Source organism: Phasianus colchicus, chromosome 26 (genome assembly GCF_987193195.1).
Source record: "Phasianus colchicus chromosome 26, bPhaCol1.hap1.1, whole genome shotgun sequence".
NCBI lineage: Eukaryota > Metazoa > Chordata > Aves > Galliformes > Phasianidae > Phasianus > Phasianus colchicus.
In genome coordinates this window covers 1,434,643-1,542,649 of record NC_143461.1, presented here as the reverse complement: position 1 = coordinate 1,542,649, position 108,007 = coordinate 1,434,643, and the positions used below count along the sequence as shown (strand labels likewise).

Genomic DNA, 108,007 nt, shown 5'->3' with positions numbered 1-108,007 from the left:
TCTGAGAGTACGAAAGTTGTGCGTGAAGGGAAGTCTGGATGGCATCAAGCCAGCTGCCAATCAGGGCTTTGGCAGAACCTGTGTGATGGTGGCCAGCTGTGTCCTGTGGCTGTTCCGCGGGTTCCTTTCCTTGGCTGCCAGTCTCTCTGCAGCCTTTGCTGCTGGACACTGCACTTCCTTGGAGAGCTCCCAAGTGGCCCTGCAAGCCTGTGCAATGTCCCAGGTATGCAAAAAAGAACCTGCCAGAGTCTCAGTCGCTCCTCACTCTCTGTGATATAGAGAGTACAATCGGACTAGGGCAAATGAGAATAAATAGAGTGTAAGAAGAGAAGGAAAAACCAAAGGGGGAAAGGAAGCGATGGGAAGACAGTCACTTGTCAGATCCTAACAGTACACCCAAGCTCTGAGGAGTGGCTCCTTTGCGAATTACTCTCCCTGGTTTAATCACTGCGCACAATTTGATGTGTCATGCAATATGCCAAGGGTCAATTTGGGCCATCCTCTAATGCATTGTCCCATCATAATCTTCTGCCCATTGTGGTGGTTTCTGAATGATAGCCAACAGCGGTTCATTAGATCACTCTCCCACTCGCCCTCCTGAAAGAAATAGGGGACTGAGAAACTTGAATGGAAAGAGAAGGCTTGGGTGTTGAGATAAGATAAAGATTATTAAAGGTAAGTGAAATGGGGAAGCAAGCAGAGGCTGCATGGAAGCAAAGGGAGGGAAAGCAGGTATGTTCTTCTTCCCATCAGGAAGTGATACTCAGACATGTCTAGGGATGCACGCCGTCCAATTGCTTAGAAGTGGTAGGAGATGACAGATGTTTTCTCAGGAAGACTCTGCTGTCCTCCTTCTCTCTCCTCAGCTTTTCTTGCTGAGTGTAATGTCACATGGCCTGGAATAGGCCTTGGATCTTTTGGGCTCAGCTGCCCTGCTGATGCCTCCTCCCTTATGCGTGCCATCCCGCAGCATACGGGCTTTATTAGAGATTGGAGAGAGCCTTGACGCTGTGCCCGCAATGCTCTGCAAGACACAATGGTATGATATCAGTCATAGATTCACAGATTTTCAGGGTTTGGTAGTACACCTGGAAATCATCCGTTCCAAGCCCCTTGCTAAAGCAGATTCCCCACAGTAGGTTGCTGAGGAGAGTGTCCACGGGAGTTTTGAATACATCCAGAAAAGGAGACTTGACCACCTCTCTGGGCTGCCTGTTCCAGTGCTCTGTCAGTCAGTGCTATTCTAGTTTCTCCTGGGCTTTCTGCCAGAGGCCCCAGGTGAGGCCATTCTCCCCAGCTACGTTAGAAGGCCCATTTTGCAGAGCTGGTGCTGCACAGTCAGACCCAAGAGGAACCGCACAAGCTATTTCCTGTTAATTCTGTTCAAAACTTGTTGTTACTCGGGACTCCACTCAGTGTAGTTCCTCTTCTGAGTCACTCAGTATAGAGGTCTCTCAAGCTGACTATGGGCTGGAATGTTGACTAACGTTGTTACCTTCTTACTCAAGTACATAGTGGTGTGGCAATGTACACTCGTGCATTCTGCTGTTTTACACGCAAGAAATGAATTTTCTGTGTAGGTTCTTTGGCTTGCCCTTGTATTATATCAAAGCTGATCTCCCCAAAAACTTGAAATATTTTCTTTGTTTTCTCAAAATTTTCCTCTGCTGTATTACCCTACAGGAAGATGTCATCTGTGTATTGGAGGTGTTCAGGAGATTCTCACCCGTTCCACTGCAGTCTTGATCAGGCAGCGTCCAATGACACGACTATGCTTCTGCCCCTTGAACAGTCGATTCCAGTTGTGCAGACAGCTGTTGGAATCCCCCTGTCGCTGCAGGCATACGGCTGGGTTCTGCCCTTTGGTGACGTGCATCAGGGTCCAGGGTGCACTGGTGTTCACTAGAGCCTTCTACACACCTGTGAGTCTGAGGTGTCAGTTCATGGTCAACGTTGTTTGGTAGTCCGTTTCCTCTGCCTGGGGAGACTCAGGGACCCTTTGTTCCTGATTGGAGTATCCATCACATATTTCTAGCAAATGCAAATAAGAAGTCCCTTCATTAGGATCAGACGCAAGAACAGCCCTTCTCCTCACTCTCAGGACCCAAACTGGAACTTTCTAGTTACTAATTTTCCTTGCAGTTCATGCGCTCTGACTTCTAGGACTGATGCAGGTTATTCACCCCACTTCCACATGGACTCCCTGTAGCCACACAGCTGAAGCCACATGCTGTGCGTCTGTGGTTCTCTGCTGTCATGGTTTTATGATTTTGGGCCATTGACACCTGTCTCTTGCGCAGAAAAGCACTGACTAATAACATGGCAGACTAGTCTGCACTGGCAAGGAGGAAGACCCATTTTGTTCAAAGTTTGTAAGAGTTTATCAACAAGTGAGATGCAGGCTCGTAGGAAGATTGAGAGTTTCTCTTCCTACGACTGGATTTGAATGACTGTTGGTATGGTGTACTTTCTGATTTGCTTTCATGATTTTTGTCTCTTCTTCTTCCAGTTCTACTTTTATTGTGATGGCTCCTCTGTTGAGCAGTGTAGCTCTTTCGTTCCTCCTAGGATCCTAGGATCCCTTAGGTGGAAGTCGGACTTCCCGCAGCACATGATCTGACTTTTACTTGCAGTGCTTTCTCTTGACTCTTCTAGTGGTTGATCTTGTTGAGAGTGGTCTCTCAGATTTAGCTTCCGTGTCTGTTATCTGGTCATCAAACCCTGAGACCTTTTCCTCCCCTGGGGGTGCAGAATGGTGTTAACTATCATTTGGTAGGTGCGGTCCGGGTTCCTGCACAATGTGGGAAACTGTAACTCTCTGGCATTGCCTCGGAAGTACCGAATATGTGAATATGAGTGATGAAGTTCTGGAACAGGCAGTTTGGATAGGTTGTGGAGTCTCCTCCTCTGGAGATATTCAAGACCTGTCTGCACCTCTACCTGTACTACCTGCTGTAGGGAACATGCTCACATGGGACAGTTGGTCCTGATGCTCTCTAGAGGTCCCTCCCACCCTCTACAGCGCTGTGGTTCTGTGATTCTGTGAGTATCGTCATGCTGAAGGAGCCCAGTGTCACAGCATGCCTCCTTCAACCATTCGGTCTGTGTTTAAGGATTCCACACTTGTTTGGGCTGAAGTTCAAAACCATGGGAGGAGACAACAGTGACACACACCTGTCCATATATCCTCCCACCCACCCTGCCATCCTCCTCCACACTGCTCCGGGGCTGGTTCTCGGGTGGCGCTCTTAACTAATCGTTTAACCTTAGAAAAATAAAGCAGTACCTACGAGAGAAGAATAAATAGGTGAATGTGGGTTTTCCAAGGATGTTCAGAACATTGAAAAGCAGTTATAATTGGCCCAGAGGGAAAGTTACCACACGTTATGTCTTCTATCAGTCCACTGCCAGAGGAGAAAAGCAAGACTTTAGTTGTTAATATACTCCAAGCGACGGTTCTGGAAATGAGAAAAAAAATAGGTGATAGCCATGTAGGATGCAAGTGCTGGGCTAGGCTGAAGACCGGTGCTGAGGAATACAGACACAAGCTCTCAGATCGGATACGTGGCAGAGGAGAGAATGTGGCACAGATCACAGAAAACAGGATGGTAGAGAACAATCTCAAGAGCAAGCCAGTCAAGACTGTGATCAGCACCCGTTAAAGAGAAACATGATATTTGTAATTTCCCCCTCTGGTGTTGTGATCAAATCTGTAGTTATCGGAACCTACAGCACAGCACCAAGTGAACTGTTGCGGGGTATGTTAACACCATCCCACTGAGATCGTAGCCTGCTCTGTGGGGGTTGCGGAGTGGGAAACAGACAAGGAAGTGATGCTGCGCTAAAAGTGTGATGTGTTACTGCGGCTGTTTCAGCCAGCCCTTTAGAAGAAAGATGGCACCATTTGGCATTGGTCTAGAAAATTCTCTCTGACTACAGCTGATATGGAGAAGGCTGAGGCAGTAAATGAGTTGTTGCCTCGGTCTTCTCTGGTAGGCAGGGTTCTTGTATTTGTGGTGTCCCTGAAGCTCACAACCGTGGGCAGCTAGGTGGGAATTGGAAGAGCAAATCCCCTCTCTCTGTAAGGGCTGAGGGAGTCCAAGAACCCTTCATGAGACTCGTGTCTGTGGAGCCAAATGACATACATCCCAGGGCCCTAAAGGAGCTGGCTGACGTGTTTGATGAGCTCTCCATCATACTTGAAAGTCACGGCTCTTGGGTGATGTCCCCGGGGACCAGATAAAAGGAAACATCACTCTCACTCACAAGAAAGGGAGGAAGGAGGACCCACGGAACTAAAGGCGGGTGAGTCTCGCCGCTGTGCCTGGGAAGATCATGGAACAGATCCTCCTCTAAGACGTGTTAAGGCACATGAGGGATGTGTGGGTGATGCCAGATAGCCATCATGGCTTAGCCAGAAGGTTTTGGGTGACCAGTCTGATGGCCTTCTGTGATGGAGTGATGTCATTGGTGGAGAAAGGGAAAGTGACCAATGCCATCTACGTGGGTTTGTGCAAGGCCTTTGGCATGGTCCTTCCACCATATCCTTATCTCTCAATTGGAGAGATACGGTCTTGTGGGGTGGGCTATTCAGTGGATAAGGAATTGGTTGGAAGGCCATAGACAGAGGGGTGTGGTGAATGGCACTATATCCAGGGGGAGGCTATTTATGAGCAGTGCTCCCCAGGGGCCTGCGTTGGTACCGGCGCTCCACAACATCTTCATCAGTGACATTGATGATGGGCTTGAGTGTACCCTCAGCAAGTTTGCTGATGACACCAAGCTGAGTGGTGTAGCTGACCTGTTAGAGGGAAGGGAAGCCATCCAGAGGGACTTAGAGAGATTCATGAGGTGGGCCCGCGTGAACATTAATGAGGTTCAATACGGCAGAGTGCAAGGTTTTGCACTTGGGTCGGAGTAACCCCAAATACGTATACAGACCGGGAGAAGAACCCCTTGAGAGTAGCCCTGTGGAGGAGGTCTTGGGTGTCCTGGTGGATGAAAATGTAAACATGAACCAGCAGTGTGCTCTTGCAGCTTGGAAGGTCAATGGTACTCCATCGGAAGAGGGGTGGCCAGCAGGAATGGGGAGGTGGTTGTCCCTCTCTACTCTGCCCTTGTGAGACCGCACCTGGAGACGTGTGTCCTGGGCTGGGTCTCCCAGTACAGGAAAGATGTGGAGAGGGTCCAGAGGAGGGCCACAAAGACGATTAGAGGACTGGAGCAACTCCACTATGAAGACAGGCTGAGGGTGCTGGGCTTGTTCAGCCTGAAGAGAAAAAGGCACTGAGGAGACCTCATGGCAGCCTTCCAGTATTTAAAAAGGGGACTATAAACTGGAGGGGAATCAACTTTTTACAAGGGTAGGCAGTGATAGGAAAAGGGGGAATAGTTATAAGCTCAAGGAGGAAGGCTTACGTTGGATGTCAGGGGGAAGTTCTTTACAGAGAGAGTGATGAGGTGCTGGAAGAGCTTGCCAGAGAGGCAGTGGATGCTCCATCCCTGGAAGTGTTCAAGAGCAGGTTGGATGGACCCCTGGGCAAGCTGGTCTAGTTCCAGATCGGGAGGTTGGTGGCCCTGCCAGGGGCAGGGGTGTTGAACACGATGATCTGTGTGGATCCTTCTGACCCAAGCCATTCTGGGATTCTGTGATTGATTCTGTGATTCTGTGATTCTGTGACAGAGAGGGAGCAAAGCTTAACCTGAAGACCAGGGAAGCTGTGGGAGTGGTGGACACCTTTGTCAAGTGGTAGTGGCAGTTCTCTCCCATGGGAGCCAACTGCTCACTGTTCCAGGTTAGTCCCGGTGGGGAAAGGGTGATGGGTCGCCATGTGCCTTGCACTATCTCTGAAGTCTCCAGAGCATCTGGTGATGTCCTGCTGGCACCTGGAGTGTTTGCAGAGTAGAGTGAGTGACGCGGAGGCACAGACTGAGATGCACCACAATTTTATTGAGGGAAAAGGGGGCAACAAAATTTCTCCAAGGTGTGGCCAACATGCCGGAATAACCAGGGACAGAGTCAGCATTGTGTGGCTATGGTGAATGTCCCGCCCCCTGTCCATCTGCCTTTTCCGCAGAGGAAGAAGGGCCATTCTGTCCTCCCTAAGCTTGATTCCTGGCGTTGACAGACCAGAGGAGCATAGGTGACAAACTAGGCCTCAGGATGCAAAGTAGAAAATGGAAGAGGGGAAAGGCAAACATGGACAACGCTTCCTGAGAGCCCATGGTGGACCTGTTCATTTGCAAGAGGTGTTGGCATTGCTTGGATCCTATGAAAACAAGACCCCGATGCTCCAGTGCAGGTCTGTTAATAAATTCTGGGTCCTGGAAGTGGTCTTCCTCCAGGGCCGCTGCCAGCAGCTTTAGCAGGGGAAGTACCGCCCGCCACTGAAGCGGCTGCCAAAGCCAGAGAGGCCAAAGCCTCCAGAGGAGATGGGCACACCCTCAGAGCTGAGGATGCTGCCAACGGCAGCGGAGGTGGAGGATCCCACGGCGGTGTTCTGCGGGAAGGAGCTGAGGATGGGTCCGGGCAGGGTCACCACGACGGGAGAGGGCTGGATGAAGACGTGGGAGTCCTGGCACTGCCTGACGCAGGGCTCGTTGCAGCTGCTGCCCAGAGGGGTGGGGCCGCACGGCTGGCAGGGCAGGCGTGGCACGCACTGGTCGTAGCAGGACATGGCTTGTGTCTGGAGGGGCACCTGTTGGGACAGAGGGTCAGGAGGACACGGAAGGGAGAGAGGAGCGTCCTGCCACCCCAGCAGGAGAGAGCCAAGGCACTGTGCTGGCTGAGGAAATGGAGGCTGTGTAAGGAAGCCCGTTGTCTTGTCTTTCCCGATGGCCCCGCTGGTCCTGCCAGCAGCAGCCAGGCTCAGGCAGGTCCCTGCCTTGCCTGTGGCTCAGGAGACGTCTTAGCCAGATACCCCACTTGCTGCCCCCTTCCCTCCCCCAGTTCTTGCTGCCGTTCCAAGACTCAGCACAGGATAAAGACTCTTGCATGAGCAGAGAAATTGTGGAGCAAGAAAGGATGGTGAAAGGGCTACACACTCACCTCGTTCCCAGGGAGATGGAGGCAAGAGGAGTGGATGAGAGAGAGGAGATGGGCCGCTTTTATACTGCTTGTGTGCTGCCTCAGGCCAGCAGTCACTCTAAGCAAGCAGTAATTTTCCCAGACTCACCTCAAATGCAAATAATCCTTCCTAATGGCAGAGTTGGTGGTTTTAATTCCCCTGACTGCCATTTATTTTCCCCATTCCTGTCATAACTCTTTTGCCAAGATAACTTCTTTCAAGTGCTCGGGTGAGAGACCCAAGGAATGGTTGGCAACTGCCTTGGTAGGAAGAGAGCCATCTCCTCACAGCACTACCATCTGCAGCCTGGCACCTTCTTGTGCTTACAGACATGCCACATGGTTCTCTCAACTCCCCTGCTCTCACTGAAATCTGGCAGTCACTGGCAATAGTGCAGCAAGTTCAGAACCTCCAGCCACCAAGATTTCTGTCAGGTAAAAGTGGCCTCCATGTGGGAAAGCAAAGCTGCCTGAAATACTCAAAATCAAAAATATGAAGCATCTGGAGGATGGAAGCAAGGATGGGTAACCTAGGAGGAATAAAGCTATAGTGTCCATGCAGCCAGTGACCACTTGGGGAAAGCCTAAGGCCTGGTAGAATTTGGTCTTGCAAAGGACATCAAGGGCAACAAAAGAGGCTTCAACCGGGGTCTCAGTGGTTAAAGGAAAATAAGAGAACATGTGAGCGTTCTCCTGAAGTAAACAGGAGACCTGGTTAGCTGGGACAGCAAAAATGCTGAGGTCCTGATGGTCTTCTTTGTTTCTTTCTTGTCCAGCAAGTGTGGTTTTTTGGAATCGCATGGCTCAGAGGTCAGGCTGAAAAACGGGAGCTATCGAGATGCACCTTTGGGTCAAGGAAAACCTGAGCAAACTGGATATTTCTAACACCATTTGGCTCATTTGTCCCATGATGAGATGCACCCATGAGTGCTGAGGGAGCTGTCCACTCTTGATCAACGTAGACTGGTGACTGGGAGAAGTGCCCTAAAGACTGGGGGAAGGTGCATATCACTCCCGTTTAAGAAGACCAAGAAGCAGGCGTGCTGGAGCTAGTGGACTGTACGCATCAGTCGTATGGAGCTGCTGGAGCAGTGCATCCTGAAAAGTGTTTCCTGGCACACGAAGTTTGAAGGTATCAGATGCTGTAATCAGCATGGATTCACCATGGAGAAGTCATGGTCTGATCAAGCGGATAAGTGTCCACAGTGAAATAGGAAGCCTGGTGGACGGGGAAGAGAACAGGATATATTCTTGCTCGAGTTCAGTAAGGCTTTTGGCACCATCCTCAATAAGATGGCCCTAGTGAAGCTGTGAAGAATAGTGAACAATGTTCTGAATGAGCCCTTCTCTGCCTCATGAAAAAGCATCTCTGTCAGGGAGCTGTGTCCTCTTCTCAAACAAGTGAAACGTGGTGGGTCCCAGAACTGTCGGATGGCTGGGGATGTTTGTGGAATGGATGTGATCAAGAGGGCTACAGTTACAAAAAATGTCCCATACAAAGCACTTCCCTGTCCTGCAGGCATGGAGGAGGCTGGGATGCGCTCCAAGAGTCCGAAGAGAATATCTTTAGAAGCCAAGCTTCCTGAAGAGACTTTCCTGACACATGGCAATTCTGAATCTGATTTTGGATTGGCTATGAGCCACTCATTTGGCACCCTGTGTGTGCTGTCTGCCGACATGGTGCTGAGCACCATGGAGGGATCCTCTGCACCTTGGAGGGTAACGCAATTCCTGAGAGGAGATGGAGCAAGGTGCTGTCAAGAAAACCAGCACAGCCATCTACTCTACAGGAGTGGCCAGATTCCATGGGACTTTTTGTGAAGTAACAAGGCTCAGGAAGGAAATGTTGTTCCACAAAAAAGCTTATGGCATGGGTAGACTGATGACCAAGAAACTGCCAGGAGAGTGGATGATGGCCGGTGAACATTCGATCGCGTTCCTAGAACAATAAGCTGTGTGCAAAGGCCCTTGCAAGCAGCAGAACTGCCCACTTGCCTTTCCAGGGAATGAGCAGCCTGAGGGACAGGCAGGGAGGGAGAAGGAGCAAAGGAGAATGCAGGCCACAAAGGCTCTGGGTGTCGTGAAATGGGCTGCATTGGTAGGAGAGCATGCCTTCCTTGCTGATAAGGTGGTTACAAATAAGTCATGATATTTCCCCTGAGACACGTGCTGTGCCTGTAGCACAGAACGCCTCGGGCACTTGGGATGCGTCTTACAGCCATAGTGACGTGTTTCTGCAAGGAAACTCCTTGCGCCTGTCATCCTGGAACTTGAAAGGTGTCAATTTGCACAGCCAACTTGTGAAGGTCGGAAAGAAGGAAATGAAATGTCAGGGTTGACAGAAACCAAAAAGCCAACCTGTGCCATTAGGGGAGAGAATTTACATTTGAGGTGAGTCTTGTGGAAAATTACAGTCTGCGTAGAGCGACTGTGGGCCTGGGGCAGTGCTGGAGTGGTATAAAAGCAGGCCCAACTGCTCACTCAGTCATCCACTCCTCTTGCCTCCATCTCCCTGGGAACGAGGTGAGTGCAAAGCCCTCTCACAAGCTCTTCTTCTTTTGGGATTTCTCTGCACGTACAAGTGCCTCCATGTTATGTTGTGTTTGGGGAAAGCAGCCTAGTCTGTTATGGGGAATGGGGCAGCACGTGCGAGATGGAGAGATGCTGGGTCTTGCATGAGCTGTGCTACGGGCTAGCCATTAACCTGCTAGCGATTGGCTGTCCCATTGGAACGGTAGGGAAGAACTGGAAAACAGATTTCCTTACACAGCCTCCGTATCCCCAGCCAGCACAGTGCCTTGGCTCTCTCCTGCTGGGGTGGCAGGACGCTCCTCTCTCCGTTCCGTGTCCTCCTGACCCTCTGTCCCAACAGGTGCCCCTCCAGACACAAGCCATGTCCTGCTACGACCAGTGCGTGCCACGCCTGCCCTGCCAGCCGTGCGGCCCCACCCCTCTGGGCAGCAGCTGCAACGAGCCCTGCGTCAGGCAGTGCCAGGACTCCCACGTCTTCATCCAGCCCTCTCCCGTCGTGGTGACCCTGCCCGGACCCATCCTCAGCTCCTTCCCGCAGAACACCGCCGTGGGATCCTCCACCTCCGCTGCCGTTGGCAGCATCCTCAGCTCTGAGGGTGTGCCCATCTCCTCTGGAGGCTTTGGCCTCTCTGGCTTTGGCAGCCGCTTCAGTGGCAGGCGGTACTTCCCCTGCTAAAGCTGCTGCTGATGGCCCTGGAGAAAGATCCCCAGGGTGCACAAAGTCTTTGTGGGACTTGAGACATAGCACTGGACCCAGTCCAATCACACCGAAAATGTGATCCACTTCTTCCTTCCCCCTTGTCTTTCTCTCGTTTCCTTCCTGTGCCATTGCCGATCACCATCTGCTCCTCTGGGCACTCTGTCCCACAGAACCGGCGTAGGGAGGACCTGATGGCCCTTCTCCCTCTGTGGAAAGGGCAGATGGAGAGATGGCAGTTCACCCGTTAGATTCATGCATTGCAGGCTGTCATCTGTTCGTGGTGCTTCCTGAATGTGTGACATCGTTTCTCTCTTTTGCCTCAATAAATGTGACTGCATCCTAATCACTGGCTGTGTGTTATCCATTCTCCTATGAAGCCTGTGCCATGATGTCTTTGGGGAGAGATGTTTCTCTGTAGTCATTCTGGGAAATGGTTCTGACTGCTGTTCTGAACCATTGGTAAGATATCTCAGGAACGTTTACTTGAACCCAGGGGCCCAGAGGCCTACTGCCCCTGCCCCCCCGTCACGGGCATAATTGATCTAGTTAACTCCGTGACAGCTCTGAGAGTACGAAAGTTGTGCGTGAAGGGAAGTCTGGATGGCATCAAGCCAGCTGCCAATCAGGGCTTTGGCAGAACCTGTGTGATGGTGGCCAGCTGTGTCCTGTGGCTGTTCCGCGGGTTCCTTTCCTTGGCTGCCAGTCTCTCTGCAGCCTTTGCTGCTGGACACTGCACTTCCTTGGAGAGCTCCCAAGTGGCCCTGCAAGCCTGTGCAATGTCCCAGGTATGCAAAAAAGAACCTGCCAGAGTCTCAGTCGCTCCTCACTCTCTGTGATATAGAGAGTACAATCGGACTAGGGCAAATGAGAATAAATAGAGTGTAAGAAGAGAAGGAAAAACCAAAGGGGGAAAGGAAGCGATGGGAAGACAGTCACTTGTCAGATCCTAACAGTACACCCAAGCTCTGAGGAGTGGCTCCTTTGCGAATTACTCTCCCTGGTTTAATCACTGCGCACAATTTGATGTGTCATGCAATATGCCAAGGGTCAATTTGGGCCATCCTCTAATGCATTGTCCCATCATAATCTTCTGCCCATTGTGGTGGTTTCTGAATGATAGCCAACAGCGGTTCATTAGATCACTCTCCCACTCGCCCTCCTGAAAGAAATAGGGGACTGAGAAACTTGAATGGAAAGAGAAGGCTTGGGTGTTGAGATAAGATAAAGATTATTAAAGGTAAGTGAAATGGGGAAGCAAGCAGAGGCTGCATGGAAGCAAAGGGAGGGAAAGCAGGTATGTTCTTCTTCCCATCAGGAAGTGATACTCAGACATGTCTAGGGATGCACGCCGTCCAATTGCTTAGAAGTGGTAGGAGATGACAGATGTTTTCTCAGGAAGACTCTGCTGTCCTCCTTCTCTCTCCTCAGCTTTTCTTGCTGAGTGTAATGTCACATGGCCTGGAATAGGCCTTGGATCTTTTGGGCTCAGCTGCCCTGCTGATGCCTCCTCCCTTATGCGTGCCATCCCGCAGCATACGGGCTTTATTAGAGATTGGAGAGAGCCTTGACGCTGTGCCCGCAATGCTCTGCAAGACACAATGGTATGATATCAGTCATAGATTCACAGATTTTCAGGGTTTGGTAGTACACCTGGAAATCATCCGTTCCAAGCCCCTTGCTAAAGCAGATTCCCCACAGTAGGTTGCTGAGGAGAGTGTCCATGGGAGTTTTGAATACATCCACAAAAGGAGACTTGACCACCTCTCTGGGCTGCCTGTTCCAGTGCTCTGTCAGTCAGTGCTATTCTAGTTTCTCCTGGGCTTTCTGCCAGAGGCCCCAGGTGAGGCCATTCTCCCCAGCTACGTTAGAAAGCCCATTTTGCAGAGCTGGTGCTGCACAGTCAGACCCAAGAGGAACCGCACAAGCTATTTCCTGTTAATTCTGTTCAAAACTTGTTGTTACTCGGGACTCCACTCAGTGTAGTTCCTCTTCTGAGTCACTCAGTATAGAGGTCTCTCAAGCTGACTATGGGCTGGAATGTTGACTAACGTTGTTACCTTCTTACTCAAGTACATAGTGGTGTGGCAATGTACACTCGTGCATTCTGCTGTTTTACACGCAAGAAATGAATTTTCTGTGTAGGTTCTTTGGCTTGCCCTTGTATTATATCAAAGCTGATCTCCCCAAAAACTTGAAATATTTTCTTTGTTTTCTCAAAATTTTCCTCTGCTGTATTACCCTACAGGAAGATGTCATCTATGTATTGGAGGTGTTCAGGAGATTCTCACCCGTTCCACTGCAGTCTTGATCAGGCAGCGTCCAATGACACGACTATGCTTCTGCCCCTTGAACAGTCGATTCCAGTTGTGCAGACAGCTGTTGGAATCCCCCTGTCACTGCAGGCATACGGCTGGGTTCTGCCCTTTGGTGACGTGCATCAGGGTCCAGGGTGCACTGGTGTTCACTAGAGCCTTCTACACACCTGTGAGTCTGAGGTGTCAGTTCATGGTCAACGTTGTTTGGTAGTCCGTTTCCTCTGCCTGGGGAGACTCAGGGACCCTTTGTTCCTGATTGGAGTATCCATCACATATTTCTAGCAAATGCAAATAAGAAGTCCCTTCATTAGGATCAGACGCAAGAACAGCCCTTCTCCTCACTCTCAGGACCCAAACTGGAACTTTCTAGTTACTAATTTTCCTTGCAGTTTATGCGCTCTGACTTCTAGGACTGATGCAGGTCATTCACCCCACTTCCACATGGACTCCCTGTAGCCACACAGCTGAAGCCACATGCTGTGCGTCTGTGGTTCTCTGCTGTCATGGTTTTATGATTTTGGGCCACTGACACCTGTCTCTTGCGCAGAAAAGCACTGACTAATAACATGGCAGACTAGTCTGCACTGGCAAGGAGGAAGACCCATTTTGTTCAAAGTTTGTAAGAGTTTATCAACAAGTGAGATGCAGGCTCGTAGGAAGATTGAGAGTTTCTCTTCCTACGACTGGATTTGAATGACTGTTGGTATGGTGTACTTTCTGATTTGCTTTCATGATTTTTGTCTCTTCTTCTTCCAGTTCTACTTTTATTGTGATGGCTCCTCTGTTGAGCAGTGTAGCTCTTTCGTTCCTCCTAGGATCCTAGGATCCCTTAGGTGGAAGTCGGACTTCCCGCAGCACATGATCTGACTTTTACTTGCAGTGCTTTCTCTTGACTCTTCTAGTGGTTGATCTTGTTGAGAGTGGTCTCTCAGATTTAGCTTCCGTGTCTGTTATCTGGTCATCAAACCCTGAGACCTTTTCCTCCCCTGGGGGTGCAGAATGGTGTTAACTATCATTTGGTAGGTGCGGTCCGGGTTCCTGCACAATGTGGGAAACTGTAACTCTCTGGCATTGCCTCGGAAGTACCGAATATGTGAATATGAGTGATGAAGTTCTGGAACAGGCAGTTTGGATAGGTTGTGGAGTCTCCTCCTCTGGAGATATTCAAGACCTGTCTGCACCTCTACCTGTACTACCTGCTGTAGGGAACATGCTCACATGGGACAGTTGGTCCTGATGCTCTCTAGAGGTCCCTCCCACCCTCTACAGCGCTGTGGTTCTGTGATTCTGTGAGTATCGTCATGCTGAAGGAGCCCAGTGTCACAGCATGCCTCCTTCAACCATTCGGTCTGTGTTTAAGGATTCCACACTTGTTTGGGCTGAAGTTCAAAACCATGGGAGGAGACAGCAGTGACACACACCTGTCCATATATCCTCCCACCCACCCTGCCATCCTCCTCCACACTGCTCCGGGGCTGGTTCTCGGGTGGCGCTCTTAACTAATCGTTTAACCTTAGAAAAATAAAGCAGTACCTACGAGAGAAGAATAAATAGGTGAATGTGGGTTTTCCAAGGATGTTCAGAACACTGAAAAGCAGTTATAATTGGCCCAGAGGGAAAGTTACCACACGTTATGTCTTCTATCAGTCCACTGCCAGAGGAGAAAAGCAAGACTTTAGTTGTTAATATACTCCAAGCGACGGTTCTGGAAATGAGAAAAAAAATAGGTGATAGCCATGTAGGATGCAAGTGCTGGGCTAGGCTGAAGACCGGTGCTGAGGAATACAGACACAAGCTCTCAGATCGGATACGTGGCAGAGGAGAGAATGTGGCACAGATCACAGAAAACAGGATGGTAGAGAACAATCTCAAGAGCAAGCCAGTCAAGACTGTGATCAGCACCCGTTAAAGAGAAACATGATATTTGTAATTTCCCCCTCTGGTGTTGTGATCAAATCTGTAGTTATCGGAACCTACAGCACAGCACCAAGTGAACTGTTGCGGGGTATGTTAACACCATCCCACTGAGATCGTAGCCTGCTCTGTGGGGGTTGCGGAGTGGGAAACAGACAAGGAAGTGATGCTGCGCTAAAAGTGTGATGTGTTACTGCGGCTGTTTCAGCCAGCCCTTTAGAAGGAAGATGGCACCATTTGGCATTGGTCTAGAAAATTCTCTCTGACTACAGCTGATATGGAGAAGGCTGAGGCAGTAAATGAGTTGTTGCCTCGGTCTTCTCTGGTAGGCAGGGTTCTTGTATTTGTGGTGTCCCTGAAGCTCACAACCGTGGGCAGCTAGGTGGGAATTGGAAGAGCAAATCCCCTCTCTCTGTAAGGGCTGAGGGAGTCCAAGAACCCTTCATGAGACTCGTGTCTGTGGAGCCAAATGACATACATCCCAGGGCCCTAAAGGAGCTGGCTGACGTGTTTGATGAGCTCTCCATCATACTTGAAAGTCACGGCTCTTGGGTGATGTCCCCGGGGACCAGATAAAAGGAAACATCACTCTCACTCACAAGAAAGGGAGGAAGGAGGACCCACGGAACTAAAGGCGGGTGAGTCTCGCCGCTGTGCCTGGGAAGATCATGGAACAGATCCTCCTCTAAGACGTGTTAAGGCACATGAGGGATGTGTGGGTGATGCCAGATAGCCATCATGGCTTAGCCAGAAGGTTTTGGGTGACCAGTCTGATGGCCTTCTGTGATGGAGTGATGTCATTGGTGGAGAAAGGGAAAGTGACCAATGCCATCTACGTGGGTTTGTGCAAGGCCTTTGGCATGGTCCTTCCACCATATCCTTATCTCTCAATTGGAGAGATACGGTCTTGTGGGGTGGGCTATTCAGTGGATAAGGAATTGGTTGGAAGGCCATAGACAGAGGGGGAGGTGTTTGTCCCTCTCTACTCTGCCCTTGTGGGACCGCACCTGGAGACGTGTGTCCTGGGCTGGGTCTCCCAGTACAGGAAAGATGTGGAGAGGGTCCAGAGGAGGGCCACAAAGACGATTAGAGGACTGGAGCAACTCCACTATGAAGACAGGCTGAGGGTGCTGGGCTTGTTCAGCCTGAAGAGAAAAAGGCACTGAGGAGACCTCATGGCAGCCTTCCAGTATTTAAAAAGGGGACTATAAACTGGAGGGGAATCAACTTTTTACAAGGGTAGGCAGCGATAGGAAAAGGGGGAATAGTTATAAGCTCAAGGAGGAAGGCTTACGTTGGATGTCAGGGGGAAGTTCTTTACAGAGAGAGTGATGAGGTGCTGGAAGAGCTTGCCAGAGAGGCAGTGGATGCTCCATCCCTGGAAGTGTTCAAGAGCAGGTTGGATGGACCCCTGGGCAAGCTGGTCTAGTTCCAGATCGGGAGGTTGGTGGCCCTGCCAGGGGCAGGGGTGTTGAACACGATGATCTGTGTGGATCCTTCTGACCCAAGCCATTCTGGGATTCTGTGATTGATTCTGTGATTCTGTGATTCTGTGTTTCTGTGATTCTGTGATTCTGTGACAGAGAGGGAGCAAAGCTTAACCTGAAGACCAGGGAAGCTGTGGGAGTGGTGGACACCTTTGTCAAGTGGTAGTGGCAGTTCTCTCCCATGGGAGCCAACTGCTCGCTGTTCCAGGTTAGTCCCGGTGGTGAAAGGGTGATGGGTCGCCATGTGCCTTGCATTATCTCTGAAGTCTCCAGAGCATCTGGTGATGTCCTGCTGGCACCTGGAGTGTTTGCAGAGTAGAGTGAGTGACGCGGAGGCACAGACTGAGATGCACCACAATTTTATTGAGGGAAAAGGGGGCAACAAAATTTCTCCAAGGTGTGGCCAACATGCCGGAATAACCAGGGACAGAGTCAGCATTGTGTGGCTATGGTGAATGTCCCGCCCCCTGTCCATCTGCCTTTTCCGCAGAGGAAGAAGGGCCATTCTGTCCTCCCTAAGCTTGATTCCTGGCGTTGACAGACCAGAGGAGCATAGGTGACAAACTAGGCATCAGGATGCAAAGTAGAAAATGGAAGAGGGGAAAGGCAAACATGGACAACGCTTCCTGAGAGCCCATGGTGGACCTGTTCATTTGCAAGAGGTGTTGGCATTGCTTGGATCCTATGAAAACAAGACCCCGATGCTCCAGTGCAGGTCTGTTAATAAATTCTGGGTCCTGGAAGTGGTCTTCCTACAGGGCCGCTGCCAGCAGCTTTAGCAGGGGAAGTACCGCCCGCCACTGAAGCGGCTGCCAAAGCCAGAGAGGCCAAAGCCTCCAGAGGAGATGGGCACACCCTCAGAGCTGAGGATGCTGCCAACAGCAGCGGAGGTGGAGGATCCCACGGCGGTGTTCTGCGGGAAGGAGCTGAGGATGGGTCCGGGCAGGGTCACCACGACAGGAGAGGGCTGGATGAAGACGTTGGAGTCCTGGCACTGCCTGACGCAGGGCTCGTTGCAGCTGCTGCCCAGAGGGGTGGGGCCGCACGGCTGGCAGGGCAGGCGTGGCACGCACTGGTCGTAGCAGGACATGGCTTGTGTCTGGAGGGGCACCTGTTGGGACAGAGGGTCAGGAGGACACGGAAGGGAGAGAGGAGCGTCCTGCCACCCCAGCAGGAGAGAGCCAAGGCACTGTGCTGGCTGAGGAAATGGAGGCTGTGTAAGGAAGCCCGTTGTCTTGTCTTTCCCGATGGCCCCGCTGGTCCTGCCAGCAGCAGCCAGGCTCAGGCAGGTCCCTGCCTTGCCTGTGGCTCAGGAGACGTCTTAGCCAGATACCCCACTTGCTGCCCCCTTCCCTCCCCCAGTTCTTGCTGCCGTTCCAAGACTCAGCACAGGATAAAGACTCTTGCATGAGCAGAGAAATTGTGGAGCAAGAAAGGATGGTGAAAGGGCTACACACTCACCTCGTTCCCAGGGAGATGGAGGCAAGAGGAGTGGATGAGAGAGAGGAGATGGGCCGCTTTTATACTGCTTGTGTGCTGCCTCAGGCCAGCAGTCACTCTAAGCAAGCAGTAATTTTCCCAGACTCACCTCAAATGCAAATAATCCTTCCTAATGGCAGAGTTGGTGGTTTTAATTCCCCTGACTCTGCCATTTATTTTCCCCATTCCTGTCATAACTCTTTTGCCAAGATAACTTCTTTCAAGTGCTCGGGTGAGAGACCCAAGGAATGGTTGGCAACTGCCTTGGTAGGAAGAGAGCCATCTCCTCACAGCACTACCATCTGCAGCCTGGCACCTTCTTGTGCTTACAGACATGCCACATGGTTCTCTCAACTCCCCTGCTCTCACTGAAATCTGGCAGTCACTGGCAATAGTGCAGCAAGTTCAGAACCTCCAGCCACCAAGATTTCTGTCAGGTAAAAGTGGCCTCCATGTGGGAAAGCAAAGCTGCCTGAAATACTCAAAATCAAAAATATGAAGCATCTGGAGGATGGAAGCAAGGATGGGTAACCTAGGAGGAATAAAGCTATAGTGTCCATGCAGCCAGTGACCACTTGGGGAAAGCCTAAGGCCTGGTAGAATTTGGTCTTGCAAAGGACATCAAGGGCAACAAAAGAGGCTTCAACCGGGGTCTCAGTGGTTAAAGGAAAATAAGAGAACATGTGAGCGTTCTCCTGAAGTAAACAGGAGACCTGGTTAGCTGGGACAGCAAAAATGCTGAGGTCCTGATGGTCTTCTTTGTTTCTTTCTTGTCCAGCAAGTGTGGTTTTTTGGAATCGCATGGCTCAGAGGTCAGGCTGAAAAACGGGAGCTATCGAGATGCACCTTTGGGTCAAGGAAAACCTGAGCAAACTGGATATTTCTAACACCATTTGGCTCATTTGTCCCATGATGAGATGCACCCATGAGTGCTGAGGGAGCTGTCCACTCTTGATCAACGTAGACTGGTGACTGGGAGAAGTGCCCTAAAGACTGGGGGAAGGTGCATATCACTCCCGTTTAAGAAGACCAAGAAGCAGGCGTGAGGGAGCTAGTGGACTGTACGCATCAGTCGTATGGAGCTGCTGGAGCAGTGCATCCTGAAAAGTGTTTCCTGGCACACGAAGTTTGAAGGTATCAGATGCTGTAATCAGCATGGATTCACCATGGAGAAGTCATGGTCTGATCAAGCGGATAAGTGTCCACAGTGAAATAGGAAGCCTGGTGGACGGGGAAGAGAACAGGATATATTCTTGCTCGAGTTCAGTAAGGCTTTTGGCACCATCCTCAATAAGATGGCCCTAGTGAAGCTGTGAAGAATAGTGAACAATGTTCTGAATGAGCCCTTCTCTGCCTCATGAAAAAGCATCTCTGTCAGGGAGCTGTGTCCTCTTCTCAAACAAGTGAAATGTGGTGGGTCCCAGAACTGTCGGATGGCTGGGGATGTTTGTGGAATGGATGTGATCAAGAGGGCTACAGTTACAAAAAATGTCCCATACAAAGCACTTCCCTGTCCTGCAGGCATGGAGGAGGCTGGGATGCGCTCCAAGAGTCCGAAGAGAATATCTTTAGAAGCCAAGCTTCCTGAAGAGACTTTCCTGACACATGGCAATTCTGAATCTGATTTTGGATTGGCTATGAGCCACTCATTTGGCACCCTGTGTGTGCTGTCTGCCGACATGGTGCTGAGCACCATGGAGGGATCCTCTGCACCTTGGAGGGTAACGCAATTCCTGAGAGGAGATGGAGCAAGGTGCTGTCAAGAAAACCAGCACAGCCATCTACTCTACAGGAGTGGCCAGATTCCATGGGACTTTTTGTGAAGTAACAAGGCTCAGGAAGGAAATGTTGTTCCACAAAAAAGCTTATGGCATGGGTAGACTGATGACCAAGAAACTGCCAGGAGAGTGGATGATGGCCGGTGAACATTCGATTGCGTTCCTAGAACAATAAGCTGTGTGCAAAGGCCCTTGCAAGCAGCAGAACTGCCCACTTGCCTTTCCAGGGAATGAGCAGCCTGAGGGACAGGCAGGGAGGGAGAAGGAGCAAAGGAGAATGCAGGCCACAAAGGCTCTGGTTGTCGTGAAATAGGCTGCATTGGAAGGAGAGCATGCCTTCCTTGCTGATAAGGTGGTTACGAATAAGTCATGATATTTCCCCTGAGACACGTGCTGTGCCTGTAGCACAGAACGCCTCGGGCACTTGGGATGCGTCTTACAGCCATAGTGACGTGTTTCTGCAAGGAAACTCCTTGCGCCTGTCATCCTGGAACTTGAAAGGTGTCAATTTGCACAGCCAACTTGTGAAGGTCGGAAAGAAGGAAATGAAATGTCAGGGTTGACAGAAACCAAAAAGCGAACCTGTGCCATTAGGGGAGGGAATTTACATTTGAGGTGAGTCTTGTGGAAAATTACAGTCTGCGTAGAGTGACTGTGGGCCTGGGGCAGTGCTGGAGTGGTATAAAAGCAGGCCCAACTGCTCACTCAGTCATCCACTCCTCTTGCCTCCATCTCCCTGGGAACGAGGTGAGTGCAAAGCCCTCTCACAAGCTCTTCTTCTTTTGGGATTTCTCTGCACATACAAGTGCCTCCATGTTATGTTGTGTTTGGGGAAAGCAGCCTAGTCTGTTATGGGGAATGGGGCAGCACGTGTGAGATGGAGAGATGCTGGGTCTTGCATGAGCTGTGCTACGGGCTAGCCATTAACCTGCTAGCGATTGGCTGTCCCATTGGAACGGTAGGGAAGAACTGGAAAACAGATTTCCTTACACAGCCTCCGTATCCCCAGCCAGCACAGTGCCTTGGCTCTCTCCTGCTGGGGTGGCAGGACGCTCCTCTCTCCCTTCCGTGTCCTCCTGACCCTCTGTCCCAACAGGTGCCCCTCCAGACACAAGCCATGTCCTGCTACGACCAGTGCGTGCCACGCCTGCCCTGCCAGCCGTGCGGCCCCACCCCTCTGGGCAGCAGCTGCAACGAGCCCTGCGTCAGGCAGTGCCAGGACTCCCACGTCTTCATCCAGCCCTCTCCCGTCGTGGTGACCCTGCCCGGACCCATCCTCAGCTCCTTCCCGCAGAACACCGCCGTGGGATCCTCCACCTCCGCTGCCGTTGGCAGCATCCTCAGCTCTGAGGGTGTGCCCATCTCCTCTGGAGGCTTTGGCCTCTCTGGCTTTGGCAGCCGCTTCAGTGGCAGGCGGTACTTCCCCTGCTAAAGCTGCTGCTGATGGCCCTGGAGAAAGATCCCCAGGGTGCACAAAGTCTTTGTGGGACTTGAGACATAGCACTGGACCCAGTCCGATCACACCGAAAATGTGATCCACTTCTTCCTTCCCCCTTGTCTATCTCTCGTTTCCTTCCTGTGCCATTGCCGATCACCATCTGCTCCTCTGGGCACTCTGTCCCACAGAACTGGCGTAGGGAGGACCTGATGGCCCTTCTCCCTCTGTGGAAAGGGCAGATGGAGAGATGGCAGTTCACCCGTTAGATTCATGCATTGCAGGCTGTCATCTGTTCGTGGTGCTTCCTGAATGCGTGACATCGTTTCTCTCTTTTGCCTCAATAAATGTGACTGCATCCTAATCACTGGCTGTGTGTTATCCATTCTCCTATGAAGCCTGTGCCATGATGTCTTTGGGGAGAGATGTTTCTCTGTAGTCATTCTGGGAAATGGTTCTGACTGCTGTTCTGAACCATTGGTAAGATATCTCAGGAACGTTTACTTGAACCCAGGGGCCCAGAGGCCTACTGCCCCTGCCCCCCCGTCACGGGCATAATTGATCTAGTTAACTCCGTGACAGCTCTGAGAGTACGAAAGTTGTGCGTGAAGGGAAGTCTGGATGGCATCAAGCCAGCTGCCAATCAGGGCTTTGGCAGAACCTGTGTGATGGTGGCCAGCTGTGTCCTGTGGCTGTTCCGCGGGTTCCTTTCCTTGGCTGCCAGTCTCTCTGCAGCCTTTGCTGCTGGACACTGCACTTCCTTGGAGAGCTCCCAAGTGGCCCTGCAAGCCTGTGCAATGTCCCAGGTATGCAAAAAAGAACCTGCCAGAGTCTCAGTCGCTCCTCACTCTCTGTGATATAGAGAGTACAATCGGACTAGGGCAAATGAGAATAAATAGAGTGTAAGAAGAGAAGGAAAAACCAAAGGGGGAAAGGAAGCGATGGGAAGACAGTCACTTGTCAGATCCTAACAGTACACCCAAGCTCTGAGGAGTGGCTCCTTTGCGAATTACTCTCCCTGGTTTAATCACTGCGCACAATTTGATGTGTCATGCAATATGCCAAGGGTCAATTTGGGCCATCCTCTAATGCATTGTCCCATCATAATCTTCTGCCCATTGTGGTGGTTTCTGAATGATAGCCAACAGCGGTTCATTAGATCACTCTCCCACTCGCCCTCCTGAAAGAAATAGGGGACTGAGAAACTTGAATGGAAAGAGAAGGCTTGGGTGTTGAGATAAGATAAAGATTATTAAAGGTAAGTGAAATGGGGAAGCAAGCAGAGGCTGCATGGAAGCAAAGGGAGGGAAAGCAGGTATGTTCTTCTTCCCATCAGGAAGTGATACTCAGACATGTCTAGGGATGCACGCCGTCCAATTGCTTAGAAGTGGTAGGAGATGACAGATGTTTTCTCAGGAAGACTCTGCTGTCCTCCTTCTCTCTCCTCAGCTTTTCTTGCTGAGTGTAATGTCACATGGCCTGGAATAGGCCTTGGATCTTTTGGGCTCAGCTGCCCTGCTGATGCCTCCTCCCTTATGCGTGCCATCCCGCAGCATACGGGCTTTATTAGAGATTGGAGAGAGCCTTGACGCTGTGCCCGCAATGCTCTGCAAGACACAATGGTATGATATCAGTCATAGATTCACAGATTTTCAGGGTTTGGTAGTACACCTGGAAATCATCCGTTCCAAGCCCCTTGCTAAAGCAGATTCCCCACAGTAGGTTGCTGAGGAGAGTGTCCACGGGAGTTTTGAATACATCCAGAAAAGGAGACTTGACCACCTCTCTGGGCTGCCTGTTCCAGTGCTCTGTCAGTCAGTGCTATTCTAGTTTCTCCTGGGCTTTCTGCCAGAGGCCCCAGGTGAGGCCATTCTCCCCAGCTACGTTAGAAGGCCCATTTTGCAGAGCTGGTGCTGCACAGTCAGACCCAAGAGGAACCGCACAAGCTATTTCCTGTTAATTCTGTTCAAAACTTGTTGTTACTCGGGACTCCACTCAGTGTAGTTCCTCTTCTGAGTCACTCAGTATAGAGGTCTCTCAAGCTGACTATGGGCTGGAATGTTGACTAACGTTGTTACCTTCTTACTCAAGTACATAGTGGTGTGGCAATGTACACTCGTGCATTCTGCTGTTTTACACGCAAGAAATGAATTTTCTGTGTAGGTTCTTTGGCTTGCCCTTGTATTATATCAAAGCTGATCTCCCCAAAAACTTGAAATATTTTCTTTGTTTTCTCAAAATTTTCCTCTGCTGTATTACCCTACAGGAAGATGTCATCTGTGTATTGGAGGTGTTCAGGAGATTCTCACCCGTTCCACTGCAGTCTTGATCAGGCAGCGTCCAATGACACGACTATGCTTCTGCCCCTTGAACAGTCGATTCCAGTTGTGCAGACAGCTGTTGGAATCCCCCTGTCGCTGCAGGCATACGGCTGGGTTCTGCCCTTTGGTGACGTGCATCAGGGTCCAGGGTGCACTGGTGTTCACTAGAGCTTTCTACACACCTGTGAGTCTGAGGTGTCAGTTCATGGTCAACGTTGTTTGGTAGTCCGTTTCCTCTGCCTGGGGAGACTCAGGGACCCTTTGTTCCTGATTGGAGTATCCATCACATATTTCTAGCAAATGCAAATAAGAAGTCCCTTCATTAGGATCAGACGTAAGAACAGCCCTTGTCCTCACTCTCAGGACCCAAACTGGAACTTTCTAGTTACTAATTTTCCTTGCAGTTCATGCGCTCTGACTTCTAGGACTGATGCAGGTTATTCACCCCACTTCCACATGGACTCCCTGTAACCACACAGATGAAGCCACATGCTGTGCGTCTGTGGTTCTCTGCTGTCGTGGTTTTATGATTTTGGGCCATTGACACCTGTCTCTCGCGCAGAAAAGCACTGACTAATAACATGGCAGACTAGTCTGCACTGGCAAGGAGGAAGACCCATTTTGTTCAAAGTTTGTAAGAGTTTATCAACAAGTGAGATGCAGGCTCGTAGGAAGATTGAGAGTTTCTCTTCCTACGACTGGATTTGAATGACTGTTGGTATGGTGTACTTTCTGATTTGCTTTCATGATTTTTGTCTCTTCTTCTTCCAGTTCTACTTTTATTGTGATGGCTCCTCTGTTGAGCAGTGTAGCTCTTTCGTTCCTCCTAGGATCCTAGGATCCCTTAGGTGGAAGTCGGACTTCCCGCAGCACATGATCTGACTTTTACTTGCAGTGCTTTCTCTTGACTCTTCTAGTGGTTGATCTTGTTGAGAGTGGTCTCTCAGATTTAGCTTCCGTGTCTGTTATCTGGTCATCAAACCCTGAGACCTTTTCCTCCCCTGGGGGTGCAGAATGGTGTTAACTATCATTTGGTAGGTGCGGTCCGGGTTCCTGCACAATGTGGGAAACTGTAACTCTCTGGCATTGCCTCGGAAGTACCGAATATGTGAATATGAGTGATGAAGTTCTGGAACAGGCAGTTTGGATAGGTTGTGGAGTCTCCTCCTCTGGAGATATTCAAGACCTGTCTGCACCTCTACCTGTACTACCTGCTGTAGGGAACATGCTCACATGGGACAGTTGGTCCTGATGCTCTCTAGAGGTCCCTCCCACCCTCTACAGCGCTGTGGTTCTGTGATTCTGTGAGTATCGTCATGCTGAAGGAGCCCAGTGTCACAGCATGCCTCCTTCAACCATTCGGTCTGTGTTTAAGGATTCCACACTTGTTTGGGCTGAAGTTCAAAACCATGGGAGGAGACAGCAGTGACACACACCTGTCCATATATCCTCCCACCCACCCTGCCATCCTCCTCCACACTGCTCCGGGGCTGGTTCTCGGGTGGCGCTCTTAACTAATCGTTTAACCTTAGAAAAATAAAGCAGTGCCTACGAGAGAAGAATAAATAGGTGAATGTGGGTTTTCCAAGGATGTTCAGAACACTGAAAAGCAGTTATAATTGGCCCAGAGGGAAAGTTACCACACGTTATGTCTTCTATCAGTCCACTGCCAGAGGAGAAAAGCAAGACTTTAGTTGTTAATATACTCCAAGCGACGGTTCTGGAAATGAGAAAAAAAATAGGTGATAGCCATGTAGGATGCAAGTGCTGGGCTAGGCTGAAGACCGGAGCTGAGGAATACAGACACAAGCTCTCAGATCGGATACGTGGCAGAGGAGAGAATGTGGCACAGATCACAGAAAACAGGATGATAGAGAACAATCTCAAGAGCAAGCCAGTCAAGACTGTGATCAGCACCCGTTAAAGAGAAACATGATATTTGTAATTTCCCCCTCTGGTGTTGTGATCAAATCTGTAGTTATCGGAACCTACAGCACAGCACCAAGTGAACTGTTGCGGGGTATGCTAACACCATCCCACTGAGATCGTAGCCTGCTCTGTGGGGGTTGCGGAGTGGGAAACAGACAAGGAAGTGATGCTGCGCTAAAAGTGTGATGTGTTACTGCGGCTGTTTCAGCCAGCCCTTTAGAAGGAAGATGGCACCATTTGGCATTGGTCTAGAAAATTCTCTCTGACTACAGCTGATATGGAGAAGGCTGAGGCAGTAAATGAGTTGTTGCCTCGGTCTTCTCTGGTAGGCAGGGTTCTTGTATTTGTGGTGTCCCTGAAGCTCACAACCGTGGGCAGCTAGGTGGGAATTGGAAGAGCAAATCCCCTCTCTCTGTAAGGGCTGAGGGAGTCCAAGAACCCTTCATGAGACTCGTGTCTGTGGAGCCAAATGACATACATCCCAGGGCCCTAAAGGAGCTGGCTGATGTGTTTGATGAGCTCTCCATCATACTTGAAAGTCACGGCTCTTGGGTGATGTCCCCGGGGACCAGATAAAAGGAAACATCACTCTCACTCACAAGAAAGGGAGGAAGGAGGACCCACGGAACTAAAGGCGGGTGAGTCTCGCCGCTGTGCCTGGGAAGATCATGGAACAGATCCTCCTCTAAGACGTGTTAAGGCACATGAGGGATGTGTGGGTGATGCCAGATAGCCATCATGGCTTAGCCAGAAGGTTTTGGGTGACCAGTCTGATGGCCTTCTGTGATGGAGTGATGTCATTGGTGGAGAAAGGGAAAGTGACCAATGCCATCTACGTGGGTTTGTGCAAGGCCTTTGGCATGGTCCTTCCACCATATCCTTATCTCTCAATTGGAGAGATACGGTCTTGTGGGGTGGGCTATTCAGTGGATAAGGAATTGGTTGGAAGGCCATAGACAGAGGGGTGTGGTGAATGGCACTATATCCAGGGGGAGGCTAATTATGAGCAGTGCTCCCCAGGGGCCTGCGTTGGTACCGGCGCTCCACAACATCTTCATCAGTGACATTGATGATGGGCTTGAGTGTACCCTCAGCAAGTTTGCTGATGACACCAAGCTGAGTGGTGTAGCTGACCTGTTAGAGGGAAGGGAAGCCATCCAGAGGGACTTAGAGAGATTCATGAGGTGGGCCCGCGTGAACATTAATGAGGTTCAATACGGCAGAGTGCAAGGTTTTGCACTTGGGTCGGAGTAACCCCAAATACGTATACAGACTGGGAGAAGAACCCCTTGAGAGTAGCCCTGTGGAGGAGGTCTTGGGAGTCCTGGTGGATGAAAATGTAAACATGAACCAGCAGTGTGCTCTTGCAGCTTGGAAGGTCAATGGTACTCCATCGGAAGAGGGGTGGCCAGCAGGAATGGGGAGGTGGTTGTCCCTCTCTACTCTGCCCTTGTGAGACCGCACCTGGAGACGTGTGTCCTGGGCTGGGTCTCCCAGTACAGGAAAGATGTGGAGAGGGTCCAGAGGAGGGCCACAAAGACGATTAGAGGACTGGAGCAACTCCACTATGAAGACAGGCCGAGGGTGCTGGGCTTGTTCAGCCTGAAGAGAAAAAGGCACTGAGGAGACCTCATGGCAGCCTTCCAGTATTTAAAAAGGGGACTATAAACTGGAGGGGAATCAACTTTTTACAAGGGTAGGCAGCGATAGGAAAAGGGGGAATAGTTATAAGCTCAAGGAGGAAGGCTTACGTTGGATGTCAGGGAGAAGTTCTTTACAGAGCGAGTGATGAGGTGCTGGAAGAGCTTGCCAGAGAGGCAGTGGATGCTCCATCCCTGGAAGTGTTCAAGAGCAGGTTGGATGGACCCCTGGGCAAGCTGGTCTAGTTCCAGATCGGGAGGTTGGTGGCCCTGCCAGGGGCAGGGGTGTTGAACACGATGATCTGTGTGGATCCTTCTGACCCAAGCCATTCTGGGATTCTGGGATTGATTCTGTGATTCTGTGATTCTGTGACAGAGAGGGAGCAAAGCTTAACCTGAAGACCAGGGAAGCTGTGGGAGTGGTGGACACCTTTGTGAAGTGGTAGTGGCAGTTCTCTCCCATGGGAGCCAACTGCTCACTGTTCCAGGTTAGTCCTGGTGGGGAAAGGGTGATGGGTCGCCATGTGCCTTGCACTATCTCTGAAGTTTTCAGAGCATCTGGTGATGTCCTGCTGGCACCTGGAGTGTTTGCAGAGTAGAGTGAGTGACGCGGAGGCACAGACTGAGATGCACCACAATTTTATTGAGTGAAAAGGGGGCAACAAAATTTCTCCAAGGTGTGGCCAACATGCCGGAATAACCAGGGACAGAGTCAGCATTGTGTGGCTATGGTGAATGTCCCGCCCCCTGTCCATCTGCCTTTTCCGCAGAGGAAGAAGGGCCATTCTGTCCTCCCTAAGCTTGATTCCTGGCGTTGACAGACCAGAGGAGCATAGGTGACAAACTAGGCATCAGGATGCAAAGTAGAAAATGGAAGAGGGGAAAGGCAAACATGGACAACGCTTCCTGAGAGCCCATGGTGGACCTGTTCATTTGCAAGAGGTGTTGGCATTGCTTGGATCCTATGAAAACAAGACCCCGATGCTCCAGTGCAGGTCTGTTAATAAATTCTGGGTCCTGGAAGTGGTCTTCTTCCAGGGCCGCTGCCAGCAGCTTTAGCAGGGGAAGTACCGCCCGCCACTGAAGCGGCTGCCAACGCCAGAGAGGCCAAAGCCTCCAGAGGAGATGGGCACACCCTCAGAGCTGAGGATGCTGCCAACGGCAGCGGAGGTGGAGGATCCCACGGCGGTGTTCTGCGGGAAGGAGCTGAGGATGGGTCCGGGCAGGGTCACCACGACGGGAGAGGGCTGGATGAAGACGTGGGAGTCCTGGCACTGCCTGACGCAGGGCTCGTTGCAGCTGCTGCCCAGAGGGGTGGGGCCGCACGGCTGGCAGGGCAGGCGTGGCACGCACTGGTCGTAGCAGGACATGGCTTGTGTCTGGAGGGGCACCTGTTGGGACAGAGGGTCAGGAGGACACGGAAGGGAGAGAGGAGCGTCCTGCCACCCCAGCAGGAGAGAGCCAAGGCACTGTGCTGGCTGAGGAAATGGAGGCTGTGTAAGGAAGCCCGTTGTCTTGTCTTTCCCGATGGCCCCGCTGGTCCTGCCAGCAGCAGCCAGGCTCAGGCAGGTCCCTGCCTTGCCTGTGGCTCAGGAGACGTCTTAGCCAGATACCCCACTTGCTGCCCCCTTCCCTCCCCCAGTTCTTGCTGCCGTTCCAAGACTCAGCACAGGATAAAGACTCTTGCATGAGCAGAGAAATTGTGGAGCAAGAAAGGATGGTGAAAGGGCTACACACTCACCTCGTTCCCAGGGAGATGGAGGCAAGAGGAGTGGATGAGAGAGAGGAGATGGGCCGCTTTTATACTGCTTGTGTGCTGCCTCAGGCCAGCAGTCACTCTAAGCAAGCAGTAATTTTCCCAGGCTCACCTCAAATGCAAATAATCCTTCCTAATGGCAGAGTTGGTGGTTTTAATTCCCCTGACTCTGCCATTTATTTTCCCCATTCCTGTCATAACTCTTTTGCCAAGATAACTTCTTTCAAGTGCTCGGGTGAGAGACCCAAGGAATGGTTGGCAACTGCCTTGGTAGGAAGAGAGCCATCTCCTCACAGCACTACCATCTGCAGCCTGGCACCTTCTTGTGCTTACAGACATGCCACGTGGTTCTCTCAACTCCCCTGCTCTCACTGAAATCTGGCAGTCACTGGCAATAGTGCAGCAAGTTCAGAACCTCCAGCCACCAAGATTTCTGTCAGGTAAAAGTGGCCTCCATGTGGGAAAGCAAAGCTGCCTGAAATACTCAAAATCAAAAATATGAAGCATCTGGAGGATGGAAGCAAGGATGGGTAACCTAGGAGGAATAAAGCTATAGTGTCCATGCAGCCAGTGACCACTTGGGGAAAGCCTAAGGCCTGGTAGAATTTGGTCTTGCAAAGGACATCAAGGGCAACAAAAGAGGCTTCAACCGGGGTCTCAGTGGTTAAAGGAAAATAAGAGAACATGTGAGCGTTCTCCTGAAGTAAACAGGAGACCTGGTTAGCTGGGACAGCAAAAATGCTGAGGTCCTGATGGTCTTCTTTGTTTCTTTCTTGTCCAGCAAGTGTGGTTTTTTGGAATCGCATGGCTCAGAGGTCAGGCTGAAAAACGGGAGCTATCGAGATGCACCTTTGGGTCAAGGAAAACCTGAGCAAACTGGATATTTCTAACACCATTTGGCTCATTTGTCCCATGATGAGATGCACCCATGAGTGCTGAGGGAGCTGTCCACTCTTGATCAACGTAGACTGGTGACTGGGAGAAGTGCCCTAAAGACTGGGGGAAGGTGCATATCACTCCCGTTTAAGAAGACCAAGAAGCAGGCGTGAGGGAGCTAGTGGACTGTACGCATCAGTCGTATGGAGCTGCTGGAGCAGTGCATCCTGAAAAGTGTTTCCTGGCACACGAAGTTTGAAGGTATCAGATGCTGTAATCAGCATGGATTCACCATGGAGAAGTCATGGTCTGATCAAGCGGATAAGTGTCCACAGTGAAATAGGAAGCCTGGTGGACGGGGAAGAGAACAGGATATATTCTTGCTCGAGTTCAGTAAGGCTTTTGGCACCATCCTCAATAAGATGGCCCTAGTGAAGCTGTGAAGAATAGTGAACAATGTTCTGAATGAGCCCTTCTCTGCCTCATGAAAAAGCATCTCTGTCAGGGAGCTGTGTCCTCTTCTCAAACAAGTGAAACGTGGTGGGTCCCAGAACTGTCGGAAGGCTGGGGATGTTTGTAGAATGGATGTGATCAAGAGGGCTACAGTTACAAAAAATGTCCCATACAAAGCACTTCCCTGTCCTGCAGGCATGGAGGAGGCTGGGATGCGCTCCAAGAGTCCGAAGAGAATATCTTTAGAAGCCAAGCTTCCTGAAGAGACTTTCCTGACACATGGCAATTCTGAATCTGATTTTGGATTGGCTATGAGCCACTCATTTGGCACCCTGTGTGTGCTGTCTGCCGACATGGTGCTGAGCACCATGGAGGGATCCTCTGCTCCTCGGAGGGTAACGCAATTCCTGAGAGGAGATGGAGCAAGGTGCTGTCAAGAAAACCAGCACAGCCATCTACTCTACAGGAGTGGCCAGATTCCATGGGACTTTTTGTGAAGTAACAAGGCTCAGGAAGGAAATGTTGTTCCACAAAAAAGCTTATGGCATGGGTAGACTGATGACCAAGAAACTGCCAGGAGAGTGGATGATGGCCGGTGAACATTCGATCGCGTTCCTAGAACAATAAGCTGTGTGCAAAGGCCCTTGCAAGCAGCAGAACTGCCCACTTGCCTTTCCAGGGAATGAGCAGCCTGAGGGACAGGCAGGGAGGGAGAAGGAGCAAAGGAGAATGCAGGCCACAAAGGCTCTGGTTGTCGTGAAATAGGCTGCATTGGAAGGAGAGCATGCCTTCCTTGCTGATAAGGTGGTTACAAATAAGTCATGATATTTCCCCTGAGACACGTGCTGTGCCTGTAGCACAGAACGCCTCGGGCACTTGGGATGCGTCTTACAGCCATAGTGACGTGTTTCTGCAAGGAAACTCCTTGCGCCTGTCATCCTGGAACTTGAAAGGTGTCAATTTGCACAGCCAACTTGTGAAGGTCGGAAAGAAGGAAATGAAATGTCAGGGTTGACAGAAACCAAAAAGCCAACCTGTGCCATTAGGGGAGAGAATTTACATTTGAGGTGAGTCTTGTGGAAAATTACAGTCTGCGTAGAGCGACTGTGGGCCTGGGGCAGTGCTGGAGTGGTATAAAAGCAGGCCCAACTGCTCACTCAGTCATCCACTCCTCTTGCCTCCATCTCCCTGGGAACGAGGTGAGTGCAAAGCCCTCTCACAAGCTCTTCTTCTTTTGGGATTTCTCTGCACATACAAGTGCCTCCATGTTATGTTGTGTTTGGGGAAAGCAGCCTAGTCTGTTATGGGGAATGGGGCAGCACGTGTGAGATGGAGAGATGCTGGGTCTTGCATGAGCTGTGCTACGGGCTAGCCATTACCCTGCTAGCGATTGGCTGTCCCATTGGAACGGTAGGGAAGAACTGGAAAACAGATTTCCTTACACAGCCTCCGTATCCCCAGCCAGCACAGTGCCTTGGCTCTCTCCTGCTGGGGTGGCAGGACGCTCCTCTCTCCCTTCCGTGTCCTCCTGACCCTCTGTCCCAACAGGTGCCCCTCCAGACACAAGCCATGTCCTGCTACGACCAGTGCGTGCCACGCCTGCCCTGCCAGCCGTGCGGCCCCACCCCTCTGGGCAGCAGCTGCAACGAGCCCTGCGTCAGGCAGTGCCAGGACTCCCATGTCTTCATCCAGCCCTCTCCCGTCGTGGTGACCCTGCCCGGACCCATCCTCAGCTCCTTCCCGCAGAACACCGCCGTGGGATCCTCCACCTCCGCTGCCGTTGGCAGCATCCTCAGCTCTGAGGGTGTGCCCATCTCCTCTGGAGGCTTTGGCCTCTCTGGCTTTGGCAGCCGCTTCAGTGGCAGGCGGTACTTCCCCTGCTAAAGCTGCTGCTGCTGGCCCTGGAGAAAGATCCCCAGGGTGCACAAAGTCTTTGTGGGACTTGAGACATAGCACTGGACCCAGTCCGATCACACCGAAAATGTGATCCACTTCTTCCTTCCCCCTTGTCTATCTCTCGTTTCCTTCCTGTGCCATTGCCGATCACCATCTGCTCCTCTGGGCACTCTGTCCCACAGAACTGGCGTAGGGAGGACCTGATGGCCCTTCTCCCTCTGTGGAAAGGGCAGATGGAGAGATGGCAGTTCACCCGTTAGATTCATGCATTGCAGGCTGTCATCTGTTCGTGGTGCTTCCTGAATGCGTGACATCGTTTCTCTCTTTTGCCTCAATAAATGTGACTGCATCCTAATCACTGGCTGTGTGTTATCCATTCTCCTATGAAGCCTGTGCCATGATGTCTTTGGGGAGAGATGTTTCTCTGTAGTCATTCTGGGAAATGGTTCTGACTGCTGTTCTGAACCATTGGTAAGATATCTCAGGAACGTTTACTTGAACCCAGGGGCCCAGAGGCCTACTGCCCCTGCCCCCCCGTCACGGGCATAATTGATCTAGTTAACTCCGTGACAGCTCTGAGAGTACGAAAGTTGTGCGTGAAGGGAAGTCTGGATGGCATCAAGCCAGCTGCCAATCAGGGCTTTGGCAGAACCTGTGTGATGGTGGCCAGCTGTGTCCTGTGGCTGTTCCGCGGGTCCCTTTCCTTGGCTGCCAGTCTCTCTGCAGCCTTTGCTGCTGGACACTGCACTTCCTTGGAGAGCTCCCAAGTGGCCCTGCAAGCCAGTGCAATGTCCCAGGTATGCAAAAAAGAACCTGCCAGAGTCTCAGTCGCTCCTCACTCTCTGTGATATAGAGAGTACAATCGGACTAGGGCAAATGAGAATAAATAGAGTGTAAGAAGAGAAGGAAAAACCAAAGAGGGAAAGGAAGCGATGGGAAGACAGTCACTTGTCAGATCCTAACAGTACACCCAAGCTCTGAGGAGTGGCTCCTTTGCGAATTACTCTCCCTGGTTTAATCACTGCGCACAATTTGATGTGTCATGCAGTATGCCAAGGGTCAATTTGGGCCATCCTCTAATGCATTGTCCCATCATAATCTTCTGCCCATTGTGGTGGTTTCTGAATGATAGCCAACAGCGGTTCATTAGATCACTCTCCCACTCGCCCTCCTGAAAGAAATAGGGGACTGAGAAACTTGAATGGAAAGAGAAGGCTTGGGTGTTGAGATAAGATAAAGATTATTAAAGGTAAGTGAAATGGGGAAGCAAGCAGAGGCTGCATGGAAGCAAAGGGAGGGAAAGCAGGTATGTTCTTCTTCCCATCAGGAAGTGATACTCAGACATGTCTAGGGATGCACGCCGTCCAATTGCTTAGAAGTGGTAGGAGATGACAGATGTTTTCTCAGGAAGACTCTGCTGTCCTCCTTCTCTCTCCTCAGCTTTTCTTGCTGAGTGTAATGTCACATGGCCTGGAATAGGCCTTGGATCTTTTGGGCTCAGCTGCCCTGCTGATGCCTCCTCCCTTATGCGTGCCATCCCGCAGCATACGGGCTTTATTAGAGATTGGAGAGAGCCTTGACGCTGTGCCCGCAATGCTCTGCAAGACACAATGGTATGATATCAGTCATAGATTCACAGATTTTCAGGGTTTGGTAGTACACCTGGAAATCATCCGTTCCAAGCCCCTTGCTAAAGCAGATTCCCCACAGTAGGTTGCTGAGGAGAGTGTCCACGGGAGTTTTGAATACATCCACAAAAGGAGACTTGACCACCTCTCTGGGCTGCCTGTTCCAGTGCTCTGTCAGTCAGTGCTATTCTAGTTTCTCCTGGGCTTTCTGCCAGAGGCCCCAGGTGAGGCCATTCTCCCCAGCTACGTTAGAAGGCCCATTTTGCAGAGCTGGTGCTGCACAGTCAGACCCAAGAGGAACCGCACAAGCTATTTCCTGTTAATTCTGTTCAAAACTTGTTGTTACTCGGGACTCCACTCAGTGTAGTTCCTCTTCTGAGTCACTCAGTATAGAGGTCTCTCAAGCTGACTATGGGCTGGAATGTTGACTAACGTTGTTACCTTCTTACTCAAGTACATAGTGGTGTGGCAATGTACACTCGTGCATTCCGCTGTTTTACACGCAAGAAATGAATTTTCTGTGTAGGTTCTTTGGCTTGCCCTTGTATTATATCAAAGCTGATCTCCCCAAAAACTTGAAATATTTTCTTTGTTTTCTCAAAATTTTCCTCTGCTGTATTACCCTACAGGAAGATGTCATCTGTGTATTGGAGGTGTTCAGGAGATTCTCACCCGTTCCACTGCAGTCTTGATCAGGCAGCGTCCAATGACACGACTATGCTTCTGCCCCTTGAACAGTCGATTCCAGTTGTGCAGACAGCTGTTGGAATCCCCCTGTCGCTGCAGGCATACGGCTGGGTTCTGCCCTTTGGTGACGTGCATCAGGGTCCAGGGTGCACTGGTGTTCACTAGAGCTTTCTACACACCTGTGAGTCTGAGGTGTCAGTTCATGGTCAACGTTGTTTGGTAGTCCGTTTCCTCTGCCTGGGGAGACTCAGGGACCCTTTGTTCCTGATTGGAGTATCCATCACATATTTCTAGCAAATGCAAATAAGAAGTCCCTTCATTAGGATCAGACGTAAGAACAGCCCTTCTCCTCACTCTCAGGACCGAAACTGGAACTTTCTAGTTACTAATTTTCCTTGCAGTTCATGCGCTCTGACTTCTAGGACTGATGCAGGTTATTCACCCCACTTCCACATGGACTCCCTGTAACCACACAGATGAAGCCACATGCTGTGCGTCTGTGGTTCTCTGCTGTCGTGGTTTTATGATTTTGGGCCATTGACACCTGTCTCTTGCGCAGAAAAGCACTGACTAATAACATGGCAGACTAGTCTGCACTGGCAAGGAGGAAGACCCATTTTGTTCAAAGTTTGTAAGAGTTTATCAACAAGTGAGATGCAGGCTCGTAGGAAGATTGAGAGTTTCTCTTCCTACGACTGGATTTGAATGACTGTTGGTATGGTGTACTTTCTGATTTGCTTTCATGATTTTTGTCTCTTCTTCTTCCAGTTCTACTTTTATTGTGATGGCTCCTCTGTTGAGCAGTGTAGCTCTTTCGTTCCTCCTAGGATCCTAGGATCCCTTAGGTGGAAGTCGGACTTCCCGCAGCACATGATCTGACTTTTACTTGCAGTGCTTTCTCTTGACTCTTCTAGTGGTTGATCTTGTTGAGAGTGGTCTCTCAGATTTAGCTTCCGTGTCTGTTGTCTGGTCATCAAACCCTGAGACCTTTTCCTCCCCTGGGGGTGCAGAATGGTGTTAACTATCATTTGGTAGGTGCGGTCCGGGTTCCTGCACAATGTGGGAAACTGTAACTCTCTGGCATTGCCTCGGAAGTACCGAATATGTGAATATGAGTGATGAAGTTCTGGAACAGGCAGTTTGGATAGGTTGTGGAGTCTCCTCCTCTGGAGATATTCAAGACCTGTCTGCACCTCTACCTGTACTACCTGCTGTAGGGAACATGCTCACATGGGACAGTTGGTCCTGATGCTCTCTAGAGGTCCCTCCCACCCTCTACAGCGCTGTGGTTCTGTGATTCTGTGAGTATCGTCATGCTGAAGGAGCCCAGTGTCACAGCATGCCTCCTTCAACCATTCGGTCTGTGTTTAAGGATTCCACACTTGTTTGGGCTGAAGTTCAAAACCATGGGAGGAGACAGCAGTGACACACACCTGTCCATATATCCTCCCACCCACCCTGCCATCCTCCTCCACACTGCTCCGGGGCTGGTTCTCGGGTGGCACTCTTAACTAATCGTTTAACCTTAGAAAAATAAAGCAGTGCCTACGAGAGAAGAATAAATAGGTGAATGTGGGTTTTCCAAGGATGTTCAGAACACTGAAAAGCAGTTATAATTGGCCCAGAGGGAAAGTTACCACACGTTATGTCTTCTATCAGTCCACTGCCAGAGGAGAAAAGCAAGACTTTAGTTGTTAATATACTCCAAGCGACGGTTCTGGAAATGAGAAAAAAAATAGGTGATAGCCATGTAGGATGCAAGTGCTGGGCTAGGCTGAAGACCGGAGCTGAGGAATACAGACACAAGCTCTCAGATCGGATACATGGCAGAGGAGAGAATGTGGCACAGATCACAGAAAACAGGATGGTAGAGAACAATCTCAAGAGCAAGCCAGTCAAGACTGTGATCAGCACCCGTTAAAGAGAAACATGATATTTGTAATTTCCCCCTCTGGTGTTGTGATCAAATCTGTAGTTATCGGAACCTACAGCACAGCACCAAGTGAACTGTTGCGGGGTATGTTAACACCATCCCACTGAGATCGTAGCCTGCTCTGTGGGGGTTGCGGAGTGGGAAACAGACAAGGAAGTGATGCTGCGCTAAAAGTGTGATGTGTTACTGCGGCTGTTTCAGCCAGCCCTTTAGAAGGAAGATGGCACCATTTGGCATTGGTCTAGAAAATTCTCTCTGACTACAGCTGATATGGAGAAGGCTGAGGCAGTAAATGAGTTGTTGCCTCGGTCTTCTCTGGTAGGCAGGGTTCTTGTATTTGTGGTGTCCCTGAAGCTCACAACCGTGGGCAGCTAGGTGGGAATTGGAAGAGCAAATCCCCTCTCTCTGTAAGGGCTGAGGGAGTCCAAGAACCCTTCATGAGACTCGTGTCTGTGGAGCCAAATGACATACATCCCAGGGCCCTAAAGGAGCTGGCTGACGTGTTTGATGAGCTCTCCATCATACTTGAAAGTCACGGCTCTTGGGTGATGTCCCCGGGGACCAGATAAAAGGAAACATCACTCTCACTCACAAGAAAGGGAGGAAGGAGGACCCACGGAACTAAAGGCGGGTGAGTCTCGCCGCTGTGCCTGGGAAGATCATGGAACAGATCCTCCTCTAAGACGTGTTAAGGCACATGAGGGATGTGTGGGTGATGCCAGATAGCCATCATGGCTTAGCCAGAAGGTTTTGGGTGACCAGTCTGATGGCCTTCTGTGATGGAGTGATGTCATTGGTGGAGAAAGGGAAAGTGACCAATGCCATCTACGTGGGTTTGTGCAAGGCCTTTGGCATGGTCCTTCCACCATATCCTTATCTCTCAATTGGAGAGATACGGTCTTGTGGGGTGGGCTATTCAGTGGATAAGGAATTGGTTGGAAGGCCATAGACAGAGGGGTGTGGTGAATGGCACTATATCCAGGGGGAGGCTAATTATGAGCAGTGCTCCCCAGGGGCCTGTGTTGGTACCGGCGCTCCACAACATCTTCATCAGTGACATTGATGATGGGCTTGAGTGTACCCTCAGCAAGTTTGCTGATGACACCAAGCTGAGTGGTGTAGCTGACCTGTTAGAGGGAAGGGAAGCCATCCAGAGGGACGTAGGGAGATTCATGAGGTGGGCCCGCGTGAACATTAATGAGGTTCAATACGGCAGAGTGCAAGGTTTTGCACTTGGGTCAGAGTAACCCCAAATACGTATACAGACCGGGAGAAGAACCCCTTGAGAGTAGCCCTGTGGAGGAGGTCTTGGGAGTCCTGGTGGATGAAAATGTAAACATGAACCAGCAGTGTGCTCTTGCAGCTTGGAAGGTCAATGGTACTCCATCGGTAGAGGGGTGGCCAGCAGGAATGGGGAGGTGGTTGTCCCTCTCTACTCTGCCCTTGTGAGACCGCACCTGGAGACGTGTGTCCTGGGCTGGGTCTCCCAGTACAGGAAAGATGTGGAGAGGGTCCAGAGGAGGGCCACAAAGACGATTAGAGGACTGGAGCAACTCTACTATGAAGACAGGCCGAGGGTGCTGGGCTTGTTCAGCCTGAAGAGAAAAAGGCACTGAGGAGACCTCATGGCAGCCTTCCAGTATTTAAAAAGGGGACTATAAACTGGAGGGGAATCAACTTTTTACAAGGGTAGGCAGCGATAGGAAAAGGGGGAATAGTTATAAGCTCAAGGAGGAAGGCTTACGTTGGATGTCAGGGGGAAGTTCTTTACAGAGAGAGTGATGAGGTGCTGGAAGAGCTTGCCAGAGAGGCAGTGGATGCTCCATCCCTGGAAGTGTTCAAGAGCAGGTTGGATGGACCCCTGGGCAAGCTGGTCTAGTTCCAGATCGGGAGGTTGGTGGCCCTGCCAGGGGCAGGGGTGTTGAACACGATGATCTGTGTGGATCCTTCTGACCCAAGCCATTCTGTGATTCTGTGATTCTGTGATTCTGTGATTCTGTGATTTTGTCATTCTGTCATTCTGTGACAGAGAGGGAGCAAAGCTTAACCTGAAGACCAGGGAAGCTGTGGGAGTGGTGGACACCTTTGTCAAGTGGTAGTGGCAGTTCTCTCCCATGGGAGCCAACTGCTCACTGTTCCAGGTTAGTCCTGGTGGTGAAAGGGTGATGGGTCGCCATGTGCCTTGCACTATCTCTGAAGTCTCCAGAGCATCTGGTGATGTCCTGCTGGCACCTGGAGTGTTTGCAGAGTAGAGTGAGTGACGCGGAGGCACAGACTGAGATGCACCACAATTTTATTGAGTGAAAAGGGGGCAACAAAATTTCTCCAAGGTGTGGCCAACATGCCGGAATAACCAGGGACAGAGTCAGCATTGTGTGGCTATGGTGAATGTCCCGCCCCCTGTCCATCTGCCTTTTCCGCAGAGGAAGAAGGGCCATTCTGTCCTCCCTAAGCTTGATTCCTGGCGTTGACAGACCAGAGGAGCATAGGTGACAAACTAGGCATCAGGGTGCAAAGGAGAAAATGGAAGAGGGGAAAGGCAAACATGGACAACGCTTCCTGAGAGCCCATGGTGGACCTGTTCATTTGCAAGAGGTGTTGGCATTGCTTGGATCCTATGAAAACAAGACCCCGATGCTCCAGTGCAGGTCTGTTAATAAATTCTGGGTCCTGGAAGTGGTCTTCCTCCAGGGCCGCTGCCAGCAGCTTTAGCAGGGGAAGTACCGCCCGCCACTGAAGCGGCTGCCAAAGCCAGAGAGGCCAAAGCCTCCAGAGGAGATGGGCACACCCTCAGAGCTGAGGATGCTGCCAACGGCAGCGGAGGTGGAGGATCCCACGGCGGTGTTCTGCGGGAAGGAGCTGAGGATGGGTCCAGGCAGGGTCACCACCACGGGAGAGGGCTGGATGAAGACATGGGAGTCCTGGCACTGCCTGACGCAGGGCTCGTTGCAGCTGCTGCCCAGAGGGGTGGGGCCGCACGGCTGGCAGGGCAGGCGTGGCACGCACTGGTCGTAGCAGGACATGGCTTGTGTCTGGAGGGGCACCTGTTGGGACAGAGGGTCAGGAGGACACGGAAGGGAGAGAGGAGCGTCCTGCCACCCCAGCAGGAGAGAGCCAAGGCACTGTGCTGGCTGAGGAAATGGAGGCTGTGTAAGGAAGCCCGTTGTCTTGTCTTTCCCGATGGCCCCGCTGGTCCTGCCAGCAGCAGCCAGGCTCAGGCAGGTCCCTGCCTTGCCTGTGGCTCAGGAGACGTCTTAGCCAGATACCCCACTTGCTGCCCCCTTCCCTCCCCCAGTTCTTGCTGCCGTTCCAAGACTCAGCACAGGATAAAGACTCTTGCATGAGCAGAGAAATTGTGGAGCAAGAAAGGATGGTGAAAGGGCTACACACTCACCTCGTTCCCAGGGAGATGGAGGCAAGAGGAGTGGATGAGAGAGAGGAGATGGGCCGCTTTTATACTGCTTGTGTGCTGCCTCAGGCCAGCAGTCACTCTAAGCAAGCAGTAATTTTCCCAGGCTCACCTCAAATGCAAATAATCCTTCCTAATGGCAGAGTTGGTGGTTTTAATTCCCCTGACTCTGCCATTTATTTTCCCCATTCCTGTCATAACTCTTTTGCCAAGATAACTTCTTTCAAGTGCTCGGGTGAGAGACCCAAGGAATGGTTGGCAACTGCCTTGGTAGGAAGAGAGCCATCTCCTCACAGCACTACCATCTGCAGCCTGGCACCTTCTTGTGCTTACAGACATGCCACGTGGTTCTCTCAACTCCCCTGCTCTCACTGAAATCTGGCAGTCACTGGCAATAGTGCAGCAAGTTCAGAACCTCCAGCCACCAAGATTTCTGTCAGGTAAAAGTGGCCTCCATGTGGGAAAGCAAAGCTGCCTGAAATACTCAAAATCAAAAATATGAAGCATCTGGAGGATGGAAGCAAGGATGGGTAACCTAGGAGGAATAAAGCTATAGTGTCCATGCAGCCAGTGACCACTTGGGGAAAGCCTAAGGCCTGGTAGAATTTGGTCTTGCAAAGGACATCAAGGGCAACAAAAGAGGCTTCAACCGGGGTCTCAGTGGTTAAAGGAAAATAAGAGAACATGTGAGCGTTCTCCTGAAGTAAACAGGAGACCTGGTTAGCTGGGACAGCAAAAATGCTGAGGTCCTGATGGTCTTCTTTGTTTCTTTCTTGTCCAGCAAGTGTGGTTTTTTGGAATCGCATGGCTCAGAGGTCAGGCTGAAAAACGGGAGCTATCGAGATGCACCTTTGGGTCAAGGAAAACCTGAGCAAACTGGATATTTCTAACACCATTTGGCTCATTTGTCCCATGATGAGATGCACCCATGAGTGCTGAGGGAGCTGTCCACTCTTGATCAACGTAGACTGGTGACTGGGAGAAGTGCCCTAAAGACTGGGGGAAGGTGCATATCACTCCCGTTTAAGAAGACCAAGAAGCAGGCGTGAGGGAGCTAGTGGACTGTACGCATCAGTCGTATGGAGCTGCTGGAGCAGTGCATCCTGAAAAGTGTTTCCTGGCACACGAAGTTTGAAGGTATCAGATGCTGTAATCAGCATGGATTCACCATGGAGAAGTCATGGTCTGATCAAGCGGATAAGTGTCCACAGTGAAATAGGAAGCCTGGTGGACGGGGAAGAGAACAGGATATATTCTTGCTCGAGTTCAGTAAGGCTTTTGGCACCATCCTCAATAAGATGGCCCTAGTGAAGCTGTGAAGAATAGTGAACAATGTTCTGAATGAGCCCTTCTCTGCCTCATGAAAAAGCATCTCTGTCAGGGAGCTGTGTCCTCTTCTCAAACAAGTGAAACGTGGTGGGTCCCAGAACTGTCGGAAGGCTGGGGATGTTTGTGGAATGGATGTGATCAAGAGGGCTACAGTTACAAAAAATGTCCCATACAAAGCACTTCCCTGTCCTGCAGGCATGGAGGAGGCTGGGATGCGCTCCAAGAGTCCGAAGAGAATATCTTTAGAAGCCAAGCTTCCTGAAGAGACTTTCCTGACACATGGCAATTCTGAATCTGATTTTGGATTGGCTATGAGCCACTCATTTGGCACCCTGTGTGTGCTGTCTGCCGACATGGTGCTGAGCACCATGGAGGGATCCTCTGCTCCTCGGAGGGTAACGCAATTCCTGAGAGGAGATGGAGCAAGGTGCTGTCAAGAAAACCAGCACAGCCATCTACTCTACAGGAGTGGCCAGATTCCATGGGACTTTTTGTGAAGTAACAAGGCTCAGGAAGGAAATGTTGTTCCACAAAAAAGCTTATGGCATGGGTAGACTGATGACCAAGAAACTGCCAGGAGAGTGGATGATGGCCGGTGAACATTCGATCGCGTTCCTAGAACAATAAGCTGTGTGCAAAGGCCCTTGCAAGCAGCAGAACTGCCCACTTGCCTTTCCAGGGAATGAGCAGCCTGAGGGACAGGCAGGGAGGGAGAAGGAGCAAAGGAGAATGCAGGCCACAAAGGCTCTGGTTGTCGTGAAATAGGCTGCATTGGAAGGAGAGCATGCCTTCCTTGCTGATAAGGTGGTTACAAATAAGTCATGATATTTCCCCTGAGACACGTGCTGTGCCTGTAGCACAGAAAGCCTCGGGCACTTGGGATGCGTCTTACAGCCATAGTGACGTGTTTCTGCAAGGAAACTCCTTGCGCCTGTCATCCTGGAACTTGAAAGGTGTCAATTTGCACAGCCAACTTGTGAAGGTCGGAAAGAAGGAAATGAAATGTCAGGGTTGACAGAAACCAAAAAGCCAACCTGTGTCATTAGGGGAGAGAATTTACATTTGAGGTGAGTCTTGTGGAAAATTACAGTCTGCGTAGAGCGACTGTGGGCCTGGGGCAGTGCTGGAGTGGTATAAAAGCAGGCCCAACTGCTCACTCAGTCATCCACTCCTCTTGCCTCCATCTCCCTGGGAACGAGGTGAGTGCAAAGCTCTCTCACAAGCTCTTCTTCTTTTGGGATTTCTCTGCACATACAAGTGCCTCCATGTTATGTTGTGTTTGGGGAAAGCAGCCTAGTCTGTTATGGGGACTGGGGCAGCACGTGCGAGATGGAGAGATGCTGGGTCTTGCATGAGCTGTGCTACGGGCTAGCCATTAACCTGCTAGCGATTGGCTGTCCCATTGGAACGGTAGGGAAGAACTGGAAAACAGATTTCCTTACACAGCCTCCGTATCCCCAGCCAGCACAGTGCCTTGGCTCTCTCCTGCTGGGGTGGCAGGACGCTCCTCTCTCCCTTCCGTGTCCTCCTGACCCTCTGTCCCAACAGGTGCCCCTCCAGACACAAGCCATGTCCTGCTACGACCAGTGCGTGCCACGCCTGCCCTGCCAGCCGTGCGGCCCCACCCCTCTGGGCAGCAGCTGCAACGAGCCCTGCGTCAGGCAGTGCCAGGACTCCCACGTCTTCATCCAGCCCTCTCCCGTCGTGGTGACCCTGCCCGGACCCATCCTCAGCTCCTTCCCGCAGAACACCGCCGTGGGATCCTCCACCTCCGCTGCCGTTGGCAGCATCCTCAGCTCTGAGGGTGTGCCCATCTCCTCTGGAGGCTTTGGCCTCTCTGGCTTTGGCAGCCGCTTCAGTGGCAGGCGGTACTTCCCCTGCTAAAGCTGCTGCTGCTGGCCCTGGAGAAAGATCCCCAGGGTGCACAAAGTCTTTGTGGGACTTGAGACATAGCACTGGACCCAGTCCGATCACACCGAAAATGTGATCCACTTCTTCCTTCCCCCTTGTCTATCTCTCGTTTCCTTCCTGTGCCATTACCGATCACCATCTGCTCCTCTGGGCACTCTGTCCCACAGAACCGGCGTAGGGAGGACCTGATGGCCCTTCTCCCTCTGTGGAAAGGGCAGATGGAGAGATGGCAGTTCACCCGTTAGATTCATGCATTGCAGGCTGTCATCTGTTCGTGGTGCTTCCTGAATGCGTGACATCGTTTCTCTCTTTTGCCTCAATAAATGTGACTGCATCCTAATCACTGGCTGTGTGTTATCCATTCTCCTATGAAGCCTGTGCCATGATGTCTTTGGGGAGAGATGTTTCTCTGTAGTCATTCTGGGAAATGGTTCTGACTGCTGTTCTGAACCATTGGTAAGATATCTCAGGAACGTTTACTTGAACCCAGGGGCCCAGAGGCCTACTGCCCCTGCCCCCCCGTCACGGGCATAATTGATCTAGTTAACTCCGTGACAGCTCTGAGAGTACGAAAGTTGTGCGTGAAGGGAAGTCTGGATGGCATCAAGCCAGCTGCCAATCAGGGCTTTGGCAGAACCTGTGTGATGGTGGCCAGCTGTGTCCTGTGGCTGTTCCGCGGGTCCCTTTCCTTGGCTGCCAGTCTCTCTGCAGCCTTTGCTGCTGGACACTGCACTTCCTTGGAGAGCTCCCAAGTGGCCCTGCAAGCCAGTGCAATGTCCCAGGTATGCAAAAAAGAACCTGCCAGAGTCTCAGTCGCTCCTCACTCTCTGTGATATAGAGAGTACAATCGGACTAGGGCAAATGAGAATAAATAGAGTGTAAGAAGAGAAGGAAAAACCAGAGGGGGAAAGGAAGCGATGGGAAGACAGTCACTTGTCAGATCCTAACAGTACACCCAAGCTCTGAGGAGTGGCTCCTTTGCGAATTACTCTCCCTGGTTTAATCACTGCGCACAATTTGATGTGTCATGCAGTATGCCAAGGGTCAATTTGGGCCATCCTCTAATGCATTGTCCCATCATAATCTTCTGCCCATTGTGGTGGTTTCTGAATGATAGCCAACAGCGGTTCATTAGATCACACTCCCACTCGCCCTCCTGAAAAAAATAGGGGACTGAGAAACTTGAATGGAAAGAGAAGGCTTGGGTGTTGAGGTAAGATAAAGGTAAGTGAAATGGGGAAGCAAGCAGAGGCTGCATGGAAGCAAAGGGAGGGAAAGCAGGTATGTTCTTCTTCCCATCAGGAAATGATACTCAGACATGTCTAGGGATGCACGCCGTCCAATTGCTTAGAAGTGGTAGGAGATGACAGATGTTTTCTCAGGAAGACTCTGCTGTCCTCCTTCTCTCTCCTCAGCTTTTCTTGCTGAGTGTAATGTCACATGGCCTGGAATAGGCCTTGGATCTTTTGGGCTCAGCTGCCCTGCTGATGCCTCCTCCCTTATGCGTGCCATCCCGCAGCATACGGGCTTTATTAGAGATTGGAGAGAGCCTTGACGCTGTGCCCGCAATGCTCTGCAAGACACAATGGTATGATATCAGTCATAGATTCACAGATTTTCAGGGTTTGGTAGTACACCTGGAAATCATCCGTTCCAAGCCCCTTGCTAAAGCAGATTCCCCACAGTAGGTTGCTGAGGAGAGTGTCCACGGGAGTTTTGAATACATCCACAAAAGGAGACTTGACCACCTCTCTGGGCTGCCTGTTCCAGTGCTCTGTCAGTCAGTGCTATTCTAGTTTCTCCTGGGCTTTCTGCCAGAGGCCCCAGGTGAGGCCATTCTCCCCAGCTACGTTAGAAGGCCCATTTTGCAGAGCTGGTGCTGCACAGTCAGACCCAAGAGGAACCGCACAAGCTATTTCCTGTTAATTCTGTTCAAAACTTGTTGTTACTCGGGACTCCACTCAGTGTAGTTCCTCTTCTGAGTCACTCAGTATAGAGGTCTCTCAAGCTGACTATGGGCTGGAATGTTGACTAACGTTGTTACCTTCTTACTCAAGTACATAGTGGTGTGGCAATGTACACTCGTGCATTCCGCTGTTTTACACGCAAGAAATGAATTTTCTGTGTAGGTTCTTTGGCTTGCCCTTGTATTATATCAAAGCTGATCTCCCCAAAAACTTGAAATATTTTCTTTGTTTTCTCAAAATTTTCCTCTGCTGTATTACCCTACAGGAAGATGTCATCTGTGTATTGGAGGTGTTCAGGAGATTCTCACCCGTTCCACTGCAGTCTTGATCAGGCAGCGTCCAATGACACGACTATGCTTCTGCCCCTTGAACAGTCGATTCCAGTTGTGCAGACAGCTGTTGGAATCCCCCTGTCGCTGCAGGCATACGGCTGGGTTCTGCCCTTTGGTGACGTGCATCAGGGTCCAGGGTGCACTGGTGTTCACTAGAGCTTTCTACACACCTGTGAGTCTGAGGTGTCAGTTCATGGTCAACGTTGTTTGGTAGTCCGTTTCCTCTGCCTGGGGAGACTCAGGGACCCTTTGTTCCTGATTGGAGTATCCATCACATATTTCTAGCAAATGCAAATAAGAAGTCCCTTCATTAGGATCAGACGTAAGAACAGCCCTTCTCCTCACTCTCAGGACCGAAACTGGAACTTTCTAGTTACTAATTTTCCTTGCAGTTCATGCGCTCTGACTTCTAGGACTGATGCAGGTTATTCACCCCACTTCCACATGGACTCCCTGTAACCACACAGATGAAGCCACATGCTGTGCGTCTGTGGTTCTCTGCTGTCGTGGTTTTATGATTTTGGGCCATTGACACCTGCCTCTTGCGCAGAAAAGCACTGACTAATAACATGGCAGACTAGTCTGCACTGGCAAGGAGGAAGACCCATTTTGTTCAAAGTTTGTAAGAGTTTATCAACAAGTGAGATGCAGGCTCGTAGGAAGATTGAGAGTTTCTCTTCCTACGACTGGATTTGAATGACTGTTGGTATGGTGTACTTTCTGATTTGCTTTCATGATTTTTGTCTCTTCTTCTTCCAGTTCTACTTTTATTGTGATGGCTCCTCTGTTGAGCAGTGTAGCTCTTTCGTTCCTCCTAGGATCCTAGGATCCCTTAGGTGGAAGTCGGACTTCCCGCAGCACATGATCTGACTTTTACTTGCAGTGCTTTCTCTTGACTCTTCTAGTGGTTGATCTTGTTGAGAGTGGTCTCTCAGATTTAGCTTCCGTGTCTGTTGTCTGGTCATCAAACCCTGAGACCTTTTCCTCCCCTGGGGGTGCAGAATGGTGTTAACTATCATTTGGTAGGTGCGGTCCGGGTTCCTGCACAATGTGGGAAACTGTAACTCTCTGGCATTGCCTCGGAAGTACCGAATATGTGAATATGAGTGATGAAGTTCTGGAACAGGCAGTTTGGATAGGTTGTGGAGTCTCCTCCTCTGGAGATATTCAAGACCTGTCTGCACCTCTACCTGTACTACCTGCTGTAGGGAACATGCTCACATGGGACAGTTGGTCCTGATGCTCTCTAGAGGTCCCTCCCACCCTCTACAGCGCTGTGGTTCTGTGATTCTGTGAGTATCGTCATGCTGAAGGAGCCCAGTGTCACAGCATGCCTCCTTCAACCATTCGGTCTGTGTTTAAGGATTCCACACTTGTTTGGGCTGAAGTTCAAAACCATGGGAGGAGACAGCAGTGACACACACCTGTCCATATATCCTCCCACCCACCCTGCCATCCTCCTCCACACTGCTCCGGGGCTGGTTCTCGGGTGGCACTCTTAACTAATCGTTTAACCTTAGAAAAATAAAGCAGTGCCTACGAGAGAAGAATAAATAGGTGAATGTGGGTTTTCCAAGGATGTTCAGAACACTGAAAAGCAGTTATAATTGGCCCAGAGGGAAAGTTACCACACGTTATGTCTTCTATCAGTCCACTGCCAGAGGAGAAAAGCAAGACTTTAGTTGTTAATATACTCCAAGCGACGGTTCTGGAAATGAGAAAAAAAATAGGTGATAGCCATGTAGGATGCAAGTGCTGGGCTAGGCTGAAGACCGGAGCTGAGGAATACAGACACAAGCTCTCAGATCGGATACATGGCAGAGGAGAGAATGTGGCACAGATCACAGAAAACAGGATGGTAGAGAACAATCTCAAGAGCAAGCCAGTCAAGACTGTGATCAGCACCCGTTAAAGAGAAACATGATATTTGTAATTTCCCCCTCTGGTGTTGTGATCAAATCTGTAGTTATCGGAACCTACAGCACAGCACCAAGTGAACTGTTGCGGGGTATGTTAACACCATCCCACTGAGATCGTAGCCTGCTCTGTGGGGGTTGCGGAGTGGGAAACAGACAAGGAAGTGATGCTGCGCTAAAAGTGTGATGTGTTACTGCGGCTGTTTCAGCCAGCCCTTTAGAAGGAAGATGGCACCATTTGGCATTGGTCTAGAAAATTCTCTCTGACTACAGCTGATATGGAGAAGGCTGAGGCAGTAAATGAGTTGTTGCCTCGGTCTTCTCTGGTAGGCAGGGTTCTTGTATTTGTGGTGTCCCTGAAGCTCACAACCGTGGGCAGCTAGGTGGGAATTGGAAGAGCAAATCCCCTCTCTCTGTAAGGGCTGAGGGAGTCCAAGAACCCTTCATGAGACTCGTGTCTGTGGAGCCAAATGACATACATCCCAGGGCCCTAAAGGAGCTGGCTGACGTGTTTGATGAGCTCTCCATCATACTTGAAAGTCACGGCTCTTGGGTGATGTCCCCGGGGACCAGATAAAAGGAAACATCACTCTCACTCACAAGAAAGGGAGGAAGGAGGACCCACGGAACTAAAGGCGGGTGAGTCTCGCCGCTGTGCCTGGGAAGATCATGGAACAGATCCTCCTCTAAGACGTGTTAAGGCACATGAGGGATGTGTGGGTGATGCCAGATAGCCATCATGGCTTAGCCAGAAGGTTTTGGGTGACCAGTCTGATGGCCTTCTGTGATGGAGTGATGTCATTGGTGGAGAAAGGGAAAGTGACCAATGCCATCTACGTGGGTTTGTGCAAGGCCTTTGGCATGGTCCTTCCACCATATCCTTATCTCTCAATTGGAGAGATACGGTCTTGTGGGGTGGGCTATTCAGTGGATAAGGAATTGGTTGGAAGGCCATAGACAGAGGGGTGTGGTGAATGGCACTATATCCAGGGGGAGGCTAATTATGAGCAGTGCTCCCCAGGGGCCTGTGTTGGTACCGGCGCTCCACAACATCTTCATCAGTGACATTGATGATGGGCTTGAGTGTACCCTCAGCAAGTTTGCTGATGACACCAAGCTGAGTGGTGTAGCTGACCTGTTAGAGGGAAGGGAAGCCATCCAGAGGGACGTAGGGAGATTCATGAGGTGGGCCCGCGTGAACATTAATGAGGTTCAATACGGCAGAGTGCAAGGTTTTGCACTTGGGTCAGAGTAACCCCAAATACGTATACAGACCGGGAGAAGAACCCCTTGAGAGTAGCCCTGTGGAGGAGGTCTTGGGAGTCCTGGTGGATGAAAATGTAAACATGAACCAGCAGTGTGCTCTTGCAGCTTGGAAGGTCAATGGTACTCCATCGGTAGAGGGGTGGCCAGCAGGAATGGGGAGGTGGTTGTCCCTCTCTACTCTGCCCTTGTGAGACCGCACCTGGAGACGTGTGTCCTGGGCTGGGTCTCCCAGTACAGGAAAGATGTGGAGAGGGTCCAGAGGAGGGCCACAAAGACGATAAGAGGACTGGAGCAACTCTACTATGAAGACAGGCCGAGGGTGCTGGGCTTGTTCAGCCTGAAGAGAAAAAGGCACTGAGGAGACCTCATGGCAGCCTTCCAGTATTTAAAAAGGGGACTATAAACTGGGGGGGAATCAACTTTTTACAAGGGTAGGCAGCGATAGGAAAAGGGGGAATAGTTATAAGCTCAAGGAGGAAGGCTTACGTTGGATGTCAGGGGGAAGTTCTTTACAGAGAGAGTGATGAGGTGCTGGAAGAGCTTGCCAGAGAGGCAGTGGATGCTCCATCCCTGGAAGTGTTCAAGAGCAGGTTGGATGGACCCCTGGGCAAGCTGGTCTAGTTCCAGATCGGGAGGTTGGTGGCCCTGCCAGGGGCAGGGGTGTTGAACACGATGATCTGTGTGGATCCTTCTGACCCAAGCCATTCTGTGATTCTGTGATTCTGTGATTCTGTGACAGAGAGGGAGCAAAGCTTAACCTGAAGACCAGGGAAGCTGTGGGAGTGGTGGACACCTTTGTCAAGTGGTAGTGGCAGTTCTCTCCCATGGGAGCCAACTGCTCACTGTTCCAGGTTAGTCCTGGTGGGGAAAGGGTGATGGGTCGCCATGTGCCTTGCACTATCTCTGAAGTTTCCAGAGCATCTGGTGATGTCCTGCTGGCACCTGGAGTGTTTGCAGAGTAGAGTGAGTGACGCGGAGGCACAGACTGAGATGCACTACAATTTTATTGAGTGAAAAGGGGGCAACAAAATTTCTCCAAGGTGTGGCCAACATGCCGGAATAACCAGGGACAGAGTCAGCATTGTGTGGCTATGGTGAATGTCCCGCCCCCTGTCCATCTGCCTTTTCCGCAGAGGAAGAAGGGCCATTCTGTCCTCCCTAAGCTTGATTCCTGGCGTTGACAGACCAGAGGAGCATAGGTGACAAACTAGGCATCAGGGTGCAAAGGAGAAAATGGAAGAGGGGAAAGGCAAACATGGACAACGCTTCCTGAGAGCCCATGGTGGACCTGTTCATTTGCAAGAGGTGTTGGCATTGCTTGGATCCTATGAAAACAAGACCCCGATGCTCCAGTGCAGGTCTGTTAATAAATTCTGGGTCCTGGAAGTGGTCTTCCTACAGGGCCGCTGCCAGCAGCTTTAGCAGGGGAAGTACCGCCTGCCACTGAAGCGGCTGCCAAAGCCAGAGAGGCCAAAGCCTCCAGAGGAGATGGGCACACCCTCAGAGCTGAGGATGCTGCCAACAGCAGCGGAGGTGGAGGATCCCACGGCGGTGTTCTGCGGGAAGGAGCTGAGGATGGGTCCGGGCAGGGTCACCACGACGGGAGAGGGCTGGATGAAGACGTGGGAGTCCTGGCACTGCCTGACGCAGGGCTCGTTGCAGCTGCTGCCCAGAGGGGTGGGGCCGCACGGCTGGCAGGGCAGGCGTGGCACGCACTGGTCGTAGCAGGACATGGCTTGTGTCTGGAGGGGCACCTGTTGGGACAGAGGGTCAGGAGGACACGGAAGGGAGAGAGGAGCGTCCTGCCACCCCAGCAGGAGAGAGCCAAGGCACTGTGCTGGCTGAGGAAATGGAGGCTGTGTAAGGAAGCCCGTTGTCTTGTCTTTCCCGATGGCCCCGCTGGTCCTGCCAGCAGCAGCCAGGCTCAGGCAGGTCCCTGCCTTGCCTGTGGCTCAGGAGACGTCTTAGCCAGATACCCCACTTGCTGCCCCCTTCCCTCCCCCAGTTCTTGCTGCCGTTCCAAGACTCAGCACAGGATAAAGACTCTTGCATGAGCAGAGAAATTGTGGAGCAAGAAAGGATGGTGAAAGGGCTACACACTCACCTCGTTCCCAGGGAGATGGAGGCAAGAGGAGTGGATGAGAGAGAGGAGATGGGCTGCTTTTATACTGCTTGTGTGCTGCCTCAGGCCAGCAGTCACTCTAAGCAAGCAGTAATTTTCCCAGGCTCACCTCAAATGCAAATAATCCTTCCTAATGGCAGAGTTGGTGCTTTTAATTCCCCTGACTCTGCCATTTATTTTCCCCATTCCTGTCATAACTCTTTTGCCAAGATAACTTCTTTCAAGTGCTCGGGTGAGAGACCCAAGGAATGGTTGGCAACTGCCTTGGTAGGAAGAGAGCCATCTCCTCACAGCACTACCATCTGCAGCCTGGCACCTTCTTGTGCTTACAGACATGCCACGTGGTTCTCTCAACTCCCCTGCTCTCACTGAAATCTGGCAGTCACTGGCAATAGTGCAGCAAGTTCAGAACCTCCAGCCACCAAGATTTCTGTCAGGTAAAAGTGGCCTCCATGTGGGAAAGCAAAGCTGCCTGAAATACTCAAAATCAAAAATATGAAGCATCTGGAGGATGGAAGCAAGGATGGGTAACCTAGGAGGAATAAAGCTATAGTGTCCATGCAGCCAGTGACCACTTGGGGAAAGCCTAAGGCCTGGTAGAATTTGGTCTTGCAAAGGACATCAAGGGCAACAAAAGAGGCTTCAACCGGGGTCTCAGTGGTTAAAGGAAAATAAGAGAACATGTGAGCGTTCTCCTGAAGTAAACAGGAGACCTGGTTAGCTGGGACAGCAAAAATGCTGAGGTCCTGATGGTCTTCTTTGTTTCTTTCTTGTCCAGCAAGTGTGGTTTTTTGGAATCGCATGGCTCAGAGGTCAGGCTGAAAAACGGGAGCTATCGAGATGCACCTTTGGGTCAAGGAAAACCTGAGCAAACTGGATATTTCTAACACCATTTGGCTCATTTGTCCCATGATGAGATGCACCCATGAGTGCTGAGGGAGCTGTCCACTCTTGATCAACGTAGACTGGTGACTGGGAGAAGTGCCCTAAAGACTGGGGGAAGGTGCATATCACTCCCGTTTAAGAAGACCAAGAAGCAGGCGTGAGGGAGCTAGTGGACTGTACGCATCAGTCGTATGGAGCTGCTGGAGCAGTGCATCCTGAAAAGTGTTTCCTGGCACACGAAGTTTGAAGGTATCAGATGCTGTAATCAGCATGGATTCACCATGGAGAAGTCATGGTCTGATCAAGCGGATAAGTGTCCACAGTGAAATAGGAAGCCTGGTGGACGGGGAAGAGAACAGGATATATTCTTGCTCGAGTTCAGTAAGGCTTTTGGCACCATCCTCAATAAGATGGCCCTAGTGAAGCTGTGAAGAATAGTGAACAATGTTCTGAATGAGCCCTTCTCTGCCTCATGAAAAAGCATCTCTGTCAGGGAGCTGTGTCCTCTTCTCAAACAAGTGAAACGTGGTGGGTCCCAGAACTGTCGGAAGGCTGGGGATGTTTGTAGAATGGATGTGATCAAGAGGGCTACAGTTACAAAAAATGTCCCATACAAAGCACTTCCCTGTCCTGCAGGCATGGAGGAGGCTGGGATGCGCTCCAAGAGTCCGAAGAGAATATCTTTAGAAGCCAAGCTTCCTGAAGAGACTTTCCTGACACATGGCAATTCTGAATCTGATTTTGGATTGGCTATGAGCCACTCATTTGGCACCCTGTGTGTGCTGTCTGCCGACATGGTGCTGAGCACCATGGAGGGATCCTCTGCTCCTCGGAGGGTAACGCAATTCCTGAGAGGAGATGGAGCAAGGTGCTGTCAAGAAAACCAGCACAGCCATCTACTCTACAGGAGTGGCCAGATTCCATGGGACTTTTTGTGAAGTAACAAGGCTCAGGAAGGAAATGTTGTTCCACAAAAAAGCTTATGGCATGGGTAGACTGATGACCAAGAAACTGCCAGGAGAGTGGATGATGGCCGGTGAACATTCGATCGCGTTCCTAGAACAATAAGCTGTGTGCAAAGGCCCTTGCAAGCAGCAGAACTGCCCACTTGCCTTTCCAGGGAATGAGCAGCCTGAGGGACAGGCAGGGAGGGAGAAGGAGCAAAGGAGAATGCAGGCCACAAAGGCTCTGGTTGTCGTGAAATAGGCTGCATTGGAAGGAGAGCATGCCTTCCTTGCTGATAAGGTGGTTACAAATAAGTCATGATATTTCCCCTGAGACACGTGCTGTGCCTGTAGCACAGAACGCCTCGGGCACTTGGGATGCGTCTTACAGCCATAGTGACGTGTTTCTGCAAGGAAACTCCTTGCGCCTGTCATCCTGGAACTTGAAAGGTGTCAATTTGCACAGCCAACTTGTGAAGGTCGGAAAGAAGGAAATGAAATGTCAGGGTTGACAGAAACCAAAAAGCCAACCTGTGCCATTAGGGGAGAGAATTTACATTTGAGGTGAGTCTTGTGGAAAATTACAGTCTGCGTAGAGCGACTGTGGGCCTGGGGCAGTGCTGGAGTGGTATAAAAGCAGGCCCAACTGCTCACTCAGTCATCCACTCCTCTTGCCTCCATCTCCCTGGGAACGAGGTGAGTGCAAAGCTCTCTCACAAGCTCTTCTTCTTTTGGGATTTCTCTGCACATACAAGTGCCTCCATGTTATGTTGTGTTTGGGGAAAGCAGCCTAGTCTGTTATGGGGACTGGGGCAGCACGTGCGAGATGGAGAGATGCTGGGTCTTGCATGAGCTGTGCTACGGGCTAGCCATTAACCTGCTAGCGATTGGCTGTCCCATTGGAACGGTAGGGAAGAACTGGAAAACAGATTTCCTTACACAGCCTCCGTATCCCCAGCCAGCACAGTGCCTTGGCTCTCTCCTGCTGGGGTGGCAGGACGCTCCTCTCTCCGTTCCGTGTCCTCCTGACCCTCTGTCCCAACAGGTGCCCCTCCAGACACAAGCCATGTCCTGCTACGACCAGTGCGTGCCACGCCTGCCCTGCCAGCCGTGCGGCCCCACCCCTCTGGGCAGCAGCTGCAACGAGCCCTGCGTCAGGCAGTGCCAGGACTCCCACGTCTTCATCCAGCCCTCTCCCGTCGTGGTGACCCTGCCCGGACCCATCCTCAGCTCCTTCCCGCAGAACACCGCCGTGGGATCCTCCACCTCCGCTGCCGTTGGCAGCATCCTCAGCTCTGAGGGTGTGCCCATCTCCTCTGGAGGCTTTGGCCTCTCTGGCTTTGGCAGCCGCTTCAGTGGCAGGCGGTACTTCCCCTGCTAAAGCTGCTGCTGCTGGCCCTGGAGAAAGATCCCCAGGGTGCACAAAGTCTTTGTGGGACTTGAGACATAGCACTGGACCCAGTCCGATCACACCGAAAATGTGATCCACTTCTTCCTTCCCCCTTGTCTTTCTCTCGTTTCCTTCCTGTGCCATTACCGATCACCATCTGCTCCTCTGGGCACTCTGTCCCACAGAACCGGCGTAGGGAGGACCTGATGGCCCTTCTCCCTCTGTGGAAAGGGCAGATGGAGGGATGGCAGTTCACCCGTTAGATTCATGCATTGCAGGCTGTCATCTGTTCGTGGTGCTTCCTGAATGCGTGACATCGTTTCTCTCTTTTGCCTCAATAAATGTGACTGCATCCTAATCACTGGCTGTGTGTTATCCATTCTCCTATGAAGCCTGTGCCATGATGTCTTTGGGGAGAGATGTTTCTCTGTAGTCATTCTGGGAAATGGTTCTGACTGCTGTTCTGAACCATTGGTAAGATATCTCAGGAACGTTTACTTGAACCCAGGGGCCCAGAGGCCTACTGCCCCTGCCCCCCCGTCACGGGCATAATTGATCTAGTTAACTCCGTGACAGCTCTGAGAGTACGAAAGTTGTGCGTGAAGGGAAGTCTGGATGGCATCAAGCCAGCTGCCAATCAGGGCTTTGGCAGAACCTGTGTGATGGTGGCCAGCTGTGTCCTGTGGCTGTTCCGCGGGTCCCTTTCCTTGGCTGCCAGTCTCTCTGCAGCCTTTGCTGCTGGACACTGCACTTCCTTGGAGAGCTCCCAAGTGGCCCTGCAAGCCAGTGCAATGTCCCAGGTATGCAAAAAAGAACCTGCCAGAGTCTCAGTCGCTCCTCACTCTCTGTGATATAGAGAGTACAATCGGACTAGGGCAAATGAGAATAAATAGAGTGTAAGAAGAGAAGGAAAACTGATTGCTGTGGAGAGAGTGTTTGAGACCGTGTGATGGCTGCTGGTATTTAAAGGAACAAGAAATCCTTTTACAAATATGTCAACAGTAAGAGGAGGACCAAGGAGAATCTCCATTTCTTTCTGGATGAGGCTGGGAATGTGAGTACTGACGATAAGGAAATGGCAGAGGTCCTGAATGCCTCTTTTACGTCTGTCTTTAAAGGTCAGACCAGTTATCCTCAGGGTACTCCAGTTTTTGAGCTGGTAGTCTCGGCTGGGGAGCAGACTAAACCACCCAAGATTCAGAAGGAAACAGTCAGAGACCTGCTACTCCAACTGTACTGTCACAAGTCCATGGGGCCGGATGAGATTCACCCGAGAGTGCTGAGGGAGCTGGCAGAGGTGATAGCCGAGCCGCTTTCCATCATCTATCAGCGCTCCTTGTTGACAGGTGAAGTACCTGAAGACTGGAGGCTTGCCAATGTGACTCCCATCTACAAGAGGGACGGTAAAGAGGACCCAGGGAACTACAGGCCTGTTAGCCTGACCTCGGTGCCAGGGAAGGTTATGGAACAGATTGTCTTGTGGGAGATCACGCGGCAAGTGCGGGACAACTGGGGGATCAGGCCTAGCCAGCATGGGTTCACGAAGGGTAGGTCCTGCTTGACCAACCTGATCTCCTTCTATGATCTAGTGACCCGCCTGGTGGATGAGGGAAAGGCTGTTGATGTAGTCTACCTAGACTTCAGCAAGGCCTTTGACACTGTCTCCCACAGTATTCTCCTGCAGAAGCTGGCAGTCCGTGGCTTGGACAGGTACACTCTTGGCTGGGTAAGGAACTGGCTGGAGCGCCAGGCCCAGAGAGTGGTGGTCAGTGGAGCTAAATCCAGCTGGCGACCGGTCACAAGTGGTGTTCCCCAGGGGTCGGTGCTGGGGCCTGTCCTTTTCAATATCTTTATTGATGACCTGGATGAGGGCATTGAGTGCACCCTCAGTAAGTTTGCAGATGACACCAAGATTGCTGGAAGTGTCGATCTGCCTGGGGGTAGCGAGGCCCTACAGAGGGATCTGGACAGGCTGGATAGCTGGGCTGAAGCCAATGGGATGAGGTTTAATAAGACCAAATACCGGGTCCTGCACTTTGGCCACAGTAACCCTAAGCAACGCTACAGGCTTGGGGCGGAGTGGCTAGAAGACTGTGTAGAGGAAATGGACCTGGGGCTGTTGGTTGACGCTCGGCTAAACATGAGCCAGCAGTGTGCCTGGGTGGCCAAGAAGGCCAATGGCATCCTGGCTAGTATCAGAAGTAGTGTGACCAGCAGGAGTAGGGAAGTAATTGTTCCCCTGTACTCAGCTCTGGTGAGGCCGCACCTTGAGTACTGTGTCCAGTTCTGGGCCCCTCACTGCAAGAAAGACGTTGAGGCCCTGGAGCGTGTTCAAAGAAGGGCAACAAAGCTGGTGAGGGGTCTGGAGCACAGGCCTTATGAGGAGCGGCTGAGGGAGCTGGGATTGTTCAGTCTGGAGAAGAGGAGGCTCAGGGGAGACCTTATTGCTCTCTATAACTACCTGAAGGGAGGTTGTAGCGAGCTGGGGGTCGGCCTCTTCTCCCATATAACTGGTGATAGGACTAGAGGGAATGGTTTCAAGCTTCGCCAGGGAAGATTCAGGCTGGATATTAGGAAATACTACTTCTCTGAAAGGGTGGTCAGGCACTGGAATGGGCTGCCCAGGGAGGTGGTGGAATCTCCTTCCCTGGAGGTGTTCAAGGAACGTTTGGATGTTGTGTTGAGGGATATGGTTTAGCGAGAACCATTGGTGATAGGTGGATGGTTGGACTGGATGATCTTATAGGTCTTTTCCAACCTTAGTGATTCTGTGATTCTGTGATTCTGTGAGACCTGGCTGGCTGAGAAAGGCCACACAGACAGTATTCGGCTAATGAGATGAGAGTCCTTGAGCAATGTAACAGGATGTGTAGGAAGGTAGGAGAATGTAGCAATAAGAAAGATGAATGGCATGGTCTAATCACAAAAAGTACAAAGAAGGGCTGGGGCAACAAGTAGCTGAAGAGCCTATCAGGAGCTCGGGCTTTGCAATATGTATGAGCTTCATTAGCGCTAACATAAATGCATGCAACCTTCTGATTAAAGTTGAGACTTTCTGATCAATTCTGTGGTCATGTGTTTGTCTCCCATCTAGCTCCGACAGATGGCCATACATCTAACAGCTTGATGTCCTGCAGACTGTTGTCTGTTCTTGGTGCTTCTAGCTTGTTTGATGTTGTTTCTCTCTTCTGTCTCATTAAATTTGACTGCATCCTAATTGTTGCCTCTGCATTATCCATTCCCCTTTAAAGCCTGTGCCGTGATATCTTGGGAGGGGGATGTTTCTCAGTGATTGTTCTGTGGAGTGGTTCTGACAGTTTTTCTGAACAAACATCTCAGGGGAAAATTTAATGGAAAGAAAAGTTTCTCTGTTTGAGATCAGATTAATAAAACGAAGTTGAAATAGGGAAATAAGCAGAGTCTGCATGGAAGGAAGTATGTCCTTCTCAACAGCAGGTGATATTCAGCCATGTCTTTATGTGCCAGGAGACCAAAGTCATAGAATTTGTTTGGGAAGACAGATATTTTCATGACTCTCCAGTCTTCCTTCCCTTTTACCAGTTTTTCTTGCTGAGTGTAGTACTACATGGTCTGGAGTGTCCCTTGGGTCTCTTAAGGTCAGCTGTCCTGATGGTGCCTCCTCCCCACAACTTCCCTTCCCCAGCAAGCAGGCTTTTATAGGAGAGAAGTTGGAGAGAGTCTTGATGCTCTGCCTGCAATACTCTGCAAAGGAGAAAACAATGATATGATAGCAGTCACAGAGTCACTGACCTGGAGGTGTTGTAAACGACATCTGGAGATTGTCCAGTCCAAGCCCCTTGCTAAAGCAGATTCCCCACAGTAGGTTGCAGAGGAGAGTGTCCAAGAGAGTTTCTCCTTTTCTCCAGAAAAGGAGACTCAACCACCTCTCTGGGCTGCCTGTTCTTGTAGTCTATCAGTCCATGTTGTTCTGTTTTCTCCTTCGGTTTCTGCCAGAAGTTCATGGTGAGGCCATTCTCCCCAGCTATGTTAGAAAGTCCATTTTGCAGAGCTAGTGCTGCACAGGCCAGCCCAAGAGGAACTGCACAAGCTATTTCCTGTTAACTGTGTTCAAAACTTGTTGTTGGTCTCCACTCAATGTAGTTCTTCTTTTGAGTCACTCAATATAGAAGTCTCTCAAGCTGACTATGGGATGGAAGGTGCATTCTCTAGAATCCCACAGGGCCCAGGATAGCTTGTTTTTCTTTCTTCATATCAGGTTTGGTAAAAGTTGTTACCATCTCACACAAATCCATAGTGATGTATCAATGTGCATCCTGCTATTTTTCACCATTTCAAGAAATGGATTTAATGTCAAAATTGATCTTCAGAAGAATTTGTATGATTTTTCTCAGTATCTTAAAATCTTCTATGGATCATTTTTGTGGCCCTTCTCCAACCGGTCTCACCTGTACCGAGGACTCCACAGTGGTACTCCAGTTGAGGCCTCACCAGGACGGAATAGAAGGGCAAGATCACCTCCCTCAATCTTCTGGCCATGCTTCTTTTGATTCAGCTCAGGATTTGGTTGGCTTTCTGGGCTGCGAGGACACATCGCTGTCTCATGTCCAGGTTCCCATCCACCAGTACCCACAGGTCTTTTTTGACAGGGCAATGCTCAATCCTTTCATCCCCCAGATTATATTGCTAGTGGGGGTTGTCTCAACCCAGGTGCAAGACCTTGCACTTGGATTTGTTAAATCTCATGATGTTCACTTGAGCCCACAGCTCAAGACTATCTAGGTCTCTGGAATGGCATCCCGTAGCTCTGATGTGTCAACTGCAAGACACAGCTTGGTGGCATCAGCAAACTGATGCAAATTGCTGAGGGTGCACTTGACCATACTGTCAATGTCACTGATGAAGATATTAAAGAGTGTTGGTACCAGCACCATCCCATGGGGGACACCACTCATCACCAATCCCCATGCAGATATTGAGCTACTGACCACTACTCTCTGGACTCAAACCTGCAGCCAGGGGTTTTCCACTGAACAGTCCACCAATCAAATCCATATCTTTCCAATTTGGAGAAAATTTCTATTTCCTGTTTACTCTGTTCAAAGGCTTGTTGTTGCTCAGAAATCCACTCAAAGTATTTTGCCTTTTGAGTCTCTTGACACAGAGAGATCTCAAGCTGACTGTGGGCTTAGGAAGGGAGTGTCTCGTTATGAAAACTTCTGTCTTTTCAAGCCACTCCTATGCCTATGGACTCCCTGCATCCCGCAGCATGATAGAATATCACTAGTTGATGGGAAGTAGAGAATGCTTGCTTTCTCTTTCTACACTACCATGCAGCCCCAAACTGGACTCTGTTGCAAGAAAGACATGGGGCGAGTGGAGTGAGCTCTGTGGTGCTATTGGTAGTAGGGCTTTGCCCCCACCTTCCTTCCTTCTTGCTTCACATTGCCGAGCCTATTGATAAAAAAGAAGTAGTGCGAACAGCAAAGTGGATAGCACTCACTGAACTACACTGGATACTTTTCTGCAGCCCTAATTTGACTCATGAGGGTACAGCCAATCCCGCTGTTCATGGCTCTGAGAAACTTGCTGAAAAGCAGTGGTGAGAATGGAGACCGCTGAGATTTCTTACCATTTGTTCAGAAAACCTTTCAGAAGCACCTCCCAGGATCACTGCTGAGAAACATCTCTCTTCCCACCCTTCATTGGAGCGCTTTTGCAAGGGAAGGAATAAGACAGAGGTGCTGGTTGGGATGCAGGAGATCTTTGGTGAGTGACTATTTGGAAGCAAGGTGATTGCAAGGGGAGGCCCTGCTGCAGAAGGACCTGAGAGTCTGCGCTGCGTGAGCATGGCCGCCACGCCTCCAGCTGTCCTTCTGCCTTATCCACAGTCAGCATAGGGCCAGTGGGTCCTCCCTACGCTGACTCGGTGGGCCACGCAGTTCAGGGGAGACATGCTGAGCAGTGAGGACTGAGGATGGAAAAGAGAGAGAGCAAGAGAGGGGAATGGCAGAAGTGGGTCGTATTTTCTGAACGACCAAGCTGGCCCCAGTGCTCTCTCTCAGGGACTGCGACAATCTTCATGGACTTTGGAGGTCTTTCTACAGGGCCATTGCCAGCAGATTTAGCAGGAAGGAACCTTCTGCCACTCTGGTGACTGTCAAAGCCAACAGCACGCTTTTTCAGGCTGGGCCTGATGGGGAAAAGGTGATGGGTCCCCACCTGTCACACACGTTTGCCAAAGTCTTCAGAGTAGCAGACATCCTGCAGGCACATGGAGTGTTTGCAGAGTAGAGTGAGTGATGCAGAGGCACAGGCTGAGATGCGCCACAGCTTTATTGAGTCAAAAGGGGGAAAGAAAGTTGCGTCCAGGGGAGGACATCAAGCAGGAAGCACCAGGAGCAGAGTCTGCACTAATGGCCATGGTGGATATCCCCCCAGGTGTCCATCTCCCATTCTTCCACAGAGGGAGAAGTGCCATCAGCTCCTCCCTCGGCTGGTCTTCTGGGGTTGACAGACCAGAGGAGCAGAGGTGACAAATAAGAAGTCAGGGGGAAAAGGAGGCAGTGGAAGAGGGGAAAGGCAGACAGGGGCAGCGCATTCTGAGAGTTGGTGCTTGCCCCGCCTTTTTGCAAGAGGCGTTGCTGGGTCCCTATGAAAGGAAGAGCTGAGTGCTCTCTCTCAGGGCCGCTATCAAATTCTGGGCCCCAAGAGGTAATCCTCCGGGACCATCACCAGCAGATTTAGCAGGGGAAGTACCGCCTGCCACTGAAGCGGCCGCCGAAGCCGGAGAGGCCAAAGCCTCCAGAGGAGATGGGCACACCCTCAGAGCTGAGGATGCTGCCAACGGCAGCGGATGTGGAGGATCCCACGGCGGTGCTCTGCGGGAAGGAGCTGAGGATGGGTCCGGGCAGGGTCACCACCACGGGAGAGGGCTGGATGACGACGTTGGAGTCCTGGCACTGCCTGACGCAGGGCTCGTTGCAGCTGCTGCCCAGAGGGGTGGGGCCGCACGGCTGGCAGGGCAGGCGTGGCAGGCACTGGTTGTAGCAGGACATGGCTTGTGTCTGGAGGGTCACCTGTTGGCAGAAAGGGAGGAGCAAAAGAAGGGGAGAGTAAGAAGCAGCCTGCCTTCCCAGCACAAGTGTTCCAAGGCTCAGTGCTGACTGGAGATACGGAGTCTGTGCAAGGAAACCTGTGGCCTTCTCCTTACATTTGGCCCCGCCAAGAGTGACCAGGCACGTTCAGGGTGCTGCCTGGCCCATAGCTCAGGAGACACCTCTGGCAAGACCTAGCATCTGTTGACACCGCACCGGCTGCCCTTTTCTGTCTCCCTGCACTGGTTGCCTTCCCAAGGCCCAACAGAGGATGAAGGCGCTTGCAAGTGCAGAGAAATCCCGGAAGAGGACGGAGCGATGGAAGGGCTTCAGACTCACCTTGTTCCTGGGGTGATGGAGGCAAGAGGAGCGGATGAGAGAGAGAGGAGATGGGCCTTCTTTTATACAGCTCGTGCACCGCCCCAGGCCTACAGTCACTGCATGCGAGCAGTAATTTTCCAGGAGACTCACCTCAGATGCAAATTATGCTTGCCAGTGGTGCAGGTTGTGGTTTTGTTTCCCCTCATTTCAATTCCTCATTTGTGAAATGCCAATTCTTCCAGGCTGACCTCTTTCAAGTGTTGGTGTGAGAGACCTAGGGATTACGCCAGGACAACAACACCAAAATGAACAGAAGTGGATGAGGAAAATGCTGTTGGCCAAACACAAACACAGCAATACGAAGCCTCTTGGGGAAGAAAGCACGGTTGAGTAACGTGAGAGGAATGCAGCCATAGTGTGTGTGTGTGTGCAGTCAGGAACCAAGCGAGGAAAGCCATAGGCCTGATAGAATTCAGTCTGTCAAGGGACGTGAAGGGCAACAAAAAGGGTTCCTACACAGATCTCAATGGTGAAAGGAAAATAAGGTGGGTGTTCTCCTCATGGAAATGGGTGACCTGTTCACTGGGGACAGCAAAAATGCTGAGGTCCTGATTGTCTTCTTTGTTTCTTTCTTATCCAGCAAGTGTGGCTTTTGGGAATTCCATGGCTCAGAGGCCATGCTGAAAAGCTGGAACAATCGAGATGCAGCTTTGGGTCAGGGAAACCTCAAGGAAACTGGATGTGTGTAACACGTTAGGCTTATTTGTCCCATGATGAGATGAGTCCATGAGTGCTGAGGGAGCTGTCCCCACTTGATCAGCATAGGTTGTTGACTGGACTGGGAGAAGTGGCCCAAAACTGGGGGAAAGAGCGTGTTACTCCTGTTTAAGAAGACCAGGAGGGTGGAAGCAGGGAGCTAGGGGACCAGGGTCTTCAGGTCAGTCTCTTGGTAGGAGGCGGAACAGTGCACCCTGGAAAAAACATGGAGCTTGGAAACCATTTCCGTGCTCATGAAGGATGAAAATATCTGCATCGTCACACGCAGCGTGGATTCACAGTGGAGAAGTCATGGATTGCTGGAGGTGATTCATCACAAAGAAACAAGAAGCCTGAAGGATGTGGGAAGAGGACTGTATGCTTTCTTGCTGGAGTTCAGAAAGGCTTTTGACATTGTCCTCCACGAGATGGTCCTAGTGAAGCTGTGGAAGAATGGGCTGAATGAGTGCTCCTGAGCACGGAGAAAAAAAAAACCATCTCAGTTGAAGAGGCAAGCAAGCTCGCCACAAATGAAGAAGGGCTGCGGGGTCCCAGAAGTGTCAGGTGGCTGGGGATGGTCGTGGAATGGAAGTGATGAAGAAGGGCGTATGTTCACAATTTTCTCCTGGACTCAATCAAAGAAGCAATGCGTCCTTGCGGCATGAACAAAACACTTCTCTGCCCTGCTGGCATAGAGGGAGATGTGTTGTGGTGCAAAAGTGCTCGAGAAAATCTTTATTCCTATGGAAAGCTTTCTGAAGAGACTCTCCCTGTGCAAGGCCATTTACAATCTAATTTTGCATTGGCCACGGGTGACCCTTTTGGCGTGGGTCCTCCCCGTCTGTGCATCTGTCTGCAGGCCTGAGCATCACTCGCACCAGGCAATCCTGTCCCTGAGAGGAGGAGGAGCAAGGCACTGTAAAGAAAACCAGCACAGCCGTCAACTCAAAAGGACAGACCTTATTCCGTGGCACTTTTTAGGTAATAGCAGGGCTCTGGAAGGCAATACTCTCCTTCAAAAGAACAACTGATGGTGTGATATCGTTTCTGTGCCTGCAGACTGTGATGAGAGTGCACAGTGCCAAATGAACACAGAAATGTCTTTGCAGAACAGTTAAGCTGTGGGTGAAGACGTGTGCAAGCAGCAGAACATCCCACCTGGCTTCTTAGGGAACAAACAGGTGCTCGTGGAGTAGTCTGAGAGACAGACCTTGAGGGAGAAAGACAAAATGAGTCCCCGGGCAAAGCAGGTTCAAGGTATTCAGAAGTGGGCCGCACTGACATGAGGATATGCCTGCCTGGCTCCAAAGGCGGTTACAAATAAGGTCCTGACATTTCCCAAGACACACATGCCATGCCTGAAGCACAGAATACGTCTTCTACCCGCGCTGACGCGTTTCTGCAAGGAAACTCCTTGTGCCTTTCATCCTGGAACTTGAAAGGTGCCTCCGTGGACCAATTGGGAAGGTCAGAAACAAGAAAATGGAATGACAGGGTTGATGGAAACCAAAACCACAACCTGTGCCATTGGAAAGGATAATTTGCATTTGAGGAGAGTCTCTTGAATAGTTAGTGTGACTGTGGGCCTGGGGCAGTGCACGAGCTGTATAAAAGAAGGCCCGTCTCCTCTCTCTCAGTCATCCATAGCTCTCGCCTTCATCTCCCTGGGAACAAGGTGAGTCTGAATCCCTTTGACCATCATCTGCTTCTCAGGGATTAGTTTGCGCGTATACGTGCCTTTATCCTAGGTTGGATCTTGGGGAAGCAGGTTGGCCTGAGGGAGGGAAGGGGGCAGCCAGTGTGGCATGATGCTGGGCATTACCTGAGGAGTCTCCTTAGCTATGAGCTAGTCAAGGACCTAGCTGTGCCTGTTTGCTCTTGGCCAGAACACTGGGTTCAAAGGGAAGGAGAAGCCACTGGGCTTCCTGACACATCCACCATATCCCTAGTCAACACTGTGCCTTGACTCCCTCCTGCTGGGATGGCAGGCAGCTTCTCACTCACTTCTGAGCTCCTCCCGACCCTCTGTCCCAACAGGCGCCCCTCCAAGACACAAGACATGTCCTGCTACGACCAGTGCGTGCCACGCCTGCAGTGTCGGCCCTGTGGCCCCACCCCTCTGGGCAGCAGCTGCAACGAGCCCTGCGTCAGGCAGTGCCAGGACTCCAACGTCGTCATCCAGCCCTCTCCCGTGGTGGTGACCCTGCCCGGACCCATCCTCAGCTCCTTCCCGCAGAGCACCGCCGTGGGATCCTCCACCTCCGCTGCCGTTGGCAGCATCCTCAGCTCTGAGGGTGTGCCCATCTCCTCTGGAGGCTTTGGCTTCTCCGGCTTTGGCAGCGGCTCCTGTGGCAGGCGGTGCTTCCCCTGCTAAATCTGCTGGCCATGGCCCTGGAGAAAGACCTCCATAGTCCATGAAGTTTGAAGAAGACCTGAGAGAGAGCACCGGGGCGAATCTCATCTCTCGGAAAACATGCTCCGTGACTTCTTTTCCCCCCTTCTACCTTTTTATTTTTTTCCTTTTTTTTTTTTTTTCCTCTGTGTCCTTCCTGCTCACTGTCAACTTTCCTGGACTGTGAGTGCCATTGAATCAGCCTCGGAATGTCCGACTGGCCCTGTGCCATCCACTCAAAGGGCAGATGCGCAGCTGGAGGCAATAGCTGCCATGGCCATGCCGTTCAGACTGTCCTCTGCCCCTGGTGCTTCTGGCAGCAGGGCCTGCCCTTGCATGGACCTTGTTTCCAAATTTTCTCTCATTAAAGATTTAAAGCATTTGAATGTGCACCTCTGTGTTATCCTTTCCCTTGCAAAGGCTGCCCAGTGGAGGCTAGGGGAGAGATGTTTCAAAGTGTTGGTTCTGGGAAAGGGTCCTTCCTTCTCCTTTGGACAATTGGTACTACAGGCTTCTATTATGCATGCCTGGGGTGGAATCACTTTACCTTCCGGTTTCTAAACATTTTGGCTTATGTAGCGATCTCAAGGGTCTTGACTTGGACCAGCACTTTTGAACAACTTTTCAGAGACATGTTTGTCTGGGGTAACACAGCAGAGGAAGTTTTTGAGAAAGGTAAGAAAACAGGGCAAATTCTTCTAATGGTCAGTTTTGACGTAAAGCGAGGTGGAGTCAGTGGTTCCAAAGAAGAGGACCGTTTCCTCAGAGTAAAGCTTCAGGGTGCAATGTCCACATTGCTACGGGTGAGAGCAAGAAGGTAGCAACTATGTCCCCAGCAGCTTTTAGGAAAGAAAGGCAAGCCTTCCCATGGTATTTGCTGTGGGGTCCTGGAAAATGCACCTTCCAGGCCATAGTCAGCTTGAGTGCCCTCTATATGGAGGGAGTGCAAAGAGGGCCTTCTTTGAGTGGGGTCCTGAGCATCATCAAGCCTTTGAACAGATTAAACATGAGGAAGAAGCATTTGAGCAGTTGTACTTGGGCCTGTCCGTGCAGCACCAGCTCGTCCAAGTGGGCTTTCTAGCACAACTGGGGAGAATAGCCTCACCTGGAGCCTCTGGAAGAAAGCCCAGGAGAAACTAGTACAGCACTGACTGACGGAGCATTGGATCAGGCTGCCCAGAGAGGTGGTGAAGTCTCCTTTCCTGGAGATACTCAAAAGTCCCTTAGCATTCTTTCCTCTGCAACCTAGCGTAGGGAACCTTCTCTAGCAAGGGACTTGGACTAGATGACCTCCAGTGGTCCCTTCCAACCGCTGTGCTCCGTCCTTCTGTGACTGATATCATACCATTGTTTTGTCTCTTGCAGAGCAGTGCAAGCACAGCAACCTCTCTCCAACAAAAGCCTGTACGCTGGGGGAAGGCAAGCTGTGGGGAGGAGGCATCAAGGGGGCAGCTGACCTCAAGAGACTCCGGGCTGAGAGTTGGACTGTGGTTTTGCACTAGAAGCTTCTCAGAGCAAAGTTTGGCCTTTCCTAAACCTTCTTATGAAATGCAGCACAGGATGCTTTTCCAAAAATTTGTTGAGGCAGAGACTAGCAGAAGATACGTCAAATACCATGCTTAAAAGCAGAAACTGGAGTGTTCTGACTAACCCAAGATAAGGCAAATCTGCACGGTAGACATAGGAGAGGGCCGAACGACAAGGATAATTTTAATCCTTAGCACAGGGCAGAACAGAGGTTATACAAACTCAACCTGTAAAATGAACGCAATAACCTTGAGAATTACTGCCCTCCTACCTCTATGGAGAAATACAAAATATACTTAAAAGCAACAGATTGGGAGCGGATCTAATACTGAAATATTCCTTAGTGACTGCGCGGGGAAGATTGCGAGCCTGGGATACTCAAACAGTGAGGAACTAGGAGACATGGTAGCACGCATTTTGAGGAAGATAAATAGCGGGGTGTATTTTGCTGAGAAGGCGTGCAGTTTCTCTTTTGTCTCAAGAGAGGGCGTGTCTACCGCTGCAACTGTGAAGAAAATATGCTGCTTCACTGAGGCCCTTTGACTGAGAGTGTTTCTCACCCAAGGGGTACCCCATACCACGTGACGGCACACCAACAATGGAGGTGGAGAAGGGGAAGGAGGAAGGGAGTGTCTCGTTATGAAAACTTCTGTCTTTTCAAGCCACTCCTATGCCTATGGACTCCCTGCATCCCGCAGCATGATAGAATATCACTAGTTGATGGGAAGTAGAGAATGCTTGCTTTCTCTTTCTACACTACCATGCAGCCCCAAACTGGACTCTGTTGCAAGAAAGACATGGGGCGAGTGGAGTGAGCTCTGTGGTGCTATTGGTAGTAGGGCTTTGCCCCCACCTTCCTTCCTTCTTGCTTCACATTGCCGAGCCTATTGATAAAAAAGAAGTAGTGCGAACAGCAAAGTGGATAGCACTCACTGAACTACACTGGATACTTTTCTGCAGCCCTAATTTGACTCATGAGGGTACAGCCAATCCCGCTGTTCATGGCTCTGAGAAACTTGCTGAAAAGCAGTGGTGAGAATGGAGACCGCTGAGATTTCTTACCATTTGTTCAGAAAACCTTTCAGAAGCACCTCCCAGGATCACTGCTGAGAAACATCTCTCTTCCCACCCTTCATTGGAGCGCTTTTGCAAGGGAAGGAATAAGACAGAGGTGCTGGTTGGGATGCAGGAGATCTTTGGTGAGTGACTATTTGGAAGCAAGGTGATTGCAAGGGGAGGCCCTGCTGCAGAAGGACCTGAGAGTCTGCGCTGCGTGAGCATGGCCGCCACGCCTCCAGCTGTCCTTCTGCCTTATCCACAGTCAGCATAGGGCCAGTGGGTCCTCCCTACGCTGACTCGGTGGGCCACGCAGTTCAGGGGAGACATGCTGAGCAGTGAGGACTGAGGATGGAAAAGAGAGAGAGCAAGAGAGGGGAATGGCAGAAGTGGGTCGTATTTTCTGAACGACCAAGCTGGCCCCAGTGCTCTCTCTCAGGGACTGCGACAATCTTCATGGACTTTGGAGGTCTTTCTACAGGGCCATTGCCAGCAGATTTAGCAGGAAGGAACCTTCTGCCACTCTGGTGACTGTCAAAGCCAACAGCACGCTTTTTCAGGCTGGGCCTGATGGGGAAAAGGTGATGGGTCCCCACCTGTCACACACGTTTGCCGAAGTCTTCAGAGTAGCAGACATCCTGCAGGCACATGGAGTGTTTGCAGAGTAGAGTGAGTGATGCAGAGGCACAGGCTGAGATGCGCCACAGCTTTATTGAGTCAAAAGGGGGAAAGAAAGTTGCGTCCAGGGGAGGACATCAAGCAGGAAGCACCAGGAGCAGAGTCTGCACTAATGGCCATGGTGGATATCCCCCCAGGTGTCCATCTCCCATTCTTCCACAGAGGGAGAAGTGCCATCAGCTCCTCCCTCGGCTGGTCTTCTGGGGTTGACAGACCAGAGGAGCAGAGGTGACAAATAAGAAGTCAGGGGGAAAAGGAGGCAGTGGAAGAGGGGAAAGGCAGACAGGGGCAGCGCATTCTGAGAGTTGGTGCTTGCCCCGCCTTTTTGCAAGAGGCGTTGCTGGGTCCCTATGAAAGGAAGAGCTGAGTGCTCTCTCTCAGGGCCGCTATCAAATTCTGGGCCCCAAGAGGTAATCCTCCGGGACCATCACCAGCAGATTTAGCAGGGGAAGTACCGCCTGCCACTGAAGCGGCCGCCGAAGCCGGAGAGGCCAAAGCCTCCAGAGGAGATGGGCACACCCTCAGAGCTGAGGATGCTGCCAACGGCAGCGGATGTGGAGGATCCCACGGCGGTGCTCTGCGGGAAGGAGCTGAGGATGGGTCCGGGCAGGGTCACCACCACGGGAGAGGGCTGGATGACGACGTTGGAGTCCTGGCACTGCCTGACGCAGGGCTCGTTGCAGCTGCTGCCCAGAGGGGTGGGGCCGCACGGCTGGCAGGGCAGGCGTGGCAGGCACTGGTTGTAGCAGGACATGGCTTGTGTCTGGAGGGTCACCTGTTGGCAGAAAGGGAGGAGCAAAAGAAGGGGAGAGTAAGAAGCAGCCTGCCTTCCCAGCACAAGTGTTCCAAGGCTCAGTGCTGACTGGAGATACGGAGTCTGTGCAAGGAAACCTGTGGCCTTCTCCTTACATTTGGCCCCGCCAAGAGTGACCAGGCACGTTCAGGGTGCTGCCTGGCCCATAGCTCAGGAGACACCTCTGGCAAGACCTAGCATCTGTTGACACCGCACCGGCTGCCCTTTTCTGTCTCCCTGCACTGGTTGCCTTCCCAAGGCCCAACAGAGGATGAAGGCGCTTGCAAGTGCAGAGAAATCCCGGAAGAGGACGGAGCGATGGAAGGGCTTCAGACTCACCTTGTTCCTGGGGTGATGGAGGCAAGAGGAGCGGATGAGAGAGAGAGGAGATGGGCCTTCTTTTATACAGCTCGTGCACCGCCCCAGGCCTACAGTCACTGCATGCGAGCAGTAATTTTCCAGGAGACTCACCTCAGATGCAAATTATGCTTGCCAGTGGTGCAGGTTGTGGTTTTGTTTCCCCTCATTTCAATTCCTCATTTGTGAAATGCCAATTCTTCCAGGCTGACCTCTTTCAAGTGTTGGTGTGAGAGACCTAGGGATTACGCCAGGACAACAACACCAAAATGAACAGAAGTGGATGAGGAAAATGCTGTTGGCCAAACACAAACACAGCAATACGAAGCCTCTTGGGGAAGAAAGCACGGTTGAGTAACGTGAGAGGAATGCAGCCATAGTGTGTGTGTGTGTGCAGTCAGGAACCAAGCGAGGAAAGCCATAGGCCTGATAGAATTCAGTCTGTCAAGGGACGTGAAGGGCAACAAAAAGGGTTCCTACACAGATCTCAATGGTGAAAGGAAAATAAGGTGGGTGTTCTCCTCATGGAAATGGGTGACCTGTTCACTGGGGACAGCAAAAATGCTGAGGTCCTGATTGTCTTCTTTGTTTCTTTCTTATCCAGCAAGTGTGACTTTTGGGAATTCCATGGCTCAGAGGCCATGCTGAAAAGCTGGAACAATCGAGATGCAGCTTTGGGTCAGGGAAACCTCGAGGAAACTGGATGTGTGTAACACGTTAGGCTTATTTGTCCCATGATGAGATGAGTCCATGAGTGCTGAGGGAGCTGTCCCCACTTGATCAGCATAGGTTGTTGACTGGACTGGGAGAAGTGGCCCAAAACTGGGGGAAAGAGCGTGTTACTCCTGTTTAAGAAGACCAGGAGGGTGGAAGCAGGGAGCTAGGGGACCAGGGTCTTCAGGTCAGTCTCTTGGTAGGAGGCGGAACAGTGCACCCTGGAAAAAACATGGAGCTTGGAAACCATTTCCGTGCTCATGAAGGATGAAAATATCTGCATCGTCACACGCAGCGTGGATTCACAGTGGAGAAGTCATGGATTGCTGGAGGTGATTCATCACAAAGAAACAAGACGCCTGAAGGATGTGGGAAGAGGACTGTATGCTTTCTTGCTGGAGTTCAGAAAGGCTTTTGACATTGTCCTCCACGAGATGGTCCTAGTGAAGCTGTGGAAGAATGGGCTGAATGAGTGCTCCTGAGCACGGAGAAAAAAAAAACCATCTCAGTTGAAGAGGCAAGCAAGCTCGCCACAAATGAAGAAGGGCTGCGGGGTCCCAGAAGTGTCAGGTGGCTGGGGATGGTCGTGGAATGGAAGTGATGAAGAAGGGCGTATGTTCACAATTTTCTCCTGGACTCAATCAAAGAAGCAATGCGTCCTTGCGGCATGAACAAAACACTTCTCTGCCCTGCTGGCATAGAGGGAGATGTGTTGTGGTGCAAAAGTGCTCGAGAAAATCTTTATTCCTATGGAAAGCTTTCTGAAGAGACTCTCCCTGTGCAAGGCCATTTACAATCTAATTTTGCATTGGCCACGGGTGACCCTTTTGGCGTGGGTCCTCCCCGTCTGTGCATCTGTCTGCAGGCCTGAGCATCACTCGCACCAGGCAATCCTGTCCCTGAGAGGAGGAGGAGCAAGGCACTGTAAAGAAAACCAGCACAGCCGTCAACTCAAAAGGACAGACCTTATTCCGTGGCACTTTTTAGGTAATAGCAGGGCTCTGGAAGGCAATACTCTCCTTCAAAAGAACAACTGATGGTGTGATATCGTTTCTGTGCCTGCAGACTGTGATGAGAGTGCACAGTGCCAAATGAACACAGAAATGTCTTTGCAGAACAGTTAAGCTGTGGGTGAAGACGTGTGCAAGCAGCAGAACATCCCACCTGGCTTCTTAGGGAACAAACAGGTGCTCGTGGAGTAGTCTGAGAGACAGACCTTGAGGGAGAAAGACAAAATGAGTCCCCGGGCAAAGCAGGTTCAAGGTATTCAGAAGTGGGCCGCACTGACATGAGGATATGCCTGCCTGGCTCCAAAGGCGGTTACAAATAAGGTCCTGACATTTCCCAAGACACACATGCCATGCCTGAAGCACAGAATACGTCTTCTACCCGCGCTGACGCGTTTCTGCAAGGAAACTCCTTGTGCCTTTCATCCTGGAACTTGAAAGGTGCCTCCGTGGACCAATTGGGAAGGTCAGAAACAAGAAAATGGAATGACAGGGTTGATGGAAACCAAAACCACAACCTGTGCCATTGGAAAGGATAATTTGCATTTGAGGAGAGTCTCTTGAATAGTTAGTGTGACTGTGGGCCTGGGGCAGTGCACGAGCTGTATAAAAGAAGGCCCGTCTCCTCTCTCTCAGTCATCCATAGCTCTCGCCTTCATCTCCCTGGGAACAAGGTGAGTCTGAATCCCTTTGACCATCATCTGCTTCTCAGGGATTAGTTTGCGCGTATACGTGCCTTTATCCTAGGTTGGATCTTGGGGAAGCAGGTTGGCCTGAGGGAGGGAAGGGGGCAGCCAGTGTGGCATGATGCTGGGCATTACCTGAGGAGTCTCCTTAGCTATGAGCTAGTCAAGGACCTAGCTGTGCCTGTTTGCTCTTGGCCAGAACACTGGGTTCAAAGGGAAGGAGAAGCCACTGGGCTTCCTGACACATCCACCATATCCCTAGTCAACACTGTGCCTTGACTCCCTCCTGCTGGGATGGCAGGCAGCTTCTCACTCACTTCTGAGCTCCTCCCGACCCTCTGTCCCAACAGGCGCCCCTCCAAGACACAAGACATGTCCTGCTACGACCAGTGCGTGCCACGCCTGCAGTGTCGGCCCTGTGGCCCCACCCCTCTGGGCAGCAGCTGCAACGAGCCCTGCGTCAGGCAGTGCCAGGACTCCAACGTCGTCATCCAGCCCTCTCCCGTGGTGGTGACCCTGCCCGGACCCATCCTCAGCTCCTTCCCGCAGAGCACCGCCGTGGGATCCTCCACATCCGCTGCCGTTGGCAGCATCCTCAGCTCTGAGGGTGTGCCCATCTCCTCTGGAGGCTTTGGCTTCTCCGGCTTTGGCAGCGGCTCCTGTGGCAGGCGGTGCTTCCCCTGCTAAATCTGCTGGCCATGGCCCTGGAGAAAGACCTCCATAGTCCATGAAGTTTGAAGAAGACCTGAGAGAGAGCACCGGGGCGAATCTCATCTCTCGGAAAACATGCTCCGTGACTTCTTTTCCCCCCTTCTACCTTTTTATTTTTTTCCTTTTTTTTTTTTTTCCTCTGTGTCCTTCCTGCTCACTGTCAACTTTCCTGGACTGTGAGTGCCATTGAATCAGCCTCGGAATGTCCGACTGGCCCTGTGCCATCCACTCAAAGGGCAGATGCGCAGCTGGAGGCAATAGCTGCCATGGCCATGCCGTTCAGACTGTCCTCTGCCCCTGGTGCTTCTGGCAGCAGGGCCTGCCCTTGCATGGACCTTGTTTCCAAATTTTCTCTCATTAAAGATTTAAAGCATTTGAATGTGCACCTCTGTGTTATCCTTTCCCTTGCAAAGGCTGCCCAGTGGAGGCTAGGGGAGAGATGTTTCAAAGTGTTGGTTCTGGGAAAGGGTCCTTCCTTCTCCTTTGGACAATTGGTACTACAGGCTTCTATTATGCATGCCTGGGGTGGAATCACTTTACCTTCCGGTTTCTAAACATTTTGGCTTATGTAGCGATCTCAAGGGTCTTGACTTGGACCAGCACTTTTGAACAACTTTTCAGAGACATGTTTGTCTGGGGTAACACAGCAGAGGAAGTTTTTGAGAAAGGTAAGAAAACAGGGCAAATTCTTCTAATGGTCAGTTTTGACGTAAAGCGAGGTGGAGTCAGTGGTTCCAAAGAAGAGGACCGTTTCCTCAGAGTAAAGCTTCAGGGTGCAATGTCCACATTGCTACGGGTGAGAGCAAGAAGGTAGCAACTATGTCCCCAGCAGCTTTTAGGAAAGAAAGGCAAGCCTTCCCATGGTATTTGCTGTGGGGTCCTGGAAAATGCACCTTCCAGGCCATAGTCAGCTTGAGTGCCCTCTATATGGAGGGAGTGCAAAGAGGGCCTTCTTTGAGTGGGGTCCTGAGCATCATCAAGCCTTTGAACAGATTAAACATGAGGAAGAAGCATTTGAGCAGTTGTACTTGGGCCTGTCCGTGCAGCACCAGCTCGTCCAAGTGGGCTTTCTAGCACAACTGGGGAGAATAGCCTCACCTGGAGCCTCTGGAAGAAAGCCCAGGAGAAACTAGTACAGCACTGACTGACGGAGCATTGGATCAGGCTGCCCAGAGAGGTGGTGAAGTCTCCTTTCCTGGAGATACTCAAAAGTCCCTTAGCATTCTTTCCTCTGCAACCTAGCGTAGGGAACCTTCTCTAGCAAGGGACTTGGACTAGATGACCTCCAGTGGTCCCTTCCAACCGCTGTGCTCCGTCCTTCTGTGACTGATATCATACCATTGTTTTGTCTCTTGCAGAGCAGTGCAAGCACAGCAACCTCTCTCCAACAAAAGCCTGTACGCTGGGGGAAGGCAAGCTGTGGGGAGGAGGCATCAAGGGGGCAGCTGACCTCAAGAGACTCCGGGCTGAGAGTTGGACTGTGGTTTTGCACTAGAAGCTTCTCAGAGCAAAGTTTGGCCTTTCCTAAACCTTCTTATGAAATGCAGCACAGGATGCTTTTCCAAAAATTTGTTGAGGCAGAGACTAGCAGAAGATACGTCAAATACCATGCTTAAAAGCAGAAACTGGAGTGTTCTGACTAACCCAAGATAAGGCAAATCTGCACGGTAGACATAGGAGAGGGCCGAACGACAAGGATAATTTTAATCCTTAGCACAGGGCAGAACAGAGGTTATACAAACTCAACCTGTAAAATGAACGCAATAACCTTGAGAATTACTGCCCTCCTACCTCTATGGAGAAATACAAAATATACTTAAAAGCAACAGATTGGGAGCGGATCTAATACTGAAATATTCCTTAGTGACTGCGCGGGGAAGATTGCGAGCCTGGGATACTCAAACAGTGAGGAACTAGGAGACATGGTAGCACGCATTTTGAGGAAGATAAATAGCGGGGTGTATTTTGCTGAGAAGGCGTGCAGTTTCTCTTTTGTCTCAAGAGAGGGCGTGTCTACCGCTGCAACTGTGAAGAAAATATGCTGCTTCACTGAGGCCCTTTGACTGAGAGTGTTTCTCACCCAAGGGGTACCCCATACCACGTGACGGCACACCAACAATGGAGGTGGAGAAGGGGAAGGAGGAAGGGAGTGTCTCGTTATGAAAACTTCTGTCTTTTCAAGCCACTCCTATGCCTATGGACTCCCTGCATCCCGCAGCATGATAGAATATCACTAGTTGATGGGAAGTAGAGAATGCTTGCTTTCTCTTTCTACACTACCATGCAGCCCCAAACTGGACTCTGTTGCAAGAAAGACATGGGGCGAGTGGAGTGAGCTCTGTGGTGCTATTGGTAGTAGGGCTTTGCCCCCACCTTCCTTCCTTCTTGCTTCACATTGCCGAGCCTATTGATAAAAAAGAAGTAGTGCGAACAGCAAAGTGGATAGCACTCACTGAACTACACTGGATACTTTTCTGCAGCCCTAATTTGACTCATGAGGGTACAGCCAATCCCGCTGTTCATGGCTCTGAGAAACTTGCTGAAAAGCAGTGGTGAGAATGGAGACCGCTGAGATTTCTTACCATTTGTTCAGAAAACCTTTCAGAAGCACCTCCCAGGATCACTGCTGAGAAACATCTCTCTTCCCACCCTTCATTGGAGCGCTTTTGCAAGGGAAGGAATAAGACAGAGGTGCTGGTTGGGATGCAGGAGATCTTTGGTGAGTGACTATTTGGAAGCAAGGTGATTGCAAGGGGAGGCCCTGCTGCAGAAGGACCTGAGAGTCTGCGCTGCGTGAGCATGGCCGCCACGCCTCCAGCTGTCCTTCTGCCTTATCCACAGTCAGCATAGGGCCAGTGGGTCCTCCCTACGCTGACTCGGTGGGCCACGCAGTTCAGGGGAGACATGCTGAGCAGTGAGGACTGAGGATGGAAAAGAGAGAGAGCAAGAGAGGGGAATGGCAGAAGTGGGTCGTATTTTCTGAACGACCAAGCTGGCCCCAGTGCTCTCTCTCAGGGACTGCGACAATCTTCATGGACTTTGGAGGTCTTTCTACAGGGCCATTGCCAGCAGATTTAGCAGGAAGGAACCTTCTGCCACTCTGGTGACTGTCAAAGCCAACAGCACGCTTTTTCAGGCTGGGCCTGATGGGGAAAAGGTGATGGGTCCCCACCTGTCACACACGTTTGCCAAAGTCTTCAGAGTAGCAGACATCCTGCAGGCACATGGAGTGTTTGCAGAGTAGAGTGAGTGATGCAGAGGCACAGGCTGAGATGCGCCACAGCTTTATTGAGTCAAAAGGGGGAAAGAAAGTTGCGTCCAGGGGAGGACATCAAGCAGGAAGCACCAGGAGCAGAGTCTGCACTAATGGCCATGGTGGATATCCCCCCAGGTGTCCATCTCCCATTCTTCCACAGAGGGAGAAGTGCCATCAGCTCCTCCCTCGGCTGGTCTTCTGGGGTTGACAGACCAGAGGAGCAGAGGTGACAAATAAGAAGTCAGGGGGAAAAGGAGGCAGTGGAAGAGGGGAAAGGCAGACAGGGGCAGCGCATTCTGAGAGTTGGTGCTTGCCCCGCCTTTTTGCAAGAGGCGTTGCTGGGTCCCTATGAAAGGAAGAGCTGAGTGCTCTCTCTCAGGGCCGCTATCAAATTCTGGGCCCCAAGAGGTAATCCTCCGGGACCATCACCAGCAGATTTAGCAGGGGAAGTACCGCCTGCCACTGAAGCGGCCGCCGAAGCCGGAGAGGCCAAAGCCTCCAGAGGAGATGGGCACACCCTCAGAGCTGAGGATGCTGCCAACGGCAGCGGATGTGGAGGATCCCACGGCGGTGCTCTGCGGGAAGGAGCTGAGGATGGGTCCGGGCAGGGTCACCACCACGGGAGAGGGCTGGATGACGACGTTGGAGTCCTGGCACTGCCTGACGCAGGGCTCGTTGCAGCTGCTGCCCAGAGGGGTGGGGCCGCACGGCTGGCAGGGCAGGCGTGGCAGGCACTGGTTGTAGCAGGACATGGCTTGTGTCTGGAGGGTCACCTGTTGGCAGAAAGGGAGGAGCAAAAGAAGGGGAGAGTAAGAAGCAGCCTGCCTTCCCAGCACAAGTGTTCCAAGGCTCAGTGCTGACTGGAGATACGGAGTCTGTGCAAGGAAACCTGTGGCCTTCTCCTTACATTTGGCCCCGCCAAGAGTGACCAGGCACGTTCAGGGTGCTGCCTGGCCCATAGCTCAGGAGACACCTCTGGCAAGACCTAGCATCTGTTGACACCGCACCGGCTGCCCTTTTCTGTCTCCCTGCACTGGTTGCCTTCCCAAGGCCCAACAGAGGATGAAGGCGCTTGCAAGTGCAGAGAAATCCCGGAAGAGGACGGAGTGATGGAAGGGCTTCAGACTCACCTTGTTCCTGGGGTGATGGAGGCAAGAGGAGCGGATGAGAGAGAGAGGAATTGGGCCTTCTTTTATACAGCTCGTGCACCGCCCCAGGCCTACAGTCACTGCATGCGAGCAGTAATTTTCCAGGAGACTCACCTCAGATGCAAATTATGCTTGCCAGTGGTGCAGGTTGTGGTTTTGTTTCCCCTCATTTCAATTCCTCATTTGTGAAATGCCAATTCTTCCAGGCTGACCTCTTTCAAGTGTTGGTGTGAGAGACCTAGGGATTACGCCAGGACAACAACACCAAAATGAACAGAAGTGGATGAGGAAAATGCTGTTGGCCAAACACAAACACAGCAATACGAAGCCTCTTGGGGAAGAAAGCACGGTTGAGTAACGTGAGAGGAATGCAGCCATAGTGTGTGTGTGTGTGCAGTCAGGAACCAAGCGAGGAAAGCCATAGGCCTGATAGAATTCAGTCTGTCAAGGGACGTGAAGGGCAACAAAAAGGGTTCCTACACAGATCTCAATGGTGAAAGGAAAATAAGGTGGGTGTTCTCCTCATGGAAATGGGTGACCTGTTCACTGGGGACAGCAAAAATGCTGAGGTCCTGATTGTCTTCTTTGTTTCTTTCTTATCCAGCAAGTGTGGCTTTTGGGAATTCCATGGCTCAGAGGCCATGCTGAAAAGCTGGAACAATCGAGATGCAGCTTTGGGTCAGGGAAACCTCGAGGAAACTGGATGTGTGTAACACGTTAGGCTTATTTGTCCCATGATGAGATGAGTCCATGAGTGCTGAGGGAGCTGTCCCCACTTGATCAGCATAGGTTGTTGACTGGACTGGGAGAAGTGGCCCAAAACTGGGGGAAAGAGCGTGTTACTCCTGTTTAAGAAGACCAGGAGGGTGGAAGCAGGGAGCTAGGGGACCAGGGTCTTCAGGTCAGTCTCTTGGTAGGAGGCGGAACAGTGCACCCTGGAAAAAACATGGAGCTTGGAAACCATTTCCGTGCTCATGAAGGATGAAAATATCTGCATCGTCACACGCAGCGTGGATTCACAGTGGAGAAGTCATGGATTGCTGGAGGTGATTCATCACAAAGAAACAAGAAGCCTGAAGGATGTGGGAAGAGGACTGTATGCTTTCTTGCTGGAGTTCAGAAAGGCTTTTGACATTGTCCTCCACGAGATGGTCCTAGTGAAGCTGTGGAAGAATGGGCTGAATGAGTGCTCCTGAGCACGGAGAAAAAAAAAACCATCTCAGTTGAAGAGGCAAGCAAGCTCGCCACAAATGAAGAAGGGCTGCGGGGTCCCAGAAGTGTCAGGTGGCTGGGGATGGTCGTGGAATGGAAGTGATGAAGAAGGGCGTATGTTCACAATTTTCTCCTGGACTCAATCAAAGAAGCAATGCGTCCTTGCGGCATGAACAAAACACTTCTCTGCCCTGCTGGCATAGAGGGAGATGTGTTGTGGTGCAAAAGTGCTCGAGAAAATCTTTATTCCTATGGAAAGCTTTCTGAAGAGACTCTCCCTGTGCAAGGCCATTTACAATCTAATTTTGCATTGGCCACGGGTGACCCTTTTGGCGTGGGTCCTCCCCGTCTGTGCATCTGTCTGCAGGCCTGAGCATCACTCGCACCAGGCAATCCTGTCCCTGAGAGGAGGAGGAGCAAGGCACTGTAAAGAAAACCAGCACAGCCGTCAACTCAAAAGGACAGACCTTATTCCGTGGCACTTTTTAGGTAATAGCAGGGCTCTGGAAGGCAATACTCTCCTTCAAAAGAACAACTGATGGTGTGATATCGTTTCTGTGCCTGCAGACTGTGATGAGAGTGCACAGTGCCAAATGAACACAGAAATGTCTTTGCAGAACAGTTAAGCTGTGGGTGAAGACGTGTGCAAGCAGCAGAACATCCCACCTGGCTTCTTAGGGAACAAACAGGTGCTCGTGGAGTAGTCTGAGAGACAGACCTTGAGGGAGAAAGACAAAATGAGTCCCCAGGCAAAGCAGGTTCAAGGTATTCAGAAGTGGGCCGCACTGACATGAGGATATGCCTGCCTGGCTCCAAAGGCGGTTACAAATAAGGTCCTGACATTTCCCAAGACACACATGCCATGCCTGAAGCACAGAATACGTCTTCTACCCGCGCTGACGCGTTTCTGCAAGGAAACTCCTTGTGCCTTTCATCCTGGAACTTGAAAGGTGCCTCCGTGGACCAATTGGGAAGGTCAGAAACAAGAAAATGGAATGACAGGGTTGATGGAAACCAAAACCACAACCTGTGCCATTGGAAAGGATAATTTGCATTTGAGGAGAGTCTCTTGAATAGTTAGTGTGACTGTGGGCCTGGGGCAGTGCACGAGCTGTATAAAAGAAGGCCCGTCTCCTCTCTCTCAGTCATCCATAGCTCTCGCCTTCATCTCCCTGGGAACAAGGTGAGTCTGAATCCCTTTGACCATCATCTGCTTCTCAGGGATTAGTTTGCGCGTATACGTGCCTTTATCCTAGGTTGGATCTTGGGGAAGCAGGTTGGCCTGAGGGAGGGAAGGGGGCAGCCAGTGTGGCATGATGCTGGGCATTACCTGAGGAGTCTCCTTAGCTATGAGCTAGTCAAGGACCTAGCTGTGCCTGTTTGCTCTTGGCCAGAACACTGGGTTCAAAGGGAAGGAGAAGCCACTGGGCTTCCTGACACATCCACCATATCCCTAGTCAACACTGTGCCTTGACTCCCTCCTGCTGGGATGGCAGGCAGCTTCTCACTCACTTCTGAGCTCCTCCCGACCCTCTGTCCCAACAGGCGCCCCTCCAAGACACAAGACATGTCCTGCTACGACCAGTGCGTGCCACGCCTGCAGTGTCGGCCCTGTGGCCCCACCCCTCTGGGCAGCAGCTGCAACGAGCCCTGCGTCAGGCAGTGCCAGGACTCCAACGTCGTCATCCAGCCCTCTCCCGTGGTGGTGACCCTGCCCGGACCCATCCTCAGCTCCTTCCCGCAGAGCACCGCCGTGGGATCCTCCACATCCGCTGCCGTTGGCAGCATCCTCAGCTCTGAGGGTGTGCCCATCTCCTCTGGAGGCTTTGGCTTCTCCGGCTTTGGCAGCGGCTCCTGTGGCAGGCGGTGCTTCCCCTGCTAAATCTGCTGGCCATGGCCCTGGAGAAAGACCTCCATAGTCCATGAAGTTTGAAGAAGACCTGAGAGAGAGCACCGGGGCGAATCTCATCTCTCGGAAAACATGCTCCGTGACTTCTTTTCCCCCCTTCTACCTTTTTATTTTTTTCCTTTTTTTTTTTTTTCCTCTGTGTCCTTCCTGCTCACTGTCAACTTTCCTGGACTGTGAGTGCCATTGAATCAGCCTCGGAATGTCCGACTGGCCCTGTGCCATCCACTCAAAGGGCAGATGCGCAGCTGGAGGCAATAGCTGCCATGGCCATGCCGTTCAGACTGTCCTCTGCCCCTGGTGCTTCTGGCAGCAGGGCCTGCCCTTGCATGGACCTTGTTTCCAAATTTTCTCTCATTAAAGATTTAAAGCATTTGAATGTGCACCTCTGTGTTATCCTTTCCCTTGCAAAGGCTGCCCAGTGGAGGCTAGGGGAGAGATGTTTCAAAGTGTTGGTTCTGGGAAAGGGTCCTTCCTTCTCCTTTGGACAATTGGTACTACAGGCTTCTATTATGCATGCCTGGGGTGGAATCACTTTACCTTCCGGTTTCTAAACATTTTGGCTTATGTAGCGATCTCAAGGGTCTTGACTTGGACCAGCACTTTTGAACAACTTTTCAGAGACATGTTTGTCTGGGGTAACACAGCAGAGGAAGTTTTTGAGAAAGGTAAGAAAACAGGGCAAATTCTTCTAATGGTCAGTTTTGACGTAAAGCGAGGTGGAGTCAGTGGTTCCAAAGAAGAGGACCGTTTCCTCAGAGTAAAGCTTCAGGGTGCAATGTCCACATTGCTACGGGTGAGAGCAAGAAGGTAGCAACTATGTCCCCAGCAGCTTTTAGGAAAGAAAGGCAAGCCTTCCCATGGTATTTGCTGTGGGGTCCTGGAAAATGCACCTTCCAGGCCATAGTCAGCTTGAGTGCCCTCTATATGGAGGGAGTGCAAAGAGGGCCTTCTTTGAGTGGGGTCCTGAGCATCATCAAGCCTTTGAACAGATTAAACATGAGGAAGAAGCATTTGAGCAGTTGTACTTGGGCCTGTCCGTGCAGCACCAGCTCGTCCAAGTGGGCTTTCTAGCACAACTGGGGAGAATAGCCTCACCTGGAGCCTCTGGAAGAAAGCCCAGGAGAAACTAGTACAGCACTGACTGACGGAGCATTGGATCAGGCTGCCCAGAGAGGTGGTGAAGTCTCCTTTCCTGGAGATACTCAAAAGTCCCTTAGCATTCTTTCCTCTGCAACCTAGCGTAGGGAACCTTCTCTAGCAAGGGACTTGGACTAGATGACCTCCAGTGGTCCCTTCCAACCGCTGTGCTCCGTCCTTCTGTGACTGATATCATACCATTGTTTTGTCTCTTGCAGAGCAGTGCAAGCACAGCAACCTCTCTCCAACAAAAGCCTGTACGCTGGGGGAAGGCAAGCTGTGGGGAGGAGGCATCAAGGGGGCAGCTGACCTCAAGAGACTCCGGGCTGAGAGTTGGACTGTGGTTTTGCACTAGAAGCTTCTCAGAGCAAAGTTTGGCCTTTCCTAAACCTTCTTATGAAATGCAGCACAGGATGCTTTTCCAAAAATTTGTTGAGGCAGAGACTAGCAGAAGATACGTCAAATACCATGCTTAAAAGCAGAAACTGGAGTGTTCTGACTAACCCAAGATAAGGCAAATCTGCACGGTAGACATAGGAGAGGGCCGAACGACAAGGATAATTTTAATCCTTAGCACAGGGCAGAACAGAGGTTATACAAACTCAACCTGTAAAATGAACGCAATAACCTTGAGAATTACTGCCCTCCTACCTCTATGGAGAAATACAAAATATACTTAAAAGCAACAGATTGGGAGCGGATCTAATACTGAAATATTCCTTAGTGACTGCGCGGGGAAGATTGCGAGCCTGGGATACTCAAACAGTGAGGAACTAGGAGACATGGTAGCACGCATTTTGAGGAAGATAAATAGCGGGGTGTATTTTGCTGAGAAGGCGTGCAGTTTCTCTTTTGTCTCAAGAGAGGGCGTGTCTACCGCTGCAACTGTGAAGAAAATATGCTGCTTCACTGAGGCCCTTTGACTGAGAGTGTTTCTCACCCAAGGGGTACCCCATACCACGTGACGGCACACCAACAATGGAGGTGGAGAAGGGGAAGGAGGAAGGGAGTGTCTCGTTATGAAAACTTCTGTCTTTTCAAGCCACTCCTATGCCTATGGACTCCCTGCATCCCGCAGCATGATAGAATATCACTAGTTGATGGGAAGTAGAGAATGCTTGCTTTCTCTTTCTACACTACCATGCAGCCCCAAACTGGACTCTGTTGCAAGAAAGACATGGGGCGAGTGGAGTGAGCTCTGTGGTGCTATTGGTAGTAGGGCTTTGCCCCCACCTTCCTTCCTTCTTGCTTCACATTGCCGAGCCTATTGATAAAAAAGAAGTAGTGCGAACAGCAAAGTGGATAGCACTCACTGAACTACACTGGATACTTTTCTGCAGCCCTAATTTGACTCATGAGGGTACAGCCAATCCCGCTGTTCATGGCTCTGAGAAACTTGCTGAAAAGCAGTGGTGAGAATGGAGACCGCTGAGATTTCTTACCATTTGTTCAGAAAACCTTTCAGAAGCACCTCCCAGGATCACTGCTGAGAAACATCTCTCTTCCCACCCTTCATTGGAGCGCTTTTGCAAGGGAAGGAATAAGACAGAGGTGCTGGTTGGGATGCAGGAGATCTTTGGTGAGTGACTATTTGGAAGCAAGGTGATTGCAAGGGGAGGCCCTGCTGCAGAAGGACCTGAGAGTCTGCGCTGCGTGAGCATGGCCGCCACGCCTCCAGCTGTCCTTCTGCCTTATCCACAGTCAGCATAGGGCCAGTGGGTCCTCCCTACGCTGACTCGGTGGGCCACGCAGTTCAGGGGAGACATGCTGAGCAGTGAGGACTGAGGATGGAAAAGAGAGAGAGCAAGAGAGGGGAATGGCAGAAGTGGGTCGTATTTTCTGAACGACCAAGCTGGCCCCAGTGCTCTCTCTCAGGGACTGCGACAATCTTCATGGACTTTGGAGGTCTTTCTACAGGGCCATTGCCAGCAGATTTAGCAGGAAGGAACCTTCTGCCACTCTGGTGACTGTCAAAGCCAACAGCACGCTTTTTCAGGCTGGGCCTGATGGGGAAAAGGTGATGGGTCCCCACCTGTCACACACGTTTGCCAAAGTCTTCAGAGTAGCAGACATCCTGCAGGCACATGGAGTGTTTGCAGAGTAGAGTGAGTGATGCAGAGGCACAGGCTGAGATGCGCCACAGCTTTATTGAGTCAAAAGGGGGAAAGAAAGTTGCGTCCAGGGGAGGACATCAAGCAGGAAGCACCAGGAGCAGAGTCTGCACTAATGGCCATGGTGGATATCCCCCCAGGTGTCCATCTCCCATTCTTCCACAGAGGGAGAAGTGCCATCAGCTCCTCCCTCGGCTGGTCTTCTGGGGTTGACAGACCAGAGGAGCAGAGGTGACAAATAAGAAGTCAGGGGGAAAAGGAGGCAGTGGAAGAGGGGAAAGGCAGACAGGGGCAGCGCATTCTGAGAGTTGGTGCTTGCCCCGCCTTTTTGCAAGAGGCGTTGCTGGGTCCCTATGAAAGGAAGAGCTGAGTGCTCTCTCTCAGGGCCGCTATCAAATTCTGGGCCCCAAGAGGTAATCCTCCGGGACCATCACCAGCAGATTTAGCAGGGGAAGTACCGCCTGCCACTGAAGCGGCCGCCGAAGCCGGAGAGGCCAAAGCCTCCAGAGGAGATGGGCACACCCTCAGAGCTGAGGATGCTGCCAACGGCAGCGGATGTGGAGGATCCCACGGCGGTGCTCTGCGGGAAGGAGCTGAGGATGGGTCCGGGCAGGGTCACCACCACGGGAGAGGGCTGGATGACGACGTTGGAGTCCTGGCACTGCCTGACGCAGGGCTCGTTGCAGCTGCTGCCCAGAGGGGTGGGGCCGCACGGCTGGCAGGGCAGGCGTGGCAGGCACTGGTTGTAGCAGGACATGGCTTGTGTCTGGAGGGTCACCTGTTGGCAGAAAGGGAGGAGCAAAAGAAGGGGAGAGTAAGAAGCAGCCTGCCTTCCCAGCACAAGTGTTCCAAGGCTCAGTGCTGACTGGAGATACGGAGTCTGTGCAAGGAAACCTGTGGCCTTCTCCTTACATTTGGCCCCGCCAAGAGTGACCAGGCACGTTCAGGGTGCTGCCTGGCCCATAGCTCAGGAGACACCTCTGGCAAGACCTAGCATCTGTTGACACCGCACCGGCTGCCCTTTTCTGTCTCCCTGCACTGGTTGCCTTCCCAAGGCCCAACAGAGGATGAAGGCGCTTGCAAGTGCAGAGAAATCCCGGAAGAGGACGGAGTGATGGAAGGGCTTCAGACTCACCTTGTTCCTGGGGTGATGGAGGCAAGAGGAGCGGATGAGAGAGAGAGGAATTGGGCCTTCTTTTATACAGCTCGTGCACCGCCCCAGGCCTACAGTCACTGCATGCGAGCAGTAATTTTCCAGGAGACTCACCTCAGATGCAAATTATGCTTGCCAGTGGTGCAGGTTGTGGTTTTGTTTCCCCTCATTTCAATTCCTCATTTGTGAAATGCCAATTCTTCCAGGCTGACCTCTTTCAAGTGTTGGTGTGAGAGACCTAGGGATTACGCCAGGACAACAACACCAAAATGAACAGAAGTGGATGAGGAAAATGCTGTTGGCCAAACACAAACACAGCAATACGAAGCCTCTTGGGGAAGAAAGCACGGTTGAGTAACGTGAGAGGAATGCAGCCATAGTGTGTGTGTGTGTGCAGTCAGGAACCAAGCGAGGAAAGCCATAGGCCTGATAGAATTCAGTCTGTCAAGGGACGTGAAGGGCAACAAAAAGGGTTCCTACACAGATCTCAATGGTGAAAGGAAAATAAGGTGGGTGTTCTCCTCATGGAAATGGGTGACCTGTTCACTGGGGACAGCAAAAATGCTGAGGTCCTGATTGTCTTCTTTGTTTCTTTCTTATCCAGCAAGTGTGGCTTTTGGGAATTCCATGGCTCAGAGGCCATGCTGAAAAGCTGGAACAATCGAGATGCAGCTTTGGGTCAGGGAAACCTCGAGGAAACTGGATGTGTGTAACACGTTAGGCTTATTTGTCCCATGATGAGATGAGTCCATGAGTGCTGAGGGAGCTGTCCCCACTTGATCAGCATAGGTTGTTGACTGGACTGGGAGAAGTGGCCCAAAACTGGGGGAAAGAGCGTGTTACTCCTGTTTAAGAAGACCAGGAGGGTGGAAGCAGGGAGCTAGGGGACCAGGGTCTTCAGGTCAGTCTCTTGGTAGGAGGCGGAACAGTGCACCCTGGAAAAAACATGGAGCTTGGAAACCATTTCCGTGCTCATGAAGGATGAAAATATCTGCATCGTCACACGCAGCGTGGATTCACAGTGGAGAAGTCATGGATTGCTGGAGGTGATTCATCACAAAGAAACAAGAAGCCTGAAGGATGTGGGAAGAGGACTGTATGCTTTCTTGCTGGAGTTCAGAAAGGCTTTTGACATTGTCCTCCACGAGATGGTCCTAGTGAAGCTGTGGAAGAATGGGCTGAATGAGTGCTCCTGAGCACGGAGAAAAAAAAAACCATCTCAGTTGAAGAGGCAAGCAAGCTCGCCACAAATGAAGAAGGGCTGCGGGGTCCCAGAAGTGTCAGGTGGCTGGGGATGGTCGTGGAATGGAAGTGATGAAGAAGGGCGTATGTTCACAATTTTCTCCTGGACTCAATCAAAGAAGCAATGCGTCCTTGCGGCATGAACAAAACACTTCTCTGCCCTGCTGGCATAGAGGGAGATGTGTTGTGGTGCAAAAGTGCTCGAGAAAATCTTTATTCCTATGGAAAGCTTTCTGAAGAGACTCTCCCTGTGCAAGGCCATTTACAATCTAATTTTGCATTGGCCACGGGTGACCCTTTTGGCGTGGGTCCTCCCCGTCTGTGCATCTGTCTGCAGGCCTGAGCATCACTCGCACCAGGCAATCCTGTCCCTGAGAGGAGGAGGAGCAAGGCACTGTAAAGAAAACCAGCACAGCCGTCAACTCAAAAGGACAGACCTTATTCCGTGGCACTTTTTAGGTAATAGCAGGGCTCTGGAAGGCAATACTCTCCTTCAAAAGAACAACTGATGGTGTGATATCGTTTCTGTGCCTGCAGACTGTGATGAGAGTGCACAGTGCCAAATGAACACAGAAATGTCTTTGCAGAACAGTTAAGCTGTGGGTGAAGACGTGTGCAAGCAGCAGAACATCCCACCTGGCTTCTTAGGGAACAAACAGGTGCTCGTGGAGTAGTCTGAGAGACAGACCTTGAGGGAGAAAGACAAAATGAGTCCCCAGGCAAAGCAGGTTCAAGGTATTCAGAAGTGGGCCGCACTGACATGAGGATATGCCTGCCTGGCTCCAAAGGCGGTTACAAATAAGGTCCTGACATTTCCCAAGACACACATGCCATGCCTGAAGCACAGAATACGTCTTCTACCCGCGCTGACGCGTTTCTGCAAGGAAACTCCTTGTGCCTTTCATCCTGGAACTTGAAAGGTGCCTCCGTGGACCAATTGGGAAGGTCAGAAACAAGAAAATGGAATGACAGGGTTGATGGAAACCAAAACCACAACCTGTGCCATTGGAAAGGATAATTTGCATTTGAGGAGAGTCTCTTGAATAGTTAGTGTGACTGTGGGCCTGGGGCAGTGCACGAGCTGTATAAAAGAAGGCCCGTCTCCTCTCTCTCAGTCATCCATAGCTCTCGCCTTCATCTCCCTGGGAACAAGGTGAGTCTGAATCCCTTTGACCATCATCTGCTTCTCAGGGATTAGTTTGCGCGTATACGTGCCTTTATCCTAGGTTGGATCTTGGGGAAGCAGGTTGGCCTGAGGGAGGGAAGGGGGCAGCCAGTGTGGCATGATGCTGGGCATTACCTGAGGAGTCTCCTTAGCTATGAGCTAGTCAAGGACCTAGCTGTGCCTGTTTGCTCTTGGCCAGAACACTGGGTTCAAAGGGAAGGAGAAGCCACTGGGCTTCCTGACACATCCACCATATCCCTAGTCAACACTGTGCCTTGACTCCCTCCTGCTGGGATGGCAGGCAGCTTCTCACTCACTTCTGAGCTCCTCCCGACCCTCTGTCCCAACAGGCGCCCCTCCAAGACACAAGACATGTCCTGCTACGACCAGTGCGTGCCACGCCTGCAGTGTCGGCCCTGTGGCCCCACCCCTCTGGGCAGCAGCTGCAACGAGCCCTGCGTCAGGCAGTGCCAGGACTCCAACGTCGTCATCCAGCCCTCTCCCGTGGTGGTGACCCTGCCCGGACCCATCCTCAGCTCCTTCCCGCAGAGCACCGCCGTGGGATCCTCCACATCCGCTGCCGTTGGCAGCATCCTCAGCTCTGAGGGTGTGCCCATCTCCTCTGGAGGCTTTGGCTTCTCCGGCTTTGGCAGCGGCTCCTGTGGCAGGCGGTGCTTCCCCTGCTAAATCTGCTGGCCATGGCCCTGGAGAAAGACCTCCATAGTCCATGAAGTTTGAAGAAGACCTGAGAGAGAGCACCGGGGCGAATCTCATCTCTCGGAAAACATGCTCCGTGACTTCTTTTCCCCCCTTCTACCTTTTTATTTTTTTCCTTTTTTTTTTTTTTCCTCTGTGTCCTTCCTGCTCACTGTCAACTTTCCTGGACTGTGAGTGCCATTGAATCAGCCTCGGAATGTCCGACTGGCCCTGTGCCATCCACTCAAAGGGCAGATGCGCAGCTGGAGGCAATAGCTGCCATGGCCATGCCGTTCAGACTGTCCTCTGCCCCTGGTGCTTCTGGCAGCAGGGCCTGCCCTTGCATGGACCTTGTTTCCAAATTTTCTCTCATTAAAGATTTAAAGCATTTGAATGTGCACCTCTGTGTTATCCTTTCCCTTGCAAAGGCTGCCCAGTGGAGGCTAGGGGAGAGATGTTTCAAAGTGTTGGTTCTGGGAAAGGGTCCTTCCTTCTCCTTTGGACAATTGGTACTACAGGCTTCTATTATGCATGCCTGGGGTGGAATCACTTTACCTTCCGGTTTCTAAACATTTTGGCTTATGTAGCGATCTCAAGGGTCTTGACTTGGACCAGCACTTTTGAACAACTTTTCAGAGACATGTTTGTCTGGGGTAACACAGCAGAGGAAGTTTTTGAGAAAGGTAAGAAAACAGGGCAAATTCTTCTAATGGTCAGTTTTGACGTAAAGCGAGGTGGAGTCAGTGGTTCCAAAGAAGAGGACCGTTTCCTCAGAGTAAAGCTTCAGGGTGCAATGTCCACATTGCTACGGGTGAGAGCAAGAAGGTAGCAACTATGTCCCCAGCAGCTTTTAGGAAAGAAAGGCAAGCCTTCCCATGGTATTTGCTGTGGGGTCCTGGAAAATGCACCTTCCAGGCCATAGTCAGCTTGAGTGCCCTCTATATGGAGGGAGTGCAAAGAGGGCCTTCTTTGAGTGGGGTCCTGAGCATCATCAAGCCTTTGAACAGATTAAACATGAGGAAGAAGCATTTGAGCAGTTGTACTTGGGCCTGTCCGTGCAGCACCAGCTCGTCCAAGTGGGCTTTCTAGCACAACTGGGGAGAATAGCCTCACCTGGAGCCTCTGGAAGAAAGCCCAGGAGAAACTAGTACAGCACTGACTGACGGAGCATTGGATCAGGCTGCCCAGAGAGGTGGTGAAGTCTCCTTTCCTGGAGATACTCAAAAGTCCCTTAGCATTCTTTCCTCTGCAACCTAGCGTAGGGAACCTTCTCTAGCAAGGGACTTGGACTAGATGACCTCCAGTGGTCCCTTCCAACCGCTGTGCTCCGTCCTTCTGTGACTGATATCATACCATTGTTTTGTCTCTTGCAGAGCAGTGCAAGCACAGCAACCTCTCTCCAACAAAAGCCTGTACGCTGGGGGAAGGCAAGCTGTGGGGAGGAGGCATCAAGGGGGCAGCTGACCTCAAGAGACTCCGGGCTGAGAGTTGGACTGTGGTTTTGCACTAGAAGCTTCTCAGAGCAAAGTTTGGCCTTTCCTAAACCTTCTTATGAAATGCAGCACAGGATGCTTTTCCAAAAATTTGTTGAGGCAGAGACTAGCAGAAGATACGTCAAATACCATGCTTAAAAGCAGAAACTGGAGTGTTCTGACTAACCCAAGATAAGGCAAATCTGCACGGTAGACATAGGAGAGGGCCGAACGACAAGGATAATTTTAATCCTTAGCACAGGGCAGAACAGAGGTTATACAAACTCAACCTGTAAAATGAACGCAATAACCTTGAGAATTACTGCCCTCCTACCTCTATGGAGAAATACAAAATATACTTAAAAGCAACAGATTGGGAGCGGATCTAATACTGAAATATTCCTTAGTGACTGCGCGGGGAAGATTGCGAGCCTGGGATACTCAAACAGTGAGGAACTAGGAGACATGGTAGCACGCATTTTGAGGAAGATAAATAGCGGGGTGTATTTTGCTGAGAAGGCGTGCAGTTTCTCTTTTGTCTCAAGAGAGGGCGTGTCTACCGCTGCAACTGTGAAGAAAATATGCTGCTTCACTGAGGCCCTTTGACTGAGAGTGTTTCTCACCCAAGGGGTACCCCATACCACGTGACGGCACACCAACAATGGAGGTGGAGAAGGGGAAGGAGGAAGGGAGTGTCTCGTTATGAAAACTTCTGTCTTTTCAAGCCACTCCTATGCCTATGGACTCCCTGCATCCCGCAGCATGATAGAATATCACTAGTTGATGGGAAGTAGAGAATGCTTGCTTTCTCTTTCTACACTACCATGCAGCCCCAAACTGGACTCTGTTGCAAGAAAGACATGGGGCGAGTGGAGTGAGCTCTGTGGTGCTATTGGTAGTAGGGCTTTGCCCCCACCTTCCTTCCTTCTTGCTTCACATTGCCGAGCCTATTGATAAAAAAGAAGTAGTGCGAACAGCAAAGTGGATAGCACTCACTGAACTACACTGGATACTTTTCTGCAGCCCTAATTTGACTCATGAGGGTACAGCCAATCCCGCTGTTCATGGCTCTGAGAAACTTGCTGAAAAGCAGTGGTGAGAATGGAGACCGCTGAGATTTCTTACCATTTGTTCAGAAAACCTTTCAGAAGCACCTCCCAGGATCACTGCTGAGAAACATCTCTCTTCCCACCCTTCATTGGAGCGCTTTTGCAAGGGAAGGAATAAGACAGAGGTGCTGGTTGGGATGCAGGAGATCTTTGGTGAGTGACTATTTGGAAGCAAGGTGATTGCAAGGGGAGGCCCTGCTGCAGAAGGACCTGAGAGTCTGCGCTGCGTGAGCATGGCCGCCACGCCTCCAGCTGTCCTTCTGCCTTATCCACAGTCAGCATAGGGCCAGTGGGTCCTCCCTACGCTGACTCGGTGGGCCACGCAGTTCAGGGGAGACATGCTGAGCAGTGAGGACTGAGGATGGAAAAGAGAGAGAGCAAGAGAGGGGAATGGCAGAAGTGGGTCGTATTTTCTGAACGACCAAGCTGGCCCCAGTGCTCTCTCTCAGGGACTGCGACAATCTTCATGGACTTTGGAGGTCTTTCTACAGGGCCATTGCCAGCAGATTTAGCAGGAAGGAACCTTCTGCCACTCTGGTGACTGTCAAAGCCAACAGCACGCTTTTTCAGGCTGGGCCTGATGGGGAAAAGGTGATGGGTCCCCACCTGTCACACACGTTTGCCAAAGTCTTCAGAGTAGCAGACATCCTGCAGGCACATGGAGTGTTTGCAGAGTAGAGTGAGTGATGCAGAGGCACAGGCTGAGATGCGCCACAGCTTTATTGAGTCAAAAGGGGGAAAGAAAGTTGCGTCCAGGGGAGGACATCAAGCAGGAAGCACCAGGAGCAGAGTCTGCACTAATGGCCATGGTGGATATCCCCCCAGGTGTCCATCTCCCATTCTTCCACAGAGGGAGAAGTGCCATCAGCTCCTCCCTCGGCTGGTCTTCTGGGGTTGACAGACCAGAGGAGCAGAGGTGACAAATAAGAAGTCAGGGGGAAAAGGAGGCAGTGGAAGAGGGGAAAGGCAGACAGGGGCAGCGCATTCTGAGAGTTGGTGCTTGCCCCGCCTTTTTGCAAGAGGCGTTGCTGGGTCCCTATGAAAGGAAGAGCTGAGTGCTCTCTCTCAGGGCCGCTATCAAATTCTGGGCCCCAAGAGGTAATCCTCCGGGACCATCACCAGCAGATTTAGCAGGGGAAGTACCGCCTGCCACTGAAGCGGCCGCCGAAGCCGGAGAGGCCAAAGCCTCCAGAGGAGATGGGCACACCCTCAGAGCTGAGGATGCTGCCAACGGCAGCGGATGTGGAGGATCCCACGGCGGTGCTCTGCGGGAAGGAGCTGAGGATGGGTCCGGGCAGGGTCACCACCACGGGAGAGGGCTGGATGACGACGTTGGAGTCCTGGCACTGCCTGACGCAGGGCTCGTTGCAGCTGCTGCCCAGAGGGGTGGGGCCGCACGGCTGGCAGGGCAGGCGTGGCAGGCACTGGTTGTAGCAGGACATGGCTTGTGTCTGGAGGGTCACCTGTTGGCAGAAAGGGAGGAGCAAAAGAAGGGGAGAGTAAGAAGCAGCCTGCCTTCCCAGCACAAGTGTTCCAAGGCTCAGTGCTGACTGGAGATACGGAGTCTGTGCAAGGAAACCTGTGGCCTTCTCCTTACATTTGGCCCCGCCAAGAGTGACCAGGCACGTTCAGGGTGCTGCCTGGCCCATAGCTCAGGAGACACCTCTGGCAAGACCTAGCATCTGTTGACACCGCACCGGCTGCCCTTTTCTGTCTCCCTGCACTGGTTGCCTTCCCAAGGCCCAACAGAGGATGAAGGCGCTTGCAAGTGCAGAGAAATCCTGGAAGAGGACGGAGTGATGGAAGGGCTTCAGACTCACCTTGTTCCTGGGGTGATGGAGGCAAGAGGAGCGGATGAGAGAGAGGAATTGGGCCTTCTTTTATACAGCTCGTGCACCGCCCCAGGCCTACAGTCACTGCATGCGAGCAGTAATTTTCCAGGAGACTCACCTCAGATGCAAATTATGCTTGCCAGTGGTGCAGGTTGTGGTTTTGTTTCCCCTCATTTCAATTCCTCATTTGTGAAATGCCAATTCTTCCAGGCTGACCTCTTTCAAGTGTTGGTGTGAGAGACCTAGGGATTACGCCAGGACAACAACACCAAAATGAACAGAAGTGGATGAGGAAAATGCTGTTGGCCAAACACAAACACAGCAATACGAAGCCTCTTGGGGAAGAAAGCACGGTTGAGTAACGTGAGAGGAATGCAGCCATAGTGTGTGTGTGTGTGCAGTCAGGAACCAAGCGAGGAAAGCCATAGGCCTGATAGAATTCAGTCTGTCAAGGGACGTGAAGGGCAACAAAAAGGGTTCCTACACAGATCTCAATGGTGAAAGGAAAATAAGGTGGGTGTTCTCCTCATGGAAATGGGTGACCTGTTCACTGGGGACAGCAAAAATGCTGAGGTCCTGATTGTCTTCTTTGTTTCTTTCTTATCCAGCAAGTGTGGCTTTTGGGAATTCCATGGCTCAGAGGCCATGCTGAAAAGCTGGAACAATCGAGATGCAGCTTTGGGTCAGGGAAACCTCGAGGAAACTGGATGTGTGTAACACGTTAGGCTTATTTGTCCCATGATGAGATGAGTCCATGAGTGCTGAGGGAGCTGTCCCCACTTGATCAGCATAGGTTGTTGACTGGACTGGGAGAAGTGGCCCAAAACTGGGGGAAAGAGCGTGTTACTCCTGTTTAAGAAGACCAGGAGGGTGGAAGCAGGGAGCTAGGGGACCAGGGTCTTCAGGTCAGTCTCTTGGTAGGAGGCGGAACAGTGCACCCTGGAAAAAACATGGAGCTTGGAAACCATTTCCGTGCTCATGAAGGATGAAAATATCTGCATCGTCACACGCAGCGTGGATTCACAGTGGAGAAGTCATGGATTGCTGGAGGTGATTCATCACAAAGAAACAAGAAGCCTGAAGGATGTGGGAAGAGGACTGTATGCTTTCTTGCTGGAGTTCAGAAAGGCTTTTGACATTGTCCTCCACGAGATGGTCCTAGTGAAGCTGTGGAAGAATGGGCTGAATGAGTGCTCCTGAGCACGGAGAAAAAAAAAACCATCTCAGTTGAAGAGGCAAGCAAGCTCGCCACAAATGAAGAAGGGCTGCGGGGTCCCAGAAGTGTCAGGTGGCTGGGGATGGTCGTGGAATGGAAGTGATGAAGAAGGGCGTATGTTCACAATTTTCTCCTGGACTCAATCAAAGAAGCAATGCGTCCTTGCGGCATGAACAAAACACTTCTCTGCCCTGCTGGCATAGAGGGAGATGTGTTGTGGTGCAAAAGTGCTCGAGAAAATCTTTATTCCTATGGAAAGCTTTCTGAAGAGACTCTCCCTGTGCAAGGCCATTTACAATCTAATTTTGCATTGGCCACGGGTGACCCTTTTGGCGTGGGTCCTCCCCGTCTGTGCATCTGTCTGCAGGCCTGAGCATCACTCGCACCAGGCAATCCTGTCCCTGAGAGGAGGAGGAGCAAGGCACTGTAAAGAAAACCAGCACAGCCGTCAACTCAAAAGGACAGACCTTATTCCGTGGCACTTTTTAGGTAATAGCAGGGCTCTGGAAGGCAATACTCTCCTTCAAAAGAACAACTGATGGTGTGATATCGTTTCTGTGCCTGCAGACTGTGATGAGAGTGCACAGTGCCAAATAAACACAGAAATGTCTTTGCAGAACAGTTAAGCTGTGGGTGAAGACGTGTGCAAGCAGCAGAACATCCCACCTGGCTTCTTAGGGAACAAACAGGTGCTCGTGGAGTAGTCTGAGAGACAGACCTTGAGGGAGAAAGACAAAATGAGTCCCCGGGCAAAGCAGGTTCAAGGTATTCAGAAGTGGGCCGCACTGACATGAGGATATGCCTGCCTGGCTCCAAAGGCGGTTACAAATAAGGTCCTGACATTTCCCAAGACACACATGCCATGCCTGAAGCACAGAATACGTCTTCTACCCGCGCTGACGCGTTTCTGCAAGGAAACTCCTTGTGCCTTTCATCCTGGAACTTGAAAGGTGCCTCCGTGGACCAATTGGGAAGGTCAGAAACAAGAAAATGGAATGACAGGGTTGATGGAAACCAAAACCACAACCTGTGCCATTGGAAAGGATAATTTGCATTTGAGGAGAGTCTCTTGAATAGTTAGTGTGACTGTGGGCCTGGGGCAGTGCACGAGCTGTATAAAAGAAGGCCCGTCTCCTCTCTCTCAGTCATCCATAGCTCTCGCCTTCATCTCCCTGGGAACAAGGTGAGTCTGAATCCCTTTGACCATCATCTGCTTCTCAGGGATTAGTTTGCGCGTATACGTGCCTTTATCCTAGGTTGGATCTTGGGGAAGCAGGTTGGCCTGAGGGAGGGAAGGGGGCAGCCAGTGTGGCATGATGCTGGGCATTACCTGAGGAGTCTCCTTAGCTATGAGCTAGTCAAGGACCTAGCTGTGCCTGTTTGCTCTTGGCCAGAACACTGGGTTCAAAGGGAAGGAGAAGCCACTGGGCTTCCTGACACATCCACCATATCCCTAGTCAACACTGTGCCTTGACTCCCTCCTGCTGGGATGGCAGGCAGCTTCTCACTCACTTCTGAGCTCCTCCCGACCCTCTGTCCCAACAGGCGCCCCTCCAAGACACAAGACATGTCCTGCTACGACCAGTGCGTGCCACGCCTGCAGTGTCGGCCCTGTGGCCCCACCCCTCTGGGCAGCAGCTGCAACGAGCCCTGCGTCAGGCAGTGCCAGGACTCCAACGTCGTCATCCAGCCCTCTCCCGTGGTGGTGACCCTGCCCGGACCCATCCTCAGCTCCTTCCCGCAGAGCACCGCCGTGGGATCCTCCACCTCCGCTGCCGTTGGCAGCATCCTCAGCTCTGAGGGTGTGCCCATCTCCTCTGGAGGCTTTGGCTTCTCCGGCTTTGGCAGCGGCTCCTGTGGCAGGCGGTGCTTCCCCTGCTAAATCTGCTGGCCATGGCCCTGGAGAAAGACCTCCATAGTCCATGAAGTTTGAAGAAGACCTGAGAGAGAGCACCGGGGCGAATCTCATCTCTCGGAAAACATGCTCCGTGACTTCTTTTCCCCCCTTCTACCTTTTTATTTTTTTCCTTTTTTTTTTTTTTCCTCTGTGTCCTTCCTGCTCACTGTCAACTTTCCTGGACTGTGAGTGCCATTGAATCAGCCTCGGAATGTCCGACTGGCCCTGTGCCATCCACTCAAAGGGCAGATGCGCAGCTGGAGGCAATAGCTGCCATGGCCATGCCGTTCAGACTGTCCTCTGCCCCTGGTGCTTCTGGCAGCAGGGCCTGCCCTTGCATGGACCTTGTTTCCAAATTTTCTCTCATTAAAGATTTAAAGCATTTGAATGTGCACCTCTGTGTTATCCTTTCCCTTGCAAAGGCTGCCCAGTGGAGGCTAGGGGAGAGATGTTTCAAAGTGTTGGTTCTGGGAAAGGGTCCTTCCTTCTCCTTTGGACAATTGGTACTACAGGCTTCTATTATGCATGCCTGGGGTGGAATCACTTTACCTTCCGGTTTCTAAACATTTTGGCTTATGTAGCGATCTCAAGGGTCTTGACTTGGACCAGCACTTTTGAACAACTTTTCAGAGACATGTTTGTCTGGGGTAACACAGCAGAGGAAGTTTTTGAGAAAGGTAAGAAAACAGGGCAAATTCTTCTAATGGTCAGTTTTGACGTAAAGCGAGGTGGAGTCAGTGGTTCCAAAGAAGAGGACCGTTTCCTCAGAGTAAAGCTTCAGGGTGCAATGTCCACATTGCTACGGGTGAGAGCAAGAAGGTAGCAACTATGTCCCCAGCAGCTTTTAGGAAAGAAAGGCAAGCCTTCCCATGGTATTTGCTGTGGGGTCCTGGAAAATGCACCTTCCAGGCCATAGTCAGCTTGAGTGCCCTCTATATGGAGGGAGTGCAAAGAGGGCCTTCTTTGAGTGGGGTCCTGAGCATCATCAAGCCTTTGAACAGATTAAACATGAGGAAGAAGCATTTGAGCAGTTGTACTTGGGCCTGTCCGTGCAGCACCAGCTCGTCCAAGTGGGCTTTCTAGCACAACTGGGGAGAATAGCCTCACCTGGAGCCTCTGGAAGAAAGCCCAGGAGAAACTAGTACAGCACTGACTGACGGAGCATTGGATCAGGCTGCCCAGAGAGGTGGTGAAGTCTCCTTTCCTGGAGATACTCAAAAGTCCCTTAGCATTCTTTCCTCTGCAACCTAGCGTAGGGAACCTTCTCTAGCAAGGGACTTGGACTAGATGACCTCCAGTGGTCCCTTCCAACCGCTGTGCTCCGTCCTTCTGTGACTGATATCATACCATTGTTTTGTCTCTTGCAGAGCAGTGCAAGCACAGCAACCTCTCTCCAACAAAAGCCTGTACGCTGGGGGAAGGCAAGCTGTGGGGAGGAGGCATCAAGGGGGCAGCTGACCTCAAGAGACTCCGGGCTGAGAGTTGGACTGTGGTTTTGCACTAGAAGCTTCTCAGAGCAAAGTTTGGCCTTTCCTAAACCTTCTTATGAAATGCAGCACAGGATGCTTTTCCAAAAATTTGTTGAGGCAGAGACTAGCAGAAGATACGTCAAATACCATGCTTAAAAGCAGAAACTGGAGTGTTCTGACTAACCCAAGATAAGGCAAATCTGCACGGTAGACATAGGAGAGGGCCGAACGACAAGGATAATTTTAATCCTTAGCACAGGGCAGAACAGAGGTTATACAAACTCAACCTGTAAAATGAACGCAATAACCTTGAGAATTACTGCCCTCCTACCTCTATGGAGAAATACAAAATATACTTAAAAGCAACAGATTGGGAGCGGATCTAATACTGAAATATTCCTTAGTGACTGCGCGGGGAAGATTGCGAGCCTGGGATACTCAAACAGTGAGGAACTAGGAGACATGGTAGCACGCATTTTGAGGAAGATAAATAGCGGGGTGTATTTTGCTGAGAAGGCGTGCAGTTTCTCTTTTGTCTCAAGAGAGGGCGTGTCTACCGCTGCAACTGTGAAGAAAATATGCTGCTTCACTGAGGCCCTTTGACTGAGAGTGTTTCTCACCCAAGGGGTACCCCATACCACGTGACGGCACACCAACAATGGAGGTGGAGAAGGGGAAGGAGGAAGGGAGTGTCTCGTTATGAAAACTTCTGTCTTTTCAAGCCACTCCTATGCCTATGGACTCCCTGCATCCCGCAGCATGATAGAATATCACTAGTTGATGGGAAGTAGAGAATGCTTGCTTTCTCTTTCTACACTACCATGCAGCCCCAAACTGGACTCTGTTGCAAGAAAGACATGGGGCGAGTGGAGTGAGCTCTGTGGTGCTATTGGTAGTAGGGCTTTGCCCCCACCTTCCTTCCTTCTTGCTTCACATTGCCGAGCCTATTGATAAAAAAGAAGTAGTGCGAACAGCAAAGTGGATAGCACTCACTGAACTACACTGGATACTTTTCTGCAGCCCTAATTTGACTCATGAGGGTACAGCCAATCCCGCTGTTCATGGCTCTGAGAAACTTGCTGAAAAGCAGTGGTGAGAATGGAGACCGCTGAGATTTCTTACCATTTGTTCAGAAAACCTTTCAGAAGCACCTCCCAGGATCGCTGCTGAGAAACATCTCTCTTCCCACCCTTCATTGGAGCGCTTTTGCAAGGGAAGGAATAAGACAGAGGTGCTGGTTGGGATGCAGGAGATCTTTGGTGAGTGACTATTTGGAAGCAAGGTGATTGCAAGGGGAGGCCCTGCTGCAGAAGGACCTGAGAGTCTGCGCTGCGTGAGCATGGCCGCCACGCCTCCAGCTGTCCTTCTGCCTTATCCACAGTCAGCATAGGGCCAGTGGGTCCTCCCTACGCTGACTCGGTGGGCCACGCAGTTCAGGGGAGACATGCTGAGCAGTGAGGACTGAGGATGGAAAAGAGAGAGAGCAAGAGAGGGGAATGGCAGAAGTGGGTCGTATTTTCTGAACGACCAAGCTGGCCCCAGTGCTCTCTCTCAGGGACTGCGACAATCTTCATGGACTTTGGAGGTCTTTCTACAGGGCCATTGCCAGCAGATTTAGCAGGAAGGAACCTTCTGCCACTCTGGTGACTGTCAAAGCCAACAGCACGCTTTTTCAGGCTGGGCCTGATGGGGAAAAGGTGATGGGTCCCCACCTGTCACACACGTTTGCCAAAGTCTTCAGAGTAGCAGACATCCTGCAGGCACATGGAGTGTTTGCAGAGTAGAGTGAGTGATGCAGAGGCACAGGCTGAGATGCGCCACAGCTTTATTGAGTCAAAAGGGGGAAAGAAAGTTGCGTCCAGGGGAGGACATCAAGCAGGAAGCACCAGGAGCAGAGTCTGCACTAATGGCCATGGTGGATATCCCCCCAGGTGTCCATCTCCCATTCTTCCACAGAGGGAGAAGTGCCATCAGCTCCTCCCTCGGCTGGTCTTCTGGGGTTGACAGACCAGAGGAGCAGAGGTGACAAATAAGAAGTCAGGGGGAAAAGGAGGCAGTGGAAGAGGGGAAAGGCAGACAGGGGCAGCGCATTCTGAGAGTTGGTGCTTGCCCCGCCTTTTTGCAAGAGGCGTTGCTGGGTCCCTATGAAAGGAAGAGCTGAGTGCTCTCTCTCAGGGCCGCTATCAAATTCTGGGCCCCAAGAGGTAATCCTCCGGGACCATCACCAGCAGATTTAGCAGGGGAAGTACCGCCTGCCACTGAAGCGGCCGCCGAAGCCGGAGAGGCCAAAGCCTCCAGAGGAGATGGGCACACCCTCAGAGCTGAGGATGCTGCCAACGGCAGCGGATGTGGAGGATCCCACGGCGGTGCTCTGCGGGAAGGAGCTGAGGATGGGTCCGGGCAGGGTCACCACCACGGGAGAGGGCTGGATGACGACGTTGGAGTCCTGGCACTGCCTGACGCAGGGCTCGTTGCAGCTGCTGCCCAGAGGGGTGGGGCCGCACGGCTGGCAGGGCAGGCGTGGCAGGCACTGGTTGTAGCAGGACATGGCTTGTGTCTGGAGGGTCACCTGTTGGCAGAAAGGGAGGAGCAAAAGAAGGGGAGAGTAAGAAGCAGCCTGCCTTCCCAGCACAAGTGTTCCAAGGCTCAGTGCTGACTGGAGATACGGAGTCTGTGCAAGGAAACCTGTGGCCTTCTCCTTACATTTGGCCCCGCCAAGAGTGACCAGGCACGTTCAGGGTGCTGCCTGGCCCATAGCTCAGGAGACACCTCTGGCAAGACCTAGCATCTGTTGACACCGCACCGGCTGCCCTTTTCTGTCTCCCTGCACTGGTTGCCTTCCCAAGGCCCAACAGAGGATGAAGGCGCTTGCAAGTGCAGAGAAATCCCGGAAGAGGACGGAGCGATGGAAGGGCTTCAGACTCACCTTGTTCCTGGGGTGATGGAGGCAAGAGGAGCGGATGAGAGAGAGAGGAGATGGGCCTTCTTTTATACAGCTCGTGCACCGCCCCAGGCCTACAGTCACTGCATGCGAGCAGTAATTTTCCAGGAGACTCACCTCAGATGCAAATTATGCTTGCCAGTGGTGCAGGTTGTGGTTTTGTTTCCCCTCATTTCAATTCCTCATTTGTGAAATGCCAATTCTTCCAGGCTGACCTCTTTCAAGTGTTGGTGTGAGAGACCTAGGGATTACGCCAGGACAACAACACCAAAATGAACAGAAGTGGATGAGGAAAATGCTGTTGGCCAAACACAAACACAGCAATACGAAGCCTCTTGGGGAAGAAAGCACGGTTGAGTAACGTGAGAGGAATGCAGCCATAGTGTGTGTGTGTGTGCAGTCAGGAACCAAGCGAGGAAAGCCATAGGCCTGATAGAATTCAGTCTGTCAAGGGACGTGAAGGGCAACAAAAAGGGTTCCTACACAGATCTCAATGGTGAAAGGAAAATAAGGTGGGTGTTCTCCTCATGGAAATGGGTGACCTGTTCACTGGGGACAGCAAAAATGCTGAGGTCCTGATTGTCTTCTTTGTTTCTTTCTTATCCAGCAAGTGTGGCTTTTGGGAATTCCATGGCTCAGAGGCCATGCTGAAAAGCTGGAACAATCGAGATGCAGCTTTGGGTCAGGGAAACCTCGAGGAAACTGGATGTGTGTAACACGTTAGGCTTATTTGTCCCATGATGAGATGAGTCCATGAGTGCTGAGGGAGCTGTCCCCACTTGATCAGCATAGGTTGTTGACTGGACTGGGAGAAGTGGCCCAAAACTGGGGGAAAGAGCGTGTTACTCCTGTTTAAGAAGACCAGGAGGGTGGAAGCAGGGAGCTAGGGGACCAGGGTCTTCAGGTCAGTCTCTTGGTAGGAGGCGGAACAGTGCACCCTGGAAAAAACATGGAGCTTGGAAACCATTTCCGTGCTCATGAAGGATGAAAATATCTGCATCGTCACACGCAGCGTGGATTCACAGTGGAGAAGTCATGGATTGCTGGAGGTGATTCATCACAAAGAAACAAGAAGCCTGAAGGATGTGGGAAGAGGACTGTATGCTTTCTTGCTGGAGTTCAGAAAGGCTTTTGACATTGTCCTCCACGAGATGGTCCTAGTGAAGCTGTGGAAGAATGGGCTGAATGAGTGCTCCTGAGCACGGAGAAAAAAAAAACCATCTCAGTTGAAGAGGCAAGCAAGCTCGCCACAAATGAAGAAGGGCTGCGGGGTCCCAGAAGTGTCAGGTGGCTGGGGATGGTCGTGGAATGGAAGTGATGAAGAAGGGCGTATGTTCACAATTTTCTCCTGGACTCAATCAAAGAAGCAATGCGTCCTTGCGGCATGAACAAAACACTTCTCTGCCCTGCTGGCATAGAGGGAGATGTGTTGTGGTGCAAAAGTGCTCGAGAAAATCTTTATTCCTATGGAAAGCTTTCTGAAGAGACTCTCCCTGTGCAAGGCCATTTACAATCTAATTTTGCATTGGCCACGGGTGACCCTTTTGGCGTGGGTCCTCCCCGTCTGTGCATCTGTCTGCAGGCCTGAGCATCACTCGCACCAGGCAATCCTGTCCCTGAGAGGAGGAGGAGCAAGGCACTGTAAAGAAAACCAGCACAGCCGTCAACTCAAAAGGACAGACCTTATTCCGTGGCACTTTTTAGGTAATAGCAGGGCTCTGGAAGGCAATACTCTCCTTCAAAAGAACAACTGATGGTGTGATATCGTTTCTGTGCCTGCAGACTGTGATGAGAGTGCACAGTGCCAAATAAACACAGAAATGTCTTTGCAGAACAGTTAAGCTGTGGGTGAAGACGTGTGCAAGCAGCAGAACATCCCACCTGGCTTCTTAGGGAACAAACAGGTGCTCGTGGAGTAGTCTGAGAGACAGACCTTGAGGGAGAAAGACAAAATGAGTCCCCGGGCAAAGCAGGTTCAAGGTATTCAGAAGTGGGCCGCACTGACATGAGGATATGCCTGCCTGGCTCCAAAGGCGGTTACAAATAAGGTCCTGACATTTCCCAAGACACACATGCCATGCCTGAAGCACAGAATACGTCTTCTACCCGCGCTGACGCGTTTCTGCAAGGAAACTCCTTGTGCCTTTCATCCTGGAACTTGAAAGGTGCCTCCGTGGACCAATTGGGAAGGTCAGAAACAAGAAAATGGAATGACAGGGTTGATGGAAACCAAAACCACAACCTGTGCCATTGGAAAGGATAATTTGCATTTGAGGAGAGTCTCTTGAATAGTTAGTGTGACTGTGGGCCTGGGGCAGTGCACGAGCTGTATAAAAGAAGGCCCGTCTCCTCTCTCTCAGTCATCCATAGCTCTCGCCTTCATCTCCCTGGGAACAAGGTGAGTCTGAATCCCTTTGACCATCATCTGCTTCTCAGGGATTAGTTTGCGCGTATACGTGCCTTTATCCTAGGTTGGATCTTGGGGAAGCAGGTTGGCCTGAGGGAGGGAAGGGGGCAGCCAGTGTGGCATGATGCTGGGCATTACCTGAGGAGTCTCCTTAGCTATGAGCTAGTCAAGGACCTAGCTGTGCCTGTTTGCTCTTGGCCAGAACACTGGGTTCAAAGGGAAGGAGAAGCCACTGGGCTTCCTGACACATCCACCATATCCCTAGTCAACACTGTGCCTTGACTCCCTCCTGCTGGGATGGCAGGCAGCTTCTCACTCACTTCTGAGCTCCTCCCGACCCTCTGTCCCAACAGGCGCCCCTCCAAGACACAAGACATGTCCTGCTACGACCAGTGCGTGCCACGCCTGCAGTGTCGGCCCTGTGGCCCCACCCCTCTGGGCAGCAGCTGCAACGAGCCCTGCGTCAGGCAGTGCCAGGACTCCAACGTCGTCATCCAGCCCTCTCCCGTGGTGGTGACCCTGCCCGGACCCATCCTCAGCTCCTTCCCGCAGAGCACCGCCGTGGGATCCTCCACCTCCGCTGCCGTTGGCAGCATCCTCAGCTCTGAGGGTGTGCCCATCTCCTCTGGAGGCTTTGGCTTCTCCGGCTTTGGCAGCGGCTCCTGTGGCAGGCGGTGCTTCCCCTGCTAAATCTGCTGGCCATGGCCCTGGAGAAAGACCTCCATAGTCCATGAAGTTTGAAGAAGACCTGAGAGAGAGCACCGGGGCGAATCTCATCTCTCGGAAAACATGCTCCGTGACTTCTTTTCCCCCCTTCTACCTTTTTATTTTTTTCCTTTTTTTTTTTTTTCCTCTGTGTCCTTCCTGCTCACTGTCAACTTTCCTGGACTGTGAGTGCCATTGAATCAGCCTCGGAATGTCCGACTGGCCCTGTGCCATCCACTCAAAGGGCAGATGCGCAGCTGGAGGCAATAGCTGCCATGGCCATGCCGTTCAGACTGTCCTCTGCCCCTGGTGCTTCTGGCAGCAGGGCCTGCCCTTGCATGGACCTTGTTTCCAAATTTTCTCTCATTAAAGATTTAAAGCATTTGAATGTGCACCTCTGTGTTATCCTTTCCCTTGCAAAGGCTGCCCAGTGGAGGCTAGGGGAGAGATGTTTCAAAGTGTTGGTTCTGGGAAAGGGTCCTTCCTTCTCCTTTGGACAATTGGTACTACAGGCTTCTATTATGCATGCCTGGGGTGGAATCACTTTACCTTCCGGTTTCTAAACATTTTGGCTTATGTAGCGATCTCAAGGGTCTTGACTTGGACCAGCACTTTTGAACAACTTTTCAGAGACATGTTTGTCTGGGGTAACACAGCAGAGGAAGTTTTTGAGAAAGGTAAGAAAACAGGGCAAATTCTTCTAATGGTCAGTTTTGACGTAAAGCGAGGTGGAGTCAGTGGTTCCAAAGAAGAGGACCGTTTCCTCAGAGTAAAGCTTCAGGGTGCAATGTCCACATTGCTACGGGTGAGAGCAAGAAGGTAGCAACTATGTCCCCAGCAGCTTTTAGGAAAGAAAGGCAAGCCTTCCCATGGTATTTGCTGTGGGGTCCTGGAAAATGCACCTTCCAGGCCATAGTCAGCTTGAGTGCCCTCTATATGGAGGGAGTGCAAAGAGGGCCTTCTTTGAGTGGGGTCCTGAGCATCATCAAGCCTTTGAACAGATTAAACATGAGGAAGAAGCATTTGAGCAGTTGTACTTGGGCCTGTCCGTGCAGCACCAGCTCGTCCAAGTGGGCTTTCTAGCACAACTGGGGAGAATAGCCTCACCTGGAGCCTCTGGAAGAAAGCCCAGGAGAAACTAGTACAGCACTGACTGACGGAGCATTGGATCAGGCTGCCCAGAGAGGTGGTGAAGTCTCCTTTCCTGGAGATACTCAAAAGTCCCTTAGCATTCTTTCCTCTGCAACCTAGCGTAGGGAACCTTCTCTAGCAAGGGACTTGGACTAGATGACCTCCAGTGGTCCCTTCCAACCGCTGTGCTCCGTCCTTCTGTGACTGATATCATACCATTGTTTTGTCTCTTGCAGAGCAGTGCAAGCACAGCAACCTCTCTCCAACAAAAGCCTGTACGCTGGGGGAAGGCAAGCTGTGGGGAGGAGGCATCAAGGGGGCAGCTGACCTCAAGAGACTCCGGGCTGAGAGTTGGACTGTGGTTTTGCACTAGAAGCTTCTCAGAGCAAAGTTTGGCCTTTCCTAAACCTTCTTATGAAATGCAGCACAGGATGCTTTTCCAAAAATTTGTTGAGGCAGAGACTAGCAGAAGATACGTCAAATACCATGCTTAAAAGCAGAAACTGGAGTGTTCTGACTAACCCAAGATAAGGCAAATCTGCACGGTAGACATAGGAGAGGGCCGAACGACAAGGATAATTTTAATCCTTAGCACAGGGCAGAACAGAGGTTATACAAACTCAACCTGTAAAATGAACGCAATAACCTTGAGAATTACTGCCCTCCTACCTCTATGGAGAAATACAAAATATACTTAAAAGCAACAGATTGGGAGCGGATCTAATACTGAAATATTCCTTAGTGACTGCGCGGGGAAGATTGCGAGCCTGGGATACTCAAACAGTGAGGAACTAGGAGACATGGTAGCACGCATTTTGAGGAAGATAAATAGCGGGGTGTATTTTGCTGAGAAGGCGTGCAGTTTCTCTTTTGTCTCAAGAGAGGGCGTGTCTACCGCTGCAACTGTGAAGAAAATATGCTGCTTCACTGAGGCCCTTTGACTGAGAGTGTTTCTCACCCAAGGGGTACCCCATACCACGTGACGGCACACCAACAATGGAGGTGGAGAAGGGGAAGGAGGAAGGGAGTGTCTCGTTATGAAAACTTCTGTCTTTTCAAGCCACTCCTATGCCTATGGACTCCCTGCATCCCGCAGCATGATAGAATATCACTAGTTGATGGGAAGTAGAGAATGCTTGCTTTCTCTTTCTACACTACCATGCAGCCCCAAACTGGACTCTGTTGCAAGAAAGACATGGGGCGAGTGGAGTGAGCTCTGTGGTGCTATTGGTAGTAGGGCTTTGCCCCCACCTTCCTTCCTTCTTGCTTCACATTGCCGAGCCTATTGATAAAAAAGAAGTAGTGCGAACAGCAAAGTGGATAGCACTCACTGAACTACACTGGATACTTTTCTGCAGCCCTAATTTGACTCATGAGGGTACAGCCAATCCCGCTGTTCATGGCTCTGAGAAACTTGCTGAAAAGCAGTGGTGAGAATGGAGACCGCTGAGATTTCTTACCATTTGTTCAGAAAACCTTTCAGAAGCACCTCCCAGGATCGCTGCTGAGAAACATCTCTCTTCCCACCCTTCATTGGAGCGCTTTTGCAAGGGAAGGAATAAGACAGAGGTGCTGGTTGGGATGCAGGAGATCTTTGGTGAGTGACTATTTGGAAGCAAGGTGATTGCAAGGGGAGGCCCTGCTGCAGAAGGACCTGAGAGTCTGCGCTGCGTGAGCATGGCCGCCACGCCTCCAGCTGTCCTTCTGCCTTATCCACAGTCAGCATAGGGCCAGTGGGTCCTCCCTACGCTGACTCGGTGGGCCACGCAGTTCAGGGGAGACATGCTGAGCAGTGAGGACTGAGGATGGAAAAGAGAGAGAGCAAGAGAGGGGAATGGCAGAAGTGGGTCGTATTTTCTGAACGACCAAGCTGGCCCCAGTGCTCTCTCTCAGGGACTGCGACAATCTTCATGGACTTTGGAGGTCTTTCTACAGGGCCATTGCCAGCAGATTTAGCAGGAAGGAACCTTCTGCCACTCTGGTGACTGTCAAAGCCAACAGCACGCTTTTTCAGGCTGGGCCTGATGGGGAAAAGGTGATGGGTCCCCACCTGTCACACACGTTTGCCAAAGTCTTCAGAGTAGCAGACATCCTGCAGGCACATGGAGTGTTTGCAGAGTAGAGTGAGTGATGCAGAGGCACAGGCTGAGATGCGCCACAGCTTTATTGAGTCAAAAGGGGGAAAGAAAGTTGCGTCCAGGGGAGGACATCAAGCAGGAAGCACCAGGAGCAGAGTCTGCACTAATGGCCATGGTGGATATCCCCCCAGGTGTCCATCTCCCATTCTTCCACAGAGGGAGAAGTGCCATCAGCTCCTCCCTCGGCTGGTCTTCTGGGGTTGACAGACCAGAGGAGCAGAGGTGACAAATAAGAAGTCAGGGGGAAAAGGAGGCAGTGGAAGAGGGGAAAGGCAGACAGGGGCAGCGCATTCTGAGAGTTGGTGCTTGCCCCGCCTTTTTGCAAGAGGCGTTGCTGGGTCCCTATGAAAGGAAGAGCTGAGTGCTCTCTCTCAGGGCCGCTATCAAATTCTGGGCCCCAAGAGGTAATCCTCCGGGACCATCACCAGCAGATTTAGCAGGGGAAGTACCGCCTGCCACTGAAGCGGCCGCCGAAGCCGGAGAGGCCAAAGCCTCCAGAGGAGATGGGCACACCCTCAGAGCTGAGGATGCTGCCAACGGCAGCGGATGTGGAGGATCCCACGGCGGTGCTCTGCGGGAAGGAGCTGAGGATGGGTCCGGGCAGGGTCACCACCACGGGAGAGGGCTGGATGACGACGTTGGAGTCCTGGCACTGCCTGACGCAGGGCTCGTTGCAGCTGCTGCCCAGAGGGGTGGGGCCGCACGGCTGGCAGGGCAGGCGTGGCAGGCACTGGTTGTAGCAGGACATGGCTTGTGTCTGGAGGGTCACCTGTTGGCAGAAAGGGAGGAGCAAAAGAAGGGGAGAGTAAGAAGCAGCCTGCCTTCCCAGCACAAGTGTTCCAAGGCTCAGTGCTGACTGGAGATACGGAGTCTGTGCAAGGAAACCTGTGGCCTTCTCCTTACATTTGGCCCCGCCAAGAGTGACCAGGCACGTTCAGGGTGCTGCCTGGCCCATAGCTCAGGAGACACCTCTGGCAAGACCTAGCATCTGTTGACACCGCACCGGCTGCCCTTTTCTGTCTCCCTGCACTGGTTGCCTTCCCAAGGCCCAACAGAGGATGAAGGCGCTTGCAAGTGCAGAGAAATCCCGGAAGAGGACGGAGCGATGGAAGGGCTTCAGACTCACCTTGTTCCTGGGGTGATGGAGGCAAGAGGAGCGGATGAGAGAGAGAGGAGATGGGCCTTCTTTTATACAGCTCGTGCACCGCCCCAGGCCTACAGTCACTGCATGCGAGCAGTAATTTTCCAGGAGACTCACCTCAGATGCAAATTATGCTTGCCAGTGGTGCAGGTTGTGGTTTTGTTTCCCCTCATTTCAATTCCTCATTTGTGAAATGCCAATTCTTCCAGGCTGACCTCTTTCAAGTGTTGGTGTGAGAGACCTAGGGATTACGCCAGGACAACAACACCAAAATGAACAGAAGTGGATGAGGAAAATGCTGTTGGCCAAACACAAACACAGCAATACGAAGCCTCTTGGGGAAGAAAGCACGGTTGAGTAACGTGAGAGGAATGCAGCCATAGTGTGTGTGTGTGTGCAGTCAGGAACCAAGCGAGGAAAGCCATAGGCCTGATAGAATTCAGTCTGTCAAGGGACGTGAAGGGCAACAAAAAGGGTTCCTACACAGATCTCAATGGTGAAAGGAAAATAAGGTGGGTGTTCTCCTCATGGAAATGGGTGACCTGTTCACTGGGGACAGCAAAAATGCTGAGGTCCTGATTGTCTTCTTTGTTTCTTTCTTATCCAGCAAGTGTGGCTTTTGGGAATTCCATGGCTCAGAGGCCATGCTGAAAAGCTGGAACAATCGAGATGCAGCTTTGGGTCAGGGAAACCTCGAGGAAACTGGATGTGTGTAACACGTTAGGCTTATTTGTCCCATGATGAGATGAGTCCATGAGTGCTGAGGGAGCTGTCCCCACTTGATCAGCATAGGTTGTTGACTGGACTGGGAGAAGTGGCCCAAAACTGGGGGAAAGAGCGTGTTACTCCTGTTTAAGAAGACCAGGAGGGTGGAAGCAGGGAGCTAGGGGACCAGGGTCTTCAGGTCAGTCTCTTGGTAGGAGGCGGAACAGTGCACCCTGGAAAAAACATGGAGCTTGGAAACCATTTCCGTGCTCATGAAGGATGAAAATATCTGCATCGTCACACGCAGCGTGGATTCACAGTGGAGAAGTCATGGATTGCTGGAGGTGATTCATCACAAAGAAACAAGAAGCCTGAAGGATGTGGGAAGAGGACTGTATGCTTTCTTGCTGGAGTTCAGAAAGGCTTTTGACATTGTCCTCCACGAGATGGTCCTAGTGAAGCTGTGGAAGAATGGGCTGAATGAGTGCTCCTGAGCACGGAGAAAAAAAAAACCATCTCAGTTGAAGAGGCAAGCAAGCTCGCCACAAATGAAGAAGGGCTGCGGGGTCCCAGAAGTGTCAGGTGGCTGGGGATGGTCGTGGAATGGAAGTGATGAAGAAGGGCGTATGTTCACAATTTTCTCCTGGACTCAATCAAAGAAGCAATGCGTCCTTGCGGCATGAACAAAACACTTCTCTGCCCTGCTGGCATAGAGGGAGATGTGTTGTGGTGCAAAAGTGCTCGAGAAAATCTTTATTCCTATGGAAAGCTTTCTGAAGAGACTCTCCCTGTGCAAGGCCATTTACAATCTAATTTTGCATTGGCCACGGGTGACCCTTTTGGCGTGGGTCCTCCCCGTCTGTGCATCTGTCTGCAGGCCTGAGCATCACTCGCACCAGGCAATCCTGTCCCTGAGAGGAGGAGGAGCAAGGCACTGTAAAGAAAACCAGCACAGCCGTCAACTCAAAAGGACAGACCTTATTCCGTGGCACTTTTTAGGTAATAGCAGGGCTCTGGAAGGCAATACTCTCCTTCAAAAGAACAACTGATGGTGTGATATCGTTTCTGTGCCTGCAGACTGTGATGAGAGTGCACAGTGCCAAATAAACACAGAAATGTCTTTGCAGAACAGTTAAGCTGTGGGTGAAGACGTGTGCAAGCAGCAGAACATCCCACCTGGCTTCTTAGGGAACAAACAGGTGCTCGTGGAGTAGTCTGAGAGACAGACCTTGAGGGAGAAAGACAAAATGAGTCCCCGGGCAAAGCAGGTTCAAGGTATTCAGAAGTGGGCCGCACTGACATGAGGATATGCCTGCCTGGCTCCAAAGGCGGTTACAAATAAGGTCCTGACATTTCCCAAGACACACATGCCATGCCTGAAGCACAGAATACGTCTTCTACCCGCGCTGACGCGTTTCTGCAAGGAAACTCCTTGTGCCTTTCAT

The 108,007-nt window shown here is 51.3% G+C and overlaps 23 protein-coding genes across 23 annotated transcripts; 11 read left to right on the top strand and 12 right to left on the bottom strand.

The window, feature by feature from the left end:
- Nucleotides 1-6,362: 6,362 nt before the first annotated feature.
- On the bottom strand, nucleotides 6,363-6,698 carry LOC149914959 (feather keratin 1-like). Its single transcript, XM_090124880.1, has one exon. It carries the CDS (start codon nucleotides 6,675-6,677, stop codon nucleotides 6,363-6,365), a length of 315 nt encoding a protein of 104 aa, XP_089981006.1. The 5' UTR covers nucleotides 6,678-6,698.
- Nucleotides 6,699-6,778: 80 nt separating this feature from the next.
- Nucleotides 6,779-10,274, top strand: LOC149914958 (feather keratin 1-like). Its single transcript, XM_090124879.1, has one exon. It carries the CDS (start codon nucleotides 9,720-9,722, stop codon nucleotides 10,272-10,274), a length of 555 nt encoding a protein of 184 aa, XP_089981005.1. The 5' UTR covers nucleotides 6,779-9,719.
- A 6,515-nt stretch (nucleotides 10,275-16,789) lies between these two features.
- On the bottom strand, nucleotides 16,790-17,119 carry LOC149914957 (feather keratin 1-like). The gene has a single exon (XM_090125012.1). It carries the CDS (start codon nucleotides 17,102-17,104, stop codon nucleotides 16,790-16,792), a length of 315 nt encoding a protein of 104 aa, XP_089981138.1. The 5' UTR covers nucleotides 17,105-17,119.
- Nucleotides 17,120-20,375: 3,256 nt separating this feature from the next.
- Nucleotides 20,376-21,411, top strand: LOC149914956 (feather keratin 1-like). Its single transcript, XM_090125011.1, has one exon. It carries the CDS (start codon nucleotides 20,389-20,391, stop codon nucleotides 20,701-20,703), a length of 315 nt encoding a protein of 104 aa, XP_089981137.1. The 5' UTR covers nucleotides 20,376-20,388; the 3' UTR covers nucleotides 20,704-21,411.
- A 6,240-nt stretch (nucleotides 21,412-27,651) lies between these two features.
- Nucleotides 27,652-27,987, bottom strand: LOC149914955 (feather keratin 1-like). The gene has a single exon (XM_090125203.1). The coding sequence runs from the start codon at nucleotides 27,964-27,966 to the stop codon at nucleotides 27,652-27,654; it is 315 nt and encodes a 104-aa protein (XP_089981329.1). The 5' UTR covers nucleotides 27,967-27,987.
- A 3,263-nt stretch (nucleotides 27,988-31,250) lies between these two features.
- LOC149914954 (feather keratin 1-like) lies at nucleotides 31,251-31,565 on the top strand. Its single transcript, XM_090125051.1, has one exon. It carries the CDS (start codon nucleotides 31,251-31,253, stop codon nucleotides 31,563-31,565), a length of 315 nt encoding a protein of 104 aa, XP_089981177.1.
- A 6,968-nt stretch (nucleotides 31,566-38,533) lies between these two features.
- On the bottom strand, nucleotides 38,534-40,918 carry LOC149914953 (uncharacterized). The gene is made up of 3 exons (XM_090124834.1): nucleotides 40,737-40,918; nucleotides 39,220-39,316; nucleotides 38,534-38,869 (listed from the first exon to the last, which is right to left on the bottom strand). The coding sequence occupies exons 1-3, from the start codon at nucleotides 40,916-40,918 to the stop codon at nucleotides 38,534-38,536; spliced, it is 615 nt and encodes a 204-aa protein (XP_089980960.1).
- A 1,201-nt stretch (nucleotides 40,919-42,119) lies between these two features.
- LOC149914952 (feather keratin 1-like) lies at nucleotides 42,120-43,085 on the top strand. Its single transcript, XM_090125054.1, has one exon. It carries the CDS (start codon nucleotides 42,133-42,135, stop codon nucleotides 42,445-42,447), a length of 315 nt encoding a protein of 104 aa, XP_089981180.1. The 5' UTR covers nucleotides 42,120-42,132; the 3' UTR covers nucleotides 42,448-43,085.
- A 6,288-nt stretch (nucleotides 43,086-49,373) lies between these two features.
- Nucleotides 49,374-49,709, bottom strand: LOC149914951 (feather keratin 1-like). Its single transcript, XM_090125077.1, has one exon. The coding sequence runs from the start codon at nucleotides 49,686-49,688 to the stop codon at nucleotides 49,374-49,376; it is 315 nt and encodes a 104-aa protein (XP_089981203.1). The 5' UTR covers nucleotides 49,689-49,709.
- Nucleotides 49,710-52,588: 2,879 nt separating this feature from the next.
- Nucleotides 52,589-53,287, top strand: LOC149914950 (feather keratin 1-like). Its single transcript, XM_090125045.1, has one exon. It carries the CDS (start codon nucleotides 52,733-52,735, stop codon nucleotides 53,285-53,287), a length of 555 nt encoding a protein of 184 aa, XP_089981171.1. The 5' UTR covers nucleotides 52,589-52,732.
- A 6,731-nt stretch (nucleotides 53,288-60,018) lies between these two features.
- LOC149914949 (feather keratin 1-like) lies at nucleotides 60,019-60,333 on the bottom strand. The gene has a single exon (XM_090125200.1). It carries the CDS (start codon nucleotides 60,331-60,333, stop codon nucleotides 60,019-60,021), a length of 315 nt encoding a protein of 104 aa, XP_089981326.1.
- A 3,175-nt stretch (nucleotides 60,334-63,508) lies between these two features.
- LOC149914948 (feather keratin 1-like) lies at nucleotides 63,509-63,823 on the top strand. The gene has a single exon (XM_090125046.1). The coding sequence runs from the start codon at nucleotides 63,509-63,511 to the stop codon at nucleotides 63,821-63,823; it is 315 nt and encodes a 104-aa protein (XP_089981172.1).
- Nucleotides 63,824-67,541: 3,718 nt separating this feature from the next.
- LOC149914947 (feather keratin 1-like) lies at nucleotides 67,542-67,856 on the bottom strand. Its single transcript, XM_090125201.1, has one exon. It carries the CDS (start codon nucleotides 67,854-67,856, stop codon nucleotides 67,542-67,544), a length of 315 nt encoding a protein of 104 aa, XP_089981327.1.
- A 3,175-nt stretch (nucleotides 67,857-71,031) lies between these two features.
- On the top strand, nucleotides 71,032-71,346 carry LOC149914946 (feather keratin 1-like). Its single transcript, XM_090125339.1, has one exon. It carries the CDS (start codon nucleotides 71,032-71,034, stop codon nucleotides 71,344-71,346), a length of 315 nt encoding a protein of 104 aa, XP_089981465.1.
- A 3,717-nt stretch (nucleotides 71,347-75,063) lies between these two features.
- Nucleotides 75,064-75,378, bottom strand: LOC149914945 (feather keratin 1-like). The gene has a single exon (XM_090125109.1). It carries the CDS (start codon nucleotides 75,376-75,378, stop codon nucleotides 75,064-75,066), a length of 315 nt encoding a protein of 104 aa, XP_089981235.1.
- A 3,175-nt stretch (nucleotides 75,379-78,553) lies between these two features.
- LOC149914944 (feather keratin 1-like) lies at nucleotides 78,554-78,868 on the top strand. The gene has a single exon (XM_090125237.1). The coding sequence runs from the start codon at nucleotides 78,554-78,556 to the stop codon at nucleotides 78,866-78,868; it is 315 nt and encodes a 104-aa protein (XP_089981363.1).
- Nucleotides 78,869-82,585: 3,717 nt separating this feature from the next.
- Nucleotides 82,586-82,900, bottom strand: LOC149914943 (feather keratin 1-like). Its single transcript, XM_090125106.1, has one exon. It carries the CDS (start codon nucleotides 82,898-82,900, stop codon nucleotides 82,586-82,588), a length of 315 nt encoding a protein of 104 aa, XP_089981232.1.
- A 3,175-nt stretch (nucleotides 82,901-86,075) lies between these two features.
- LOC149914942 (feather keratin 1-like) lies at nucleotides 86,076-86,390 on the top strand. Its single transcript, XM_090125236.1, has one exon. It carries the CDS (start codon nucleotides 86,076-86,078, stop codon nucleotides 86,388-86,390), a length of 315 nt encoding a protein of 104 aa, XP_089981362.1.
- Nucleotides 86,391-90,107: 3,717 nt separating this feature from the next.
- Nucleotides 90,108-90,422, bottom strand: LOC149914941 (feather keratin 1-like). The gene has a single exon (XM_090125091.1). The coding sequence runs from the start codon at nucleotides 90,420-90,422 to the stop codon at nucleotides 90,108-90,110; it is 315 nt and encodes a 104-aa protein (XP_089981217.1).
- A 3,173-nt stretch (nucleotides 90,423-93,595) lies between these two features.
- LOC149914940 (feather keratin 1-like) lies at nucleotides 93,596-93,910 on the top strand. The gene has a single exon (XM_090125234.1). The coding sequence runs from the start codon at nucleotides 93,596-93,598 to the stop codon at nucleotides 93,908-93,910; it is 315 nt and encodes a 104-aa protein (XP_089981360.1).
- Nucleotides 93,911-97,627: 3,717 nt separating this feature from the next.
- On the bottom strand, nucleotides 97,628-97,942 carry LOC149914939 (feather keratin 1-like). The gene has a single exon (XM_090125086.1). The coding sequence runs from the start codon at nucleotides 97,940-97,942 to the stop codon at nucleotides 97,628-97,630; it is 315 nt and encodes a 104-aa protein (XP_089981212.1).
- A 3,175-nt stretch (nucleotides 97,943-101,117) lies between these two features.
- LOC149914938 (feather keratin 1-like) lies at nucleotides 101,118-101,432 on the top strand. Its single transcript, XM_090125235.1, has one exon. The coding sequence runs from the start codon at nucleotides 101,118-101,120 to the stop codon at nucleotides 101,430-101,432; it is 315 nt and encodes a 104-aa protein (XP_089981361.1).
- Nucleotides 101,433-105,149: 3,717 nt separating this feature from the next.
- Nucleotides 105,150-105,464, bottom strand: LOC149914937 (feather keratin 1-like). Its single transcript, XM_090125087.1, has one exon. It carries the CDS (start codon nucleotides 105,462-105,464, stop codon nucleotides 105,150-105,152), a length of 315 nt encoding a protein of 104 aa, XP_089981213.1.
- Nucleotides 105,465-108,007: the final 2,543 nt, after the last annotated feature.

Coding starts and splice junctions, on each gene's coding strand:
- LOC149914959 (XM_090124880.1), bottom strand. CDS start 6,677: ATGTCCTGCTACGACCAGTGCGTGCCACGCCTGCCCTGCCAGCCGTGC.
- LOC149914958 (XM_090124879.1), top strand. CDS start 9,720: ATGGAGAGATGCTGGGTCTTGCATGAGCTGTGCTACGGGCTAGCCATT.
- LOC149914957 (XM_090125012.1), bottom strand. CDS start 17,104: ATGTCCTGCTACGACCAGTGCGTGCCACGCCTGCCCTGCCAGCCGTGC.
- LOC149914956 (XM_090125011.1), top strand. CDS start 20,389: ATGTCCTGCTACGACCAGTGCGTGCCACGCCTGCCCTGCCAGCCGTGC.
- LOC149914955 (XM_090125203.1), bottom strand. CDS start 27,966: ATGTCCTGCTACGACCAGTGCGTGCCACGCCTGCCCTGCCAGCCGTGC.
- LOC149914954 (XM_090125051.1), top strand. CDS start 31,251: ATGTCCTGCTACGACCAGTGCGTGCCACGCCTGCCCTGCCAGCCGTGC.
- LOC149914953 (XM_090124834.1), bottom strand. CDS start 40,918: ATGTCGGCAGACAGCACACACAGGGTGCCAAATGAGTGGCTCATAGCC. Junction 39,317..40,736: donor GCAGGACAGGGAAGTGCTTT/GTATGGGACATT, acceptor CTGCTTGCTTAG/AGTGACTGCTGGCCTGAGGC. Junction 38,870..39,219: donor TCCATCTCCCTGGGAACGAG/GTGAGTGTGTAG, acceptor CTGTCCCAACAG/GTGCCCCTCCAGACACAAGC.
- LOC149914952 (XM_090125054.1), top strand. CDS start 42,133: ATGTCCTGCTACGACCAGTGCGTGCCACGCCTGCCCTGCCAGCCGTGC.
- LOC149914951 (XM_090125077.1), bottom strand. CDS start 49,688: ATGTCCTGCTACGACCAGTGCGTGCCACGCCTGCCCTGCCAGCCGTGC.
- LOC149914950 (XM_090125045.1), top strand. CDS start 52,733: ATGGAGAGATGCTGGGTCTTGCATGAGCTGTGCTACGGGCTAGCCATT.
- LOC149914949 (XM_090125200.1), bottom strand. CDS start 60,333: ATGTCCTGCTACAACCAGTGCCTGCCACGCCTGCCCTGCCAGCCGTGC.
- LOC149914948 (XM_090125046.1), top strand. CDS start 63,509: ATGTCCTGCTACGACCAGTGCGTGCCACGCCTGCAGTGTCGGCCCTGT.
- LOC149914947 (XM_090125201.1), bottom strand. CDS start 67,856: ATGTCCTGCTACAACCAGTGCCTGCCACGCCTGCCCTGCCAGCCGTGC.
- LOC149914946 (XM_090125339.1), top strand. CDS start 71,032: ATGTCCTGCTACGACCAGTGCGTGCCACGCCTGCAGTGTCGGCCCTGT.
- LOC149914945 (XM_090125109.1), bottom strand. CDS start 75,378: ATGTCCTGCTACAACCAGTGCCTGCCACGCCTGCCCTGCCAGCCGTGC.
- LOC149914944 (XM_090125237.1), top strand. CDS start 78,554: ATGTCCTGCTACGACCAGTGCGTGCCACGCCTGCAGTGTCGGCCCTGT.
- LOC149914943 (XM_090125106.1), bottom strand. CDS start 82,900: ATGTCCTGCTACAACCAGTGCCTGCCACGCCTGCCCTGCCAGCCGTGC.
- LOC149914942 (XM_090125236.1), top strand. CDS start 86,076: ATGTCCTGCTACGACCAGTGCGTGCCACGCCTGCAGTGTCGGCCCTGT.
- LOC149914941 (XM_090125091.1), bottom strand. CDS start 90,422: ATGTCCTGCTACAACCAGTGCCTGCCACGCCTGCCCTGCCAGCCGTGC.
- LOC149914940 (XM_090125234.1), top strand. CDS start 93,596: ATGTCCTGCTACGACCAGTGCGTGCCACGCCTGCAGTGTCGGCCCTGT.
- LOC149914939 (XM_090125086.1), bottom strand. CDS start 97,942: ATGTCCTGCTACAACCAGTGCCTGCCACGCCTGCCCTGCCAGCCGTGC.
- LOC149914938 (XM_090125235.1), top strand. CDS start 101,118: ATGTCCTGCTACGACCAGTGCGTGCCACGCCTGCAGTGTCGGCCCTGT.
- LOC149914937 (XM_090125087.1), bottom strand. CDS start 105,464: ATGTCCTGCTACAACCAGTGCCTGCCACGCCTGCCCTGCCAGCCGTGC.